This window comes from Ochotona princeps, chromosome 2 (genome assembly GCF_030435755.1).
Source record: "Ochotona princeps isolate mOchPri1 chromosome 2, mOchPri1.hap1, whole genome shotgun sequence".
Lineage (NCBI taxonomy): Eukaryota > Metazoa > Chordata > Mammalia > Lagomorpha > Ochotonidae > Ochotona > Ochotona princeps.
This window is the reverse complement of record NC_080833.1, coordinates 36,463,448-36,584,457: the sequence shown is the minus strand read 5'-3', so window position 1 is coordinate 36,584,457 and position 121,010 is coordinate 36,463,448. Positions and strand designations below refer to the sequence as shown.

General features: G+C 45.7%; 4 protein-coding genes, 3 non-coding genes and 1 pseudogene across 10 annotated transcripts; 2 read left to right on the top strand and 6 right to left on the bottom strand.

Moving 5' to 3' along the window:
* Positions 1–17,902: 17,902 nt before the first annotated feature.
* On the bottom strand, positions 17,903–45,687 carry NSUN4 (NOP2/Sun RNA methyltransferase 4). 2 transcript variants are annotated; one of them, XM_012931057.2, is made up of 7 exons: positions 45,373–45,439; positions 41,822–41,906; positions 40,776–41,119; positions 36,771–36,925; positions 30,682–30,836; positions 19,019–19,143; positions 17,903–18,473 (listed from the first exon to the last, which is right to left on the bottom strand). In XM_012931057.2, exons 2-7 carry the CDS (start codon positions 41,888–41,890, stop codon positions 18,197–18,199), a joined length of 1,125 nt encoding a protein of 374 aa, XP_012786511.2. In that variant the 5' UTR covers positions 41,891–41,906; positions 45,373–45,439; the 3' UTR covers positions 17,903–18,196. The 2 variants fall into 2 exon arrangements, with proteins under 2 accessions (XP_012786511.2, XP_004599481.2); XM_004599424.3 differs by lacking the exon at positions 41,822–41,906 and having other exon boundaries at positions 45,373–45,687.
* LOC118758778 (U1 spliceosomal RNA) lies at positions 25,459–25,622 on the bottom strand. Its single transcript, XR_004995858.2, has one exon. It is a non-coding gene; the product is annotated as a U1 spliceosomal RNA (small nuclear RNA).
* An 8,314-nt stretch (positions 45,688–54,001) lies between the features above and the next one.
* Positions 54,002–69,936, bottom strand: LOC101525568 (cytochrome b-c1 complex subunit 6, mitochondrial). The gene is made up of 4 exons (XM_004599423.3): positions 69,789–69,936; positions 65,672–65,698; positions 64,814–64,975; positions 54,002–54,214 (listed from the first exon to the last, which is right to left on the bottom strand). The coding sequence occupies exons 1-4, from the start codon at positions 69,840–69,842 to the stop codon at positions 54,182–54,184; spliced, it is 276 nt and encodes a 91-aa protein (XP_004599480.1). The 5' UTR covers positions 69,843–69,936; the 3' UTR covers positions 54,002–54,181.
* A 44-nt stretch (positions 69,937–69,980) lies between these two features.
* On the top strand, positions 69,981–90,861 carry LRRC41 (leucine rich repeat containing 41). 2 transcript variants are annotated; one of them, XM_004599422.4, is made up of 10 exons: positions 69,981–70,473; positions 74,382–74,468; positions 75,153–75,223; positions 84,315–85,455; positions 87,932–88,192; positions 88,718–88,882; positions 88,967–89,065; positions 89,667–89,789; positions 89,998–90,073; positions 90,172–90,861. In XM_004599422.4, the coding sequence occupies exons 1-10, from the start codon at positions 70,275–70,277 to the stop codon at positions 90,389–90,391; spliced, it is 2,442 nt and encodes an 813-aa protein (XP_004599479.2). In that variant the 5' UTR covers positions 69,981–70,274; the 3' UTR covers positions 90,392–90,861. The 2 variants fall into 2 exon arrangements, with proteins under 2 accessions (XP_004599479.2, XP_058536723.1); XM_058680740.1 differs by lacking the exon at positions 69,981–70,473 and adding an exon at positions 71,058–71,415.
* LOC118758700 (U6 spliceosomal RNA) lies at positions 80,698–80,792 on the top strand (annotated as a pseudogene).
* Position 90,862: 1 nt separating the features above from the next.
* Positions 90,863–120,774, bottom strand: RAD54L (RAD54 like). Of its 2 annotated transcripts, XM_058680747.1 has the most exons (18): positions 120,294–120,774; positions 120,116–120,205; positions 116,919–117,038; positions 110,417–110,477; positions 109,118–109,253; positions 108,635–108,704; positions 108,233–108,521; positions 107,910–108,034; positions 104,922–105,072; positions 98,854–98,980; positions 97,158–97,232; positions 96,896–97,026; positions 96,374–96,484; positions 95,928–96,051; positions 95,543–95,621; positions 95,043–95,222; positions 91,267–91,430; positions 90,863–91,175 (listed from the first exon to the last, which is right to left on the bottom strand). In XM_058680747.1, the coding sequence occupies exons 1-18, from the start codon at positions 120,294–120,296 to the stop codon at positions 90,965–90,967; spliced, it is 2,247 nt and encodes a 748-aa protein (XP_058536730.1). In that variant the 5' UTR covers positions 120,297–120,774; the 3' UTR covers positions 90,863–90,964. The 2 variants fall into 2 exon arrangements, with proteins under 2 accessions (XP_058536730.1, XP_058536737.1); XM_058680754.1 differs by lacking the exon at positions 97,158–97,232.
* LOC118758754 (small nucleolar RNA SNORA9) lies at positions 102,430–102,560 on the bottom strand. Its single transcript, XR_004995836.2, has one exon. It is a non-coding gene; the product is annotated as a small nucleolar RNA SNORA9 (small nucleolar RNA).
* LOC118758774 (small nucleolar RNA SNORD97) lies at positions 109,492–109,631 on the bottom strand. The gene has a single exon (XR_004995854.2). It is a non-coding gene; the product is annotated as a small nucleolar RNA SNORD97 (small nucleolar RNA).
* Positions 120,775–121,010: the final 236 nt, after the last annotated feature.

Genomic DNA, 121,010 nt, shown 5'->3' with positions numbered 1-121,010 from the left:
AAAGTAATGTAAGTGTACAAAGCACAAATAGACTTGAATATTGCTTAAAGAATTATGTGAATAGCAAGGACACGTGTTATGAATATACACTTAATTTGTGATATTTGAAAACAACTTTCTTGAAGAATATATAAACTGCAATTGTAACTCAGGACATTCCATATCTTTCTTGTATTTCAAAGGAAAGGTAATCAAATATAACGTTTCTTAAGAGAAAAGTTCTTTGTCAGATATGATTAGGAGAAAGCAAATTGGTGTGCAAAACTTTGAGTTTTGGAATTATTTGAACTAAAATCTAGAACAAAGAGAATGCAGCAGCATCATTACATATGCATCTCTGTATCTGGCTAGATGTTTATGTTCTAATAAAAGGAATAGATGTCAGTGTATTGTGTAATCAAACAACAGACAAGAGTAAGGTCTGTTTTTGTTACAGACTTATAATATTGAATTTAACTCTTTTGAATATTAACAAATTCATTGGAAAGCAAACTGTTTCTAACCTCATTTAACTCTGATGACAAGCATTCTGAAGAAATTAAAAGTTTTATTAAAAAAAAATAGAATTGGTATTCATGAGGCTGGTGCTGTGGGGCAGTGGCCTAAGCTATTACCTGAAGTGATGGCATTTCATTTGGGTATCAGTTTGAGTCTGGCTGCTCTACTTCTGATTCAGCTCCCTGTTAATGCTCCTGGGAAAGTGGTAGAAAATGGCCCTGTCCTGGAAAACTGGCTCTTAGGGGAAAAATGGTTTTCTACTTTATACCAACAGACCCAGAAGAGAGTTCTTTCTCCAAATTCTGGACCCCAGATAAAGCAGGGTGTTGTCTTATATACCCTAGCACAAACAACAGTAAGTTTCCTAATACATATTCAGATGTACAGCCCTTGGTTGGATATTTAGTGTGATAGCACTGCCCACACTAAGTTACACCTGCATACACCTGAACTACAATCGACCTAGTTGCATGGATTTAGTTGAGCTAGATGCATTTGTGATATTTCTCAGAAGTGCACAGTGTCTGACATGACAACACAGTGACACATGAGAGCCAGGACAGGGTGTAGGCTGTGCCCATCTAGACTAAGGTAGGCTGCAACATCCACCAGCAACAGCTGAGACTGTGGGCAGGCAATGCCAGGATGGATTGAAGCACCTGCCAGCATGCGCAGGATCCAGGGCTGGGAATGGGCCTAGTAGGAGAACTCTAGGGACTCGACTGAGCTGTAACTGTCACTGGTGAGTGTGGAGAGCTGGGGCTTTGGGCAGACCAGGCTGAGCAAGGCTGCAACAAATATCAGCATGTGAGTGTGCTGGGTCTGGGAGTGGGCCAGACTGAGCTAAGTTCCAAAATTGCTGGAGATCACAAGAGCCAGAATGGGTATGGGAGTCTGGGCTAGGCCACTGGGTCATGTGAGAGCCAGGTCTGTGCTAGGCTGTAGCACCCATTCAGTTGGCCACCCAGTATCTACTAGTGAATGTTAGGATTGGGAGTCAGCCATATCGGGCTGGGCTGCAACATCCTTCAGCACCTGTGAAATCCATTGTTAGGAGTGCGCTAAGTAAGGGAACTTGGAGAACTCTCCTGCTAGGCCTCAGTTTCAGCTGGTGAGCAGAAGAGTTGGGACTGGGAGCAGACCACACTAGGCTGGATTGCAACACCCACTGGCATATGTGTGAGCCAGATCTAGGGGCAGGTCAGACAGGATCAGTCCATAGCACACACTGGCACAAGTGGGAGCCAGGACAGGGTGTAGACTTTAATTTTCATTTCTTTAATAATTAGTGATGCTGAGTATGTTTTCATATTTCATAGACTGGCTGACCATTTGTATATCTTTTTTTCTCAAGAATTATTTATTTGGAAGGCAGAGTTAAAAGAGAGGGAGGGAGAAGTAGAAAGTGAGTGAGTGAGAGAGAAAGAGAGATATCTTACATCCACTGGTTCATTCCCGAACAGCCAGAACTAGACCAGGCTACAGTCAACAACCAGGAGATTCATCCAGGTTTCCCATATGGATACAGGGATCCAAGCACTTGGGTCATCTGCTGCTTTCCTAAGTTCTTTAGCAGAGAGCTGGACTAAGTATGGAGCAGCTGGGACATGAATCAGTGCTCACATGGGATGCCAGCACTTAACGTAATGCGCCACAGTGCCAACCCCTATATGTTTTCCTTTGAGAAACACTTATTCTCAAGTCCTCTGCCCCTTTAATTCCTGCGATGAAAGGAAAAGTAACATAAAAAAAGAGAAAAGGAGAGAGACAGAAACAAAGAGAGACCTTCCAGCTGTTGGTTCACTTGCCAAATGCCTGCAAGAGCTAGAATTGGGTCAGGACAAAGCCAGGAGCCAGGAACTCCATCTGTGTCTTCTGTGTATGCTAGGTATCTAAGTACCTGTGCTATGCCCCTCCCAGGCGCATTAGTAGAAACCTGGATCAGAAGCAGAGAAGTCCTCTGATATGCGTAACAGGTGTCCCAAGAGGTGGTTTAACTCGCTGCACCACATATACACTTACTTTGCCCTTTTGTTTAGTTGATTTTTTTAAATTACCTTTGAGTTGCTTGAAATCTTTATAGTTATCAGATCTAAACTTGCCAAGATATCAAATATTTAACTTGTGCAGTTAATCCTTCCTCAGAACGGTACTCTCTGGAGACAGCATCTTTTTCTCTCCAACTCTGCCCCTCTCCTAGCATAGTACTCCCCATCTCCCCAGACCTCTTCCTGAGCATGGGACTGTCTCCGCATCCCAATCACCCTCATCAGGCCAAAATCACGTCAGCAAAATGCCTCCGGATACAGCACCTCAAATCATGCTCTGAGCAACTTGTTCAGATCTTTTCATTTATTCAGACATGAGGGCTGTATGAGCATAAGAATGAGACTGACCTTCAACAGCCATTTCTGCTGAAGCAGTCATTTAATTTCTTTGTTCAGCAAATGCCATTGATAATCAGATTCCCAGTGCGAGGCCTAAGAAATCTAAGATTGTTTTCCAGTTTGGAACTTTTACAAAGGTCTCCAATGATTGGGCATTGAAGCACCTGTTCTATCAGGTGGTTTGTGAGGCTGTTACAGATGGCTCCTACCTACCTCTCCAGCCTTGGGTCTCACATCCATTCCCTTCTCTCTATACTAAAGCATCCCACACCTCTGGCAGGTCCTGCTGTATACTCCTGCCTGCTTGAAAACCTTCTCAAATGATCCACTTCTTCTTCTAACCCTCACCAACCTCCCTAAGTTCATTCCTTTTCAACCATAGGTCTGCTGAAACAGCTCTTTCCCCCAAGCTGTAGGCAGCTGCCTAGGTTGCTTGTACCTAGGCAAATGTTAACGACGGGAGAAAAGCAGCCAATAGCTGGCAGGCATTCTGGGCCTGGTTAATGCTAACTCTGTGTTAACTATACTAGTGTGTCAGCATAATTTTGAAGATCTAGGGGAAGGGGTGGAGCTCCTAGCATGTTACGGGCACACACCAAGTGAGGGTGACTCCACCGCTATCATTTCCACTAGGAATATGTTGGAGGGAAGGGCATACATCGCTAGTGGCTGAAGGACTGGGGAAGAGTTGGAATGGGAGCAGTAAGGGTTTGTTTGACATGCATAAAGTGATTTCTGGGGGCTTTCACAGACCAGGCCACTGCATCAGCGAGTAACAGAGGATCTCAGGGTGGATCAGAAGGGAGAAACCAGAGGGTTTCCCTGAGTCACACCAAAGCACCTGCCTATATGAAAAGCACTGGGGTAGAGGTGAACCAGCCCAGGCTAGGTCACAGTATGCACCAGTGTTTGTAACAGATGTGTTTGGTCTAGCGGTTCTTTGGAGGTCACCCAAAATAGGCTGCAGACCCACCAGCCAGTGTCAAGTCTGGGGGCAAGCCACACCAGGCTAGGTGACAGCGCCTGCCAGCAGAGGTAAAAACTAGGGCTAATGGTGGGCCAGATTAGACTAGGCTAAAACACACCACCAGTGCTTGCAAGAGCCAAGGCTGGGAGCAGTTTGGGCTGGGCTAGACTACAGCACCTGCTGGTTTGAGAGCCAGGGCTGGAGGTGACATTGACCAGGCAGCTGTACCCAATGGCATGTACATTGGCTGATGCAGGGAGTGGACTGGGTCTGACCCTGCACCAGTGGCACACCCAAGAGCAAGGTTTCTTAGGCGAGGTTTCTTAGGGGCTCCCCAACCTCAGGGAAAATCACATAGCCATGTGGTCTGACACTAGAACACATGCTGGCCACCTCAGTAGCTGACCCTTTTGCAAGAATGGACAGCATACCCAGATGAGCACAAAGGATAAGACAGCCAGCTCATCTAAGCCAACTGAAGACTTCAGGTACCTCATCAAAAGACAGAAAGGACAGTTTGAAGAGCACTCCAGGCCAGGCTCTACAACAAGCACCTAGGTTGGTGGGCACATGCGGGAGGTCATGCAGTTGGGACAGATGGCATGAGGGTGGAACAAGCATGGCTCCTGATTAGCGAGGCTATGAGGAGTTTCTGGCTGCGTGGCAAGGCCTGGCAGAATGTCTGTCTAGTCATCTCATTGCTGCCTCACCCTATTGTATGGACACTCAACCAACTCTCTGATATTTCATGAAATTCTCTTGAGGTTATTGTTTTTCTGCAAATATAAAATTATTTCTGTACCTGGTTTGATACTGGAAACCAATTTATTAATCATGTTATGGTAAAAGGGTCTTTAGCAATTTGAGACAATGAGACACAGCTAAAAGCATACAGTAGCACAATTAAACCTATATTGTTCCCAACTGTCTTATTATGTGCCCACCTTTATCCTGGAACTTACCCTAAGATGCATAATGTTCTCAAGAAATTACTTGATAATATCTAAGCAACACATGGCAATCATGGAGGTACAGAGTTTGTTTACCATGCAGCCAGCCTCAAACTGCTACAAAACATGGAATGACAGTCACCTCGACTTCTCACCATGTAAAGCAAAAAGTATGTGGGACACCCAAAATTGAAATAAATGGTATGATCCCCTAAAGGAACATTGTTTGAAAATTTTACTTTATATTGGCTCTTTTTATTTTAATTTTTTTATTAATTATTATGCATTATGTGACAGTTTCATAGGCTCTGGGAATTCCCCCACCTCTCCCCCTCCCCTCCCCCCTGGTGGATTCCTCCACCTTGATGCAGTATTACAGTTCAAATTCCATCAAGATTCCTTCCTTGCAAACATATACCAAGCATAGAGTCCAGCTACTTATTGTCCAGATGGGTTGAACAGTTTCTTGGGGAGACCATTTCTGGTCCAAAGTTAGAGCTGGTAGAATATCATCCCAGTCAATTAAGAGTCCCAATATAACATTAACAGCAATTTGTAACATTATGGAATTGACATGGTTTTGAGTAACCAGTATGTTAAAAAAAAAAAAAAAAAACAAGTTCTTAACCACAACCTATGATTAGCTCATTGACATTTCAATTTTAGTTTGTACACAGGACCGGCTGCTATATACCTTAAAATGGCTATAAGGTACCATTCAGCTGTCTCGTGTCTATTTCATTTTAGTATTTAGCCATTTGTTGTGTTGAAGTATAATTTTGCTGATCTTGGCAGATTTTAGGATAATCTAGACCGGCTTGTAACTCTAACAAGATATTTGTCAACATTTAAGGTGCAGAAAATTTTTTTGGGGGGGGGGGGCGTGCAGGAAAGTCCCCAACACCACGGTGAAGAGTGACTAATCTTCATGTCCTACCCAGCAAGGCATGAGCCAATCCATGCCAGCTCTTTCCTGTCAGATTCCACGCTCTACTTTTTGTTGTTTGTCTATTTATTTTAGGTTTTTTTAGTTTGTATGATTGTTTGTTTGCTATGAGGGGTTTTCGAAGCGATCCTGATGGTCATTGCAAGGGAGGGTGGGGGTCCAGAGGTGGAGCCAGGCTCGGTCCAGAGAAAGCTCTCCTCCCTAGTCCCGAAGGACATTTATTGTTCTTCTGTTTCTGCAGACCGCTCAGGGCTTCTGGTTGTCTTTCCGATGACGTTGGTTTCTGCACGGTAGTGTTTGGACTTCTTCCATCATCCCCTGTGGAAGCTCCGGTTGGGGGTGGGTGACCTCAGAGTACTCGGCCTCCGAGGGCATCCAATTCCCTGTGGCCTCCTTGGCAGTTGGGATATAGTCCTTGTTGCTCGTATTAATAGTTTGTAGTGAAGGTCTGAGAGTCTTCATGGTTGGGATCCAGGCTTTCTCCTTGCCACCTGCTCCACCCTGGAGTGCCCCCCTGCTCCATGCACATGACCTCCTGTCAAGAGGTTGTCAGGATCACACCCGATTCCCCCCTCATGCATTGGTATAGTAGTTTTATTGTTGTTTAGTGCCGCTTTGAGTCTGTTGTGTATGAATTACCAGATTTGATCTTGATAGGCTATATTGTACTTTTTTCTCACTCTGTTTATGGTCCTGAAAGGCTTCCCTGCACTCCTTCCCCATTACAGGTTAACAAAGCGTATTGAGGGTATAGTAGGTTTTACAGTTTTTCGATGTAGATCTGAAGTATTCTGACATTAATTGTTGGTTTATAGATTATATCGCATTATCTTATTGTATTGGATACAGGTTGTTAGAGATTGCACTAATATTACAATATACAGGTACTATCTTTCAGGTTGTCATCTTTTCATCTCAAATTAAGGCAAACGTGGTATTTAACCTTTTGGGATTGGTTCATTTCTCTTAGCATGATGGATTCTAGTCGGGCCCATTTGTCCACAAAGAACTGCATTTCGTTTTTTTTAATAGCTGAGTAGTATTCCATAGAGTAGATGAACCATAGCTTTCTTATCCAGTCTTCTAGTGATGGGCATTTTGGCTGCTTCCAGGTTTTTGTGATTGTAGATTGTGCTGCTATGAACATAGGCGTGCATGTTGGTTTCTTGTGTAGGAGATGTTTTGGATATATCCCTAGGAGTGCTATTGCTGGATCATATGGCATGTTGATTTTCAGTTGTTTGAGTATTCGCCAAACTGATTCCCATAGAGGCTGTACCAGTCTGCAGTCCCACCAGCAGTGGAGAAGGGTTCCCTTTTCCCCACATCCTCGCCAACAAGTGTTGGTGGTATTACGTATGTGTGCCATCCTTACTGGAGTTAGGTGGTACTTCAAGGTTGTCTTCATTTGGATTTCCCTCATTGCCAGGGAACTTGAGCATTTTTTCATATGCTTGTTTGCCATTTGGGTTTGTTCCTTTGTGAAATGTCTGCCCATTTCCCGTGCCCATTTCTTGAGTGGCTTGTTTGTTTTGACATTTTGGTTGTTTTGTAGTTCTTTGTATATTCTGGAAATTAGCCCTCTGTCACCTATGTCGTGCGCAAAGATCTTCTCCCATTCTGTGGGTTGCTTTTTTACTTTGTTGATTGTTTCTCTAGCTGTACAGAAGCTTCTTAGTTTGATGAGGTTCCAATTGTTTATTTTGGTCTTGATTTCTACTGCTTTTGGAGTCTTTTTTAGGAAGTTAGGGCCTACTCCTAAGTGTTGCAGTGTGTTTCCAACATTTTCTTCCAAAAGTTTGAAGGTTTCTGGATGTAGGTTTAGGTCTTTTATCCATTTAGATTTGATCTTAGTGTATGGTGAGAGATGTGGGTCTGTCTTTTTGTTTCTGCAGGCTATCAACCAGTTGTCCCAACAGCATTTATTGAACAGACCTTCCCATTTGCTTGGATTGTTGTCTGTCTTTTTGTCAAAGATTAATTGACTGTATCTATGTGGATTCCTGTCTGGTGTTTCTATTCTGCTCCATTGATCTTCCTCTCTATCTTTGTGCCAGTACCAGGCTGTATTGATAACCACTGCCCTATAGTATGTCCAGAGGTCTGGAACTGTGATTCCCCCTGCTAACTTCCTGTTCTTCAGGATGGTTCTGGCTATTCGTGGTTTTTTGTGCATCCAGATGAACTTTTGGATCATTGTTTCCAGTTCCATGAAGAATGTTTTGGGCAATTTGATTGGAATTGCGTTGAATGTATATATCGCCTTTGGCAATATAGACATTTTAATGATATTGATTTTACCTATCCAGGAGCATGGGATGTTACTCCATCTTTTGAGGTCTTCTTCAATTTCTATTTTAAGTGGTTTGTAGTTTTCCTCAAATAGGTCTCCTACATTTTTGGTTAGGTTAATTCCCAGATACTTCATACTTTTCTCTGTTATTTTGAATGGTATCTTGCTGGTTAGATCTTTTTCCATCTTGGGGCTGTTTGCATACACTATGGCTGTTGATTTTTGTTCATTAATTTTGTACCCTGCCACACTACCAAACTCTCGTATAAGTTCTAGGAGTCTCTGTGTTGAGCCTCTTGGCTCTTCTATATAAAGATTCATGTCATCTGCGTATAGTGAAAGTTTGACTTCTTCATTTCCAATTTGGATTCCTTTGATTTCTTTTTCTTGTCTTATGGCCTCAGAGAGTACCTCTAGGACTATGTTGAATAGCAGTGGAGAAAGTGGACATCCCTGTCTTGTTCCAGATCTTAGTGGGAAGGGTTCCAGTTTTTCTCCATTCAGTATGATGCTGGCGTTGGGTTTTTCATATATTGCTTTGATTATGTTGTGGATTTTTCCATCTATGTCTACTTTGGTTAGGGTTTTTAGCAGGAACTGGTGTTGGATTTTGTCAAAAGCTTTTTCTGCGTCTATTGATACTATCATGTGATTCTTGTTTTTCAGTTTCTGGATGTGGTGTATCACATTTATGGATTTCCTTATGTTGAACCACCCCTGCATTCCAGGGATGAATCCTACTTGATCCAGATGAATGATCTGTCGGATGATTTTCTGAATTCTGTTGGCTAGGATTTTGTTGAGTATCTTAGCATCAATGTTCATCAGAGAGATAGGTCTGTAGTTTTCTTTCTCTGTAGGATCTCTGTCTGGTTTTGGGATTAAGGTAATGTTGGCTTCATAGAATGAGTTTGGAAGGGTCGCTTCCTTTTCTATTGTATTGAAGAGTTTGTAGAGGATTGGGGTTAGTTCTGTTCGGAATGTTTTGTAGAATTCTGTAGTGAAGCCATCTGGACCTGGGCTTTTCTTTGTTGGGAGTTCTTTAATCACTGATTCTATCTCTGCTTCAGTTACGGGCTTGTTCAGGTCGTTTGTTGCCTCTGGGCTAAGTTTTGGCAGGGTGTATAAATCTAAGAACTTTTCCATTTCTTGGTGGTCTTCTGATTTGTTGGAGTACAGTGCTTTGTAGTAATTTCTAATTATGTTCTTAATGGTTGCAATGTCTGTTGTTATGTTGCCTTTTTCATCTTTGATGCTGTTAATTCTTGCTTTCTCTTGTTTTTTCTTTGTCAGTCGGGCCAGCGGGGTGTCTATTTTGTTTATCTTCTCAAAAAACCAGCTTTTTGATTTGTTGATTTTGTGTATGGTTTTTTTTATTTCTATATGGTTGATTTCCTCCCTTGTTTTGATGATTTCTTGTTTCTTGTTGTGTGTGGGGCTCATCTGCTGTTGCTTCTCCAATTCCTGGAGGTGTGTGGTTAGTTCCTGTATTTGGCGCCTCGCTTGGGCCTTGACATGAGCTCCAATTGCGATGAATTTACCCCGTAGCACTGCTTTGGCCGTGTCCCACAAGTTTTGGAAAGTTGTGTCAGAGTTTTCATTGGTTTCCATAAATTTTTTAATCTCATCTTTAATTTTTTCTCTGACCCATTGTTCATTCAATAGCATATTATTCAACCTCCAAGAGTTTCTGTATTTCCTTGGGCATTTTGAATTGCTGATTTCCAGTTTCATTCATTTCATTTCCAGTTTTCATTCCATCTGAGAGGGTACATGGTATGATTCCTATCTTTTTGAAGTTACTTAGATTTGCTTTGTGTCCTATCATGTGGTTGATCCTGGAGAAGGTGCCATGTACTGCTGAAAAAAATGTATAATCTGTGGCCTTAGGATAAAAAGTTCTATAAATGTCAACCAAGTCCAGTTGTTCTATTGTTTGTATGAGCTCTGTTGTTTCTTTGTTGAGTTTTTGTTTTGTTGATCTGTCTATTGTTGTTAGTGGGGTGTTAAGATCACCCACTACTATTGTGTGCATATCTATGTCTCCCCTTAAGTCTGTAAGTAATTGCTTCATGTAGCTAGGCACATTGGGATTTGGTGCATATATGTTCACGATGGTAATTGCTTCCTGATGGATCAATCCTTTCACCAATATATAATGTCCTTCTCTGTCCTTTTTGATGTCTGTAAGCTTGAAGTCTATATCATCTGAAATTAGGACAGCTACTCCAGCCTTTTTTTCTCGTCCATTGGCGTGAAATATCTGTTTCCATCCCTTCACTTTAAGTTTCTTAGAGGCTTTTCTGGTTAGATGTGTCTCTTGTAGGCAACAGATAGTTGGATCTTGTTTGATGATCCATTCCGTTAATCTGTGCCTTTTGACTGGTGAGTTTAGACCATTTGGCTCTTATATTTAGGGAAAGACAGTAGCTTAAAAAGATAAGGTTTTTTTTGTGAAGGCCCTTCGTTCATAATGCCTTCCGTTGAGCTGCCCTGATCCTTTTCACTGCCCTTTAACAAAAGAACAAAGAACAACTGAATCAATACTAGGTTAAGGTGATAGTAGTTAGTGTATGATTGATAAGGTTTAATAAAAATCTATGACATATGCCTTTATAAATTTCTTTCATTTATAAGCTTTCTTTTTAATTTTGCAGTCTTGACTTTTTAAGTAATATTAGTTTAGGCTTACTGAAAATTGATTTTGGGTATAAGTAAACCACCTGTCACTATGTAACCGCATGTGCTGCCAATCGTGGAGTTCCTGGCTTCAACTGGGTGACTGCAGGTTTGAATGAGTAATGGTTTACTGAAATGTTTTCTTTGAAGTAAAATAATAATAATGTTTTTTAAGAATTGTTTTTGTAACCATTCTTTTAACCATGAAGTAAAAATGAAGCAACTGTATGCTTATACAAAGGCTTGTGATGATTTCTGTATAAGGAAGGCAGCTTTTATAAGCTGTCCATTATGAGCATCATGCTGTAGTGTTCACGTCTCTTCTTGTCTTCTCGCCAATCCATGAATTTTTTGCAAGCTCTGAAGTCAGCTGGAACTGGTCTCTGGCAGGCACATCGAGGTAGGTAGACAAAGACAGCCAGCAGGCCTTAGAAAGAATTTCTCACCTCTGGTGAAACAAACCTGACAACCTGTCAGAATAATCCAGACCACTCAAGTGACATCCTGGAACATTCTTCCCCACATCAGAGCCTCAAATGACCATCTCGTCCCCAGGTGCTGATGTAGTGTGACAGCAAGGAGCAGCACACTTTCTCTTTCCCTCCCTCCCATCCCTGTGGACAAAGCAGGGAAAACTGAAACATCTATCTCACCCACCTTTCCCTCTATCCTAATTGGAATCAGAGGCTCACATGGGTCTGTACAGTTCTTTCAGAATAACTCAAGTCCTCAGGTATATGTATTCTATACTTCTAATTACTCATAGTTGAAATTATTATCTTGTCTGCTTAACTGTACATCCCATAAGAACAAAGATGCTATCTGTTCTGTGTACCATCCTGTCTAGCATCCAGCATTAGGCTTTGTACATCAGAGGTGCTCAAAATGCATGGAGTTGTAAAGAATATTCAGTGAATGTGTATAAAATAATTATGCATGGACTTTAAAAGCTTTGCAGCAAAATAAATAAATAGATAGATAAGACTTATTTAAAAGGCAAAATTACAAAATTAGGGAGATAGATTTTCCATCTACTGATTCGGTTCCCAGATGGCCACAACTGGAGCTGGGAAGCAGTGAAGCTAGGACTCAGGCACCCCACCCAAGTGCCCCCAGTGGTAGTAGGGACTCATATACTTGGGCTCTTCTTTTGTTGCTTTCCCAGGTTCATTAGCATGAAGATGGATTGGAAGTAGAGTAGCTGGAACTCCAACCAAAGCCAGCAATACAGGCAGCAACCTAACACATTGTGCTACCATGCCAGCTCAACTTACCTTTTAATTCTATTTTTCCATTGACTTTTTAAAAACTACCCTTGTATGTATTGATCTTCTAATATATACCAAGCATACAGATGTCTGGACATAATGATACAAAGATAAATTTCAGCTTATTGACCTATGTAATTCCTAGTCTGGGATAGGTTAACATGTAAAATGCTCAATTTATAATGCACACAGAGGTACACAAGCAGCAACAGTCTGCTTTACAGGGATTACTGAAACCTTCCCAGCAAGAGGAGACACTTAGTCTCTGAAGAAGAACAGAGGGAAAAGGGCGTTCAAACAGACAAGATGACCTGTCTTGACTTAGGGACTTAGGGCAGAGGACTTAGGGCCAAGTGGTTATTGCTGGAAAGCACAATATGAAAAGAAAGACAGTAATAGATGGCAGAGATGAACGGAATTAACCAGAAGCGCTGGCATTCCATATTGGAGTGATGATTTGAGTCTCAACTACTCCTAGGACTCAATAAAGCTTCCTAGGAAGGCAGCCAAGGATGACAGCTCAAGTGTTTGGGTTCCTGTCACCCGCATGGCAGACCAAGAGATGGAGTTTTGGCTTTCTGGTTTCAGCCTGTTATCCCTTGCTGTGGTGGTAAGGGAGAGAATCAGCAGATCAAAGATCCCTCTCTCTATTTCTCTGTTGCTTCAAAGAAATCCTTATAAAGAAATCCTTTTTTTTTTTTTTAAATTAACAACCAGAAGTCAGGGCAAACGTTGAACTTGACCCTGCAGACAAATGCAGAGAGAACAACGAGTTTTAAGCAGGTGAACGAAGCAGTCAGATTTGGATTTTTAACATATGCCAGATAATTATTAACTAAAAAAGAAAACAAGGAGTCATTTCAGCTTCAGCAAATACTAAGCACAGAGTGAATAAGCAGGCAGGGAGCACATGCCAGGCCTGGAGGCAGCTTGGGGTCCTAGCCTGCACTAGCAGAGCTCCCCAGAGCTCCATCTTCCTAGCTTCACCTTATTTTGAGTCTCTGTTACAATGAGCTCTCTGTTACAATGGAAACCCTAAGAAAGAAGGCTTAATCTAGTTAAAACTGAATAGCAGAATGGGTCCAGTGTGATGGGCCAGTGGCTAAATCCTCAACCTGCAAGCGCCCAGATCCTATATGGGTGTCAGTTCATAACCTGGTTGCTTCACTTCAATTCAGCTCCCTGCTTGTGGCCTGGGAAAGCAGGATGGCTCAAAGCCTTGGGACTCTGCACCCATGTGGGAGACCCAAAAGAAGCTCCTAGGTTCTGGCTTCAGATTGGCCTAGCTCCAGCTGTTGTGACCACTTGGGGAGAAAACCAGCAGTTGGACGATCTGTCTGTCCTTCTCTGTAAATCTGTATTTACAATAAAAATAAAGAAATCTTTTTAAAAAAACTGATTAGCAGAAAAGAAATAAAGAACAAGAATAGCAGGAAGAGGAAAAGGAAGGACAACTGAAGTGGGAAGACAAGAAATCATCTAAAGTGATACATCCTTTACTGCAGTTTTTCAGGAAAAAAAATTAACCAAAAATATCTGTAGGTGGCCATAGGAAGTTTTCAATATCCCTGCCACTAAAGGTTAATATCTTTTGACTAATACTACAAAAGCAACACAGGAAGAATGCAATTAAGTGACATAATATTGCCCCAAATCTATATTCTGTGAGGCGTAGTCCTTGGAGGAGGGTTCAAGGATAGGCTCAGCCACAGACTAGAAAATATAACAAATACCCACACTGGGGCCAGCTTTGTGTAATAGCAAGTTGGGGCCACCATCTGCAACACTGGCATCCCATATGGATATTGGTTAGAGTTTTGGTTGTTCTGCTTCTGATCCAGCTCCCTGCTAATGGCCTGGAAAAGCAGCAGAAGATAGATTGAGTCCCTGCACCTATGTGGCAGACCTGGATGAAGCTCTTGACTCCCGACTTCAGCTTGGCCAGTCTGGACCATGGCAGCTATCTGGGGAGTGCAGCAACAGGTGGAAAATTTCTCTTTAATTCTGAGTTTCAAATAAATAAATGTCTTTTTAAAAAAAGATTTAAATCCCTACTTAGAGTTTTCTCAGGGAACTGATTAGAAGTGGAGCAGCTAGGACATGATCCAGTGCCCACATTGGATGGTAGTGCTTGGAGGAGGAGGATTAGACAATTGAGCCAACACACTGGCCCCATAAATCCAGAAGTAACTGGATGGAAAATGCAACAGCTGGGACATGAACTGGCACCCATACAGAATACTGGCACATAAAGGGGGAGGATTAGCCAATTGAGCTACTGCGCCAGGCCCAATGCCCCATAAATCTGTTTTTTTTTTTTAAATCATTTTTCATCATGCTTGGAGTGGTGAGAGTGGCAGCAATTCAGAACTGCTGAACTATCACAACCACTTGAGGACCTGGCAGCGTGGCCTAGCGGCTAAAGTCCTCGCCTTGAACACGCCGGGATCCCATATGGGCAATGGTTCTAATCCCGGCAGCCCTGCTTCCCATCCAGCTCCCTGCTTGTGGCCTGGGAAAGCAGTCGAGGACGGCCCAAAGCCTTGCGACCCTGCACCGGCGTGGAAGACCCGGAATTAGTTCCTGGCTCCTGGCTTCAGATTGGTTCATCTTCGGCCATTGCGGCCACTTGGAGATTAATAAGTAGACAGAAGTTCTTCCTCTCTGTCTCTCCTCTTCTCTGTATATCTGACTTTGCAATAAATACAAACAATAAATCTTAAAAAAGAAAGTGGATGGGATAATTCCCATTTTTTTCTTCTTCCTGTATCTGGGGGTAGTGAAAGGGAAGAGGGCTGCTTTCAGCATCCCAACTGCATCAGAACCTGGCAATGGGGGATGGTTACTCTATGTCATCCTAGCATCCCAGATATGCAGCATGTTTCAAGGGTATTGGTTTCTATAGTTCTGAGATCCTGATTTTGTTGCTCTGAGGTTGAGGAAATCCTTCCAAGATCCACTGGCTGACATAGTCCACCTTAAGAATCTTCACTCACCCAGATACTTGCTGTCAAAGCTTGGCTGAGATAGTTGTCCAACGTATTCTGCCACCCATGGTACTAGCATTCTTTGTTATGTCCCCCAGATGCATCTGGGCATGCTGTCAATTGCAGAGGCTTCAGCAAACAAGGAGGCCCAATTCTGATACACGTGCTCCATGGTCAAACCACAGCTCCTGTGATTTTCCCCGTGGCTGGAATTTTGAGTCCCATGGTACAGCTGGGGGAGGTACCCAAAGAAATCTCGCCAGAGGTGACCCTAGACCTGACTCCTGAGTGTGCCAGGCGAGTACCAGGTCTGGCTCAGTCTGCCACCCATATCAGTCTACACACACACTGCTGGTTGCAGTTGCCTGGTCAGTAGTGTCTCATATGCAAAGTGACAGATGATGCGGCCAAGCCTAACTCTGCTCACCACACACTCGGCTGTCATGCACACCAGCAGGAACTGCAATCCAGAGTGATCCCCAATAACTCCCACCAGGACCAGGTCCCATAAACCTTTAAAAACCGAACAACAGCAGGGCCTGGAGCAGTAGCATAGTAGCTAAAGCCCTCGCCTTGCACATGCTGGGATCCCATACAGGCACTGGTTCTAATCCCGGCAGCCCTGCTTCCCATCCAGCTCCCTGCTTGTGGCCTGGGAAAGCAGTCGAGGACGGCCCCAAGCCTTGCAACCCTGCACCGGCGTGGAAGACCCGGAATTAGTTCTTGGCTCCTGGCTTTGGATTGGTTCAGCTCTGGTCATTGCGGCCACTTGGGGAGTGAGTCATTGGATGGAAGATCTTCCTCTCTGTATATCTGACTTTCCAGTAAAAATAAAATAAATATTCTTAAAAAAGAATATTAAAAAAAAAGGCAAAAACCCAGAGAGATACTCACATGTGAGATCAAACAGAATTCCTGGCTCCTGGCTTTACCCTTGTCCAGTTGCTGTTGTGGTCATTTGGGGAGCAAATGATGATCCCTCTCTGTGTCTCTCCTTCCCTTTCTGTAACTTTGTCTTTCAAATCGACCAATACATAAATATTTAAAAGAAATGAAAATTAGAGGTTGGCACTGTGGCTAAGCCTCTGCCTGTGGCACTATTTCATATGGGCACCAATTTGTGTCCCAACTATTTCACTTCCTGATCCAGCTCCCTGGTTACAGCCTAGGAAAGCAGTGTAGGATGGCTCAAGTCTTGGGACCCTGTACCTACATGAGCAAACTGGAAGAAGCTCCTAGCTCCTGCCTCAGCTTTGGTTGTTGTGGTCATTTTGGGAATGAACCAGCGGATGAAAGATCTCTGTCTCTCTTTCTCTCTCTGTACTTCTGTCTTTCCAATAAAAACAAATCTTTAAAAATAAAATGAAAAATAAAAAAGCCTATAACAAAACAAAACATTAGGAGACCCCTAGCTTCTCAGGAAGCAGAGGAGACTCTGTATTCCAAAAAACGAGGAAGTCTGATTATCTCCCAAAATCTCACTCTGTCTCTACTAGCTTCCTAGGTGCTTAACCTACAGGGGTTTGTCAAATGATTGCTAGATGAATGAACAAATGGAGAACCATACAAGAGTATGTGACATCCCTAGGGCAAAAGGCAGCTGCCCCTGAGCCAGCGTAGTGGCAGATGTTCCACCTACTAGCTCCAGCATTCCATACGGGCACCAGGTTCACATCCTGGCTACTCTACCTCCCATCCAGCTCTCTGCTTATGATGATGGCTCAAATCTACATAGGAGACTGGCAAGAAGTTCCTGGCTACCAGCTTCAGGTTAGCTCAGCTCTGGCAGTTGAAGCCATTGGGGAGTGAAGCAGTAGATGGAAGATCTCTCTTCTATCCTCTCTATGTAAAATCAGCCTTTCCAATAAAAATTATTTTTTCAATGTATTTATTTCTATTGGAAAGTCAGATGTACAGCGAGGACAGAGAGAAAGTTCTTTCACCTGCTGGTTCACTCCCGAAGTGGCTGTAAGAGCTGGGGATGAGCCAATCTGAAGCCAGGAACCAGGAGTCTCCTTAGGTCTCCCACATGGGTGCAGGGTCCCAACGCCGTGGGCCATCCTCAACTGCTTTCCCAACCCACAAGCAGGGAACTGGAAGGGAAGTAGAGGAACTGGGACATGAACTGGCACCCATATGAGATCCTGGCCCATGCAAGGTGGTAATTTAGCCACAAGGCTATTGCATCAGGCCTAAAAATAGATAAATCTTTAAAAAAAAAATACAGATGCCTGGCTACGTGTGGGTGGCAGTGCTGCTGGCAGGAGAGCCAGAATTCTTCAGCTCAGGAAAGCTTCTTTGCCATGAGTAAGAAAACAGATGATGATGCACAGGCTTACCAGTTTTAGTTACTTGCTCTTTAAATTAGAACACAGGGGCCAGCGGCATGGCCTAGCGGCTAAAGCCCTCCTCTTGAATGCGCTGGGGTCCCATATGACGCCGGTTCTAATCCCGGCAACTCCACTTCCCATCCAGCTCCCTGCCTGTGGCCTGGGAAAGCAGCTGTGGGACTCTGCACCCATGTGGGAGACCTGGAAAAAGATCCTGGATCCTGACTCTGGATCAGCATAGCACCAGCCGTTGTGCTCACTTTGGGAGTGAATCATCGGATGGAAGATCTTTCTCCGACTCTCCTCCTCTCTGTATATCTGACTTTCCAATAAAAATAATATCTTTAAACAAAAAGAATTAATTTTAAAATAAATAAATAAATTAGAACACAGTCACCTGGAAAAACTGGGTGGGTCTGTTTGGGTCTTTGACTGCTCAGGATTGACATGGTAGAACTCAGGTCTAAGTATGACAAAAGTCCCTTAACCCAAGCTCGAAAGCCTCACTGAATTCCCCGGGTTCAGGTGCCTCATGGAAACCACACAGAAATGGTACTTAGACCGACACGACGCCTGCCCAAGGAAACCCCAGCTCTATGAAATTTCAACAATTTTATTGACTGAATGCTTCTTCCTGAGTTTACAGCTTAAAGTATGACCCTCCTCCTTCCAAGCCCCTCTGAGGCAGGAACTCAGCACAGGCCAGGAGAAGGGGGAGGGGAATGTGTAAGTCAGAAACCTGCTGGTGCTCCACAATGGAACAGCAGGACAGAAAAACTCCGACTTCTGCTGAAAACTATCTGCATGGAGACAGCAGTGCATCTCTGCCTCAGTTCCAATGCCTCCAGCAGAGTACACCTTTTGTCCTTCTACTCCAGGTACAGGGTGATGCTATGTCAGCCTACGCATCTTGCAGAAATACATAGGCCCAAAATTGGCCATAAGGTTTGGTATTACCAGCTCCCCAACCTGGCAAGATGGGAAGAAATAGAAAGTTTCCACGAAATGCTTTCTAAAGTGGGTCAAGTCTTCCACCTGAACCTTGATGCTGTATTGGTTGGCCAGGAGTTCCATGGTACCTTGTACCACGTACTCATTCTGTAGGTGTGACAGTGAGCAGGTGGAATAGACCACATAGCCTCCTGGCTTAGTGGCAAGGAGTCCAGCCCTGAAACAAAAAGGGAGAAAAGCAATGACTAGTGAGCTTCCCAACAGTGGATAAGTAATATATGGTAGAAACACTAACAGGGGAGTCTACCAAGAGATGAAGAACTGGGGAAGACTGCCCTCAAGTTCCTCCCACAATGACACGCCTGAAAAGTACTCTCATGGCAGATAGCTCCAAACTAACTCATGGGATTCTAGTCTAGATTAAATCCTGATTCTACAGACTAAGTCCTTTCCTAGCCCTAATGTTTTGATCTTAGTGGCTGTTTTTCAAATATTTTCTGCTCGTTGGTGCTGAGGACAAATTAGTAGAAGTGAATCTGTGTAACCCATCCTGGTATCTACGATTCTATGTTCCATAGAGGGATCACCCTGTCATGTCTCTCTCTTCTGAGAAGATCCCCAGTCATAATATCACTCTATAGTCAATCATCTTCATAAGGGCTTCCAACTCTAGAGCCCCCCATGCCCATCCCCCCCCCCCGTAACTAGACCCCAAGAACACCCTGGCACAAAGTTCTGAGGTTTAATAAATTGGTCACTCACGCAAGAAGCTGCATTTGCAGCATGGGCAACATCTGCCGTTCCCTCTTCCTTGATCGCTTAAAGATGTTGTTCTCTTCCTCATGAAGGGAGTGGCGGTCAGTGGTACAGGGCACATCCACCAGTACCTGCCCAGAATGTTACAGGGTAAAGTGTTAAAGCTCCTTATAGGTGGGCTGTTTGAGGCCTCTGGCCTGGGAGGTTTGGTGGTGTACTCGCCCCACCTGTGCTTCCATCACAGGGAACCTGACATAGCTTCTCAGACTGGGAAATAATGAGGAAGGCAATACTCAGGACTATTCATATAAACACCACTTAAAAATTGGTATCAACCTATAAAGAAGTCTCTAGTGCTTCAGGGATCTGTCTTTAGCTATCTAAATGCAAACATCAGACTCACAGGCATTGCATGCCAACAGGGTAGCCAGTATACCGAGTGACAGGAACCAGATTCAAAATGATTTAATAACAGTGTCAGATCCAACATGGGAATATTTTAGTGATAGTTGTAAAGTTATTCATTTACTTACCAACAGCCTACTTTATACCAGGCATCAGAGACAAAAAGACAAAAGCTTTTATAACAGTCCTATATTTATGTTTCAAAACAGAAAAATCATGTTTGGAAAAGATCTGTAAATTTTTAGTTAAGCAGAAACTCCAAGTAAATTAATAATGAACCAATGTTCAATATTCTCATGTATTCCAAGGCTGCAGAAGTTGATATAGGGCATACAGAGTAAGAAAAATTAATGACCACTTTGTATTCTGGTTAGGTCATATCTTTAGAACTATTATGGGGCTAACCTTTATAGGAAAAAGAGATGTTAACTAAATGGGGATGCCTAGAGAAGAGTCACTGGAATGTTCTTGAAATAACAACAGAGAAGAAATTATATCATCTATTTCCAACAACATAGCAAACTAGATATCCTAAAAAACACTGTAACATAAAATACCTAAAAAGGCTGGCCAAAATATATATTCCAAATCTTAGGTGGAAGTGGAGGCAGTGGCATATCACACTGAGCCTCTGCCTACAGTGCTAGCAGGCTGGTACCCCATATGGGTACGGGTTTGTATCCGAGCTGCTCCACTTCCCATCCAGCTCCGTGCTTATGGCCAGAGAAAGCAGCAGAGGTTGGTCCAAATCCTTGGACCCCTGTACCTACACGGCAGACCGAGAAGAAGCTCCTAGGTTCAGACTGGTCCAGCTCCAGCCATTGCAGCCATTTGGGGACTGAACCCCAAGATTTCTCTTTTGGGCCCGGCGGCGTGGCCTAGCAGCTAAAGACCTCGCCTTGCATGCACTGGGATCCCATATAGGCAATGGTTCTAATCCTGGCAACTTCACTTCCCATCCAGCTCCCTGCTTGTGGCCTGGGAAAGCAGTCGAGGCCGGCCCAAAGCCTTGGGATCCTGCACCTGCATAGGAGACCTGGAGAAAGTTTCTGGCCTGGCTTTGGATTGGCGCAGCACCAACCATTGCAGTCACTTGGGGAGTGAATCATCAGATGGAAGATCTTCCTCTCTGTCTCTCCTCCTCTCTGTTGTCGCCTTTCCAATAAAAATAAATAAATCTTAAAAAAAGTGCTTTTGGAGCTGGAGCTATGGTACAGGTTAATCCATGGTCTGCAGTGTTGGCATCCCATATAGGTTCTAGATTGAATTCCAGATGCTCCACTTCCAATCCTGCTCACTGCTAATGTGCCTGGGAAAGCTGTAGAGGATGTTCCAGGTCCTTGGAACCCTACACCCACATGGGAGACCTGGAAGAATCTCCTGATCGTGGTTCAGCCTGGCCCAGTCCCAAATGTTGTGGTCATTTTGAGAGTGAGTCAGCAGATAGAAGATACTCTCCTCTCTCTATATAACTGACTTTCAAACAAGTAAATCTTCAAAAAAAAATACTCTAAAATATAAAACTTACAAAAATTAAAGAAAACCCTTAGAAGCAATCAATCGGCTAATCAATAAAAAGTAATACAATGAATGGGAGCACGAATCCAGGAAGGCAAACAGAAGCTGAAGTCAATGACTTCCATCTTTTTTTTTTTTTTCCACAAATCCTTAAGTACCTAAAGGCCAGGATAGAAAACAGGACCTTGGACCACTTAAAGTAGGGAATTGGGAAAGAAACATACTGGAAAGTCCTCAACGAGATTCCTGTTTAGCCAGAGTGAACTGGGAAAGAAAACCTGACCCAAAAAGAAGACAACAAGGGACTGTAGTGATGCAGCACGTACTATTCAGCATCTTCAAAAGGAGACAACAAAAGAATGTATCAAATGTATCTGTTTAACTATGGACAAAAATAATGTGTTTTCTTGAGAATTTTTAACTACTCAGGAAGGGGTTTCAAAATCACATCTGCAGGCCCAGTGCAACGGCTCAGTTAGCTAATCCTCTACCAGCAAGGGCTGGCTATCCCATATGGGCTCCAGTTCATCTCCTGGATGTTCTACTTCAGATCCAGCTCCCTGCTTATGGCTTGGAAAAACGGTGGAGGATGGATTGAGTCTCTGGATCCCTGCAGCCATGCAGGAGGCTGTGAGGATACTCCTGGCTCCTGGCTTCAGATCAGCTCAGCTCTGGCTGTTGCAGTCATTCAGGGAGTGAACTATTGGATGGAAGATCTCTTTGTCTCTGTCTCTCCTTCTCTGTGTAAATCTGCCTTTCCAACAAAAATATACAAGTATTTTAAAAATAAATTAAAAAAAAAGAGCCAAGAACAGAAACCACACAGTAAAAGAAGCATAGCAAATCAATACAGTAAAACAACATAAATGAGATCAAAATTTTCAGTGGCAATAACTAAGTAACTAAGAAAGTAAAATTTACAAACTGGATCAGAGAGAAATTCAAGTCTGTGCAACATGAAAAAAGACACAGAAAGAAATGATTCAACAAAGCTAAATATAAGCAAATGAGTAAATGTATAACTAACTGCAATGCACAAAAAAAAGAAAGCTAGGGTTGGTGTTGCAAAGAAAATGTAGTGTTAAGCTGCTACCAGCATCCATATGGGCACCAGTTTGAGTCCCAATCGCTCTACTTGTGATCCAGCTCCCTGCGTTAGCTGTTGCTCACCTAAGAAAGCAACAGAAGATGACCCATCCGTTTCCCTGCCACCCACATGGGAGGATGGAAGACCAGCTCCAGCCATTGCTGCCAATCAGGGAGTGAACAAGCAAATGGAAAATTGATCTCTCTGTAAGCTCTGCCTTTAAAATAAACGTCTTTAAAAAGAAAGGGAGGGAAAAAAAAAAAAAAAAGAAAGGGAGGGAGAGAAAATGGGTCCAATGTGATGGCTCAATTGGTTAATCCTCCCCTTATAAGTCCAGGATCTCACATGGGTGCTGGTTCATGTGTGCTGGCTGCTCCACTTCCCATCCAGTTCTCTATCTGTTGCCTGGGAAAGCAATGGAGGATGGCCCAAAGCCTTGAGACCCTGTACGTGCATTGGAGACCTGGAAGAAGCTCTTAGCTCCTGGATTCAGATCAGAGCTCAGCTCTGGCCACTGTGGCCATTTGGGGAATGAACCAGCAGATGGAGGATCTTTCTCTCTGTAAATCTGTCTTTCCAACAAAAATAAATAAATCTCAAGGGAGGGAGGGAGAGAGGAAAAAAGGGAGGAAGGAAAGAAACAGAAAAGCGAAGCAAATAAAGCAAAGCTTTGGGAGTTTCCACAACCCAGAAAGGAGACAGAGTCTATAGATTCTTTCCCTATTCCTTGTCAGTGTCCTCAGGAAAGGCTAGAATTCTTGGGAAAATGGTTGCAAAGGATACTGAGCACAGCTGGATTCCTGATCCCTGGCACATGTAAAGAGCAAAGTTAGGCGATTTCAGGTGAATATAAATCAACGGCAACTCATGTGAGTATCTTGATTCCAACAGATCCTTGTTTCTGATTCAATATTGTCCATCGTGGGAAATGCGGAGCTCAGCCACGGGAGAAAGGAGAAGATGCTCTGCTGCACTGCACTTAGGGAGACAGGGAAGCCTCACTATTTCACATCAGGTGCAGCACAGGTGCCTGCACCAAGCAGGGTCCAGCCCAGCACGCATGGCCGTCAGCCCTAAGCAGCCAGTGCTGCCAGGGTGGTGACCAGAGCTCAGTCTTGGGTGCCTGTCTTGAACACACATGGCTTCTTCTAGTATATGAAAACATAGAAATGTGTTCAAATGCACATTATTTAAAGTAAATGAACTCTCAAAAAAAAAAAAAACTCACAAAGAAAGAAAACTGGAGGCAGGCGGCAGGTGGCAAGGGCAGTGTTTGACCACGAACACGAAGAGCCCATGGGCCTTGTCCTTTCTGCAGCTGACGGACAAGTGGAATTGGAGCAAGGATTGACCTAGAGTGTCTGGAGCCCTGAGGCAGCTTTCTTCTTTGCTCCAAAGTAGTTAATATTTGTCTAACACATTGGCATTTTTTTTATTAATTATTTTGCATTATGTGACAGTTTCATAGGCTCTGGGAATTCCCCCACCCCTCCCCCTCCCCTCCCCCCTGGTGGATTCCTCCACCTTGATGCAGTATTACAGTTCAAATTCCATCAAGATTCTTTCCTTGCAAACATATACCAAGCATAGAGTCCAGCTACTTATTGTCCAGATGGGTTGAACAGTTTCTTGGGGAGACCATTTCTGGTCCGAAGTTAGAGCTGGTAGAATATCATCACAATCAATTAAGAGTCCCAATATAACATCAACAGCAATTTGCAATATTATGGAATTGACGTGGTTTTGAGTAACCAGTATGTTAAAAAAAAAAAAAAAACCAAGTTCTTAACCACAACCTATGATTAGCTCATTGACACCTCAATTTTAGTTTATATACAGGACCGGACCGGCTGCTATATACCTTAAAATGGCTATAAGGTACCATTCAGCTGTCTCATGTCTATTTCATTTTAGTATTTAGCCATTTGTTGTGTTGAAGTATAATTTTGCTGATCTTGGCAGATTTTAGGATAATCTAGACTGGCTTGTAACTCTAACAAGATATTTGTCAACATTTAAGGTGCAGAACATTTTGTTTTGTTTTGTTTTGTTTTGTTTTGTTTTGTTTTGTTTTGTTTTGGGGGGGGGTGTGCAGGAAAATCCTCAACACCATGGTGAGGAGTAACTAATCTTTGTGTCCCACCCAGCGAGGCATGAGCCAATCCATGCCAGCTCTTTCTTGTTAGATTTCAAGCTCTACTTTCTGTTGTTTGTCTATTTATTTTAGGTTTTTTTTTTTTAGTTTGTATGATTGTTTGCTGTGAGGGGTTTTGAAGCGATCCCGATGGTCATTGCGAGGGAGGGCGGGGGTCCAGAGGTGGAGCCAGGCTCGGACCAGAGAAAGCTCTCCTCCCTAGTCCCGAAGGACATTTATTGTTCTTCTGTTTCTGTGGACTGCTCAGGGCTTCTGGTTGTCTTTCCGATGACGTTGGTTTCTGCACGGTAGTGTTTCGACTTCTTCCATCCCCTGCGGAAGCTCCGGTTGAGGGTGGGTGACCTCAGAGTACTCGGCCTCCGAGGGCATCCAATTCCCTGTGGCCTCCTTGGCAGTTGGGATATAGTCCTTGTTGCTCGTATTAATAGTTTGTGGTGAAGGTCTGGGAGTCTTCATGGTTGGGATCTACACGATTCGGTCAACAAATAAATGACAAACATCTTCAAGACAGTCAAGTTTGTTTTGAAATGTCTGAAACACTGCCAAATCAGATGAGAGGCACTGTTTTACACTGTGCCAAAAGTCATATTATCAGGCCCAGCGGTGTGGCCTAGCGGCTAAAGTCCTCGCCTTGAACGCACCGGGATCCCATATGGACGCCGGATCTAATCCCGGCAGTTCCACTTCCCACCCAGCTCCCTGCCTGTGGCCTGGGAAAGCAGTCAAGGACGGCCCAAGGCATTGGGGCCCTGCACCCACGTGGGAGACCCGGAAGAGGTTCCTGGTTCCTGGCTTCGGATCGGCACGCACCGGCCGTTGCGGCTCACTTGGGGAGTGAATCATCAGACGGAAGATCTTCTTCTGTGTCTCCTCTCTGTATATCTGACTTTGTAATAAAGTAAAATAAATCTTTTTTTAAAAAGTCCTATTATCAATGAATGTAAAAAGTGAAAATGATAAGGTTGTGGTAGTATTGAAGCTTGCTGTATTTCAAGCATTATGATAAACACAAAAAAATGAACTTCTGTTTTTGTTTGTGGTTTTGTGGTTTTTTTGAGACAGAGGGAGAGTGCTGCCATCCACTGGTTGACTCCACAAATGCCCCAAAATGTCTGGAACTGAAGCTAGGAGAAGGAAACTCAAACTAAGCTTCCCTTTTAGGTGGCAGGAACACAATTATTTGAGTCATTGCCATCACCTCTTAGGGTCTACATTAGCAGGATACTAGAGCCAAGACTCCAAGTAGCAAGCCTAAGTATTTCTTTTTTTTTTAAATTTTAACAGTGGAGAGCACGAACGCAGTCCCCCACTACCATAAATTATGCAGTCGAGTTTCCCACATCTGGGGAAATCGTAGGGGTCAGCACATCCGGAGTGCAATGGATAAGCCTCACCCTGGGAAAACCACCTTCGTGATCATGGTATCTCCCCTGCCAGGTAAGTACAGCCTAAGTATTTCAATATGATATGTGAGAATCTTAACTGGCATCTTCATTGTGACTCTAAAAGCTCACTATTAAATGCATTCTTACTCATTCGTCACCTATAGAATTGGCATTACTAATAAATTCATTTTACAGATGAAGATGAAGCTTAACTGAAAGGTTTTAAGCAACTCAGCAAACTTCTCTGGTTGATAATCCAGGCAGTCTGCCTGCAGAATCCTTGTACTCTTATATCATGCAATCTACAGATTTGAACTCAGCAAGAGGAAAAACTTTCTAATACCAGAAGTGTCAAACAACAGCATTTCAGTGAGTCTCTGTAAACAGGAGCAAGCACAGACTGATTGAGGACGACGACCAGCTGCCTAATTGCAGCCAGGTACTTCACCCAGCACCTTCCTTTGATACACTTAGTGAAATCTCACAGTCATCCTGCAGGGTAGGATTATCCCAGCTCACAAGTTGGGGGATATAAAGCTGTTATTTTCCCTCTGCAAGGCATCCACCCCTCCAACACAGAACATCTGTGTTTCCTGCCCTGAATAGGCTAGTCACAGTCTCCTCCTCCTTGCATGGCCGCCTCCTGCCTTTCTCAGAGAAATGGCCTTGTTTGCCTTCTGGGAAGACAATTCAGCTCCCCAGCCTCACAGCCTTCACCCAAACAGCCCAGACCAAAAGTTGCTCTCCCACACTCATAAAACAAATAGACACCATTTAAATGCACCTATTTACAGCCTGCTTCAGGCTCCTGTATTCTCTTAGAGTCTGCTGGACCCCCTTTGTCCCACCTATAAAAAGCATGGTTCCTATCTCAGAGCTCTCAGTGTTTTGTCTTCCTTTTTCTTATTACACTTCCTAACACAAGCAGCCTGCTAAGATCAGCAAGAGGCAAATACAGACACTAGTCAGGGTGACAGTAAAGCTCTGTCGGGGGTTCAGCTGCTTTCAAGTCCAGGAAGCTAAATAGGTCTTTCAAGCCAACCCAAGATTCTATAAACTTGGATCAATCAATTTCTTTAGAACAAACAAGAAGAAAAAAAAAAGATTCATTTTTATTTACTTGAAAGGTAGAGTTACAGAGAGAGCAGGAGAGACAGAGATCTTCCATTCACTGATTCTCTCCCCAAATGCCTGCAAAGGTGATGGCTCGGCCAAGCTGAAGCCAGGAGCCCAAACACCTGGGCCATCTTCTGCTATTTTCCCAGACCATGAACAGGGAGCTGAGTCAGAAGCTGAGTCAGAAGCAGAGCAGCCATGGCTTAGCAAATTAAGTGCTTTACCAAATGAAGCCTCTCAGGTAAATGCTGGTTACAGTTCTGTCTAGCTTCCTACTACTGACCTGGGAGGGCAGAGCAAGATGGCTCAAGTCCTCAGGCTCCTGCACCCACGCAGAGACAGGAAGAGAATCCTGGTTCCTGACTTTGGATAGGTACAGCTCTGGCCACTGCAGTCACTGGGAAAGTGACCCATGGATGCAAGATATCTCTGTCTCTTCTCTCTCTCTGTAACTCTGCCTTTAAGATAAAAATCTATAAGTCTTAAAAAAAAAAAACAAAAACTGGGCCCGGCGGTGTGGCCTAGCGGCTAAAGTCCTCGCTTTGAAAGCCCCGGGGTCCCATATGGGCACCGGTTCTAATCCCAGCAGCTCCGCTTCCCATCCAGCTCCCTGCTTGTGACCTGGGAAAGCAGTCCAGGACGGCCCAATGCATTGGGACACTGCACCCATGTGGGAGACCCGGAAGAGGTTCCTGGTTCCCGGCTTCGGATCGGCACACACTGGCCCGTTGCAACTCACTTGGGGAGTGAATCATCGGACGGAAGATCTTCCTCTCTATCTCTCCTCCTCTCTGTATATCTGACTTTGTAATAAACTGAATAAATCTTTAAAAAAAAAAAAAAACCACAAACACAAGCAAAAAACGAGCATAGGGACTTGAACCGGGACCCATACAGGATGCTAGTGTCATAGAGAGTGGCTTAACCTGTGTGCCAGCACCTTTTTCAATATTTTCTTTCTTTTTATTTACTTATTTTTTTTTTTTAGAAAGTCAGATTCACAGCAAGAGGAAAGACAGAAAGATTCTCCACCTGCTGGTTCACTCCCCAAATGGCCACAATGGCTGGATGGAATGTAAATTACATACCACCAGTTTGGCAAAAAGCTAACAGCAGCTATGTTGGCAAAATATAGGAAAAGATGTACTAAATGATTACCAATAGAAGTGAAACATTTTTGTTGTTGTTTTTTATGATTTATTTTATTTATTTTGAAGACAGAGAGAGGGGCAGAAAGATCTGCCCACTGGTTCATTCCCCAAATGGCTGAAATGGTCAGAACTAGGCCAGGTTAAATCTAGGGGCCTGGGTACAAGAGCCCAAGCATTTGGGTCATCTGCTGCTCTCCTAGGTTCATCAGCAGGGAGCTGCATAAGAAGTGGAGCAGCAGCAGAGAGTTAAATTGGTGCTCTGAGATGTGGCTGCCACAACCCACACCACTACAATGCGGACCTCATGAAATTTAAATTCCATAATTCAGCAATCCCTGTCAAAATCTTCTTTTTAAAGATTTATTCATCCTTATTGGAAAGGCAGATTTACAGACAGAAAGAGACTTCTGACTGCTGTTTCACTACCCAAATGGTTGCAATGGATGGAGCTGAACAGATCTGAAGCCAGGAGCCACGAGTTTCTTCTGAGTCTCCTACATGGGTACAGGGTTCCAAGGTTTGGGCTATCCTCTACTGCTTTCCCAGACCATAAGCAGGGAGCTGGATGGGAAATGGAGCAGCCAGGTCAAGAACCAGTACCCACATGGGATGTCGGCCCTTGCAGATGGAAGATTAGCCAATTGAGCCATCATGGTGCCCTTTTCCCTCCTCATCAAAATCTTTAATGGATACAAACTATTATCCAGCAGTTATATTTCAAAAATACAAGAAAAATTAATGAGGATGAAACTCCATGGTACATAATTAAATGAAAAAAAAATGTTTAGAATAGTAAATATACTACCACTCCTATCTTTAAGATTTAGTTATTTGCGGGCCTGGCAGCGTGGCCTGGCGGCTAAAGTCCTCGCCTTGAACGCACCAGGATCCCATATGGGCGCCGGTTCTGGTCCCGGCAGCTCCACTTCCCATCCAGCTCCCTGCTTGTGGCCTGGGAAAGCAATCAAGGACGGCCCAATGCATTGGGGCCCTGCACCCACGTGGGAGACCCGGAGGAGGTTCCTGGTTCCTGGCTTTGGATCGGCGCAGCACCGGCTGTTGCAGTCAGTTGGGGAGTGAATCATCGGACGGAAGATCTTCCTCTCTGTCTCTCCTCCTCTCTGTATATCTGACTTTGCAATAAACTGAATAAATCTTTAAAAAAAAAAAAAGATTTAGTTATTTGCAAGAAAGAGAGTCTTACCTCTGCTAGTTCATTCCCCCAAATAACCACAGCAGTCAGGTTCGGGTTAGGCCAAAGCCAGGAGCCACAAATTCCTTCTGTATTTCCTACACTGGCGTCTGCTAATGTTCTGCAAATATGCCTGTTGCTTTCCCACTACTCCAATATGGCTGACAGCACGGTAAGTGATACTTTAATTGACTGCAACAGAATGCCAGCACCTAACACTCCTATTAAGAGACAGGAAGAGGGCTTGACAGAGTGGCCTAGTGGCTAAGGTCCTCGCCTTGATCCCATATGGCCGCTGGTTCTAATCCCGGCAGCTCCACTTCCTCTCTATCTCTCCTCCTCTCAGTATATCTGACTTTGTAATAAAAAAATAAAATAAATCTTAAAAAAAAAAAAAAGAGAGACAGGGAGCATCTAGATGTTTGGCTTAGCAGTTAAGATACCTGCTTCTGTATCAGAAAAGCTGCTACCTGCAGACCCTTGGAGGCAGCAGTGATGGCCCAGGGTTCCTACCCACCTCACCAGATCTTTGATCTCAGCTTGGTCTCACCTGTTGCAGGTTTTTGAGGAGTGAATCAGTGGGTAAGAACTATTTATTTATTTGTTTATCTCTGCCTATCAAATGAATACAATTTTTAAAAATTTAATTCATTCATTTTTAAAATAAATGAATAAAAATCTTAAAGAATTTTTTTAAAAGTACACACACACACCTATCTATATTTGTAAACGATCTATTTCAAATAATACAGAAAAAAATAGACACAGTGTTTATCTGTAGAGAGGGGAAGCAGACTGCTATTTATTGGAGTAAAAGGAGAGGCCAGCACGGTGGCTCAACAGGCTAATAATGCAAGCAATAGCATCGCATATGGGTGCCAAGGAGACCTGGAAGAAGCTTCTGGCTCCTGGCTTTGCATCAACTCAGCACCAGCCATTGCAGCCATTTGGGGAGTAGACAAGTGTATAGAAGATCTTTCTCACTGTCTCTCCTTCTCTCTGTAAATCAGCCTTTCCAATAAAAACAAAAAGGAAAAGGAAAATTTGCCTTTCATTGGACACTCTGTATCTTCTGAATTTTGTATCATGTGCTATATTAATATTCATAAATAAATAAAATTGAATGTATTCATACTTTCATGAGATTTTTAAATTTTTAATTTATTTTTATTTTATTTTAAAGGTAGAGAAAGAGATTAATTTTCTATCTATAGTTCACTCCTCAGCACCCAAGGCTGGGCTGGCCCAGGCCAAAGAATTCCATCTGAGTCTCCCAAGTGAACGGCAGGGACTTAGGTACACTGACTGGACTCAAACCAGACACTCTGATATGGGATGCAGGCATCCCAATGGCAACTTGTGCTGCTGTGCCAAATGCCCACCCCCTTTACAAGGGTTTCTGAGTAACCATGTGACTTGAGAAATAGAAAAATAGAATAAGCCTAATACATTTTCCCCCACCAACTATCACAAATGAGGGTATCAACCAGTGATGTAAATTGAACTGACAACACTGCAGGTTGGGTTTTTACTTCTGATCAGCTCTAGAAACAGCCTACATGTTCAAATGCAGGGTCTGGATCCTACCCATTCAGGGCCTGGGGTCAGGAGAGGAGGCTAGACTTAGTTCAACAGATGTCTCAAATCAGGAATCACTCACCCGGTCATAGGTGTCTCCCTCCAGTTCTCCCCACTTCCTGCCATCCCATGAGGTGACTCGAACTACATCCCTGACACCTTGAGGTACATAGCTGTGAAGGACGTTCTGTAGTCTGCCTGTCCTGGAAGTGGAGAGATCATTGGCAGCAAGATGCCCTAAGGAAATAAAGATAATTCAGAGGCCATGGTCCAGTGAACATCCCCACCAGCAATGGCGCTGACAGACCAATTCTCAGGCAAGGCAATCAATGCAGATTAAAAGAGTAGGGATTTTTGCTATGTACATGGCACAGTACCAGTAATCCTGGAGTGGCTGTTGCAAAGGCAAACACCTACATGGGCCAGAAAGGCTAAGAAAATAAATCAGGGGTCGGTGCTGTAGAACAGCAGGCAACGTCGCTGTCTAGTATGCCAGCTTCCCATACGGGCACTGATTCAAGTCCTGGCTGCTCCACTTTTGATCCAGCTCCCTGCTAATGGCCTAGGAAAGCAGCAGAAGATGGCTCAAGTCCTTGAGTTCCTGCACCCATGTGGAAGATCTGGATAAAACTCCTGGTTCTTGGTTTTGCATCAGCCCAGCATTGGTCATTGTAGCCATTTGGGGAGTGAAACAGCAGATGGAAGAGCTCTCTGTCTCTGTATCTCTGCCTTTCAAATAAATAAACATCTTTTTTCTTTTTTAAAGCTTTGGGCTGTGCTTGATTGCTTTCCCCAGGCCACAGGCAGGGAGCTAGATGGGAAGTAGGGCTGCCGGGACTTGAACCTGTGTGTATATGGGATCCCAGTGCGTTCAAGGTGAGGACTTCAACCGCTATGCTATCGCACCGGGCCCAAATAAACATCTTTGAAAAAAAATAAATGAAGCAGATCAGGTAACAATATTTCTTAAGAAATATGCTCTCCCCTACTATTCTTCCCTTTTAAGATGTACTGATTTATCTGAGAGATAGAGTGATAGAGACAAGACAGGTCTTTCATCCACTGATTTACTCCCCAAATAGCCACAATAGCCAGAGTTGAGCTGATCAGAAGCCAGGAGCCAGAAGCTTTTTCTCCCATGTGGGTGCAGGAGGCCAAGGATCTGGGTTATCCTCTGTTGCTTTCTTAGGCCACAAGCAGGAAGCTGGATCAGAAGTGAAGCATCTGGGACTAGAACCGGCACCCACATGGTATGCTGGTGGTTGCAGGTGGAGGATTAGCCTACTGAGCCACCACACAAGTCCCATCTCTTACAATTCTTGAATCATATCATGTGGCTCTCTTCATCTTTAGATATTAAAAGTTATTTACGGGCCCGGCGGTGTGGCCTAGTGGCTAAAGTCCTTGCCTTGAAAGCCCTGGGATCCCATGTGGGCTCCGGTTCTAATCCCGGCAGCTCCATTTCCCATCCAGCTCCCTGCTTCTGGCTTGGGAAAGCAGTCGAGGATGGCCCAAAGCTTTGGGACCCTGCACCCACGTGGGAGACCCGGAAGTTCCAGGTTACTGGCTTCGGATCGGCACAGCACCAGCCGTTGCAGTCACTTGGGGAGTGAATCATCGGATGGAAGATCTTCCTCTCTGTCTCTCCTCCTCTCTGTATATCTGACTTTGTAATAAAAATAAATAAATCTTTAAAAAAAAAGTTATTTACTTCTTATTCCTTAGTAATAGAACCAAATTTCATTAGGAAAGGGCAATGTGCCCCAAAAGACTACATTTCCCAGCCTTCTTTTGTAAAAAAAAGTATGACTATATGACTAAGTTTTTTTTTTAAGATTTATGTTATTTTTTCTTTGAAAGGCACAGTTACCGAGAGAGGGCGAGATAGAGACTTTTCCATCCACTGGTTCACTCTTCAAATGCCTACTACATCCAGAGCTAAGCAGATCTAAAGCCGGGAGCTTTTTCCATGTCTCCCACATAGATGTAGGGGCCCAGCAAGGACTTGGAAAATCCTCCTCTGCTTTCCCAGATCATAAGCTGGGAGCTGGATCTGAAATGGAGCAGCTAAGACCTGAACAGTTTGCCTATATGGGACTCTGGTGCGGCAGTCAGAAGCTTAACTTGCTAAGCCACAGTGCCAGCCCCTATGACTAAGTTTTGATTAATAAGTTATAGGTGTAGCAAGTAAAGCTGCTAACCTGTGATGCCGGCATCCCATACCGACATGAGTTCATGTCCTAGCTGCTCCACTTCTGATCTGACTCCCTCCTAATGGCCCAGGAAAAGCAGCAGACGATGGCTCAAGTGTTTGAGTACCTGCTATTCACATGGGAGTCCTGGAAGAAGCCCCTGACTCCCATCTTCAGCCTGGCTCAGAGCTGGCTACTATATCCATCTAGCACGTGACCCAGTACACAGAAGGTCTCTCTCTGTCTCTCCCTCTAATTCCAACTTTCAAATAAATAAATAAATATTTGGAAAAAGTTAACATTAAAAACAAAGTAAAATAACATTAAAGGATTAAAACAAGTAGTAATAAGCATTGCGTGTGCCTTTTGAAAAACGTTTCTGAAGAGTTGACACAGGAGTAGGTGTCTAAGCAGCAGCTGAGACACTTGCATCACACACTGGAGTATCCACAGTCGCTACCCAGCTCTGGTTCCTGCCTCCAGCTTCCTATGGATGCAGACCCCACTGAGTGGTGGTAATGGCTCAAGCGAGATTCTGGCTCCTCATTTTACCTCTGGCTTAGTCCTAGTCACTGCAGGCACTTGGGAAGTGAGTCAATGGATCACAGCTCTCTCTTTCTGGCTCTTTTTCTTCATCTCTCAAATAAAGATATTTTAAAAGTTAACAAAACAAAAAAGGGCCTGGCGCAGTAGGCTAATGACTAAATCCTCATAGTCACCAGGATCCCATATGGGCAATGCATTTGTGTCCTGGCTGCTCCACTTCCCATCCAGCTCCCTGCTTGTGGTCTGGGAAAGCAGTCGAGGATGGCCCAGAGCCTTGGGACCCTGCACCAGCGTGGGAGACCCAGAAGAGGTTGCTGGCTCCTGGCTTCAGATCAGCTCAGCTCTGGCCATTGTGACTACCTGGGGAGTGAACCAGCAGACGGGAACATCTTTCTTTCTGTCTCTCTTCTTTGTAAATCTGCCTTTCCAATAAAAATAAATAATTTTTTTTAAAAAAGTTAACAACAACAAGACAGAAGTAGCAGATGAGAAAAGCCTCTTTCGCTCAACTTTCCTTTTGTTTCAAATGTAAATGTTATGACTGCAGTTCCAGCAGCTGTCTTAGATCATGAGGCAATCTTGAGGATGACGCTGGCAATAAAAAAGATTGTAATAAAGGAAATCAATGACCTGGAGCAATAGCGTAGCAGTTAAAGTCCTCACCTTGAATGCACCGAGATCCCATATGGACGCCAGTTCTAATCGCACAGCCCCGCTTCCCATCCAGCTCCCTGTTTGTGGCCTGGGAAAGCAGTCAAGGATGGTCCAAAGCCTTGGGACCCTGAACCCATGTGGGAGACCCGGAAGAAGCTCCTGGCTCCTGGCTTCGGATTGGCTCGGCTCCAGCTGTTGTAGCCACTTGGGGAGTAAACCAACGGATGTTAGATCTTCCTTTCTGTCTCTCCTTCTCTTTGTACGTCTGTCTTTCCAAAAAAAATAAATAAATCTTTAAAAAAAAAAAAGGAAACCAAGCTCCTAATAATTTTGGAGGCTCCATCCTAGGCCAGACTTCTTTACCTCTGCTTCACTTAAGAACAGATAACTGCTTCTTCTTTAAACTACTTTGTTGGGTTTTCGATTGTATGTAATCAACCTTTATTCTGATTTATCAACTACCTTTCATGTTCTTTCTTTTTTTTTAAGATTTTTTTTTTTATTGGAAAGTCAGATTTTACAGAGGAGATAAGAGCTAGAGAGAAAGATCTTCCATCTAGTGTTTCACTCCCCAAGTGGCCTCAATGGCTAGAGCTGAGCCAATCTGAAGCCAGGAACTTCTTCCAGATCTCTCACGTGGGTTCAAGGTCCTAAGACTTTGAGCTCTCCTCGACTGCTTTCCCAGGCCACAAGTAGGGAGCTAGAAGGGAAGTGGAGCAACCAAGATGCAAACTGGTACCCATATAGGATCCCAGCACTTGTAAGGCAAGGACTTTAGCCACTAGGCTACCATGTTGGGCCCTTGTGTTCCCTCTTTTTAAAAAATTTATTCAAGGGCCCAATGGCTAAAGTTCTCACCTTGCACCCACCGGGATTCCATATGGGTGCTGGTTCGTGTCCCAAAGGCCCCGCTTTCCATCCACCTCCCTGCTTGTGGCCTGGGAAAGCAGTCGAGGACAGGCTTTGAGACCCTGTACCTGCATGGGAGACCTAGAAGAGGCTCCTGGCTCCCAGCTCCTGGCTTTGGGAAAGCTCAGCTCCAGCCATTGTGGCCACTTGGGGAGTGTGTAGCGAACAGAAGATATTCCTCTGTCTCTCTTCCTGTGTTTCTGATTTTCCAATAAAAATTAATAAATCACTTCCCTCTGCTGACTCACTCCCCAAGTGGCCACAAGGGTCAGAGCTGAGCCCATCTGAAGCCAGGAGCCAGGAGCTTCTTCCAGGTCTCCCACACAGGTGCAAGGTCCCAAGGCTTTGGGCCGTCCTCTACTGTTTTCCCAGGGCACAAGTATGGAGCTGGATGGGAAGCAGGACTGCCAGGATTCGAACTAGCGCCCATATGGGATCCCGGCACATGCAAGGCAAGGGCTTTAGCCACTAGGCTATGGCGGTGGACCCAAAATAAATAAATCTTAAAAAATTAATCAAGAAGCAGAGAGGTAGAGCACATCTCCTGATTCATGTCGTTTGGTTCAGCTCAAATGACTGCAACAGCCAGAGCTGGAGCAGGCCAAAGTCAAGAATTCAATCCTGGTTTCCCATGTAGGTAGCAGGGATCTAAGTACTTGAGGCAACACTGCTGCCTCCCAGGGTCTGCACTGGCTGGAAGGAAGCCGGAAGCTGGAAGCAGGAACTGGAGCCAGGAATTGAAGCTAGAAACTCCACTATGGGATGCTGTCTTCTTAATTATTAGGCCAAATGCTTACCCCTTATTTTCTCTTTTTTGATCAACATGAATTCAAGAGATAATCCACTGTGTTCTTAGCTCGACTACAAGGAAACATAATTGAAAGCTTCAGAATAAATTATAGTTGATATCTAGATTCAGAGTAAAGGAATGACAAGGCAGGATGGGAACTGTGGTGAAGAATTATAGTATATACCTTATCCAATAGGAGTGGCTGTAAATGTACCCATATTTGAGATAATTCGGAGTAAAAATTGGGTGTTTCTTCTGCTTTAGGAGAATATTCAGGAAGATCTGAACTGAAAAAGGGAAAGGCCTTCTGGTTCTGGCTTTACTTCCAACTCTTGGAAGACTCAAGCTATTTATTCTCTCCAGAACATAGTGTTCCCTCCACAAAATATGAGGGTTAGACTAGTAAACTTTAACTTCCTTTCTGGCGATGGAATTCTGTGTTTCTGAGATCAAAGAATCAGTCATCTGGGAGAGGCACACGAACGAAAGTGAAGGGCTGGGAATTCAGCATACCCCAGGAGAGCAACTCTCAATTACTTCTCCCATGCCCTGTTCTTCCTCCTCCAAGGAAACCTAACACTCACACAGCTCCCTGCTGATGTGTTCATTCTGACCAGCACAGCATACATGCTGGACTCTCTGGCACTGAACTCATTAAGTCCACATCAGGATCTTCTCTCCTTGTCTGGCCTTCCAGGAGGCTCAGACCTGCCTGAATCACCCATGGATCTACCCTGAGCCTAGAGGCTAACTCAAACTGTGCAAACTAGCTAACAGATTCCTGCTAATGTGAACCCATGAAGACAACAGACGGTTCAAGCACCTGGGCCCCTGGGACCCACACGGCAGAGCCAGATGGAGTATTGTGTTCCTGCTTCAGTCTGTCCCAGCCATTTCGAAAGTGAACCAGAGGACAGATTTCTGTCTCTGTGCCTTTCAAACACAATGAAAAGAAATTCTGATAATAAGCAAGCACTATCTACCCTCCTAACTCTGATCTTGGGACCCATTATATTGTATGACCCTCACTAGGTAAGGTGAGGTGTCCTCCCTGCCCAAGGCCCCACCACCCTGACTTACGGCAACAGCCAGTCTGAAGTAATGCTAGTGTCTTTCCTCCAGGGGCTGCACACAGGTCAAGTACAGTGTCTCCAGGCTGCAAGCCAAGGGCCAGGACAGGCAGCAAAGAAGCAGCATCCATCAGGTAGTAGTCCAGGACGCCCTGGCTGCCAAGTCTGGAAGAGAAAACAAGTTACAGTCAAATTGCAAGACAGAGTGCGATGGAGTCAAGCTCTCCAAGTCTGTTATTAAGGAGCCCGTGAGCTCCACTCAGCAAAAACTCACTTCTCAAACCCATACTCACTTATTCTACTTACTCATTCATCTACACAGTAGTAGCAGTGATCCTCTGAAAACACGGTCAGAGGCAGGCATTTGGTGCAGTGGTTAAGAAGCTGCTTGGGGGGCCTACCTCCCATACCAGAGCGCCTGGGTTCAAATCCCAGCTCTGCTTCCTATTCCAGCTTCCTGCTAATCCATATTGTGAGAGGCAGCCCACAATTGTCCACAACAGTCAGGTCTGGGCCATGCTGAAGTCAGCTGCTGGGAACTAAAGCCCAGCCTCCCACACAGGTGTCAGGGATCCAAGTACTTGAATCATCACCTATTGCCTCCCAGGGTGCACACTGGCAGGAAGCTGGAGCTGGGAGTCGAACTGAGACTCCCAACTGAACACTTCAATATGGCAAACAGATGTCCTCAGCAGTGCCCTTACCACAGTACCAAACACCTGCCCCAATTTTTCTTTAAAGTACTTACAGTTTTATATGTATAAGGGTGTGTGTGTGTGTGTGTGTGTGTGTATTCTCTATTAGAATGTTCACCCCACGAGGGAAGATTTTGTCTGCTCAATTCGCTATAACATGCTCAACACTTGAAACGTGTCTGGCACATAATATGAACTCAATTTTAATTGGTTACATATTGAAATAACAAAGTGCTTCCCAGATTCAGAGAGAAGAGTTGTCAATTGAGTTAATCAGGATAAACTGAGGTGGGCCTCATGAACGAAGAAAAGGCCTTAGTTAAATGAGAAAAGAAGGTAACAGGCAGGCATTTGGTATAGTAAAGTGGCCACTTGGGTTGCCCGCTTCCCATGGTGAAGCGCCTAGTTCAAGTTCTGGCCTCTCCTTCTAATCTAGCTTCCTGCTAAAGTACATTGTGGGAGGCAGCAAGGGATGGTTTAAGTACTTGGATCTCTGCCACACACATGGGAGACCCAGATAAAGTTCTGGGATCCTGGCTTTGGCTTGGTTTAGCTCCGGCTGTTACACGTATTTGGGGTGCAAACCAAGGGACAGAAAATACCTATCTCTGCCTCTTCACCTTTTAAAAGAAAAAAAAAAATAAATACATTAGGAGAAAAAAATTCTCTGAGCTAAAGAATTTGGGCTGTAACCTGTAAGTTACCAACATTTGTAAGGAAAAATGACCTGACCAGACAAATTTGGATTTTTGAAAATTAAATAGACTAGAAAAAACAAATTAGCGATAGGCATTTGGCAAAGCAGTTACCATGCCACTTGAAACACCCACACCCCTTACTCAAATGCCCTGGTTCACATTTCACTCCCGATCTACCCTCCTTCTAATGAGCATCCTAACAGGAAGCAAGTGATGGCTTAAGCACTTGGGTCCCTGCTAGAGTCCCTCCTTATTTATGTTGCAGACAATTTCAGGGAGTTCCTGGATTCCTGGACCATACCCTGAATTACTGAGAAATTATGATCATTTTAATTTTACAGGAATCTGATCAAGATAAAATGGGATAGAAACCCAAACACATGATAGAGATTCTATTGGAGGGATCAACAGCATCCAACAATGTGCTGTGCCGACTTCCCTCAACTTAGGTCCTCCCTGAGCACTGTCAGTTAGCACAGAGATCCAAACAGAGGTGGGTCTGATTCCAAAGCCCATACTTGTCAACACAGTGCAAGACAACCGTTCACCTGCTTAGAAACTCTATTTGGGGCCCGGCGGCGTGGCCTAGCAGCTAAACTCCTCGCCTTGAACGCGCCAGGATCCCATGTGGGCGCTGGTTCTGGTCCCGGCAGCTCCACTTCCCCTCCAGCTCCCTGCTTGTGGCCTGGGAAAGCAGTTGAGGACGGCCCAAAGCTTTGGGACCCTGCACTCGTGTGGAAGACCTGGAATTAGTTCCTGGTTCCCGGCTTCAAATCAGCATAGCACCGGCCATTGCAGTCACTTGGGGAGTGAATCATCGGACAGAAGATCTTCCTTTCTGTCTCTCCTCCTCTCTGTATATCTGACTTTGTAATAAAAAATAAATAAATCTTTGAAAAAAAAAAAAGAAACCCTATTTATGGGTCTCTAGGATAACTGTTTTTGGCACATTATAGCACATGGCCTAAAGGTGCCCAGCCCTGGCAATCCCTGTCACCTGCCAGCAACCCTGAGCCACTGGAAAAGTCCCTTTTCTCCAACCTATAAGCTCCTAGCGTTGAAGGTTCCCACACACTTACCTTTCCAGCTTCATCTCTCAAGTAGGCAGCTTTTCCTCACACCTGTAAACTGCCTGATTTATAGAACTATTTCTGGCCTCTTTTAATCTGCTTCCAACACACTATCTAGACCTAAGTTTCAAAAAATTCAAATCTAGAGCTCTAAGATTTGTGGCTAAATCCTCGCCTTGCAAATGCCTGGATCCCATATGGGTGCCAGTTTGTGTCCCAACTGCTCCACTTCCCACCCAGCTCCCTGCTTATGGCCTGGAAAAACACAGTATAGGATGTTCCAACACCTTGGGACCCTGTACCCGTGTGGGAGATCCGGAAGAAGCTCTTAGGTGCTAGCTTCAGATCAGTTTAGCTCCAGCAATTACCATTTGGGGAGTGAACCAGTGGCCACTGGAAGATTTTTCTCTCTCTCTCCTTCTCTTAGTAAGTCTGACCTGCTTTTCCAATAAAAATAAATAAACCTTTAAAATTTTTTTCAAATCAAGCCTGGCGCAATAGCCTAGTAGCTAAAGTCCTCATCTCTCATCCACCAGGATCCCATATGGGGACAGGTTCATATCCTGGCTGCTCCACTTCCCATCCAGCTCCCTTCTCGCGGCCTGGGAAAGCAGCAGAGGACAGCCCAAGGCCTTGGGACTCTGCATCCACATGGGAGACCCAAAAAACTCTCCTGGCTCAAACTCAAATCTGACCACATCATTCCTCAGCTTATAATTTTTCAGGACTTTCATTTCCTTTATTAAGTTCAAAATTTTACATGGCTTATAGGACCTCGACAATTTGGCTTCTGCCTGCTTCTGTAGCTTCATATTTAGCTTTTCTTCCCCCAACACTCTCCTGCCACCAACTCTAATTCTTGCTCAAGTTTCAAGTTTTAATTTTCACTTCCTCAGAAAGTATTTATTTATTTGAAAGGTACAGTTACAGAAAGAGAGGGAGAGATCTTCCATCTTGTTCACTCCCTAAATGGTCCCTTTGGCCAGGGCTGGGGCAGGCTAAAGCTTGAAGCCTGGAACTCCATCCACATCTCCTACATTTGTGACAGGAGCCCAAGGACCTGGGCCATTTTCCACTGGTTTTCCAGGCACATTAGCAGGGAGCAAGAAGAGCAGCCAGGACCACAGCATTCCCTATGGAATGCTGGCATCAGCAGGTGACAGTTTAACAACAACCACATCATCCTGCTGGGCCAAGAGGCAGACATGTGACACAGAGGTTAAAATGTTGCTTTGGATGCCCACACTCATATTGGAATGCCTGGTTTGAGGCCCAATTCCTCTCTTTCCAATCCAACTTCTTGCTAATGACTCAAATTAGGTCACCCCCGTGCAAGACACATTCTGACATGCAGGTTTCTGGCTTTATCCTCACACAGCCCTGGCTGTTGTTCTCTGTCTATGCTTTTCATTAACAAAAGAAAAGAAAAGAAAAAGGCACACCATCATGTTAGCAATATCATGGTCTTTATTATAGATGGCAGGGATAAGTCTCATCATGTCTACTTCCAGCAGGTACTCAAGATGCTCCCAGCAATGGCTCTAGACCTTACCTGGCTGGAGAGAAGCGACTGACATCTCCTCTGGCAAAAGTGAAGCATCGAAGGTTTGGACTGCAAGCCCAGGAGGCGGGGGTTGTACTTGCAGATTGGCCACCCTCAGGCTCCAGCTCCCAGGAGGTGATGGCTTCATTCACGAAGTCCCTTGCATTCAGCTGCTCCAGGCTGGCACTCACATGATCCCGAGCTGCAAAGTTATTGACCAGTGCACCGTACTTCTGCTCTGACAGGAGACTGACACGGATAGATGGCCAAAGGTCCCCAAACTGCACACTGTAGGTCATGTCAAAATTCTGCAGGGCCAATTGGCTGGCAGTGAATTTGGGCTCTGTAGCAGCCTAAAAAAGAAAGTACAGGCTTACTGACCTTCTCAGGCTTGCCTCTGTTTCCTACTGCTGAACTGTCCCTTCTTCGCCCCCCAATACTGTAGGGCCCAGGGAGTAAATCTGATGGGTCTAGCCAGTGCCTGCTCCTGCCTTTGCACACTGACTCTGTGTTCCAGGAGAAATGTGAGAGCAAAATGGGAGAGGTGCTGGCTTCACCACCTCAGAGTCATGAGAAAAAGGAACCTGGGACTCAAAACAAACATGAAGATCAGGCGCAGGCACTGTGGCTAATGCTAAGCAGTCTCTTGGGCTGTTCGCATTTCATATCAGATTGCCTGGGATGGGGTTCTGCCTCTGCCTTCCATCCAGCTTCTTGCTAATATAGATTATCCTGGGAGGCAGCAGATAACAGTTGAAGTACTTGGGTTCCCGCCATCCACAGGAAAACCATTCCTGGCTCCTGGCTTTGCCCTGACTACTGCGGGCATTTGGGAAGTGAACCAGTGAATGGAAAACCTCTCTCTTTCTTACTCTCTCGCTCTCACTGCCTTTCAAATAAATAAATAATTCTTTAAAACGTGAGAACTTATTTAAAAATAACATGGGGCTCATGGGGAGAGGGATAAGAGAAGTTTTAAAGGCGTAAGAGAAGTTTTAAAGGATGGGAACTCAGAATTTTCCTGAAGAGTCTACTGGAAAGAAACTATTACAGACCTGGGATATTTTCAGGCTTAAAGACAAAAGATCCTTTTCTCCTGAACAATCAAATTTTCCAAAGCACATTCATGTCTGCTGGCTTCTGCGAGTGAAAGTAAGAATAGCAGTACTCAGTAAGATGCAATAAAAACAACCGCACATATTTGATGAAGAGGATAACCTACCTTAGGACTGCAGTGCCTGGCAGCACATGCTCAGAATCACAGGGCTGGAGGTTGTTTGGGGAGAGTTCCCAGAACTCAGGAAGGTGGGAAAGGGAGAGTTCACTGGAGGTGTGAACCAAAACAGAGCCTTGTAGGAAGACTCTATGGGGTTAGCACAGAAGGATGAAAGTCAGGTTTGAAGATTAAAAGGCAAACAAAGCTTGCAGAAGAGAGGTCCGTAAGCTGGTTCTGGTTGCCTGCCACAGCCAGGATGTTTCTATGGCTTGCGGTCTTGTTATGACGACTTTTACTCTGGCCTGGATTACTGGGCTGGTCAGAATTTGTGGCTCTGGTCTTCATTTCTTGCCCTGGTGGGGACTCCTGCTCTGGGCATGATGTTTTGTATGGTGAGGACTCTTGCTCTGGCCCCGATTTTTGCCATGCTGAGGGCTCTTGCTCCGGCTCCTCCTCTGCTGGGGACTGTTACTCCGGCCCCAATTTTTGCCACGAGAACCCATGCTCCGGCTTCGGTCGCGGTGAGAACTCTTGCTCTGGTCCTGAGCTTTGCTAATCTGAGTATTCTCATGCAGCCCCAACTGAACACTCTTGCTCTGAGCCTCGTTTTTCTTGTGGTGAGGACTGTTGCTCCGGCTCCGACTTGTGCTATCATCGGGACTTCCGCTCTGACTCCGACTTGTGCTACGATGAGGTCTCTTGCTCCGGGTCTGACTGTTGCCATACTTCATACTCTTGTTGTGGTTCTCATTTTTGTTCTGTTTGGTATTCTTGTTCTGGTTGTCACTACTGTGGCACTCACTAATGATAATAGTTGAACTACAGCTAGGATTACTGCTACAGCCAGGGCTCTTAGCTGAAGACATAGGACAGCTGTAGGGGATCTTGGGGGATTCTTTGCGAGGGCCTTGAGGAGCCACAGAGTAGGTGTGAAGGCCACATGGAACAGTAGCAGGGCAGGCCCGGGCTCGCGGACCAATGGGTAAACACTGGGGGTCAAAGGGTGTTCTCAAAGGGATAAAAGAATAGATATGGGTAGAACAAGGGGGTACCACAGGCTGGCAATGGAGTATGGGTGGGGCCTTGGGAGTACTATACACGCCACGTGAGGGCACCGTGGGCTGTCTGTAACAGCGAGGGAGTCCTGTAGAGTGACAGAGGGAACCAGAGAGTGGGAAAGCATGCTGGGCGGGAGGCACCACAGAGTACACATGGGTATTGCAGGGAGGTCCTCTAGGGAGCTTTTGGGGGCTGCTCTTAGCACAGCTACTGGGCAAGAGAGGATCACAAGGAAGACGGAGAGGAATGCAAGTGGGGATGACGGTTTTGAGGGTTTTAGAGACCACAGTAGGTGGGGTAGTCCCTGGGGAAAATTCTCTAGGGCAGGAATTTGAAGGCATTGTGAAGGATGGCTCCATACAAGAAGGTCCAGAGGGGGGACAAGGAGGCGGAGGAGGTGTGCTGGCCTTAGGGGGCCTCGGCTGGCAAACAGGGGTGTTTGCAGCAGTGTTGACTAGGGAACGACACCTGTAAACAGGATATGGCTGTCTTAACTCTGCTTTGGGGGACTTCGCTTGGGGGAAGACGGGGGTAGGCAGTGGGGGTTCATTGTAGCTTCTTTGGGTAGCTGACTGGGGTGTACACACAAACTGCTTGCCCTGGGGTAAAGGGACACAAAGAGTAGGATAAGCACACGGGGCAGGAGGTGGTTCCTGGGAATAGGGAGGAATAGGAACCATGGTGTCTGGGTTTAGCAAGAGGTAAGTGGTCTTACCCGTGTCCCAGGTCAAAAAGTGGGGCTTCCTGGGAGCCTGGGATGGGGTTGAACAAGGAGAACTAGGAGTCCCAGGGGGTAGCTGGATGGCACAGAAAGCACCCCTAGGGGCAGATATGTGGTCCTCAGAGGAAAGATGGGAGTAATGATAAGACCCCTCCTCAGGTGAGTAGGGAGAGCCCGGTGCGCCTGCCTGAGGAGAACATGGGGAGCCACAATTTTTCTCAATGGCCAGATCAACTGGTGGTTTAGGGTCACAAGAATCTGGAGGCTTAAGGCAGGCATGGTAAAAGCTGCCAGCAGGTAAGGAAGATGTTGGGGAAAGAGGAGGGTCATCACTTCTCCCTGACGTCACGTGAGAAAGCAGAGGGGGTATCACTGTCCTAGTTTCCAAAATCCTATGAGAAAGAGCTGGCGAGACGAAAGGTCTATTCTCCAAGGGCTGGTGAGCCACCAGGGGAGTCACTGTGAGGCCAGTTCCCAGGGCCCCGCGAGTTAGAGGGGGCGAAATGAGGGGACAAGGTCCCTGGGAGCCATGGGCGAGGGAGGGTGGAATTGCGGAAGCGGTTTCTAAAGATACATGAGTGAGCTGAGGAGAGGTCACCGGGTTGGATGCTGGAGGCCGATGAGGGAGGGTAGGAGAGGCCACTGGACTATAGTAACAGACGTAAGAGTGCTGGTCAAGGCAAGAGCTGGGAGGGCAGCGAGGCTGTGTTCTCTGGGAACTGATCCAGCTGCAGTAGGTATTCCGTGGATGGGGAGGAGGTGACCCTAGAGGGCTGAACCGCTCAAAACAGGGGCTGGAAGGGGGTGAACCAGCAAAGCTGGACCCGCCACAGTAGATCCTTTCCAGAGAGGAAGCACAGGTTTCAAAAGAACATCTCCCATGGCACAAGGGTAGTGGTGGGGTCGGGCAGGGTGGTGGCGGGGGTGAGGAGGTAACCACCGGTCGAGGCAAGCAAGGGGGCGAACAAGGCATGGAGGAAATGCCCGCACCACCGGTGAGGCAGGAGTAAGGGTCTCTGAGGGGAGGGGGCTTGTGGCATCTTTGGCTTGCGTTTGGGGACTGGCCGGTGGTTTGGGCAGAGTAGTCGTAACCTTTCCTGGGCGCCAGGGGCAGCTCGAGGGTGAGGAAGGGGTTGAATCCTCTCCCGCAGGGCGGCGAAGACCCAGAAGGGAAGGGGAAGTCGCTAAAGCATTTCTCGAGGGGTGAAGGCTCCCTGGTTGGAAGTTCAAGGAGAAAAGGGGGAGAAGAGGTCATGGGATGGGGGTGAACAAAAAGGGGAGGGAGGGGAGGAGGGAGGGAAGTGGGAAGAAGAGAGGGGTCAAGGGAAAGGAGAAGAGGTGACATAACGGAAATGAGGACACAGTGATGACGTAACTAAGAGGGGCGGAGTCAAGCGGTCATACACACATCAATACAGAGCTGAAGAGTGACAAAATAAGAAGGGGAGACAGAAGCGGTGACATAACAGACCCGAGAGACTGAGGCTTCCTGAGCAGTGAGGGGCGTAACCACGAACCCGACTGAGGGTGGCGAGTGGACGGGCAGCAGACGCCCCCCGAAGGGCTGTTTCCCACGCTCCGCACCCCGCCGCGCCTCTGCTGGAACCTACCCATTTCTTCTTGTGTCGATGTCTCCGCGGGACCGTAGCAAAGTCCACACGCCTCACTAGTTCCCAAACACGTCTCAGGACGGGCGCAGCCATGTCAGCGTGCGTCGCCGTGTACTTCCGACCGGAACTACAGCACGAGAGCCGCAGGTTCCGGGGAGGTGGTGCGCGGCGCTCCAGAGGACCGGAGCGGGAAAAGTGAAGGCAATTTCGTCTCACGCTGTCCGGCGCTCCGCCTACTTCTCCCTATCAGGTGCAAATCCCACCTTCCCGCCCTCACCACCTGGGAATTAATGGGGGTGTTGGAAGCAGAAAAACCCGGCTCCCTGAACGTGGCTCCAACTATATGCTAGAAGTACAAGTGAATCCAGAAATGCTCCTCACCAGGGTTCAGTACCAAAGGGGCTAGCTAGGGAAAAAAAAAAAAAAAAAGGAGATGAGTTGGGTCCGGGTAGGCCTTGGCATACATTGTCTAAAGATCCTGCACTACGGAGCAAAAGCAAATTATAGTGAAGCAACTCAAGTTTCAAGTTTCAGACGCTGTTATTTGTCCAGCCCCTTTCAAGGTTGCATACTTAGTTTTGCACTCATTATCTCTTTTTATATTTGAAATGCAGAGTTACTGAGAGCAAAAGGCAGACAGAAACAGATATCTCCAAACCAGGAGCCCTGAGCTTTCTTCTTCCTCATCTACCATGTGGAGCAGCGTCCCAAGCACTTGGGCCATCTTCCACTGCTTTCCCATGCACATCAGCAGGCAGCTGGAGCAGTCAGCCCCCACATCCATTTTCTCATAGAAAGCCCCCAAAGTTATGTAAGGCTTAGACCTCACAGCACTGGACCCCAGTGCACATGATCAGATGTTTTCAGAAATGAACATCTCACAGTCGATGATGATCTGATTAGGTAGTAAAGCCAGGAGATCACTTGGGATAAGTCTGTGTTAGTGTGGTGGTGTCAATATGGAAAAAGCAAAATGGGTTCCATTTTTCAGTAACAATTACAGAACTGATATAGTAGTTCTATAGGCTGGCACTGTAGCACAGTTGGTTATGTTGCCACATGAGATACCAGCATCCCAGATGAGACTGTCCAGTTTGAGTTCCATCTGTTCCACCGCTGATTCAACTTCTGGCTAATGTACCTGGGAAAACAACAGATGGCCCAGGTACTTGAGTCCCAGATGACTTATGTTGGAGACTCAGATCAAATTTCTAGCTTCTAGCTTCAGCCTGGCTCAGACATAGCTGTCATGACCCTTTGGGAAATAAACCAGCAGATGAAATATCTGTCATTCTGCTTTTCAAATAATGAATAAACAAACCTTAAAACAAATACATATCTTTTTTTCTCATTTGCTACCAAACCTTAAAAAAATGGTTATTTATTTTTATTTGAAAGTCAGATTTCACACAGAGAAGGAGAGACAGAGAAGTCTTCCATCTGCTGGTTCACTCCCCAAGTGTTCACAATGGCCAGAGCTGAGCTAAAGCCAGGAGCTTCACTCAGGTCTCCCACAAGCAGCACCCATCCTCTGCTGCTTTTCTGGTGCATAAGCAGCATCCAGTGGAGCATCCAGGACACAAATTGGTACCCATATGGGGTGTCAGAACTGCAAAGTAGAGAATCAACCTGATGAGCCACAGCACTAACCTCCAAACATAATTTTTAAGAATTTTGGGGGACCCAATGCAGTAGCCTAGTAGTTAAAGTCCTTGGTTTGTACATGCTGGCATTCCATATAGGAACTGGTTTGTATCCAAGCAGCTCCACTTCCCATCCAGCTCCCTGCTTGTGGCCTGGGAAAAGCAGTAGAGAACAGCCCAATCTTGGGCCCTTGCTCCTGCATGGGAGACCTAGAAGAATCTCCTGGCTCCTGGCTTTGGATTGGCTCAGCTACAACCATTGTGGTCAGTTGGGGAGCACACCAGGAGACAGATCTTTCTCCGTTTCTCCTCTCCGTAAATCTGACTTTCCTTAAAAATAAGTAAATCTTTAAAAAAAAAGATTTTTTTATTTGATAGAGAAGATTAGGAGAATCAGAGATCTTCCATCCCCTAGTTCATTTACCAAACGGCCACAATAGCCAGGGCTGGGCCAGGCTGAAGCCGGTAGCCAGAATCTTCATACTGGTCTCCCATGTAGACAGCAGAAGCCCAACTACAGGGGATATCTTTGACTGCTTTCCCAGTGACATTATCAGGGAGCTGGACTGGAATTAGAACAGCCGGGATTCGAACTGGTCCCCATATAGGATGCCAGTTAAATTTGCTGTCCTACAACTCTGAACCTTAAAGACTTAATTAAAAGGCAGAGTTGCAGAGAGAGACAGAGATAGAGAGAAGGATCTTCCATAGGCTGGTTCACTTCCAAAATGGCTGGGTTAAGCTGAAGCCAGGAGACTGCAGCTGCATCTGGGTTTTCTGCATGAATGACAGGGGCCCAAGTCCTTGAGCCATCTTCTGCTTTCCCAGACACTTTAGCTGGGAGCTAGATGGAAAGTGGAACAACCAAGATTTGAATCAGCATTCTTATCAAATGTATGTCACAGGCAATGAGTTAACCATTACACTATAAATCTGGTCTTCTAATGCATGTATTTTATTTTAAAGATTTATTTATTTTTATTGAAAAGGCAGATTTTTACAGAAAAGAAGACACAGAGAGGTCTTCCATCCACTGGTTCACTGCCCTAATGGCTGCAGCAGCAAGAGCTGAGCCAATCCAAAGTCAGGAGCCAGGAAGTTCTTCGAGGTCTCTATGCCACACAGGTACAGGGTCCCTAGGCTTTGGGCCATTCTCTGCTGTTTTCCCAGGCCATAAGGGGGAGCTGGGTTGGAACTGGTGTAGCTAGAACTTGAGCTAGCACTCATTCCAGTGCCCATATGAACTGCTGGCACTCCAGGTGGGGGATTAGTCTGTTTTGCCATTGTGCCAGCCCCTGTATTGTTTTCTGTATTTTAACCTTTAAACTTTTCAAAGTTTAAAAACTGTAACTCTTGGAGCCAGTGTTTGGCACCCTGGGGAAAGGGTGCTACTTGCGATTCCTGCATTCCACGTCTAACTAGCCAGGTCCCTCTCTGCTTAGATGCCAGCTTCTTGCTAATATGCACTGTACTAGGAAGCAGATGGTTCAAATACTTGGACCCTTCCATTTATGTGAATTCAGTTCTGTGTTTCATACTATTATAAAATGAGCAAAAACTTTATCCTGTCACCCATCATCCTACATTAAGTAAGACGGTAAGACCACATGAAAATTTGAGTTTCAGAAATATAGATAATCATCCAAGTCATACTGAAATAAACTTGTTAATAACTGCAAAGCCATTAATACACTACAAAGTATGAAACTGTAGTGTTCAAGAAAATCTTTTCTAGTAGATGCAGAGCAATTCCACATCTTCTGGACAAAATACACTTACACTGCTATGAATGTAAATCATCTGTGTTGTTTTCAGATAAGAATTATTTGTATTATATCAGGGAGCATCATTTTATGCAGGATCAGTTGTCAAAATGTGAACTTGGACTTGTCCCACTTCCTGTTCAGATGCAAAGACTAGAAATTCTCATCATGTTTGGAGATTCAGTTAGACTTAACTATTTAAGCTATGACTTCCCAGGATAAATTGAATGGAAATAGTTAATTTGACTTGAAAAATTATTTGCACTGCCATCAGTATTTTTCTTTCAATTGTATTTTTAAAAAAGATTTATTTATTTTTATTACAAAGTCAGATATACACAGAGGAGGAGAGACAGAAAGGAAGATCTTCTGTCCGATGATTCACTCCCCAAGTGAAATGCAATGGCCGGTGCTATGCTGATTTGAAGCCGGGAACCAGGAACCTTTTCCAGGTCTCCCACGTGGGTGCAGGGTCCCGAAGCCTTCGGCCGTCCTCGATTGCCTTCCCAGACCACAAGCAGGGAGCTGGAGGGGAAGTGGAGCTGCTGGGATTAGAACCGGCGCCCATATGGGATCCTGGTGTGTTCAAGGTGAGGACTTTAGCCACTAGGCCACGCTGCCGGGCCCCTCAATTGTATATTTAACACAAACTTTTATTTCATCTGCTTTATCATGTAGAAGAATGATGTCCCCATATCCTATGCTCCTGGGTGCAGTGCAGTGCTAATCAGCCTTCTCACCTTGGATTTGGTCCAGGTTGTAATTTTTGGGGCATGAGTCATTCTGTATAAACTGATTAATAATGAGGGTTATTCTTTACAGCAGCTATGGATGAAAAACCAGTGAGAAGTGGACAGGGTCAGGTATGGGAGAAAATGCAGAGGTCCCATACTCTCTCACAGCACAGGAACCATGCCAGCAACCTCTACATGTTCAGCTAACTGGATATAATTTCTGTCATCATTAGTCTGTGCAGGTGCTGGTTCTTTTTTAGTCTATAAATGCTGCTAGGCATTTGCCATGAGCTATACACTATTCAGCTCAGAAAATTACTTCTGCTAATCCTCATAATTTTTTAAAAAGATTTCATTTTTATTGGAAAGTCAGATATACAGAGAGAAGGAGAGACAGAGAGGAAGATCTTCTGTTCGATGATTCACTCCTGCAATGGCTGGTGCTGTGCCGATCTGAAGCCAGGAGCCAGAAACTTCCTCCAGATCTCCCATGCGGGTGCAGGGTCCCAAGGGTTTGGGCTGTCCTCTACTGCTTTTCCAGGCCACAAGCAGGGAGCTGGATGGGAAGTAGAACAACTGGGATATGAACCGGCGCCCATATGGGATCCCGGCAGGTTCAAGGTGAGGCCTGTAGCCACTAGGCCACCATGCCGGGCCCAATCCTCATAATAACTTTTTAAGGGCTACATATCAAACCTGAGTGGTTTGGGGCAGGTGTGGTGGAACATCAGGTTAAACTCCTCCTTGCCATACCCATATCAGAGTGCTGGTTCAAATCCTGGCTACTTCCTTCAAGCCAACTTTGTCTTAATGCACCTGGAAGGCAGAAGATGGCTTAAGCAATTGAACCTTATGTGGGAGACCAGGATGAGTTCTTGGTTCCTTGACTTTAACCCAGGAGCCCACTCCTGGTTACTATGGGCATTTGGGAAAGATGGAAGGTACCTGTCATTTTATCTTTCAAATGAATAAATTTTTTAAAGATTACTTTTAATTTGAAGTGCAAACAAAGAGAAAGAAAGATCTTCCATCCACTGGTTCACTCCCGCAAATGGCTGCAGCACTCAGAGCTGAGCTGATCTGAAGCTGGTAGCCAGGAGCGTCTTCCAGGTCTCCCACATGGGCACAGGGTTCCAAGGAATTAGGCCATTGAAAGTGGAGCAGCTGGGACTTGAATTGGCACCCATATGGGATGCTGGTGCCACAGGGCAGAGGATTAATTCACTATGTCACCATGCTGGCACCAAAGTTTTTGTTTATTTGTTTTAAAGATTTATTTTTATTGCAAAGTCAGATATACACAGAGGAAGATTTTCCATGCAATGATTCACTCTCCAAGTGACCACAATGGCCGATGCTGCACAGATCCAAGGCCAGGAGCCAGGAACTTCCTCCAGGTCTCCATGCAGGTGCAGGATCCTCAGGTTTTTTTTTTTTTTTAAGATTTATTATTATTGGAAAGCCAGATATACAGAGAGAAGGAGAGACAGAGAGGAAGATCTTCCGTCCGATGATTCACTCCCCAAGTGAGCCGCAACGGCCGGTGCTGCGCCGATCCGAAGCCGGGAACCAGGAACCTCTTCTGGTCTCCCACACAGGTGCAGGGTCCCAAAGCTTTGGGCCATCCCCGACTGCTTTCCCAGGCCACAAGCAGGGAGCTGGATGGGAAGTGGAGCTGCTGGGATTAGAACCGGCGCCCATATGGGATCCCGGGGCGGGTTTAAGGCGAGGAGTTTAGCTGCTAGGCCACGCTGTCGGGCCTGGATCCTCAGGTTTTGGGCCATCCACGACTGCTTTCCCAGGCCACTAGCAAGGAGCTGGATGGGAAGTGGGGCTGCTGGTTTCCATATGGGATCCTGCTGCGTTCAAGGCGAGGACTTTAACCGCTAGGCCACCGCATCAGGCCCTGGTCCCAGTGTTTTTTAAGCATTCCAAAGCACTATGTGCTGCTTGAGTTGATTTGGATTTGGCGGAGTGATCCCTGGCAGTGCCTTTTCTGATTACAGACGGCACAAGTGCTCCTCCCTGTGGCTCCGTGTCTCACTGCATGACATCCCAGCTTCAGGAGCCCCTCTCTCCATTGCAGCTCAGGGTTCTTGCCATTAGTGTTCTGTTTCTATCCCTGCAAAAGAGATAGTATCAAGTCTATCCAAGGTATATCTCAGCACTGTTAGAAGTGAAGACACCATTCTGCAAGTTCTAGACAAACTTTCTAGGGAGGTCTACTCTTATTAGAAAGTAAATTAGAAAAAAGAGGGGGGTGAAGGGATGGGACTGGTACAGAGGATTAAGCTGATGCCTACAGCATTGGCATCTCATATGGGTGCCAGTTTAAGTCTCAGCTGCTCTACTTCCGATCCAGTTCCCTGATAATGCCTGTTAATGGCTTGAAAAGCAGTGGAGGATGTGCCAAGTAATTGGGCTCCTGTGCACATCTAGGATATCCAGATGAACCTCCTGGCTTCAGTCTGAACCAGCCCTGGCTGCCTGGGAAGTCAGCAGATGGACGATTTCTTTCTGACTCTGCCTCTCTGAAGAGATTCTAAATATGTTAAGAGACTGCAGTGGTGTTGTGATGCAGTTTGAATCAAACTTGGGACACCCGCATCCTGTATCAGAATACCTGCAATCTATCAGTGCTTCCACTTCGGATCGATTCCTTGCTAATGTGCCTCAGAAGCAGCAGATGACTCAAGTACATGGGCTCCTGGGTTTGATCCTGTCCAGCCCATTGTTATAGACAGTGAATAAGCAGGTGAAAGATCTCTGCCTTTTTCCTGTCACTCAGCCTATGCCAAAATACATCTTAAAAATATGTAAGAGATAAGGCCAGTGCTGTGGCTCAACAGGCTATTCCTCTGCCTCCTTGTACCAGCATCCCATGAGGGTCTTGGTTCATATCCCAGCTCCTGCACTTCTAATTGGGGAAGGCAGCAGAGTATGACCCAAGTGCTTGAGCCCCTTCACCACATGGGAAGCCCAGAAGACTCCTGATCAGTTCACCTGTGGCTACTGTGGCCATTTGGGGAGTGAACTAGTAAATGCAAGATACCTGTACAAAAATTTTTGACTGATTTTTAATTGGAAAGTCAGATTTACAGAGAGGAGACTGAGAGCACTCTCTGCTGGTTCACTCCCCAAGTGGCCACAATGGCTGGAGCAGAATCAATCCGAAGCCATGAGCTTCTTCCAGGTCTCTCACTCAGGTAGAGGGTCCCAAGATTTCAGGCTGTTTTCCACTGCTTTCACAGGCCACAGGCAGGGAGCTAGATGGGAAGTGAAGGAGTCAGGATATGAACCAGCACCCATATGGGATCCTGGCACGTGCAAGGTGAGGACTTTAGCTTAGGCTATGGTGCCAGGCCCTTAAATCTTTAAAGCAAAAACATAATAGACACATCTGCTCTTAAAGGCTCACAGCCACAACCAACCTGGTGAAAGGCTTCTTCCCAGCCCAGCCTATTTAACCATCTGGAAAATACTGGAGCAAAGGCGAGTTGGATTTGACCAATGATTTGCAACCATTTTCATCTTAGGACCCCTTTACCTCCAAGAACCTTCATTTTTGTTATCTATTATTCTTTAATATTACACCAAAATCTGATGTGTTAGTTTCCATAAAGGGTAGCAACAGTATTGATTTTAACTCTTATCAAGAATTTTTTCTTGGGGCCAGCGCTATAGCCTACCCTTGCATGCACCAGGATCCCATATGGGCCCAAGTTCATATCCCAGCTGCTCCACGTCCCTTCTAGTTCCCTGCTTGTGGCCTGGGAAGACAGTGGAGGACAGTCCAAAGCTGCTTTGGGACCCTGCACCCACCCACATGGGAGACCTGGAAGAGGCTCCTGGGTTCTTGGCTTTGGATCGGTTAGCTCTGGCCGCTGCAGCTACGTGGGGAGTGAAACTAGTGAATTGAAGATCTTCCTCTGTATCTCCTCTCTGTAAATCTCACTTTCCAATAAAAAAAAACAACTTAAACAAATTTTTTTTTCTTACTCTATCTGGATTCAATATCCAGTTCTGGCTCCTGATTCCAGTCTCCTGCTAATGTAAACTTTGAGAGGCAACAGAGATGGCTCAGGTGATTGGGTTCCTGCCATTCATGGGGATGACCTCACTGCGTAGCCCCAGCTATCGCAGGCATCTCGGGAATGAATCAGCAGAAAAAAACCCTGATCTCTTTCTCAACCAGAGAGCTCTCTGTCCTCTAATTTAAAAATAAACCCAGTGTTGATATTATTATGCAGTGAGTTACTCCATTGCTTTTGAAACACCCCAGTCCCAGCTCTTGGGCCCCTGCTACCCACATGAGAGACGTGGACAGAATTCCTAGCTCCTTGCTTAGACCTGGCTCAGGTCTGGCTGTTGTAGCCACTTGAGGAATACCCAGCAAATGCAGATCTCTCTCCCACACTATCACTGCACCTTTTAAATTAAAAAAAAAAAAAAAATTTAAAAACCAAAACCAAAACACAGGAGGCAGGACCACAGACCACAGGACTTTATTAAGATGGAATCCCTGCTAATTACATAGAAGCTATTTCCTAAGCCAAAGCCCATGAGGCTGACATAAACTCATGGTTATACAAATGGGAAACAAATGGCTTGTTCAAGACCATAGGGACATATCCTTCTGCTCATGTGATGAGGGCTGGAGTCTGCAAATTCATTTCAAGCTGTTGAAGAGTTTGTGGGCCACCTGGATGGGGGAAAGAACAAGATGTCATCAGTTGATATGGCCTGCAAGGTGCTTATGTCCTGGAACAGTACTGCCTTTCTCACCACTCCTGACACTCCTACTGCAGTCGGGCCCCAGTGAACTCCGCTAGTTACCTGAATGCTGTCTCCCTGATTATCTGGAAGATGTCACTTTTCTCACCTGTTCTTTGTTCCTTAGAACTAAGGTTTATATGCCATTTTCTTCAAGCCTGCTTGAAACAAGTACTTATTCCTACACAAATTTGTCTCTGAGTTCCAAGAGACCTAAACTTCCCATCTCAGTGATATTAATATTGGCCTATTAATTCAACAAGTATTTATAGAATACCTATTAAATATATAGCCAAGTGCTGAGTGAGTTGTAGCTGTAAATCTCTAGCACTTGTAGAACTTGGGTAATGAAACAGGGGCTTGCACTGTGGTGCAGTGGGTGTCCCACACAACTGCCAGCTCAACTCCAGACTGCTGCGCTCTTTTATATATATATATATATATATATATATATGATTTATTTACTTTTTTTTTGTTGGAAACTCAGATTTATAGAGAGAAGGAGAGACAGAAAGATCTTCTGTCTGCTGGTTCACTCCCTAAGTAGGCACAACGGCCGGAACTGAGCCAATCGAAAGCCAGGAGCCAGGAGCCAGGAGCTTCTTCCGGGTCTCCCACATGGGTGCAGAGTCCCAAAGCTTTGGGCCATCCTCGACTGCTTTCCCAGGCCACAAGCAGGGGGCTAGATGGGAAGCGGGGCCATGGGACACGAACTGGCACCCATATGGGATCCTGTGCATGCAAGGTGAGGATTTTAGTCTCTAGACTAAAGCGCCAGGCCCAAATGCTCCGCTTCTGATCTGGCTCCCTGCTAACTCCTGACTCTGGCCAGACCAGACTCAGCCATTAAAACCATCTGAGGACTGAACCAGTGGATAGAAGATGTCTATCTCCCTTTCTGTAACTCTGCCTTTCAAATAAATAACATTTTTTTTTAGATTTATTTATTTTTATTGGAAAGGCAGATAACAGAGAGGAGGAGAGACAGAGAGGAAGGTCTTCCGTCCGTTCGTTTACTCCCCAAGCGGCTGCAATGGCTGTAGCTGAAACAATCCAAAGCCAAGAGCCAGGAACTTCTTCCGGGTCTCCCACGCAGGTGCAGGGTCCCAATGCTTTGGGCGTCCTCGACTACTTTCCCAGGCCACAGGTATTTGCTGGGATTAGAACCGCCACCCATAGGGGATCCAGGCGCGTTCACACTGGGCCCCAAATAAATAAATCTTAAAAAGAGGAGAAATACAATAAACATATAAAACTTATGCTATGAGGAAAATAAAATGGAGGTTTCAAGGGGAAACCATAGCAGTTTTTAAGATTTATTATTTATTTTTACTGGAAAGGAAGGATTAGAGAGAAAAGGAGAGACAGAGAAAGCTCTTCCATCCTCTGGTTCACTCGCAAGATAGCCATAACAACCAGAACTGAGCAGATCCAAAGTCAGGAGCCAGGAGCTTCTTTGAGGTTTCCCACATGGGTGCACAGACCCAAGCCTTAGGCTGTTGCTGTCCTGCAGCGATGGACTTGGTGCACGGAGCCGATAATAACACACTTGGACTACTGACTGATGATCAATAGCCCAAATTTATTAGGGGTAACAGACTTTATATGCTGAGGGTCATACAGGATTAGGGTAGAGATACTTAGTTCATCAACAGAACCATCAACTGTTTCTATGCCTTAGTTTGGAAGTCCTTTTGCCTTGCATATTACTTCCCACTCAACTGTTCTTATACAAATGATACCTCATCAGGTATACAAAAGGTAGCCATACAGTTGTTCTCATGTAAAGGATATCCAATCAGTCACACACAAGACATCCATTCAGTTGTTTATCATACAAATATTGTCCCATCAACTGTAATCCTGTGCTCGCTGATGGTCACAATGTCCTCCTACATTAGGCCATCCTCTAATGCTTTCCCAGGCCACAAGCAGGGAGCTGGAAGGAATGTGAAACAGCCAGGACACAATCCAGCACCCAAGTGGGATCCCAGCACTTTGCAAGGGGAGGATTTAGCCAATTGAGCCATCCTGCCAGGCCCCTCAGCAGCTTTAAGTATGGGGGAGGGTAGTCAGTGAGTGTCATCCTGAGGTTACACCTGACAGACTTTTCAGTGTACTAGCTTTATTTTTCAACTTCTAGAACTCTTCCCAAGCTGAAATTCTTTAGTCAACTAATAATCTACTTCCCTTCTCCCTGGCTCCTAGCTATCAGCATTCTTTCCATCTCTAGGAATGTGACTAGTTCAGGTGCATCATTTAGGTGAAACAAGCCATTCTTTGTTATTTGTGAGATTATTTTCACTCACCTGTGTTCAAGATTTCATCCACAAGTAGGCTTCCTTCTTTTTAAAGGTTGAACAATTGAAAGGGAACATTTGGGATTGGACGGACAGTGAAAGGCAGTGAAATATTTCATGATAGAACCAGGGGGCCTGAGAGATAAGGGGCACCTGCAACTAGCATCCACCCCTAACTGCATGGCCCCCTCCCTGCTTATGTTAATGATTTTAGCCTTAGCTTAGCCTTTTAAAAACCCCTCTGTCTAATGATTCAGGTCGATGCCTAGCCTCCTGGGTGAGGAACTGGCCTCGGCCCCAGCACGCTGGTAATCAAATAAAGCCTCTTGCTTTTGCATCAAGTCTCGTCTTCGGTGGTCATTGGGGAAACTCACTCTCTCGAGACAATTGGTAAGGTTTTTCCCTGTTGGGGGGCCTTACATTTTTGGGGGCTCGTGTCCGGGACTTGTGTGTTACCCCCGACCCTCGAATTCGGACTTGGAGGTAAGTAGGCGCCTTATGTTCTGTCTCTGTTTTGTCTGTGTGTCCCTTCTGGAGCTGTAGCAGTTTCTATTTGCGTCCGCTAATTTGTGAGAATAGTGAACAGCTGTATGCTCTGTTTTGTCTGTGTGTGCCTTCTGGAGCTGTAGCAGTTTCTGTTTGCGACTGCTAATTTGTGAGAATAGTGGACAGCGGTATGTTCTGACTCTGTTTTTTTTCTGTGCGTCCCATCTGTAGCTGCAGCAGTATCTGTATGCGATCGTTCTCTAATTCGTGAGAGCTGTGAACAGTGGTCGGTAGACGTGCCTGGGAGACCACAGGTCGTGGCCCTGGAGGACGCTCCAGGAGGAGAGGGGTGTCGAGGACGCTTGGTGACTCCACGGTGACGACCCCTCATCTGTATGTGAGAGTGACCAAGCCTCAACATCTGTATGTCTGGTTGAGACTGGTCACGTCTCTGGGGGGCCGAAGCCATCTGATGTGTTTCTTCTGTTGTGGAAGGAACTCTGGGGACGCGTCTGGTTGTGTTTTGTTAATTGTCTTGAGTGTTACTGTGACGATAACAATGGGACAGACTGTGACGGCACCCCTTAATTTGACTCTTAACCTTTGGACTGAAGTTAAGGATAGGGCTCATAATCTCTCCCTCCAGGTTAAAAGAAGATCTTGGCAGACTGTCTGCTCTGCGGAATGGCCCACTTTCAACGTGGGCTGGCCGAAAGAAGGCTTGTTTGTTAAACTCAATTGGACATTTAAGTTCCTCAAAACTTTAAACTAAGCTTTCTGGCTTTGAGATGTCCAGCAGGATCCCTGGACCTCTCAAAGATAGAGGAGAAATTTGGATAATTTAATTATAATGTGACAGTGTTATACAATTGTGCCAAGTTTGTTGCTTCATATGTTCTATTAAAGTAAATGAGTATTTGTAAGGTTACAACATGTGTGGAATCGAGGTTTTTCTGCATTATTGCAACTGGCTTCAGTGATGAGCTCTCAGTATTCTGCAATGTTTTCTGCTGCTTTTGTTGCTTTTTGGTCTTGAAGTTTTAACTATCTACTGGTTTATAGTGCCATCCTAGCTCTGATCAGATCTGGCCTAAGTGTTTACACCTAGAGCGGTGCTTGCTAAAGTTCCAAAAGCTGCTAATGCATATACTGGTGGTTCTGTCTATTGGTCAAGTTGTCTTAATTATGAAGCTGTACCAAGTTGTGGGATTATTTGTGTTCTAATTTGCAAAAAGCATCTTTTCTGATTCTTTGCCTTACAGGAAGACAACGAATTCTTAAAGGATGTGTGGTAAAATTGTTTATACTGTGTACATTTTCTAAGTATTTAACCTTTAAAGCAATAGAATTGAAATTGAACTTTGATCCCTTGTCAGAGAACAGCATTTTAAACTATTTTCATCTTATTGATGACTAACCTGCTAACTAAGTTCAGTAAATTCTTGGGCAACCTCCTAAGACAACAGCCAAGACTGGAATTCTACATACCCTTGACTTCAATAAAACAGAAGATAAGAAGAAGCTCCAGGCCCTGGGAAAGGGAAGGGCATGCTTGGAGCCTGGCCTTTGTCCTTGCCATTGGGATTCTTAAAAATGGAAAAGTTCACAAATTAGCTGGAAAGAGGTAATTGCTTCTGGTGTCCAAGTGGGTTCGCATTTTAAAATGTTTTCATAGATTGGCCATATATGAAAAAATTGAAGATTGCCTGAAGCAATTGTGTTTAAAATTTAACCTGTTTTTATTTAGAAAATGTTTTGGTTTGGAGTTTTAAATGTTTCAGAATGTAAATCCAAAGAATTGGCAGATGAAGGATGGTGGCAAGTCTGAGAATGTGTTCTTGGTGAGAAGGTTATGGTAGGAGAATTATTGAAAAGAACGTCACTGTTAAAATATTTTGTCCTACAGAAGTATGGCTATTATAAGATGCAAAGGGACAGGTAAAGCAAAATATCTAAAGGTTTAAGCATGTTAAGAAAGAGGTACAAATCAAGAGATTTCAGATATGAATCTGGCTATAATTGTTAAGATATTGCTATAGCATTGTTTATGTATTTAACATTAATGTCTAATATATGCTGACATTTGAATCTGTTTGCAAAATGCCTGTGAAGTGCACATCTATGGAAGTGCTCCTGAATATCTGACAATGGAAGTTTCAAGTTTAGAGGACTGTTAATGGAAACAAATTGGTAACTTTGTCAATTGTCTATCCAGCTTCATTTCAATAAGTTCTGTTATTTCAACCCTTGAATTTGTTAAGTTCTTAGAAGTAATGTGATTATGCACTAATTCCTGTGTTTAAGGTTATATCTGCCTTTGGTGATAGACCAAAGAAATGCACATTTTGTGTCTCAGTAAGGTAACTTAATTGTCGTTGTTAAATTCTCATGGTTTAAAAGAGCTGCATTTTTTAAAGAAATATTTGTGTGGTCATTTTATAGGTGATTAAAAATCTGATCTGTTACTGTTTGAATCAACCTGACTTCTGATTTTTGGAATTCCTAGATGGGCCCCTAGGAATCTCAAAATCATAAGAATATTTGTCAAAGATTACATCTTTGGTTGATAAAGATAATTGTGTAAAAAAGTTTGGTTATAGAAATGACTTGTAGAAGCCTTGTCAGTGAGGAGCCAGGATTAGTTGCAATCCTGTCAGAAAGGCTCCAGGAATGGTTAATGTGAAAATTTACATGAGAGGAACTCCCCGGTCCTCAGTTCAGATAACAGATCATAAAGAGGTGCTTTTTCTTCCAGATAGAGGAACAGGAACTAACAGACCATGAAAAAGCATCTGCTGGAGGAACAAATTGTCTGTTGGTAGACACCGCATCCATTAAGGCCATAATTAGAAATTACTACATTACGCAAAACCTTGTCAATTCCATAATGTTACAAATTGCTGTTAATGTTATATTGAGACTCTTAATTGACTGGGATGATATTCTACCAGCTCTGACTTTGGACCAGAAATGGTCTCCCCAACAAACTGTTCAACCCATCTGGACAATGAGTAGCTGGACTCTATGCTGGGTATATGTTTGCAAGGAAAGAATCTTGATGGAATTTGAACTGTAATACTGCATCAAGGTGGAGGAATCCACCAGGGGGGAGGGGTGTAGGGAGGGGTGGGGGGATTCCCAGAGGATATGAAACTGTCACATAATGCATAATAATTAATAAAAAAAAAAAAAAAAAAAAAAAAAAAAGAAATTACTACAAAGCACTGTACTCCAACAAATCAGAAGATCACCAAGAAATGGAAAAGTTCTTAGACTTCTACCACCTGCCAAAACTTAGCCCAGAGGCAACAAACGACCTGAACAAACCCATAACTGAAGTAGAGATTGAATCAGTGATTAAAGACCTCCCAACAAAGAAAAGCCCAGGCCCAGACGGCTTCACTCCAGAATTCTACAAAACATTCCGAACAGAACTGACCCCAATCCTCTACAAACTCTCCAAAACAATAGAAAAAGAGGCAACCCTTCCAAACTCATTCTATGAAGCCAACATTACCTTAATCCCAAAACCAGAGAACTAACAGAGAAGGAAAACTACAAATTGTCTGTTGGTATACTCCCTCTTGTTGTTATGTAAATTCCTCAAACCTTCCCTCCTGATCTCTAAGTGACCCTCTGGTTGTGGTGTTAAGAGAGTGCAAAATCTGGGCTTGGCAGCGTGGCCTAGTGGCTAAGGTCCTTGCCTTGATCCCATATGGTCGCTGGTTCTAATCCTGGCAGCTCCACTTCCTCTCTATCTCTCCTCCTCTCAGTATATCTGACTTTGTAATAAAAGTAAAAATAAATCTTAAAAAAAAAAAAAAAAAAAAAAAAAAAGAGAGTGCAAAATCCTACAGGCGGTTTCACAGCGCTATCTAAATGTGGCAAGCTATATAGTCTATTTTAATTAGCTCATGGATAAAAATGCTCCAACATGGGAAACGGTTCTTACAGCAGACTCATAGACTGACAATCTCAGTAGCACTCAGTGGCCTCAGAATCAGCCCAAAGGCATTCTGGTCTGACAAGAGAGCCAGCAAGAGAGCAAGCATATCAGGTGTGGAAAGCCAGACACTGCTGCAAAGAGTGTCCTTCCATAAAGGACCTCTGTGGTGCATGCCCCAGTGCAAAGAAGCAGCCATGGAAGATGGTTGTGCTCTTCTCTCAATGGAGGAGAGAACTTCCACTTTGTGTGTGGCCTTGTCTAAGAATACCGGGAGTCCTGTGAATTCAAGAGGCTTCCACAGCCTAACCATCGTGTGTCGGAGCCTCAGGTGATCACTGACGTCACACATAAGAGTGCTAATTTGTTAAAATTCACTAGAGTCACTGTGTACTGACTTCCCATGCAGGACCTGTATCTTCAGAGTTAAGCCTTATTAGGGTAGGACACCCTGAGTACTCTGAAGCAGAGCTCATATCTTCCTCACTTGCCAAATTGTTTGGGATTTCTTTGCTCACCTGTTAGACTATAACTAGTAGATCGCTTGCCTCTGCCTTAAAGTGTGTAAAGTTCTGTAAATTCTTGTTGGAATGCTACAAACTACTGAGTTATTGCAAATGAAAACCTGTTTTAATCTTTTGCCATCTACAGTGTGACTAGTAGGTCTTGCAATAAAATGTTTTCAGTGCTGTGCTTTATGTTCTAGGTTATGTGTGTCATCCTGAATCTCTTAGGGCTTGCAACAATTGGTAAAGTATAATTGTTTTAGAAAAATTTAACACTTGCCTGTTCCCTACTGTTGGATTCGCCGATTTTCAGGGAAGGAATAAGAGTGCCAGGTATGTAAAGGGAATCTGGATGGCCTTTGTTTCAGGGAGTCATGGTCACGGGCTTCCCTTCCCTTCCCCATGCAGCAGACAGACAGACCTGGAGTTAGGGCTGCGGAAAAAAATAGGCATGGAGGAAATGAGAAAGGGCCCTGTTTGGACTCTGCTTGGCATGGAAGCTGAAATGAGGGTCATCTCGGCCCTTGTTAAGGTGGAGTGATGTGGGTTTGTGCCCCTCATTAGTGCTACGGTGGTTTCACAACCTGAGGGGGGCCCCACCAGAATTCTGCCATGCATTCTAGGTTTGATTGGAGACAAACCCCACCCTTCTTTAATTACGATGAAGGAGTTTCATGTGTTCTGTCAAATTCATTGAGTATTTTTAACTGAACTCACAACCTACTAATTGCCTTTGTTTTGTCATCTAGACTTCAATAAGAAGAAACACCCAGAGCCCAGACAACATGCCAGGCACCTCTGATGACTTCTGCCATGTGCTTCTGATGACTTCTGTGCTCTGCTGGGGACCATTAGACCGACCCCCAGAAGGGCACCCAACTGTTGCCCTTGAACTACGTCCACCCTGTCAGCCGGAAGCAGCCAGAGCGGTCTCCGTCCCATTTTCCCCCTAAACCGCAGTTGAGGTTGCTACTTCTGGGGGGCGGAATGTAAGAGGAATTAGACTGGGTAGTAGGCAGTTAGGGTATTCTGGGTCCGCGCCATGTCCTGGATTCACCAGAGCACGTCTCTTCCTGGGGACAAGGGTGACATTGGCATATCAGTTCCCCACCTGAAGCATCTCTGGCCATTGTGTAAGAGGGCCTCAAGCTGATCTCCTTATCATTGAAAAGAGGACTGGACTTGGTCTTTCTTTAGTGAGGAGGCCTGTGTGCGGCTCTTAAAGAGAAACGCTGTTTTTATATAGACATTAGGAGAAGCAGGGATGATTTGAATCTTGGTTTAACCAGTCCCCGTGGTTATTAATGCTTTTAATTTTTGGACCCCTTATTCTTAATCATTTAGTCACTTTTATTAGAGAAAGAATTAGTGTGGTGCATGTTCCTATGTTACGACAACAGTATCAGTCCATCAGCCCCAATGATGCAGATACTGAAATCCCATGATTGGGATTTAGTTACAAGAAAAAAAGGGGGGAATGAAAGGGAACATTTGGGATTGGAAGGACAGTGAAGGGCAGTGAAATATTTCATGATAGAACCTGGGGGCCTGAGAGATAAGGGGCACCTGCAACTAGCATCCACCCCTAACTGCATGACCCCCTCCCTGCTTATGTTAATGATTCCCTCTCCCTGCTTATGTTAATGATTCCCCCTTCCTGCTTATGTTAATGATTTTAGCCTTAGCTTAGCCTTTTAAAAACCCCTCTGTCTAATGATTCGGGTCGATGCCTAGCCTGCGTGAGGAACTGGCCTCGGCCCCAGCGCGCTGGTAATCAAATAAAGCCTCTTGCTTTTGCATCAAGTCTCTTCACTGGGGAAACTCACTCTCTCGAGACAATTGGTAAGACTTTTCCCTGTTGGGGGGCCTTACACAATAACCCATTGTATGTGTATAAACATACATATATATGAATAAACATGTACACACACACTCACTCCACAATTTTGCTTACTCATTCATCCATCATGGACACTTGAATTGTTTTTACCCTTTCACTACTATGAATTTCTGTAATGAAAGTAGACAGTTGGGCCCGGCGTGATAGCGTAATGGTTAAGGTCCTTGCCTTAAACGCAACGGGATCCCATATGGGCACTGGTTCTAATCCCAGCAGCTCCACTTCCCATCCAGCTCCCTGTTTGTGACCTGGGAAAGCAGTCAAGGACGCCCAAACCCTTGGAACCTGCACCCATGTTCCTGGTTTCGGATTGGCTCAGCTCCAGCCGTTGCAGCCACTTGGGGAGTGAACCATCAGCGGGAAGATCTTCTCTCTGTACATCTGCCTTTCCAATAAAATAAATAAATCTTATACAAAAAAAAAAAGAAAGTAGACAACTGTCTGAGTCCCTTATTCTCAACTCTTTTGGTTATATATTCAAAAATGGAATTTCGGGCCTCGCGCAGTAGCCTAGCAGCTAAAGTCCTCACCTTGCACGTGCTGGGATCCCATATGGATGCTGGTTCTAATCCCGGCAGCCCCACATCCCATCCAGCTCCCTGCTTGTGGCCTGGGAAAGCAGTCGAGGACGGCCCAAAGCCTTGGGACCCTGCACCCATGTGGGAGACTTAGAAGAGGCTCCTGGCTTCAGATCAATTCAGCTCTGGCCGTTGTGGCCGCTTGGGGAGTAAATCATTGGACAGAAGATCTTCCTCTTTGTCTCTCCTCCTCTCTGTATATCTGACTTTGCAATTAAAAAAAAAAACTTTAAATAAAAAGTGGAATTGCTAGTTCATGTAATTCCATGTTTAATTTATATTTTTCAATATTGACTTGAGAGGCAGAAGAATGAGAGCAAGAGATGTATGTGTGTAGGTGTGGGTAGTGGGAGTCAGCGATTCAGTTTACAAATGTGTACAATGGTCATGATTCGGGTTAGGGTAAAGCCAAGAGCCAGGGGCTCCACCTCCCTGTCTCCCTCACTGTCATTCTGCCTTTCAGATAGATAAAATCTTAAACAAGCAAGCAAACAAGACACTTTTTGGATCAGTTGCCATATATAAGCCACACTGGAGAATACAAAATATCTTAAAATCTGTAAAAGTACAAAAGCTAGCTTCCCCGCTGTTTGGTAGTACACTGGAATGTCATTTTTGTTCTTACACTGCTTTTGTCTGTAAAATAAGGAAAATGACACCTATCTCCAATGAGTCAGATGAGTCATATAACATGTTCCACACTGTACCTGACACACAGTGGCTGACAGAGCTGCCCCTCGCACAGAAAGTTGGTCCACAGTATGTGTTTCCTGGCTGCTACAAGCTCTCCCCTTCCCAACTTCATGTTGACTTACACAATGGTCCCTTGCGTGCAGAAAGTCAAAGAGCTCCTCCGTGCAGTCCTCTTCTGTCTGTGACCGGGAGGACACACGTTCGTCACAGAGCTCTAGTCGCTCCCGGGCCTTGACACATTTCTCCAGCTGCTCGCATTGCTCTCTCACCGTGGCGAGGGGATCCTGAGAGAAGCACAGGAAGAACAAAATGGGGCCCTGGGTGGAGACACACCAAACACACATGCTTTGGTGAATACAACCACCAAACCAAGGTGCTGCCTCTGAATTACCGTGCACAAAGCCAGCTGGCAAAGCCACACTGCCACCAGAAATGGCAGAATGGGGTCTCCCATTCAATTCTGATGCTAAGTAGGAGGGAAAAGTTTCACATTCCTGCCTTCCAAGGTTGCCAGTATGCACTGAAAGCCTCAGTCCTATCTGAAAAACAAGGTAATAAAGGAAACCTGGCCAAACTTCAAGTCAATCTATAAGAGGCCTTACCTGTTAACATAGCACTTTAGGATATGTCATGTCTGAAATGTCAGTTAAGCATCCCCTCCCCCCTACACACAGTTACCCAGCTAGAAAGACAATGTTAACATGGAGAAGGAACATCTGAGAAAAGTTCCTTCCAGAGTTCTTTATTAAACCACAATTGGCAGATTCAGGAACTCCAGGCCCTCAGGATGCTCGACTTGCCTCAAATACTACACAACTGAAGAATCCCCAGACCCCAAATAAGTACTGCTCCCCAGGCCTGAACCCCAGAATCCATTTGCTCTGAGGTGTTTAGTAGAGACTCCTTAAAATGCCCTTAGGGTCTCATCAAGCTCAAACTCCCATTGTTTGAGATGGTTCCAAACCTGAAACAGCTCTTACCACTAATTCCTCCTCTTCCTCTTCTTCCTGTAAGAAGCAAACAAAATTCATGTCAGCAGCAATTTTATGACATGTAAATTCGCAATCATATTAATACAGATAACAGCACTGCATTTGTCATTTTATTTTCTGTTTTATGATGCTTTCACATACTAGGGGCCTTGCTAATCCTGCCCTTCCAGGATAAGCTAAAATTTCAATTTATTTAATTTAAAAGAAAAATTTTTATTGGAAAGGCAGAATTACAGAAAGAAGAGACAGTAAGATCTTCCATCTGCTAGTTTCCCCCCACCCCCACGGTCTCAATGGCCAGAGATGAGCTCATCTGAAGCCAAGAACTTCTTCCAGGTCTCCCACATGGACGCATCCTAAAGGATGGCCCAAGGAATTTGGTCATTCTTTGCTACTTTCCCAGACACAAGCAGGGAACGGGATGGGAGGTGGAGCAGCTGGGACACAAACCAGCACCCATATAGGGTGCCATGCTTGGGATGGAGGATTAGCCAGTTGAGGCACTACACTGGCAGTGGCTTTGTGAAAGGCAGAGAGCGCAACAGTTTGCTCCTTTACTCTCTAAATGACTGAAACAGTTAAGTCTGGGCTACGCAGAAGCCAGGAACTCCGTCCAGGGCTCCCAAATGGATGGCAAGGGGACCATGTTCAGGAAGCTATATCGCAAACTGAGCAGCTCAATCAGCCATTCAATTTGAGATGTTATACAGGATGTATCCAATATGGGATGCTAGTGTTGGAAGCAGCAGCCTAACCTGCTGTGTCCCAATGCCAGCCCCTTAGTTAGTGTTTAGAGACAGCAAACAACTTGACTGGGATCATGTCATTCACATGTAATCCAATCAAAGGCCCAAGACCGAAAATGACCAAACCTAGTCAGAGGTAAAGATGGTCACAGCCACTGCTATTTGCCCTGCTAAGTACTTCAAGCATCAACTCCATTACAAGCTTGAAAACAATAGGTCAGGGCCCTTGGGCCATATAAGGCCTGCAAAATCATTTGGCCTGGCCCTACCAAGACAACCCAGGCAGAAGTAGAAATTCAATAAATCTAAAGAGACTTATTTTTAAGTGGATAATATTGTATGGCCCATAATGACATAATAAATATCCAAATGGCCATTGACAGAAAAAAAGTTCTCTCAGTTCTCTATCCCTACATTAGGCTCTAGGTAGTTGATTTCTGATTTTATGTACACAACCTCCAACTTACTTGGTCTAGTGACTAATGACGTTCATTAAGGCACCTGTGTCCAGGGTAGGCCTTGTGGTTCAGAGGGTTAGAATGACACTTGAGATGCTGGTATCCCCTATGTGCCAGAATGCCAGTGCTAGCCCCAGTTGTTCCCGTTTTAATCTAGATGCCTGCTAATGTGCACAGAAAAGCAAAGGAAGATGGTTCAAGCACTTAAGTCACTTGAGCCCTTGTAACTCACAAGGGAGTCCAGGATGTAGTTCTGAACTCTTGTTTCAGCCTGGAACAGGCGTAGCCACTGAAGCCACTTAGAGATAGGAACATCTGTCTCTCTGCCCTTCAAATAAAAATTGAAAACCTTTCAAAAACCAAAGGCTCTTGTGTCCTGTATCAGAGAAACGGAGTTGAAACCCCTAACTCTGACTCTGATCCCAGCTTCCTGCTGACGTGAGCCCTGAGAGGCAGTAAGCGAGAGCTCCAGGATCAGGTCCCTTCCACCTGGATTGAGCTCCCAGCTCTCAGCTTCAACCTGGGACATCCCTGGCCCTTTGGAAAGTGAACCAGCAAATGAATGAAAATTTTTTTCCCTGTTGCTAAACAAGCAAACAAACAAAAATCAAGAAAAACAAAGCAGATTTCAACATTTTTTGATGCTGAAACTTACCTTTTAGGGGTCAGCACTGTAATGTAATGGCTAAAACTACCACCCCCAGTGCCAGCATCCCATATGGGTGATGGTTTGATTCAAGTCCTGGTTGTTCCATTTCCCATCCAGCTCCCCAGAAAGCAGCAGAGGATGGGTCTAAGTGCCTGGGCACCTGCACCCATGTGCGAAACCTAAAACAAGCTCCTGGCTCTGGACCAGCCCAGCTCTGGTTGTTGTGGCCATTTGGTGAGTGAACCACTAGACAGAAGATTCTCCCAGGGCCTCACATGATGGCTTAGAGGCTAAATCTTCGCCTTGCTACTGGTTCGCATCCGGGAACACTGGTTCGGATCCCGGCTGTTCCACTTCCACCCTGTACCCTCCCTGAGGCCTGGAAAGCAGCAGAGGATGGCCCAAAGCCTTAGGACCCTGCACCCACTCACATGGGAGACCCAGAAGAGGCTCATAGCTTCGAATCAGCTGAACTCTGGCCTTTGCAGCTAGTTGGGGCAGTGAACCAATCAGTGGATGAAGGATCTTTGTCTCTCCTCTCTATAAATCTGGCTTTCCAATTAAAAAAGAAAAAATTCTCTCTCTCTCCTCTTCTATGTAATCCTGTCTTTCAAAACAATCTTAAAATCCCAATACAATTCCTTTCATTCTCTAACATCAACTAAAAGAGAGAAAAGCGCAACAGAAGCTGAAGTGAGAAGTGGGGGACAGGCTCAACTGTAACCCCCAGCTATTTACTCCCATTAAATGGCAAGGACTTCTCTTACACACATGAAGATGCTACTGAAGATGTTGGTTCTAGTAAGGCTTTGTTTGTTTGTTTGTTTGTTTGTTTTAAATCATATGAGAGGCAGAGAAAGTGCTCATCTACTGATTCACTTTCCAAATGCCCATAATGGCTGGAGCAGGGATGGCAAGAGCTCAGTGACATGTGTTATCACCTGCTGCCTCCCAGGGTCAGCTTTAGCAGGAGGCCATCACCAGGAGCCAGAGTGGAGAATCCAACCCTGGTACGCCAACATGGGCTGCGCACATCTTAACCGGCACCGCAGCTGGGCTCCATGCCCACTCCACAAACAAGCTTTTTAATCTTCCTCTAAAAAAAAAAATTCTTCCCCTCAAAAAAAACCAAAAATCAAATGTTGAATTACAACCTGGAAATAAACAGAAGACCTTCACATCACTGCACTCGTTAGCAGTGCTACAGTGCCAACATCTGTGAAAAACATGGTACATCTTAGAAACACATATTTTCCTCCAGTTTCCTTCATTTTTTTTTTAAGATTTATTTTTTATTTTTATTACAAAGTCAGATATACTGAGAGCAGGAGAGACAGAGAGGAAGTGGAGCTGCCGGGATTAGAACCAGCAGCCATATGGGATCAAGGCGAGGACCTTAGCCACTAGGCCACGCTGCTGAGCCCAGTTTCCTTCATTTTTAAAATTGTGGTGGGCCCTGCTTTCTAAGGCTGGCTCCACCTCTTTCTGAAAACAGAGCAGGAAAAAAAGGGATAAATGTGTTTCCAGCTATCTGAACCCGCAGGCCCAGAATGGCTGTCTTGAAGTGTCTGAATTAATGCAACAAACGAGCCTGTCTTTTGCAAGCTGTGTAGCAATGCGACTCAGAGTCCTTGCTCAGCATTTGTCCTTTAGAGAAGCTATTTAACCTGTGACTGCACCAGTCCCCAACACTTAGCTCCTGGAAACTGGCTAGATGCACTCAGCACTGGGGACAGTGACCGCTGCACACAGACTCGTTATTTGGGCCCCTGCACTCACATGAGTCCGAGGGAAAATTCCTTCTTTCAACCTTCCCCAAGACACCACCTCCCTCCCAGCCCCCACCCGCGAGAAAAAGCCAAGCCCTTTCCCACCGCGGCAAAAGATGCCGGAACCATTCGCGGCTGGAGCTGGGGTACGGGTTGGGGTGGGTCTTTGCTCCACGGCCTCAGAACGGCTGAATGACCGAAAAGCAAGCTCAATCCTATTTTTTTTACCAAAGTTCAGTCCAGACAGCATTTTTCATCTCCTTACGCGACCACCACATTTATAGAATGGGGAAGCGGAGGCCAGGAACAGACCAGTCATCCGCCTGCCCAGTCACTTGACACATTCGAAAGGTCGAAGTCAATTTCCTCAACCTGCAAACCCCAGAGGGTAAACCAAGGCAGAGGGCCCCGGACCGTGTGTTGGCGGGCTGGGTCCTGCGCCTCGGGATAGCGCACAGGGTCGCGCCGACCTCTTTGCCTTACCTCCTTCGGATCTCCGGCCCCTGTCAGCATCTTTCGCTCATCCTCCAGCCCCATGTCACCCTAAGGTTCTAGGTTTAACACCAGCGGCCACACGGTATCCACTCCACTAAGGACTTGTAAGGGTCACTCAGCGGATATCCGGCAGCCTGGCCGGAAGTGCGGCATACTCCTCGTAGTCGCGAACACACGGTCTGATTGGCATGTACTACTGGCCAGAGGCAGAAGGTAGGGGGAGCTGATATATGTGCCTGAGAATATTTTAAGAAGAAACATCCCTTCAGTCACTGCAGACCATAGTGTATTGACATACGAATTTACTTAAAATAGCAGCTCCTAAGAGACGTGGAAGGTGTACTAACTTACTCGACATTTCTTTAGCGTATTTTCCATTCTCACCTATTTTAGTCATGGAACCGTCCTAACTGCTTGACCTTTTCAAGATGGCGGTCAGCGGACGCCGCGCTCGGGCTCGCGCACCTCCCCAAGATGGCGGCGCCCGAGGCCTGGCGCGCCCGGAGTTGCTGGTTCTGTGAGGTAGCGGCGGCAACGACCATGGAGGCCACGTCCCGGGAGGCGGCGCCAGCGAAGAGCTCGGCCTCGGGCCCCAGCGCTCCCCCCGCCCTGTTCGAGCTGTGCGGGCGGGCGGTGAGCGCCCATATGGGGGTTCTGGAGAGCGGGGTGTGGGGTAAGTCGCGGGGTGAGGGGCTACCTCCGGTAACGAGCGGGGGGCGGCCGGGGGGCGCGGGGGGCGAGGCCGGGAGGCCCGGGGCAAGGCCCGGCCCCGGGCACTGGAACCCGGATTGTGGGATCGGAGCATGAATTCCGTGACTGTCAGGGCTGGATAGAGTAAAAGAGGACTTTAAATGGGCAGGTGGACCTGCAAGGCGGCCTGGCTCAGGGGCAAGGGGGGCGAGGCCAGGAGGCCCGGGCCAGAGCGAAGGAGGCAGGGCCCGGGCGACAGAGGCTGGGCTGGCGAGCCGGAGCCGTGCGCTCCGAACTGACGCTCGGCTGACTTGAGTTGTGGAGTGCTCGGATGTGGAACCGACGTGCAAGGGATAGCCCTGCTGTCCCGGCCCGGGGCCGAGGTTGAGAGGCCTGGCCTAAGGCAACGAGGCCAAGCCCGGGGCCACCCAGTCTGACTGAGGGCCCGGAGCCCCAGGCATCGGCCTGACACCCCGATGGGTGTCCGGGCTCTGCAGCCCAAGCCGATGCGCGGGGGGTGCGGCCGCGGATTGCAGAGCAGGGGAGCGGAGCTGAGGGACAGAGCGAAGGGCTCGGGTCTCCGCGGCCTGTCTGACGGCGCAGGGTGGACGGGAGCGCACCGACGACCCGGGCCTCCAGTGCTCGGCGGAGCGGCGCTGCAACCCGTAGGGCTGGGAACGCCGGAGTTCCCGGGGAGGATGGGGAGCGGACGGAGGGTGCCCCGGCCGGTTCGAACGTCTGGCCGGCGGGAAGGGCCGAGGAGGCCCCAGGCTGGGAATAGTGCTGACTGTCCGGCCGGAATGGGAGGGGTGCGTCGCCGCGGAGAGGCCTTGGTCCGAATGGAAGTGACCGGAGGCCCTGGACGTGAGGACTGGCCGGGAGCACAGGGCACGGCTGCGGTGGACATCTAGGATGAGCAGTGAAGGTGCGCGGCTTGGGGCCCTGGGATGAGCGTCGGGGAAGGGCAAATCGGCCAGCTGGGCTGGTGGGCCTGGGAGTCCTGCGGGCCTTGGAGCAAAGACTTGCAAGGCCTGCTCCCCTGTGGGCCAGAGGAGGCTGGGTGTGGGCTGGTCTGTGAATAGGGGACGGGACCTGGATCTGATAAAGTGAAAAAGGAGGTCAGGGCCTGCACAGGCCTTGGCTGCAAAAGGGCCCAGGGAGGCCTTGAGCCTGTGACAGACTGGTGGTGTGAGGGGGAGGGGTCCAGAGGCCAGAGCCGAAGTTGAGTAAGGAGAGCTGAGATCGTGGCCTGGGCCCAGGGCTTGAAAGAAGAGGGGTACAGGAATGCAGGCTCTGGGTCTGGGATTGTGTTTGCTGTGAGTAAGGCCTTGGTCAGGTCTGAAGTAAGGGCTTGAGGCCTTACGGGGGGGAGGGGGGCAGGAGATGTGGGGGAGGGGGACTGGGTTGCACTTTGTGGAGGTGATGGGGGGGGAGCGGGCCTGGAGTTCAGGGGTTGTGTCTTCTCCAGAATGAATCCCAAGGCTCTGGAGAGTGGTCCTGGAGGCCCTTGATGGTGAGAGTGGAGCACTACAGTGCCCTGCGGGGGTTGGTGGTTGGGAGAGGCCTTGAACCTCAAGGCGAAAAGGGTCAGGAAACAGAGAGAAAACTCCCTGTGGAAATAAGCAGGGCACTCAGAAAGGGCTGGGGAAAGCCTGCGAAGGCAGAGAGGGCCTGGATGCCAAACCTGTCTAGAACCGGGAGACAAATGCTTGTGGAGACCCCAAATTGGGAAGAGAAAGCATGAACAATACAGCTTGGAAGCAAGTGAAAAACTAGTCTTATGAAGCCTGGAGAAACAGAGGAGTTTGAAATAGGACACACGAGAATTCTTGTGGCTGTTGAGAAGGAACGGCTAAACAGGGGTCAGAATGGAGGGAAAGGAGGGTATATATATGGCCTTTTAGGAGAAGGGCCAAGAAACAGGCCTGCTAAGCAGTGCTGTTTTGGAGAAGTCTCAGTGTGGGATAAGACAAAACCTGGAAAGGCTTCATAGATGTAGTGTACTAGCATGCTTAGCGTAAGGAGTGGGGAAGCGGGGAGTGAGTAGAGGCAACAAGAAACTTAAGTGGAATAATGTGTATTATGCCTTGAATGACAGGGCATGAAATTAGACTGTGGTAGAGCCTTGGAGTGTTATTTATTTCTTTAAACGTGTTTTACCGTTTGTCAGTTGCACATTGTTTCCTTTAATCTTATCTGAGAGCTCTTATTCACTGATTCACTGCCCCCCATCTCCAATGTGATTCTGGGCTAGGTTGAAGCCTGGAGCCCAGAATTTAAGTTGTGTCTCACATATAGGTAGGGTCTCAGTTACTTGAGCCATCACCTGCTGCCTCCCAGGGTGAGCATTAGCAGGAAATGAATCAAGAAAAGAGCTGGGCCTCAAACTCAGGAACTCTGATAGGGAATGTGGACTCAGGCTGAAGGTAAGGAGAGCCCTAGGCTGTTGTAATAGTCCACATGAGAGCTGATGTGGATTGTGTAAGCACACAAGCACAGGGAAGCTACCACTTTCAGCATCTTTGTTAAGTAGCAACTATGCATAAAGAATTGTAATAAATTCTTGGATATTGAAATTCAGTTATTACACAAGTAAAGGAGGTTCTTATGTGGTCCTAAATCTTCAACAGATGTGCTACTGACAGGATAAAAATAACAGCCAACATTTAGGGAACTTCTTATAGCAAGACATTATCCTAAACAGATTACAGCTATAATCTCCTTTAATCTTCACAACAACGTTAGGAGATGGTTATTACCACCATCTCTATCTTAAAATTGGGAAACATGAGGCTTACAGAAGTTAAAGAATTTATCTAAGGATTCACAACAGTTAGGAAATTACCCAAATTTGTCCAACTTCAGAAACTAAGCCCTTCAGCTGTTATAATGTAATCCCTCTCAGAACTAGAAAAGTTGGTGAGAGCAGCTTTTATTTTTAAGATACACTGAATTTGGAGTTTAGAGATTAATTATCTTTTACTCTTTATTGGAAAATACTAGTTCATGCCAAAGTAGTGGCCCAAAGGATAGAAGTGCTTAGTTTGGAAGAATAGAAATTTCCCAAAGCCATAATAAAGGACATATGACACTTGAAAGTTAAGAGGTTGATTAAAAATGCTTAAAGGGACAAGGACATTCCTGTTGGAGAGAACATCGTGACAGAGGCAGAGAAGAGCCTGATATGTCAAGTCAACAAAGAAGGCACTTCAGTGTGGCTGGAGTGTCGAAGGCTAAGCAGGGAGTTGAAGTTAATAGAGATTATGAAGAACCTTTTATCACACATTCAGTAAGTCTTTGTTTTAAAAAAAAAAAAATGATTGTTTATTTGAAAGCCAGAGTGACAGAGAGAGATCTTTCCTCTGCTGGGTCACTTCCAAATGTGTGCAACCGCCATTAACTGGGCCAGGCCGGAGCCAGAAAGCCCCACCTCCCTGGGAGTGTCCACGAAGATCATGGGAAGCTAAGCCCTGGAGCCATCTTCCACTCCTGTCCCAGCCACATTAGTAAGAAGCTGCCTCAGAAGCAGAGGATCCAGGGCTTAGAAGAGCACTACCGCAAGGACGTCAGCATCCCAAGCAGCAGTTTAAGTGCTGCACTATGTTGCCTGTATTGTTGTTCCTCAGTAGTACCTTTTTAATGCGAAGGGTTTATTATGCATTAACCAGATCCTAAATGAGCAGGTCAGCTTGTTATGGGTATTATTTTACTCTTGCCTCTATAATTCCAGTTGCTAACTGAGTGACTGAAGGTAAGTAGACCAAAACTTGGAACAGACTTGTTAATTTCTATAAATTCCATTTATTAAATGAGAAGTCTACCTTGCCAATAGAATAAATAATGCATGGAATCCCAGGGAGGAAAAAATAAACTTTATTTTCTTTTTTGTAGCTCTCCCTGGCCCAATACTTCAAAGTATCTTACCTCTGCTTAATATATACTACTTGGAGAGGATTGAAGAAACTGCCCTCAAGAAAGGTGAGTGTCTTCCTGATTCTCCCAGTGATTATGAGCAAGGTGCTCTTTTGTTCTTCAGGTGTATATTATACCTGATAACTTCATAGAATTTCATACTTTTCAAAAATTATTTTCATACCTTCTTTCTGATAAGATAATGCACAATGTCCTGTGAAACACAAAGCACTCATATATATATATATATATATATATATATATATATATATATATATATATATATATATAAAATTCCTGTGAGAGTGAAAAAATGAGATGCAAATATGCTACAATTAATGGCAAAGCTAGGAATAGAACCCAGATTTTTCCTTATTTTACCAAGCTGCCTTCCCTCCTTGGACACATCCTTTAACAGTTAACATTAATCTGATCCTGGTGTGCCAAGTGTTATTCTAGGTGCTTTATAAAGAAACTCATGTAATTCTGTTAACAACCCTTTGTAATAGCTGATGTTAACCACATTTGAGGTAGAGATGAGAAAATTGAGGTAGAGAGAAATTAAGTAAGTTGCCTAGGCACATAGCTGGAGTGTAGTTTGCTGACATTCACAGGCAGTCTGTCCTTACAGCCAGCACTCTTAAACACTGCTGTATTGCTCCTGTGAACCAGAGGACAGCATGAAAGTCTAATTACTTCACTTGCAGTGGCCAGCAAACAGCCAAGTAAGTGTGATACCTCTCCTTACAGGCCTCTCCACTCAGGCCATCTGGCGCCGACTCTGGGATGAACTGATGAAGACAAGGCCTTCCAGTCTGGAAGTAAGTTGAGGCACCAGGTAGCACTGGAGTCTGATTTTGCACAGTGAAAGTAGGAGTAGCACACAGATAAAGCTGGGTGCGGGTAAAGTGCAAGGGCAGGGATGGACTGGGTTTGAGAGGAGGGCTCTGACAACTTCTCACAAAGTTCTGACTCACTGTGCGCTTGTCACTGACTTGCTTGCTCACCATGTTTACAGAGGACACAAAATAGGGAAATGTAGTGATTACAATGGATGGCAGAACCAAGATTGTCAGAGTTCTTGTCAGAGTTGACATAATAATCAAACCTAACAACATGAAATTTCACATGATAAACCAACTTTTCACCAAGTCTAAAAAATTCCAGTTGCATGGCCTCAGGGTAGAGGATACCAGGGTCTGACTCCACAGGAGTGCATGTAGAAAAGAATCCGGATTTTTCTACAGTGTGCTGAAGCCACTCACAGTGACTATGCTCTGAGCCGTGCAAGCTAATGTACATACAAGATATGCTGAAAACCAAGAGGGACAATAGTCCCGCCTGGCTTTGCAGAGTCCAGGCTACCCCTGGAGTATGGACAAAGAAGTCCAAGATCATGTGAGTCACATTTGGAAGACTGGAGATGCTATTCCTGAAAAAGACTTGGGAGACACGAAGCATCTTAAAATATGTGAATGGTTGCCACATGAAAGAGGAACCAGTAGACTTGTTCTGGGTGGAAGCTACAGAGAATGCATCTTTCCTAAGCTGAAGGAACAACTTGTCAACTCTGAGCTTACTGGTGATGAAACAAGCTAGCTGTACAGGTAAAAAGCATTCTATCATTAAGTGGTCAAATAAAGTCTGGATCACTACTTCACACAAAGGTGTTGTACAGGGAATTCAGCATTGCAGAAGGGGTTGGACAAGTTATTCTTAGGGCTTCTGTTGTCCCTGAGATTCTGCTATTCACTGATTCAGATAGAAATCACTGGGGCTCTTGTTAAACAGAATTTCTGTTGCTGCTACATAATTGGCTGAAATGATAAATTTGGTTTAATAAACATTTACTATAACTTACCACGTACTATACTCTATCTTTTGCTGGCTATCATAAGCACAGACATATCTTCAATCTTGAAGATCTTCTGAGTTTAGTGGGACAACATACAAATATATGTGCTAGAGTAAGAGGTATGAAAAAGGGTAGCAGGAAATCGACAGAGAAAGCAGAGTGCATGCTTCTTTTTTCTTTTCTTTTTTTTTTTTTTTTCTATATATTTACTTTTTTGAAAGGCAGAGTTAGAACTAGAGAGAGAGGATGTCTTCCACCTGGTTCACTACTGAAATGATTACAATACCCAGAGGTGTGCCAGGCCAAAACTAGGAGGGTGGCAGGGACCCAAGTATTTGGACCATCCTCTTTTGCTTTCCCAGATATATTAGCAGCAGACTGACTCAGAAGTGTACACTAGACTGAAACTTGTGGTTATATGGGATGCTGGTAATGCAGGCAGCAACTTAACGCGCAAGCCACAGCACCACCTTTTCTGTCCTGCTGCCTCTGCTTCCCAGTATGCCTGGGAGGCAGCAGATAATGATGACCCAAGTACTTGGGTTCCTGCTGGTCACATAGGAGACCCTGGCTCCTGGCTGCAGCCTGGACCAATCCTGTTGTTGTAGGCATTTGGGAAGTGAACCAACCTATGATAGATCAGTCTACATCTATCCCTCCCTCTGTTTTTCTGCCTTTCAAATAAATAAATCTTAAAAGAAAGAAGGCCTTTTCTAGAATATAACGTTTGAGCTGGGCTTTTTATGTAAGGCTAAATGACAATTCCCCCCCAAATTAAAACAAACAAACAAACAAAAAAAACAGGTATCTAGAATTGCATGTACAATTTTTAGGAGACATACTGAATTCATGCTATTTAACTCCATATCCTTCAGCTTTTACACTTCCAGATTTGGACTGCAACCCTTGGATGAGGACATTAAGACCTAGCAAAATCCTTAGTCAGCAGACTTTATGAGAAAGCAAAGTGTATGCAAGAATCTAGAAAACAGTAACAGCCTTTTGCCATCTTTAAGGATATCACATATAGTCTTTGCAAGTATTTTACAGGCAATTTGGTGATCAACGTATGAATATTATATTATTGTCTTTCTCTTAGAGAAAAGTTCTTTCTCCCCAATGTTACCAGAAGCTTCCTGAGAAAAAGGAAGCTTTTTTCTTCACTACGAGTTTTTTAGAACATTTGGGAGGTCCCAGGCAGGAGTCCCAGCAGTCACTTAGAAGTCCTGAATCAAAGAATGGGAGATCTCTCTCAGTCTCTCCTCTCTGTAAATCATCCTGTCAAATAAAAATAAATCTTAAAAAAAAAAAAGAGAGAGAAGGGAAGGAAGGAAGAAAAGGAAGACACCCACATCCCAAAGTATTCAAGCTCCAGCTCCTAACTCAGTGCAGACCCTGGGAGGCAGCAGTGATGGCACGAACGATTGACTTCCTGCCACCCCTCTTGGGTGGGTTGAGTTCCCCTCCTGGATTCAGCCCCTGGCCCAACACAGGACCTTTGTGGCCATTTAAAGACTGAACCAGCAAAGGGATCTTTTTCTGTCTCTCACAATTTTAAAAAACAAAAGCACAAAACAAGAATAAAGATGACTAGATAGCTAATTTCGGGATGGAAAGAGTGTAACTTTGAAGTATGCAGAACCACAGAAGAAAATATGAACATATTTAACCACCAAAAATATCAGTTCCCTAAGCAGAATTTAAAAGGTGTGAATATTGTGGAACAGTCAGTGGTTAGGTGTGGATCCCACATGAGATCCCATATTGGATGCTAGGTTCATATCCTGGTTTCCCACTTTAAATTGAACTTTCTGCTTATGTATGTTCTGTGAGGCAGCAAGCAATGGCTCAGTATTGGACACTTGTAACCCATGTGGGAGACCTAGCTTGATATCCCTGCTCTCCTAGCTTCTTCAGCCTGACCCAGCCCCAACCTTTGCAAATGCCTGAGTAAACCAGTGGATGAAACATACTTCTTTCTCACTGTTGCTCTACTTCTCATTTAAAAAAACAAAAATCATAGAAAAAAAGTTGAGGGTGGGATTTGCAGCAAGTTGTATCAAATAAAAGAAAACAGAACCTGAGAAAAAGAACATCCCAAGGGCCAACACAGGCAGAGCAGATGAAGCTGCTGCCTGCACTGCCTACATCTCCTAGTCCTGGCTGGAGTCCTGGCTGCTTGCTTCTGATCAGCTACCTGCTAATAGGTCTGTCACCTATGTGACGACACTATGTGACAGCCATTTGGAGAGTGAACCAGTGGATGAAAGACCTGTCTGCCTCTTCTGTCATTATGCCTTCCAAATAAAATGAATAAAGTTCTGTACTGTTCATAAAATATACAAATCTCCAGTAAACTGAAAAATATGCAGTGTTATAGATGAATAAAAGGGAAAAGTAAAATTTTACCACTTAGGTTCGTAGTCTGGTTTTGATGTTTATTTTTTTTAAGATTTATTTATTTTTATTACAAAGTCAGATATACAGAGAGGAGGAGAGACAGAGAGGAAGATCTTTCGTCCGGTGATTCACTCCCCAAGTGACTGCAACAGCCAGTGCTGTGCTGATCTGGAGCCAGAAGCCAGGAACTTTCTCCAGGTCTCCCTCATGGGTGCAGGGTCCCAAGGCTTTGGGCCGTCCTCGACTGCTTTCCCAGGCCACAAGCAGGGAGCTGGATGGGAATTGGAGCTGCCGGGTTTAGAACCAGTACCCATATGGGATCCTGCGGCACGTCCAAGGTGAGGACTTTAGCCACTAGGCTACCACATTAGGTCCTGTTTTGATGTTTTATTTCAAAAGGTAATGCCTAGGGTTGGCCAGTGATGGGTTAAATCTGCATTTAATATGCTGTTGGTGGGAACAGAAATTCTTGCTAGGGGTTCTTAAATTATTTGATTAGAAGCTACTAGGTACTCATAATTCATTGCAGTAAAATTTAATATCAAAAGACTAGAATAACTATTTACTCATACTGGAAGCATTAACTATTTTCAAACCTTTTATAAAATGTTTTATACATTTTAAATATTTAAAGATATTCAGGTTATACCACTCCCTGGGAGGCAGTAGCCCTTATTAGAGTGCTGTTTCAAGTCCCAGCTGCTGCATTTGCAATCCAGTTTCCTGCTATAAACTGCTAAATACTAAAATTAAAATAGACATGAGACAGCTGAACTTATCTGGACAATGAGATGCTGGATTTTATGCTTGGTAGATGCTTGCAATGAGAGAATCTCAACTGAATTTGAACTGTGGTAATGCAACAAGGTGGAGGAATCCACCATGGCGGGGGGTTGGGGAGGGGTGGGGGGAATCCCAGTGCCTCTAAAACTGTGTCACATAAAAAAAACCCACAAATGTATTTGATGAAATAATAAAGAAAAATTCCCCCCCAAAAAAGAAAAAAAAAAAAACAACTCTGATCATATTATAGATATTGAGAGGGATATAATTCTGATACATTAAGGACCTGATCTACTTGATACATGAATTAAACCCAGGTATTAAAGTACTATGTAGGAGATAGTAGCCTATTGGATATTTCTGAATTGAAATGAAAAAAATAATCCTTTGTTCGTTTTTCACGGTAATAAACTATTTGTAATAAAAAAAAAAACATGCTCCACAACAGGGACCATGGGATGATATTGCTGGCCGTTCCCCATTCCCAGGTACTGAGGTAGTTGGTAGGCTGCGTTGGGTTCTCCCTTTGTAACCTCCCCTCCCCAAGATGTATAATGTTCTTGCCTACTTTCCTCTGACCCTTGACCCTTCCCCTCCCCGTTCAACTATGTAAACATCAAAAAGAAAATTAAACCCCCCCAAAAAAGATGTATTTATTTTTATTGGAAAGTCAGATAAACACAGAGAAGGAGAGACAGAGAGGAAGATCTTCCGTCTGATGATTTACTCCCCAAGTGGCCGCAACGGCTGGAGCTGAGCCAATCCGAAGCCAGGAGCCTCTTCCAGGTCTCCCACACGGGTACAGGGTCCCAAAGCTTTGGGCCGTCCTTGACTGCCTTCCCAGGCCACAAGCCAGGGAGCTGGATGGGAAGTGGAGCTGCACGGATTAGAACCATTGCCCATATGGGATCCTGGTGCGTTCTAGGTGAGGACTTTAGCCACTATGCTATCGTGCCAGGCCCAATAAATATATCTTTAAAGAAAATTAAAAAGTTTTGCATCTTGGGTCTGGTGCAGTGGCTCAGTGGTTAAATCCTCACTTTGCAAGTGCCAGGATCCCATATGAGCACTGACTTATGTCCCAGCTGTTCCATTTCCCAGCTAGCTCCTTGCTTATGACCTGGAAAAGCAGTGGAGGATGTCCCAAAGCCTTGGGACCCTGTACCCATGTGTGAGACCCGCATGATTTGGGGAGTGAACCAACAAATGGAAGATTTTTCTGTCTCATTCCATCTTGCCAATAAGAATAAATCTTACTTGCTGCAGCAGCACATATATAAAAATTTGAACGATTCAGAGATTAGCATGACCCCTGTGTAAGGATGACCCAGTTAGAATAAATGTTTTTTTTTTAAAAAGTATCTGCATCTCTACAAGCCCAGCAAATGAGTCACTTGGGCTAGGTATTTTTAAACTCTGACATTTTATCAGTAGGGCGGAAACGCAGGGAACTGCTGCCTGTTAATGCATGAATTCATGAAATGCCAGTGAGATAGCTGACAGAACTTTTCATACTCTACTCTGCAGACCTACAATGTTTGCTTTTCACTTTACACATGAAGATGAGGCAGGAAGGTGACTTGACCTGCCTCTGGTTACTGAATGGCAGACCCAAGATTCATGTTGAAACAGTGTGGCTCTGGAGCATGTCTCTCATTACCACGTCATGTAGTTCATAACAGTTAATCACATGTCTGGGGTGTGGAAACATCAAATGTGTAACCGTTAACATAGCTGGAAAATCTCAGGCTTTAACCATCTAGTCTACATTTGCTGCATGCCCCGTATAGCCCTAAATAGCCACATCGTATTTTGTTTCAGGTTTTGGACCTAGATCTTATAGTGCCCATCTGACCTCCGTAGAAGCTTTCCTAGCATTAGGGTGACCTAAAAATGTTTGTTGCTTTTTTTTTTTTTTTTAAGATTTATTTATTTCGGGCCCGGCGGCGTGGCCTAGCGGCTAAAGTCCTCACCTTGAACGCCCTGGGTTCCCATATGGGCGCCGGTTCTAATCCCGGCAGCTCCACTTCCCATCCAGCTCCCTGCTTGTGGCCTGGGAAAGCAGTTGAGGACGGCCCAATGCATTGGGACTCTGCACCCGTGTGGGAGACCCGGAAGAGGTTCCAGGTTCCCAGCATCGGATCGGCGTGCACCGGCCCGTTGCGGCTCACTTGGGGAGTGAATCATCAGACGGAAGATCTTCCTCTATCTCTCCTCCTCTCTGTGTATCTGGCTTTGTAATAAAATAAATAAATCTTTAAAAAAAAAGATTTATTTATTTTTATTGTAAAAGTCAGATATACAGAGAGGAGAGACAGAAAGAAAGATCTTCCATCCGATGATTCACTCCCCATGTGACCGCAGAGGCTGGAGCTGAGTCAGTCTGAAGCCAGGAGCCAGGAGCTTCCTACATGGGTGCCAAGTCCCAAAGCTTTGGGCCGTCCTCGACTTCTTTCCCAGGCCACAGGCAGGGAGCTGGATGGGAAGCAAGTCGGCCAGGATTAGAACCAGTGTCCATATGGGATCCCGGTGCATTCAATGCGAGGGCTTTAGCTGCTAGGCCACCACACTGGGCCCGTTGCATTGCTTTTAAAATTTACTTAGCTGACATATAGCTAAACTTATGTGAGCAATATTAATCCATTAAGTCTTCACAGTTCTGCAAATGGTTTTTCAAGACTCTAGGTATGGGCCCGGCAGCGTGGCCTAGTGGCTAAAGTCCTCGCCTTGAACGCGCCGGGATCCCATATTTGCACTGGTTCTAATCCCGGCAGCTCCACTTCCCATCCAGCTCCCTGCTTGTGGCCTGGGAAGGCAGCTGAGGACGGGCCAAAGCTTTGGGACCCTGCACCCGTGTGGAAGACCCGGAGGTTCCTGGTTCCCGGCATCAGATCGGCACGTACCGGCCTGTTGTGGCTCACTTGGGGAGTGAAACAACGGATGGAAGATCTTCCTCTCTGTCTCTCCTCCTCTCTGCATATCCGGCTTTCCAATAATAATAAAATCTTAAAAAAAAAAAAAAGACTCTAGGTATGGGGGTCAGTAAATCTGGAGAAAAACTGGTACTGTAATACATAAAGGACTCAGTTGCACCCTCTGCTTCCTCTCAAAGCTGAGATTTGCTTGCCAAAAGTTTTTGTCTCCTTTCCCCCATGCTGCCAATGAACAAGCAGTTAGTTCAAGCAGGACATCAATCCTAGTTGGTATCTCAATAGGCAAGGTCTGGTAACAACTAGGGCCTGAGGATAGAAATGTCCTACTTTCTACTGAGAACCTCTGATACAATTGATGGTAATGCACAGAGGCTGGGTGAGGCTCACAGACTAATCTTGGGGCAACCTTAGACCGCTACTGTGTCTACTTCTGTCCAGTTCACGCTCAAAATCACAGCCTATTAGCCTTTGCAGTGGTAAATTCACTTTGTATTTTGTAGAGTTCTGACATGCATTCTCCCTCAGCTGGCCTTTACATATGTAGCCTACAGAACCACTACATCTGGGTACCTGGCATATGAATCTTTTAAAGATTTATTTATTATTGAAAGGCAGATTTACAGAGAGAAGGAAAGACCTAGAAAAAGATATTCCATCCGCTAGCCCATTCCCCAAGTGACCGCAACTCAATCAGGAGTTTCTTCCAGGTCTCCCACATGGGTGCAGTCCTAAGACCCCGGACCATCCTCAACTGCTTTCCCAGGCCACAAATATGGAAGTGGAACTGTGGGGAGCTGCAAGGCAAGGACTTTAGCCACTAGTCAGTTGTTGCACAGGGCCCTGGCATATGCATTTTTTAAAAAAATTAAAAGCTCACAGAAAATTCTCTGTGTGTGTGCCAAGAGCTGAAGATCACTTGCATTCACAATCCTACTAAACAAAATAAAGTCCCAAATCTATCAAACCAGTTACTGCCTTGGAGAAGGCAAATCTAAAATTTGGCTCCAGCTCTCTAGGAATCTTTAATCTGGTTAGGGTAATACATGCACATAGAAGATGCAACTTTAAGACAGTATTCCAGCATCTTAGTCCCAGGAGAATTCTCTGCCAAAAAAAAAAAAAAAATTACACGTCTTGTCGTCATTTGTTGTTCTGCAGCAAAGAACTATGTCTGGAAGGTGTAGGAAAGATGTGAGTTAGTGAAGTGACCAATCTGGCCACAGCAATGCATTCAGATGAACAAGATGTGGCAAATAATCTGTGGTAGGCAGCAGCAGCCATTTTGTGAAAGGGTTTCACCAACTGGACCTCAGATTAAAGAATGATGATAATGTGTTACACACATGCACACACAAAAATAAAATAAAAAAGATCCAACCCTTAATGATCAAGTGTGGAATCCTAAGAGACTGAAAAAAGCTGGTAGAAATTGAATAGAACTGGTCAAATTCTAAAAACAAGAATGTAAGAGTGCATGTGTAACCTGATAGCCAAAGAATGGTCTCCGGAACCATACGTCCTGGATTCAAATATTGATTACTGCTTATCTATGTAACCACTGATGATAACCTTTTTGCCTTGGCTCCTGTCCCCTAGTCCAGGGTTCTTTTTATCCCAATTTTAGTTGATTGAAACATACTTTAGAAACTATCAAAAATGGCTTCACACTTTCTGTGCATGCATAGTGTAAAATCTGTGTCGTTTCTCAGACAAGCATGCTATGGTCTTAAAATATGCAAACTACCGTTATTAGCTTGTGTGCCTGTTTTCTTACCTGTAAAAAGGTATCACCAGTAATATATCAGAGTCAGTGAGAATGGTATGAATTCACATAAATTGTGTAGCTCGACAGAAAGTTTACCATGGGAAAGGGAGATTTTGAGGTGTTTCATGGATAACCTCTTAATGTAATGTCATGTATGGTATGTTCTATACTTTCAGAGTGTGACCTGTTGGCGGGCCAAGTTCATGGAAGCCTTTTTCTCCCATGTTCTACGTGGGACTATCGATGTGTCTTCTGATAGACGTCTTTGTGACCAGCGATTCTCCCCTCTGCTACACAGCTCCCGCCACGTGCGGCAGCTCACCATCTGCAACATGCTGCAGGGAGCGACAGAGCTGGTAGCTGAGCCCAACCGCAGGGTTCTGGAGACCCTGGCTAGTTCTCTGCACACCCTCAAGTTCCGCCACCTGCTGTTCTCTGATGTGGCAGCTCAGCAGTCACTCCGGCAGCTGTTGCATCAGCTCATTCACCACGGGGCTGTCAGCCAAGTGTCGCTATACTCCTGGCCTGTGCCGGAGTCAGCTCTTTTCATCCTTATCCTTACCATGAGTGCTGGCTTCTGGCAACCAGGCCCTGGTGGCCTGCCCTGTCGCCTCTGTGGAGAGGCCGCTCGAGGCCGGGCCCCATCCCGAGAGGAAGGGTCCCTCTTGCTGGGCTCTCGCCGGCCTCGCCGAGATGCTGCTGAGCGATGTGCTGCAGCCCTGATGGCCACTCGACGGAAGAGTGAAGCCAAGCAGATGCTGAGAGCTGCACCTGCCACAAGAGTAACACGCCGGAGCGCACAGGAGAGCCTGACAGCAGGCGGGACAGACCCTAAGAGGGAGCTGCACCTTCCAGCCACCTCTGAGGCTCCTGGCACCAAGCGACCACCCACTGCTCTAGCTGCCACCTCCTCTGCCTCTGCTTCCTCTTCCACATCCTCAACCAAACGAGCTCCAGCCAGCTCCACACCACAGCCCAAGCCCTTAAAGCGTTTCAAGCGAGCTGCAGGGAAGAAGGGTGCACGCACCCGCCAAGGGTCTGGTGCAGAGTCTGAAGACCTGTATGACTTTGTTTTTATCGTGGCTGGTGAGAAGGAGGATGGTGAGGAGATGGAGATCGGGGAAGTGGCTTGTGGAGCTTTGGATGGATCAGATCCTGGCTGCCTGGGGCTTCCAGCACTGGAGACCTCACAGAGATTCCGCAGCATTTCCACCTTGGAGCTGTTCACAGTTCCGCTCTCCACAGAGGCAGCTCTGACACTATGCCACCTGCTGAGCACCTGGGTGTCTCTGGAGAGCCTCACACTCTCCTACAATGGTGAGCACCCTGGAAGGGCAGAGGTTGGGCATGGGTCCCCCCAGTAGCTCCAGGTACATACCTAATCCTCAAGGCATTAGGAGTGTGGCTCAGAAGTTGGAGATATGGTTCCTGTGTACTCACAGGTAAGTGATAGGCACACACCAGAAGGGTGGCAGACTGCCAGGGCCAGTAGACACATGAAGTCTGTAGCATTGACTTACTGTTGGAAGCAAGGTTTCCAAGTCAGCTGGAACTGAAGAGTGAGCACAGTTTAGTCTGGGAGGCAATCCAGGCGCAGGGGAGTATATGCCAATCTGTCCAGGGTTATGGTTGGATCTCACTAGTCACATCAGAGCAAGCTGTGGGGTACAGTTTATCAACCAACAGCCTGCAAGGCAGTCCTCAGGACTTCCCCACATTTTTCTTTTAGGTAGTAAAACTGCAATCCTAGCTAATTCCAATGATTTGAGGTTGCTAAGTACTGCAAGGAAAAAGACAACTGTGCATGTTGTTGCTATATACTCAGTCACCACCTTCATAAGAACCATGGTGTTTTCAGTAGTTTCTATTCTGCCACTCTTCCTTTCTCAGCAAATTCAATCCCTATTTCAACTTTAAGTCTGCCAGCCTACACACTATGCATTTGCACACATCCTGTTAACAGAAGGAACACTTCATCTAAAACTAATTCCTTCACTTGTCTGGATCCATACCTCACCTCCCACTTTCTTAGGGAGGCTTGTTTCTCAAATTCCTTAGTAATGACACTATAAAAGTCTGTTATAGTCTAACTATTCACAATATACTTAACCCTTAGGACAATCTTGAGATCACATAACTTACCCAGAATAACCTAATTGCAAGATTCAAACCTAGGCAACCTTCAGAATCAGCTCTCTTAAACCATTACTTAGGTAGCCTCCCTTCTCTCTAACATTTAATTGAAACCTGGTCTTTGCCAAAACCTGCCATCTCCTTTTTTCCAATATTGATGACTTCACTCCTGCTCATCAATCTTGAGTCACTTGCACCGTATCTACCTTTCTCAGCCCACTCTAGCCTCTCCTCTACCCCTATTCTGAGGTGAGCTCAGCAAGAGGGCCTCTTGTTAATAGATCCATTATATACTTCATCTTTTTACTCTAGGCAGCATTTTTGCTATTAGCCATTACATCCTTTGTGGAATATTCATTTCCATTACCTTAAAATCTTGATATACTCTTCTCTGTACTTTACTTCTGTGTCTTAATGTTCAAGGTTCCTCAGAGCTTGTTCCCATTTCATGCACTTGGTAGTTGATTTCATCCACTCCTGTAATCTGCATGGCCAACTATGCTAGACTTCTCATTCTAAACCATTAGCTTTGACCTTTGTCCTAAATTTCAAAATTCATTTATCTGATTATCAGACATTGCAGATCCACCAAACACACCCAATCTGAATGCACCTTCTTCACTCTATTAATGCTGTTCTCAGCAACATCAGTAGGCTCAGCTGCCCAAAGAAACTGAAGGCTGCTTGCTCTTCACATTTTCCCGCCAACTTACTCCAAATACTGAATACCCTCTTTAGTCATTTGGTCCTCTTAAACTTCTCTGCCTCAACACTTTTCCTCACCTGGATCCACCCCATCAACACTTCCCTGACTTCATATTGCCACTGTGCAACCCATCCTTCCCTGCAGTTCAAGCATTCTGAAAGTGTAGGTCTGACCCTGTCCTTACAGAGCCCCTCCAATGTTTGCCTCTATTGTACCTTTCTTTCAGACCCCTGCATATGCCACCTTCCTGTTGTCTCACTTCCCTTTAGTCTGTCTCCTTTACACTGAGTCAGCTGGGCAATCATTACTAGTAAAATCTACACTAGTATTCTGCTCATGCTGCCTGAAAAACCTGATAGCTTAGTCACCATTGGGTATATCTGAATGAATGCAACCAAAAGCAGATGAGGAAGTGGATTCCAAGCAATTGATTGCTTGGGATATTAAGTAGCATTAATCTTTCTTCATATTTCACTTTGGCCTCTGTCCCATTCCCACCCTATTACGCCATCACCAGACTGCTGTTTCCAGGTGTTGGCCCATGAAACATTAAACTCTAATCTGACCTTCCTAAGATATCTGTTGAATCCTTACTTAGGTAAGCGAGCCTTCCATTCACCCTGCAGCCTTCTGTGACCCTTCACCATCCATTCTACCCAAAAGATCCTCCCTTCAAGACCCAGCTTCTTTAGGAAACTGCCCAGAATTCCAGGGGCCTCTGCTGCTACCTGTTTAGCTCATAAACCATATGCTGCCCTGCAACATCACATCTTGTAGGCATAACCCAGCACGACAGGCATCAATGGGTTAACTAAGGAAAAAATGAGATAGGTGGTTAAGACAAGCAGGTCTAAGTAATCTGACCCCAAGCTCAAAAGATTTGTTGATAATGGGAGTCTTGAGGTTGCCTCTGAATGTCACCCCTGCTCAGACTTGATCTCTTTCCTGCCACAGGCCTGGGTTCTAATATCTTCCGCCTGCTGGACAGCCTGAGGGCCTTGTCAGGCCAGGCTGGATGCCGCCTCCGGGCCTTACATCTCAGTGACCTGTTCTCACCACTGCCCATCCTGGAGCTGACACGTGCCATCGTGCGAGCCCTGCCCCTGCTGCGGGTCCTGTCTATCCGTGTTGACCACCCAAGCCAGCGGGAGAACCCTGCTGTACCAGGGAATGCTGGGCCCCCTTGCCACATAATTGGGGATGAGGAGATTCCAGGTGAAGCTCTGTGTGTATGTTTGTATATGCATGTATGTGTGTGTAGCACAGATATGCCGGTCCATTTGAGAGAATGGTCTAAACCTTCTACCTTGTTGCTGACTTGTCTGGAATCTGTTTCATTTGGGTCTTGCATTCTTTAAGATAGCCTTAGGTTGGACAGCTTCCAGACTGCCATAAAGCCAGTAGTGACTAAGCAGCTTGTATCTCCATAAGTTCTGAATGAAGAACAGAAGACGAGTTAAGGTTCCCCTCTTGTATAACCCTCGTTTTGTTGTCTTCTACCATGTCATACTTCATAAACTTGTTTCCAAGAGCAGCCAGTCCTCCTGAACTAAAAGCCCCATAAGGGCAATGAGCAAGTATTATATTTAATACTCTACTCAGAGCCTAGTATAGCAGTTGACAGGGTAGGCACTCAACCAAGCAGATAAATAATTTGATTCCTTAGAAACATCATGGGACAAGTGTGGGGAGTGAGGTAGACAATTGCCAGCTGCAATCTTCTCTTCTTACTATATCCAGAAAACTGCTTGGAGCAGCTGGAGATGGGATTTCCAAGGGGAGCTCAGCCAGCTCCACTGCTCTGTTCCGTACTGAAGGCCTCAGGTTCTCTGCAGCAGCTGTCCTTGGATAGTGCCACCTTCGCCTCTCCCCAGGATTTTGGGCTTGTGTTGCAAACACTCAAAGGTAGGGTCAAGGCGGGTGGGGGTGGGAGGACCACGACACTGGTCTCTAGGCAAGCCAAGGTTCATGCCTCTGCCTCCTATCCAGAATACAACTCGGCGCTGAAGAGGCTGAGCTTCCATGACATGAATCTGGCCGACTGTCAGGGTGAGGTGCTGTTTTTGCTACAGAATCTGACTCTTCAAGGTAAGATCCTCAGCCAGAACCCGGGCTTCCTGGGTCTTTATTATGACTCTGCAGTTGTTTCCATCAGAGACCAAAAGCACTTTGGTTTTTTTTGTTTTTTTTTTTTTGCCTGTGTCCTAACTACAAAATATGCACTCTGCATTACCTTCCTTCTCAAAGTTCCAAACCCAGCTTTTTGTTCCAGTTTGAGTATGTGCTGCCAAAGCAAGTACCCAGATTTTCTATAAACATGCAAGATTGTTTTTAAGTGCTTTACCCAAAGCTTTTCTTACTTTTAGTGGCTGACAAAAATGGGAGAGGGGGAGAAATGTGTTGTCCCAGGTAGAGATCTGCCTCTGATCCCTACCTCTGCATAGAGGGCGTCAGTGGAGAACAAAACTACACCTGAATAATTTATTCATTAGGAGAACCTCCTTACAAGGACCAGTTAGGCTCAGTCTGAGGATGCTGATTTAGTTCCAGCCTCATTTGAGATCTTGGACAAATTCCTTCCTCCTGGGCCTCAATAAAATGTTCACATGCCTCAGTAAGGCCAACCAAAACCAGGAGGGGCAGTAGCAATCTTAACGCAGCCACAATTCACTCTAATTTCTCTTGACAGAGATTACCTTCTCCTTCTGCCGTCTGTTTGAGAAGCGTCCAGCACAATTTCTGCCTGAGATGGTTGCTGCTATGAAGGGCAACTCCACACTGAAGGGCCTTCGGCTGCCAGGGAACCGCCTGGGTGGGGGCCGGGCCCTGGGGAGGGAGAGGGGAAGGAGCCAGGCCTTTTACCTAGGAACATACTGGGTGAAGACATAGACCTTTTCACCAGGGACAAGGGGGAGGAATGTAGTTGTCTGCAATCTAGTCACTACTCGGCTTTACTTGGGTTGGGATACTCTTGTGTCTAAGTCTTGGGTACAAGTGATGAGTACTTCTCTTCTCTCCAGGAAATGCTGGCCTGCTGGCCCTGGCAGATGTTTTCTCAGAGGATTCATCCTCCTCTCTCTGTCAGCTGGACATCAGGTACATGGGGGGAAAGGGAAGACAAGGGATGGAGCTAAAGGGATAGAGACCATGGATTAATTGCTTCCTGGCTATCTAATTCATCTTACCCCTACTAGTTCCAACTGCATCAAACCAGATGGGCTTCTGGAATTTGCGAAGCGACTGGAGCGCTGGGGCCGTGGAGCCTTTGGTCACCTGCGCCTCTTCCAGAACTGGTTGGACCAGGACGCAGTCACAGCCAGGGAAGCCATCCGACGGCTTAGGGCTACCTGTCACGTGGTCAGCGACTCGTGGGACTCCTCCCAGGCCTTCGCAGATTACGTCAGCACCATGTGATGGGAGCCCATACCTCACATGCCCATGCTCAGTACCATCAGCTTGTAGGGGCTGAGGCATGGGGTGCCCAGAATCCCAAACCATCAATTCTGTCTTTCTCTTTCTGCCACCTTTTCCCTCTTTTTTCCATGCCCCCTTGCACTGAGGTCCTGGAGGCGTTGATGGAACCCAGCAAAGGCAGCTGGGTTTAGAGCTTTTGGGTCCCACACTCAGTACCCTGGCAACCCTGGGCCAAGAGGTTACAGTGGTCATTGGTCACTGAGGGGTCTCTTACCCATGCACTAGAGTTCCTACCTTCCCCCTTCAAGCAGGTACCCAGGATTTAGAGAAATGTAGGAGACCCACTACCAGGCCTCTTCCTTGCTGGGCTTACCACTCTGCTTCCGGGCCTCAGTCCCTTTCATACCTTTATTCCTTTCTTTTTTTTAACCAAAAGTTTTTCTTATAAAATAAATTTTGGGCAAACATCATGCAGCCCTTCTCCATGATTTTCTCCCAGAGAACAAAATTCAGCAGGGCCCTTTTCCCTGTCTCTTTCCTCAAACAGCTAGCTACACCCAGACCAGCAGGTTATCAGTGGACACCCCGTTGCTCCTCATGGGAACGCTGGTGAAAGACGAAGCTGATGGCAGTGGAGGCAGCATCCCAGGCAGCCTGGAGTACCTCATCCTGGAGCCCCCGCTTATCAGTGCTGTGGTTCCATTGAGCCAGGTCTGATGTACAATCAGAACCATCAGGGGGCGGCCACACCTGGCGGTTATTGACACAACGGCGGCAGTGCAGCCTGGGGACAGAGGACAGAGCCATGGTCACTGAGGGTCCCATCTCTATGCTGTACAGGTAATCAGAGATGATGGCAAAGGCACTGCACCCACCTGTCATGTGTGTCACTCAGGCTAGTCTCATCCAGGGTAAACAGCTCCTTCAACTCGCCTAGAGAGAAGTGCCGCTCGACATCCTGCTCCTCATCAACCACACAGCTGCTCAGAGCTTTCTTGTGGCTCTGACGCTGGAAGATTTTCTCCTCAATGGTTCCTGCCTAGGAGGTGGAAGATGATGAAGGATGGAAGCGAGCATTGTCACAGTTTCAAATTACAGATACCAAAGGAAAGGGGGAGATGGATAAAAAGTGAGAATCCTAGAGTAACATTTCTGCTCAGCTGAGCCCCATTTTCCCAGTCTCCTGGGAACAAGGCTTGTGCAATGTCTGCCTACCCAGATTGTTTTCTGGAACCTGACTAAACCCCTATGGGGTAAACCAAGACCTGCCTGCAGTAGCTTCAGACTTCCACACCAAGGCTGACTCCTATTCAGTAAACATCACTTGGATACCTGTTTTCTGCCAGGCCTTGTGCTAACATAATGTATAGAATCAAATATGATCCCCTGGGTTAATAGTGCAGTGGGAAAGACAGACATACAAACTAGTATAGTCCTATAAATCCATACAAGATGCCTAGGGGCCAACAAGTGGGAAAATAAAAGTATTGAAAAGCTTGAAATATGCAAGATTTTCCATCAGCTAAAGCATGAAAAATGAATAAATGGATTGCAAAGGAAGAGAGAAAGAAAAGCGTTCCCAGCATAGGAACAAAGGAACAAGCCTAGTCTATTAGAGGACTGTGAGTAGTTCAGGATAACTAGAAGATGAATGTACTAAGAGGTAAGACTGGCCACCTGGAGAATCTTGGCTTCCAGGCTAAAGGCTTGGTCTTGTTCCGGAAGTGATGCAAATAGCATAAACAAATTTGGAAAGCTAATTCTGGAAGTTGTACAACGGCATTTCCAAAAGTTGGCAAAAGGCCAGGTACTATGGTACACATAAAGTTAAGCTACCACTTGAGATGCATCCAAAGTAAGTCACTTTGAATGGCAGCTTTCTGCTAACATGCAGAAAGTAGTGAATCATGGTTCAAGTACTTGGGTTGCTGCCACGCAAGAAGAGGACCCATAGGGAATTTCAGCCTTCCCAGTTATTGTGGGCATTTATGGAGTGAGCCAGTGGATGGAAGATCTGCCTCCATACTCCTTCTGGCTTTCCTTACCTCCTTCTGGTTTTTAAACAAATAACTTTCTTTAAAAGTTCCTGGGAAATGCAATTAAATCTGTTTTTATGCAAAAAAGTTTGAAATTCACTCATTTTTCCGTAATATTCATTTCCATTAACTTAATGAAGATATTCACATACAAAGAATGGGTAAGAGTAAGGCAATGGGTAATAAAATAGGAAGCTGCTATAATATCCAAGTGAGCTAAGTGCAATCCTAGCAAGGAATGAAGAGGATGGTTAGATTAAGAAAACTTCAAGAAGATAAGATCAACAATGCTTGATAGGAATTTAGCTCTTACGAAACAGGATGACTCTCAAGTTTGGGCTGGGTGGGCAGCAGAGCCATAAAATATTGGGATTCAGAAGGAGAGTAAGTTCAGTGATGAAGTACTTACAGAAAACAAGTGGAAATGTAAATAAAGGAAATAAGGGTTTAAAGCTCAGGTAAAACAAACAGAAAACTCTATTAAAATTTAGAGATTCAGTGGGGCCGGTGTGGTAATGTAGTAGGTAAAGCCATTGTGTGCAGTGTCAGCTGATCTAGCTCCCTATTAATGGCTCTGGAAGAAGCAGTAAAGATGGCCCAAGTGTTTAAGCACCTGGTATCCACAAGGGAGACCTAGATGAAGCTCTTGGTTGTAGATTTTGGCCTATCCTAGCGCAGGTCATTGCAGCCATCCAAGGAATGAACCAGCAGATGGAAGATATCTCTGCTCTCTCTTTGTAATACTTTCTAAATAAAAAATAACAAATTTTTTTAAAAACTTAGATAAGCCAATATGAGTGTTTATAATCAGAAAAATAAGATAATCAGTGATGTTTCTAATGATAAAAGTTTTCAGAGGGAATAGCCAACAATATCAGACACATAACAAGTAAAAATCACAAGTCTCCTATTTTGACCATTGGGAAGTCAATAATATATATCTGAAAGTAGGTTTGGTAACATAAGGCTCCTGATGAGTAAGAAGAGGTGAAGAAAATCTGTAGGTTTAGAAAAACCTGACAGTAAATAAATAACAAGTAACACAAAGCAGTAGTTGGGAGAGAAGGTTGGAAAAAATGTTTCACGGGCTCAGCAGAGCGGCCTAGTGGCTAAGGTCCTCGCCTTGATCCCATATGGCCGCTGGTTCTAATCCCGGCAGCTCCACTTCCTCTGTCTCTCCTCCTCTCAGTATATCTGACTTTGTAATAAAAATAAATAAATCTTTAAAAAAAAAAAAAGAAAAAAATGTTTCATTTTAAATGTGGATGCTACTTGACAGTGAAACTTTGGAAGAATAAAAGAGAAATTGATCAAATAAAAAAAGAAAAGGGATAAAAGTACAGCCAGAATGAACCCAGGAAACAGAAGATGAAGTGGGGAAATTTTACAGAAGAGAATAAGGAAGGTGAGAGAACTCATGCCAAAGTCCATCATTATCTCTGGAAGGAACAGAAAAATCTACAGGGATGAGACAGAGCTAGGAAGGGAACATGAGGGAAGTCAAACTTGACGTGGTTGTTGACAGAAATGACATGGCCCAGCTCAAAAAGAACTTGAGTTTGTGATAGTACCAATCTATAAATGCAAGTTAGCTGGTGGAAAAGCTAACTATTGGAAGATCCAAATGGAGCATGTTCTGGGAATTGAATGGCTGAAAGGGTGTATGGTGAGGATAAAGGAAGACAAGTCAGATTGAAGGAGGGATGGAAAGATGCTCGAGACATGACATGAATGCAGATATAATGAATCAGAATGCTGGAAGAACAGGAAGTGAGAGCAGCATGACAGTTATTAAAATTTTGAGTATAAACAAGTTGTTTTGGGCCAGTAAGCATAGTTAAATTAGGGGAGCTTACACCTAAAAGATGAGGTCAAGCAAACAGGATGGTCACAGTGAAGGAAAACACTGTTCTTCAAGCTGAGCCAGAATGATGATGGGTAGATTTCTGAATTAAATGAAGATTAAGTTGGTATCCAAAGTCAAGGATGAGGGCCTGGCACGACAGTGTAGTGGTTAAAGTCCTCGCCTTGAACGCGCCAGGATCCCATATGGGCGCCGGTTCTAATCCCAGTGGCGCCACTTCCATCCAGCTCCCTGCTTGTGGCCTGGGAAAGCAGTCGAGGACGGCCCAGAGCATTGGGACCCTGCACCCGCATGGGAGACCCGGAAAGAGGTTCCTGGCTCCTGGTTTTGGATCGGCATAGCACAGGCCGTTGCGGCCACTTGGGGAGTGAATCATCGGACGGAGGATCTTTCTTTGTGTCTCTCCTCTTCTCTGTACATCTGCCTTTCTAATAAAAATAAATAAATCTTAAAAAAAAGTCATGGATGAATTAGAAACTGCAACAAGGAGTAAAAGAGGGTAGTCAACTCAGAAATTATGAGCTGCAAAAGAGGAACTATGAGACAGAGTTTGAAAGTAATCACTGAGAATATGAAAAATTGCCAATAACACTTAGCCCTATAGCATGCGGGTATGAGAAGACCATAAGACCAATGGCACAGTAGAAACAATATGAAAGAAAAGCCAGTGCTCCATGATAAAGAGGCACTCAATAAACTTCCCAAGAGCATAGTACAAAGGGTTTAGGGAGGACAGGAAAACCATCCTTACAGAGAGCAGACGATAGATATAGCAGGTCTTCTTTTGACCATCACGCCAGACCCGGGCCATAGCTTGTTCATCATTGGCTGGGTTCCAATCGGGATCAAACATGACCAGCCGGTTAGCTCCAATGAGATTGAGGCCACAGCCACCAGCTTTGCTGCTCAACATGAAGACAAAGTCAGGACTCTGGAAAGAGAGGAAGCAGGGGGAGAAAGAATGTTTTAGCTTAACCTGACATCCTGACTCAACTTAGCCAATGTTTTTCTCTCATCCCCAAACTAACTGAAGAACCACCTGCAGGCCTTCCTATCAGTCAATCTTCCAAGTCACAAAGTTAGTTTCTAATCCAGTCCCCACCAATCTTATCTTACTCTACCACCCCTGGCAAAAGGTGAGGGTAGGGGAGAAGTGGAGTGGAAATCACAGAGAATCTGAAGCAGAGCTCCCCCTACAGCTTCATAATTGATCCTTAATTCTGACGTTACTATATGAGGCTGTGCATTTACCGTTGGACTATTGAAGCGTTCCACAACCTTGGCTCGCTTCTTAATGGACATCGTGCCATCCAGGCGTACATACAAGTACCTAAAGGGATGGATCCAGAGATCAAGACCCAGGAAGAAGGTGGAACCTCTTAGAGTCAGTTACTCGAAGACCTTCATTAAGCATGTTTGTGGCTGCTCATGTACAACTCAAGGCCCTGAACTCCAAACAGAAGGTATACGGACTGTCTTGTGGGATGACTTGAAGATCAGGGGATACTCAGAGATAGAACTAGTTCCATCAGAGCAGTAAGGGCACAGACATCTTCAGAGAAATAGTTCATGTACCCACATCTTGGTTCACATGCTTCACTCAAAACACATCCCTTTGGTCTAAGTTATTCCCTACCTTCTAGCCCGACAGAGCTTTTCAAAGAGATCCAGCGTCTGGGTGTAATTGGACACCAGCACTACTTTGTCACTGCTGCGGCTTCGAGTCACTGCCAGGATGTAATCAAGGACTAGCATCTTACCTGGAAGAGCAGGAATCATCAGTTCCTCACAAAAGCATCCCAGGGCCTGACACAATGGCCTAGCAGCCATTGCAGCCACTTGGGGAGTGAATCAATGAACAGATCTTCCTCTCTGTCTCTCCTTCTCTCTGTATATCTGACTCTGCAATAAAAATAAATGAATCTTTAAAAAAAAAAAAAAGAAAAGAAAAGAAAAAAGCATCCCAGTGGTCTAAGAATCTTTGTCTTAATATCCTGCCTGAGACAGGTTAACTCTAGGGAGACAACTGCTTTCCTAACTCTCCTCCCATAGAAGCCCAAATATTGGCAGGAAAGGGCTCACCTGACAGCTGGGGCTCAACAGCCTTAGAGCTATAACCAGGGGGAAAGATGTTCAAGGCACCCTCAAAGCCATCCTCCTCTTCGACACATTTATCATAGATTAGAGCTGGATCTGAAAAACCAAAATGGCAGCAACTGTGCTTCCCAGTTCCCACTCCAATGTTCACCAGAATTCCTTCCATGGCCCAAAGGCATGGTCATTTCCAACCTTGCTTGGTCTTTACCCTCCTAAAGTACAACAGGGTGCTGTCAATGCCACCATGGATGGACAAGTATACTCAACCATGTATTCTCCCAACAATAAAGGAACTACCTGAGAAGGCAGTATTTCACATGAACAAACGTGCGTGCAAGCACTCTCACACACAGCAATATATTGGGTTATATATTATGCAGAAGTCAAATTTTCCAAAGCAAAGGGTCTGGTTCCATGATGCTTTGGGTGGGTGGGTTGGAATCTCATGTGGCCTCTATGAAGACTGGACAAGTTATAGTGAAGGTCACCGGGCTAGGATCAACTCACGATTACAAAGCTTCTTTAGAGAGGTGATAGAAGAAAGGGAAGACACACTCATCTTGCCCTCACGCAACTCTTCTGCTGGTTTGGCCTGTCGCAGAAACCTCTTGTACAACTCTGTCTGAAGAGGTGTCAGCCTGAAAAAGGCAGCTGAGTCAGTGGGCAAAACTGGTTCACTCTCTGCCTTCTGAGGGTATCTTGAGAGTGTAGTCACTCTTCAGGGGCCAAGCTTTCACTCCACACCACACCCTTCAGTTGAGTTCAGTACCTGCAACAAACCACCTGCTCAATCTTCACAGGCAGATATTTAGAAAGGATATCCGATGTCCTCCGTATCAAACACCTAGGGAAAACCAGGCAGAAAAATAAGGAACTACTGAAACTACTGTGCCAACCAACAGAATAAAAACTAGCACACAAAAACTATATCCAAAATGGGCACTTTCACACTATAAAATACCAGAGACTCATCAGAACTATTATAAAGATACCAACAGCATCATCTCAGTCATGGTCACAACTTCACAACAGCCTAGCTCACACAGACACGATAAGGTTGATGTCTCCTACTGAACCTGGAGTTAAGTCAAGGAAAGCAAGGTACATATCACTGAGTCCTTAGGGAAGTTTCTGCTTGCATTTGTACAAATGCCACCAGTCCCAGGGTCCAAGAAAATGAAGCCCATGCCTCCTGGGCAGACCAGGAAGACAAGGAGGCACAGAGAGCAGGCACTGAAGAGGAAACACCTAAGAACACAACGACTCTCCTGTCATCAAAAATTGCTAGACAGGGCCCGGTACACTAGCCTAGTGGCTAAAATCCTTATTTTGCATGCACTGGGATCACATACAGGCACTGGTTCTAATCCAGCCTGCTGTACTCCCCTTCTGGCTTCCTGCCTGGGAAAGCAATAGAGGATGGCCCAAAGCCTTGGGACCCTGCACGCACAGGGAAGACCTGGAAGAAGCTCCAGGCTCTGGATTGGTTTCACATTAGTTCAGCTGCGGCCTTTGCAGCCACATGGGGAGTGAACCAGTGGACAGATCTTTCTCTCTGTCTCTTTTCTCTATAGATCTGACTTTTCAAGAAAAATCAGTCTTTCTTTAAAAAAAAAATGCTAGACAGGACGGACACTTGGCACAGAAGTTGCTGCCACTCAGGGTATCTGCACCCCACATAAGAATGCAAGGTTCAGACCCAGCACGATGGCCCAAATGCATGATTCAAATCCCAGCTATCCTTCCAGCTTAGAATAATGCAAACAAGGGTGGGGAAGGGTAATAGATGGTGGCTTAAGTACTTGGGTCCCTTCCACTCTGGCTTCTGGCCTTGGCTGGGCTCAATCCTGGCTGTTGTGGATGTTAATACAGTGAACCAGTAAGTGGAAGATCCATTTCAAAAAAAATAAAAACAAACAAATAATCCTTTTTTTAAATTCAAAACTGTGAGAAGTAGTCAGGCAGTCAGAAGTGCAGGACTCTTTAGGATATAATGTATCAAGGGTGCATGCCTACCACAAAACAGTCCAGAATGTATCTGCTCCCTAGGTTATGTGACCCCATGGGAAAACAAGGCCCTCTTAGCCAGTCAGGCAGCCACAACCAACCCCGTAGCAGTAACTACAGGACATAGGAAGGGAAGCCTAGTGCTTTAGACCTGAGACCAGCACACCAACAGGAGGCTTCTGAAGAACTAACAATGTTCCAAAGGACAATCAAAGTCTAGTAGCATCAGAGGAGCTCCCTCAGCAGGATGCAGATCAAAACCAAACCACAGGGATCAGGCTAAAAAGAAACTAGGTACCTGGCCTCCAAAACTCCTTTATTTCAGTGGCCTTATCAGGAAGTCAAACCCACTCCCTTCTCAGAATTCCAGTCCTCAAGGGCTCCACAGCCCAAATCCCAATGGACTGGCCTCTGGTGCCTAGTAAGGCAATTGTGATGACACCATTTGTGGTCGTTACCTATTCACAACACTGGTGAGTTCCTTCAGTCGCTCTTCTCCTAGCTGCCTGTCTGCTTCACTGGCAGCTGCATCTCGACTCTTCAAAATTGGCAATTCAAAACGCTTCTTGAATTCTTGGGCAGTCCCTAATAAAGGATAGGAGGGAAAATTAAAGAGTACAGGAAATGAAGGATTTTCTCACTGTCAGTATTGGCAGACTACTTTGTCATAGTCAAATCTCGTAGCCAAAGAACAAAGCTGAACAAAATATACAGAGCAAGCGCCTGGCACAATAGGCTAATACCTAAAGTTCTCGCCTTGAACACGCTGGAATCTCATATGCGGCTGGTACTAATCCCAGCAGCCCCACTTCCCATCCAGCTCCCTGCCTGTGGCCTGGGAAAGCAGTCGAAGATGGACCAAAGCCTTGGGACCCTGCACCCATGCATAGGAGACCTGGCTCCTGGCTTTGGATTGGCTCAGCTCCAGCTGTTGGAGAGTGAATCATCAGATGGAAGATACTCCTCTCTGTCTCTCCTTCTCTCTGTACATCTGACTTTCTAATAAAAACAAATAAATCTTACAAATAAATAAATGTAAGTATGCAATTATTTTCAGTAATGTAAATGGACTAAATATTTCAACTTAAAGGTAGATTTTTTTTTTCAATCCTAATTGTTTTTTTAAAGATTTATTTATTTTCATTGCAAAGTCAGACATATATAGAGAGGAGGACAGACAGAGAGAAAGATCTTCCGTCTGATGATTCACTCCCCAAGTGACCTCAACAGCCAGTGCTGCACCTATCCGAAGCCAGGATCCAGCTCTTCAGGGTCTCCCAAGTGGGTGCAAGGTTCCAAGGCTTAGGCTGCCCTCAACTGCTTTCCCAGGCCACAAGCAGGGAGCTGGATGGGAAGTGGAGCCGCTAGGATTAGGACCAGCACCCATATGGGATCTTGGCGCGTTCAAGGTGGGATTTCAGCGACTAGGTCACCACGCTGGGCCCTCAATCTCAATTTCATTACTTAAGAAATTAAGTAGCAGGTATTAACACAGTTAAGTACTGAAATTCAACAATGTTGATGACTCTTGAAAACAGTATGCTAAGTCAAAGAAACTAAACATAAAAGATTATATATTTATTCTGTTTTAATGAAATGTGCTGTATAGGCAAATTCAGAGACAGAAAGCAAACATTTGGTTGCCAAGGTTTAGGAGGAAGTAGAACTAAGTAGTGACTGCTCAATGGGTTGAAGGTCTTTATTTAGGGTGATGAAAATGTTTTAGAACTTAATTGGGTGGTGGTTGTATAACTATGTGAATGTACTAAAATGCCATTAAAATGTTTAATTAAAATAGTTAGCCTCATAACTAATTTTGTCAATTTTCTCAATGAGAAAGAAAAATCAGGGACAGGCATTGTGATATGGTAGATTAAGCTATCACCAGCAACTCTGGCATTTCATGAGTCTTGCTTTGAATCTTGGTTTTCAGCTTCCAGTCAAGCTCCCTGCTAAAGTGCCTGAGAAAGCAGCAAAAGACAGCTCTAGTATGTTGGCTCCTGCTACCAACCTAAGATGTTAAGCTATAGCTGTTGTAGCCATTTGGGGAGTTAATCATCAGATGGTTTCTCTCCCATAACTCTCTATAACCCTAACTTTCAAAGAAATGAGAAATGAATCTTCTAAATATCATCAAATAAAAAATCATATATTTTACTTGGCATATATATTGAAGGGCCAGCATAATAGCTCAATTGGCTAATCCTCCACCTCCAAGAACCAGTATCCCATATGGGTACTGGTTTGTGTTCCAGCTCTTGATTTCTGATCCAGTTCCCTGCTTATGGCCTGGGCAAACAGTAGAGGATGGCCCAAGGCCTTGGGACCCTGCACCCATGGAGACCTCTTCCACGGGAGACCCAGAAGAAGCACCTGGCTCCAAATTAGCTCAGCTCTGGCAGTTGTGGCCTTTTTTTTTAAAGATTTAATTATTTTATTACAAAGTCAGATATACAGAGAGGAGGAGAGACAGGGAGGAAGATCTTCCGTCTGATGATTCACTCCCCAAGTGAGCCACAACGGCCAGTGCTGCGCCGATCCAAAGCTGGGAACCAGGAACCTCTTCCAGGTCTCCCACGCGGGTGCAGGGTCCCGAAGCATTCGGCCGTCCTCGATTGCCTTCCCAGACCACAAGCAGGGAGCTGGATGGGAAGTAGAGCTGCTGGGATTAGAACCGGCATTCATATGGGATCCTGGCGCATTCAAGGTGGGACTTTAGCCACTAGGCCACGCCGCCGGGCCCAGTTGTGGTCAGTTTGGGGAGTGAATCAGCAGATGGAAGATCTTCTTCTCTCTGTCTCTCCTCTCTGCAATCTGCCCTTCCAATAAAAATAGGTAAATTGTAAAAGAAAAATATTTTTTCCTTTTTATCTAAGATAAAGAATGAGAATCCACTATCACAATTTCTATTCAACAATGTAAAAGACTAGCCAGTGCATGAAATAAAAAAGAAATGAAAAGCTTAGAACTGGAACAAAAGACAAAAGCTGTCATTTACAAATAACATGATTATCTAGAAAAATTAAAAAAAAATCTACAAAAACTAGTAGAATTGATTTACAAGTAAGAGACATCTTAAACTGCCATCAGTGACACCAGCATTCCATATAGCTGGTTTAGATTCAGCTCTCTACTAACTCCCAGAAAAGCAGAAGACAGCCCAAGTCTCTGGGTTCTGCCATCCATATGGGAGACCGGAATGAAGCACTTGGCTTCGATCTGGCCCAGCCCTGGTCACTGTGGCCATTTTAGGAGCCAATCAGTGGATGAAAGACATTTTTGTCTCACTCTCTCTCGATGTAACTCATATTTTCACAGAAATAAGTAAATCTTTAAAAACAAGAAAAGAAAAAATAGGGGCCAGCATGATCGCTCCACTGGCTAATCCTCCACTTCCAAACCTAAGCATCCCGTATAGTTACAGGTTTGTACCCTGGCTGCTCAACTTTCCATTCAGCTCCTATGTATGGTCTGGGAAAGCTTTGGGACCCTAAACCCATGTGGGAGACCCGAAAGAAGCTCCTGGCTCCTGGTTTTTAATCAGCTCAGCTCTGCCATTTTGGCCTTTTGGAGAGGGAAGAGTGGCTAGCAGACCTTCTCTATTTCTTCTTTAAAAATCTGCCTTTGCAATAAACATACATAATTTTTTCAAGATTTATTTCATTTTAAAAAAGATTTATGTTTATTGGAAAGGCATATTTTTCTTTCAAAAAGATTTATAGAGAGAAGCAGAGACAAAGATTTTCCATCTGTTGGTTCACTCCCCAAGTGGCTAATCTGAAGCTGGGAGCCTCCTCCGGGTCTCCCACCGGGTGTGGGATTCCAAAGCTTTGGGCCGTCCTCTACTGCCTTCCCAGTCACTGGTATGGAGCCGGAAGGGAAGCAGAGCAGCAGGGATACAAATCAGCACCCACACTGGATCCCTGCATATGTAAGGCGAGGACTTTAGCCACTATGCTAATGTACCAGGCCCTAAATAAATCTTTGAAAAAAGAGAAAAGAAAATGAACTAACGAACAAAACTTTTTTTTTCCAGTTGTCTGAACATTCTATAACCTTGCTCTGAATGCAACAGGGAAAGGCCTTAAACTTTGCAAAACTGTTCTGATAAGCACGACAGGAATGCAAAGATTCACAGCGGACCAAGCATACTGGAGGCTTGCTTAACACTTAATCCAAGAATGCCATCCAGGTCTCGCACAAGGGTCAGAGAGGCCTAAGCATTTGGACCATCTTCTGCCATTTTTCCTAGGTACAATAGCAGGGAGTTGGACAGGATGCACAAAGCAGCCTAGACATAAACCTATACTCTGATTTGGGATGTTGGCATCACAAACTGTGGCTTAGCCCACTAAGTCACAACATAGCCCTGATAAACAAAAAGTTTAAAAATGAGTAAGAGAATCCATGCTGGGCCAGGCTTCCTACTGGGGGTCCTAGCTCCCCGTCCACCGCTGCCAGGTAGTGGGCAAATCCTGAGCTTGCGGGCCACCTGGCAATGAGCTCTGGGGTTTTGGGGGTGTGGAATTACTGCCTAATGACATCCACAGATAAGGCCACTGTATACATAGGTGAGGAATGAATCCTGAGGGACTCTCAATGGCAGGGCCACTGTACTTGCAGTAGACAGGGCTGGAGACAGAACTGACACAGCAATTGCAACCATCAGCATATGCATAAGCTGATTGGGGCGACGGCCTGTGCCGGACCCTGTGTTGGTAAGCACACACAAGAATCAGGTCTGGGATCACCTCAGATGAAATTTCTTTGAGGATTCCCCGCAACTGAATTGCTGGACTCAGAACCCAAACCAATGAGAGAATTACAGGTTCCATGATCTGATTATGAGTACATGTGTCAGAGCTGGGCCTCCTCTGGCTTAGACGGAGCAGTAGACAGCACATTCAGATGCACATGGAGGATATGGCAGTAAACTGGAACCTGCAGAGGACACCTGATACCACAACAGAGGACGGAGGACAGAACAAATGGATCAACTACCCTAGCCAAGTGTTGGCAGTGAATATCTGGGCAGAGACTATGTGTCAACCAGTGGGTTCTGGAGAGATCTAATCGTGCTTGGAGTGGCAGGATCGGCAGTAATTCATAACTGTTAAACTATCAAAACCTCTGGAGCAGAACCCTCAGACCATGCCCCGCATTAGGAACCCTAGGGTGGTGTCAGGTGTTTGTCCTCAATCCCAGAGTACAGAGGCGGTAGGGAGGCTGTGTGTGGCTTCTCCCCTTATCTCACTCCTTCCCCCACACACAGGTAAGAAAAAAAGGGAATGTGGAAATAATGGTCTCACCCACCTTCTTGTAGCTCTTGATCCTATGCACCCTAATCAACTATGTAAAAATCACCAAAAATAAAAATAATTACCTTAAAAAAATAAAAATGAGGAAGAGACTAAGTCAGGTTCTTCATGAAGATTTCCAAATGCAAAGGAAGACAGTAAAGTTGACTTCATATTCTTCATTAGGGAAATGGCCTAGGATAGCACTAAACTTATATCTAAATACCTACATTAAGTAGAAGACTAATAGCAGCCAACAAAGAGCAGGGGCAATGGGCCGTTAGCACCATGGCTAGCATTGTTATGACATGGCTTTGCTATGACAAAGCCATGCCTGTTTACATGCTACAACTGCAGAGTAGCTGACAGAGACACCACAGTCTGTGAATCTAAAATACTGTCTAGGCTTTGAAATAAAAGTCTGTTGACTCCTGATGTAGAAATACTCCATTTCTTATACTGCTGGCACAGGTGTATCGACATAGAAGGTTAACCTGCCACTTATTAGTCCATGTTATAATCCCAACTACTGCCCTTCTAATCTATTTCCTGATTACTGTCCCTGGGAAGCAGCAAATGTTGGTTCAAGTACTTGAGTTCCTGCCACACATGTAGGAGAGCAGAATGCAGCTTCTGGCTCTTGGCTTCAGCCCAGCCTAGACTGAGCTGTCACAGCCATTTCAGGAGTGGCCCAGCAGATAAAAGATCTACATCACTTCGCCTTTAAAAAAAAAAAATCTTAAAACACAAAACCTACTTAAGCAGCACACATACATAATCTAAGACTTTTCAATTTCACTATTAAGACAAAAAAACTTAAAAAACAGAAATGCAGGTGCCCTCACTGTGGCACAGTAGGCTAAACCCCTGCAGTATTAGCATCCAACATGGGCACCAGTTTGAGTCCTGGCTACTCCATTTCCAATCTTGCTCCTTGATACTGGCCTGAGAGAAGTAGTAGAGGATGGCTCAAGTGTTTAGGTCCCTGCCATCCACTTGGGACACCAGGATGAAGTTCTCAATTTTTGCCTTCTGCTTGGCCTAGTGCTAGCTGTTGTAGCCATCTAGAAAGGGAACCAGCAGAATCCAAAGCTTCCCCAGTGGCTCTGCTACTCCCCCACAAGAAAGTCTTCCTACAACAACACTGAGTGGCCTCTCTTCAGCTCAAGTTACAACCCTCTCACAAGGTAAAGCACCTCTCCAATTTGCAGACAGGGCTGTATTCTTACCTAGGATGCCCGAATTCACAAAATGTACCAAGCTGAAGTACTCCAGTAGATCATTCTGGATGGGGGTCCCAGAGATGAGCACCCGCCTCCTGGTATTCAAGCTGTCCAAGGCCTGATAGGTTTGATTCTCAGAATTCTTGAGCCTGTGTCCCTGCAACAGAATTGATTCTCATTCATCACAGGATACAGCAGCCCCATGCAGTAATAATATCTAGTGCGACCAGAAAACTCATAATCAGTCCCAACAAAATGGCCTAGCAGCTAAATCCTCCCTCCTCACCTGCCCCACCTTGGGAGCCAGATGCCTTCCTACATCAGCCTTGCCTAGGCTATCACTGATAAGTGAAATCCAGTCAAAATATCTAAACAGCATCCTTTCTGCTTTCCTCATGCCTCTCCCCAAACTGCTAGGTTCTCCCTAGTTCCCATATTCCTATATCCTAACTTTTGTTAACTCCTCTTTGAGGAAATGATAAAAGACCCTATGATCTCCCCTCTGCCCTGGGAATCATAAGGGCAAAATCATGCCTATGCCTTTTCTTTTTTTTTTTTTTTTATTTATTTTTTATTGCAAAGTCAGATATACAGAGAGGAGGACAGAGAGGAAGATCTTTTGTCCAATGATTCACTCCCCAAGTGACTGCAACGGCCGGTGCTGCGCTGATCCGGAGCTAGAAGCCAGGAACTTCTTCCAGGTCTCCCACAAGGGTGCAAGGTTCCAAGGCTTTGGGCCGTCCTCGACTGCTTTCCCAGGCCACAAGCAGGGAGGTGGATGGGAAGTGGGGATGCCGGGATTAGAACCGGCGCCCATATGCGATCCCGGCACGTTCAAGGCAAGGACTTTCACTGCTAGGCTACTGTGCCGGGTCCAGAAGGGAGGTTTTCATTACATTTATTTATTTAAGATTTATTTATTTTTTATTGGAAAGGCAAATCGCGTCGGGCCCGCCTATGCCTTTTCTATCTCCAGCCCCTGACTCAGCTCCAAACTAAGCAAGGCACACAAAACCCAGCTCCGGCCGTTGCAACCATCTGGAGAGTGATTCAGCAGATGAGCATCTATATGCTTCTCCTTTCCCTCTATAATATTTTCAGGTAAAACAAATCCTTTTTAAAAATCATTTTATTGAGGGAAAAAATTTTATTGGGGCTGGAGCTGTGGCATAGCAGTAATTCAGTGCTAATACCTACAGCACTGACATGCCATATTGGCCTCAGTTCTAGTCCCAGCTGCTCCATTTCCAATTCAACACCCTGACAATGCATCTGAAAAAGCAGCAGAAGATGGCCCAGGTGCTTGGCCTCTGCACCAACATGGGAGACCTGGAATAAGCTACTGGTCACCCTGATTAGGCCGTAGTTCCTGCTGGTGTCTGTAAGGGCAGGATTCATGGCAGGCTGGGTTGAGATAGGGCACAGCACCTGTCGGTATGTGTGGAAAGGGCTGGGGACAGAACTGACCAGGCATCTGCATCTACCAGTACATGCGTAGACTAATGCAGGTGATGGACTGAACCAGACCTCACACTAACACACACACACGAGTCAGGTCTGGGGTCACCTTAGGTAGGGTTTCTTGGAAGACTTCCCAACTAGATCACAGGAATCAAACTCCAGCCACAGCGAAAAATCACAGGATACGTGATCTGACTTTGTTGAGTGCATGTGATGGGACTGGGCCTCCTCAGACGCCTGAGCAGTGGACAGCATGCCCAGATGCACACATGGGATATGACAGCCAGCTCATCTAGGCCAGCAGACAACACTGAGTGCCTCATCAAAGCATGGAAACAGAACAGTTGGACAACTTTCTTTGCCAATCTTTGCAGCAAATGTCTGGGTGAGTAGATGCACTAAGGTGGTTTTTGTCAACCAACTGACCTTGGAAAGATTTTCTCAACCCTGCTGCAACGAAGCTGACAACAGCTCAGAACTATCAAAACCATTCAAGTAAAACCCTCAGAACATTCTTTCTCACACTGAGTGTCTAAGGCGTCAGAATCCCATGTAGGCTCCAGTTCAAGTCCCAGCTGCCTCTCCAATAAAAATAGTCTTAAAAAAAAAAAAAAAATAGAAACATCTCTTGAATAAAAAGAGGACTCCTAATGAAACAGTTCAATAGACCTTGACAATATATGATACTAGATTTTCTTCCTTGGTCTATACCTACAATGCCATGATGCACTTAAATAGTAGAAAGCTAAATTTTAAGTGTTATTAAAGGAATATACTACCATAATAGTTGGGAAAATGGAGGGAAGGGAAAATGGTGAGGGAGGAAGAGAAGGTAAAAGGGGAAAATTACTATACCCAAAAAACTGTATCATTGGGTCCGACACAGTAGCCTAGTGGTTAAAGTCCTCGCCTTGTATGTACCAGGATTCCTTATGGACGCCAGTTCTAATCCCAGGTTCTCTACTTCCCATCCAGCTCCCTGCTTGTGGCCTGGGAAAGCAGTCAAGGATGACCAAAAGCCTTGGGACCCTGCACCCACGTGGGAGACCTGGCTCTTGGCTTTGGATCTGTGCAGCATCGGCCATTGCGGTCACTTGGGGAGTGAATCATTGGACAGAAGGTCTTCCTCTCTGTCTCTCCTTCTCTCTGTATATCTGACTTTCCAATAAAAATCAATAAATCTTAAAAAAATTGTTAAGAAAAAACCTACAGCATGGAAAATAATAAAAACAGTTTAACAAAAACTTTTTAAAAATTGGACCTCTCACCCACAAACTGTGCCATGTCACTCCGTTCGTCTGAATCCTGCCTATCCTTCAGAGTCCTTCCCTGACCCAGGAATACCATCTGCAGACAACAACAGTCAGCCACAGGACCTCACTGTCCTCAAGAGTCCTCCTCTCAGGGCCTGTTTCAGCAGCTCTGCCTGTCTCCTGTCCCCTCCAAGGCAGCGCTCACTGCCCAGCACTCGGGTGACAGCACTCAGTGAAGACACTGACACCCTCTGCCGCTGCACACGCTGCAGTCAAGTACCTCGTCACAGATGACTAGTCCAACACTTCCCTTCTGGAGGACTCCGACATGAAGGCGGAATGTTTCATAGGAAATGATGAGAATGGGAGAAGGCACTCTGGCTCCATGCTGGTTCATGAATCCCTCTGCAACAGCAAAGTTGTCAAGGATACAAATCAAAACGTCTTAAAGAGCACAGTCTGACAGTTCCTTAACCTGGCCTGTAAACTAGTGACCAATTCTTGTCAGTGGGGAATTTCCTCATGTGTGAGCATCCACACAAGCAAGCAAGCAAGCAGCAGCCTGGGTAGAGGAGTGCGGCCATGTCTGCTAAGGTTCCATACCCAGCTTTTTGTCTATCTCCTCCTTAGATCCTCCGTCGATGGCCAGAGGCTGGATCCTCCCTCCAAGCCATTTCCCAACCTCGTTGTACCAATTCTTCACCAGGCTAGAGGGTGACACTACAACTGCTTTGTCAATTTCTGGTTTGCACTCTGGACTCTGGCGCAGAAGTGTCCACATCAATGTGATGCACTGTAGCGTCTTTCCTAGGCCCATCTCATCAGCCATGATGCAGCCGTGGCTGCCAGGGATTCGCCGGCTGGTGACACACTCCCACAGGAACTTCACTCCCTGGGGAATAACAGAAATCAATCCACGTGGGCACTTACACTGCCACTGCCCAGGAATGGCAGTCTCCAGTCCTAGTCCCTCACCCATCATCTCATTCCCCTCACCCTCTTTACCTCTCTCTGATGAGGCCGCAAGACCTTACTGAGAATAGGGTCAACAACCACATGGACAGGGAGTTTTTCCCTGAGAAAAGATGACAATGAAAACGTTTCAGATGCAGGCTGTGCCTTGCCAATCCTGACACAACGGAAGCGGCTACACAAGGGAGGACCTATTCTCAGCCTGATAAGCAAGCCAGAGCACGTGTCTGCCCTAGCAGCTAAGGTAAGGAGAAGGGATGGGCTGCCTATGTCAGGACCGCAGTCGCTAATCACCTCTCCCCGAGTGAGCACGCAGGAGTTGAGGAACCCCCATTAAACAGGCATCAACAGAGGCTCTTCCTTGGACACTCCCGCTCCCCAAACACCAATTCTCTAGAGGGTGAAGGGGTCATAACAGCTTCCTGAAAACATACAGATAAATCACCTCTACCTCTACCTCCCAAATGTTTGTAGTTACAGAGGACCAGACCATTCAAGAAATCCACATGCACATACTTGTCCAGCTTCAGCTGCTCATGGGCACTCAGCATGGGTGGTTCATACAGAACCAAGGCGCCTTCTTCCAGTGGGTCGTGGAGGGCCCGGCGGATTCCGGCCCTTTTCAGGCCCAAAGCCCGAGAACCTAGAGGACCTAAAAACCATTCATCATCAGCTGGGCCTTCCTGTGCTCTGGTGTTCTAGCAGGCCCACCTGATGGCCTGTCCCTCAGAAAACCCTTCCTGAACTCCCACATGACCCTGTCTCTCCCAGAACTCCTCCAACCCCAGCTTAGGCCACCTCTACCCTACCATTATTCCATTCAGCCTCAGACTGGCACTATTCCTATCTTATTTCTCCCATTCAACAATAAACCCCTGGAGAACCAGGTCTGGTTCTTCTTTTTTTAAATTATTTTTTCAAAGAGAGAAAAAGAAGTATAGAAAAGTAAGAGAAAGAGTAAAAACAAAAAAGGAAAAAAAAAATTCCAGCATAAGTCCTCTTAACGCATCTTTTTATAATCATGGGACAAGGTCTGGTTCTTCTTTAAACCCACTCTGGGAAAGTCTGAGACGCCAAAGGGGAAGGAGAGTTGGCCTCCTTCCTCCAGCCCTAGCATTAGCATAAGGTCGCACCCTACACACAGTCTAGACTTCCTACAAAGCCAACCTCATCAAGGAGGTGCTTCTGAACATAACTGGCCTAAATAAAGCCCAGGACCATTGACCACGTTGGGCCAGCAGGAGTCTTCTGGGCAGTGACACATCCTCAACAAGTGAGGAGCAGTGAGTCTTGGCAATTCCTGCCGATGCTAAAACAGATTTCACATAGACCTCAAGATAGTCATTACAGACAGCCACTGCCGGACTGCACCTTTAATTCCCAGCTAAGCTTGTGTAATAGTGGAAGGTTTTACTTTACCCTGGCACATTAACATGACATTAAAAAGAAACCCATTTTACGGGCCCGGCACATTGGCCTAGCGGCAAAAGTTCTAGCCTTAAACACAAAGGGATACCATATGGGCATCGGTTCTAATCCCAGCAGCTCCACTTCCCATCCAGCTCCCTGCTTGTGGCCTGGGAAAGCAGTCGAGGACGGCCCAATGCATTAGGACACTGCACCCGCATGGGAGACCTGGAAGAGGTTCCTGGTTCCCGGCTTTGGATCGGCGCAGCACCAGCCGTTGCGGCTCACTTGGGGAGTGAATCATTGGACGGAAGATCTTCCTCTCTGTCTCTCCTCCTCTCTGTATATCTGACTGTAATAAAAAATAAATAAATCTTTAAAAAAAAAAAAGAAAGAAACCCATTTTACCTTGATAATTTGGAATGGGGACTTTGAAAGGTTTTGACAAAATGCTTCGAATAAATGCTTCCTAAAAAGAAAGGAGAATTAGAGATTCAGGGCTAACTGGAGATGTTAACAGGTATAAAGTGTTATAAAGTGGTCCACATTAAACTTTGTCTGATGGTTTTCATCTTTGAGGCATTTAAGTATGATTTCAAAGTACCCAGCCTCCACCATGAGGTCCCAAACCCATATGCTCATAAAAGTTCATGCCAGTGAGGTAACCTGACTTCCGTTAATGCAAGTGACTTAAGAAGCAAATACTAGGGCCTGGCGCAATAGCCTAGTGGCTAAAGTCCTTGCTTTGCATCCGCCGGGATCCCATACGGGTGCCAGTTCATGTCCTGGCGGCTCCACTTCCTTTCCATCTCCCTGCTAGTGGCCTGGGAAGGTAGTTGAGCATGGCCCATAGCCTTGGGACCCTGCACCTCCGTGGGAGACCCAGAGGAAACTCCTGGCTCCTGACTGGTTCAGCTCCCGTCGTTGCTGCCATTTGGAAAGTAAACAAGCTGATAAAAGATCTTTCCCTGTCTCTCCTTCTCTCTGTAAATGTGCCTTTCCAAATCTTTATTTATTTATCCTTTTACTATTTATTTATTTTTATTGGAAATTGAGATACACAGAGGAGACAGAGAGGAAGATCTTCCATCTGTTGATTTACTCCCCAAGCGGCTGCAATGGCCAGAACTGATGCAATCCGAAACCAGGAGCCAGGAGCCTCTTCTGCATCTCCCACACGGGTGCAGGGTCCCAAGGCTTTGGGCCATTCTCGACTGCTTTCCCAGGCCACAAGAGGGAGCTGGATGGGAAGCAGGGGTACCGGAACATGAACTGGTGCCCATATGGGATCCCAGCACATGCAAGGCAAGGACTTTAGCCACCGGACTACCATGCCGGGTCCAAAAATATAAATCTTTTTAAAAATTAATTATTTTATTTTTGATGATCTCTACATAGTTGATTAGGGCACAAAGGGTCTAGGGCTACAGGAAAGTGGCTTAGATCACTGTTTCCACATTCTCTTTTTTCCTTTCTGTATCTGGGGGAAGGAGAGAGACAAAGGGAGAAGCCACACCCAGCCTCCCAACCACGCCAGGTCCCCAATGTGGGGCATGCTCCAAGGGTCCTGCTCAAGTAGTTTCGATAGTTCACCAGTTATGAATTGTTGCCAATCTCGCCATCCCAAGCACTGGCTCCAGAATACACTAGCTGACAAAAATCTTAAAAACAAAAAAAGAAGTACTAGGGGCCAGTACGGTGGCATTGCCTTTGCAGGAACTAAACCAGGGAGTGAACCAACAGAAGCAAGATCTCTTTTTTTCCCTCTAACTCTGTCTTCAAATAATTAAATCTCTATTAAAAATTTTACTTTCGGGCCCGGCACAGTGGCCTAGTGGCTAAAGTCCTCGCCTTGAATGCGCCAGGATCCCATATGGGCGCCGGTTCTAATCCCGGTAGCTCCACTTCCCATCCAGCTCCCTGCTTGTGGCCTGGGAAAGCAGTCGAGGACGGCCCAATGCATTGGGACACTGCACCCGTGTGGGAGACCTGGAAGAGGTTCCTGGTTCCCGGCTTCGGATCAGCGTAGCACTGGCCGTTGCAGTCAGTTGGGGAGTAAATCATCGGACGGAAGATCTTCCTCCCTGTCTCTCCTCCTCTCTGTATATTTGACTTTGTAATGGAAATAAATAAATCTTTATTAAAAAAAAATTTACTTTCATTTACTTGAAAGGCAGAGCTATAGAGAATGAGAGATAGAGAAAGATACCTTGTTTCACATCCCAAATGGTTCTCACAGCCAGGGCTCAGCCAGGCCTAAAGCCAGGGGCTTCTTTCAGTTTTCTCACGTGGTTGCAGGGCTCCAAGTACTTAGACCATTTTCTGCTTTTCCAGGCACATTAATAGGGAACTAAACTGGAAGTTGAACAGCCAGGACTAGAACTGGCACCCTTATGGGATTCTGGCATCACAGGCTGTGACTTAGACCATTACACCACAATGGCCCCAATTACCGTATTTTATAAAGATGTATTTATTTTAAAGGCAGAGCAACAGATTGAAAAGGAGAAAGAGATCTTCTATCTACTGGTTTATTCCCCAAATGGCTGTTAACAGCCAGGTCTGGGTCAGGTGCAGCCAGGAGACAAGAACTCCTTCCCAGCCTTTTGGGTTAGCAGGGACCCAAGTCTTTGGGCTATCTTCTGCCTCTTTCCCAAAAGTCATTAGCAGAAAACTGATTCAGAAGCAGAAGGTACAGGACTCAGGTCAGCACCCCAATATAGGATATTAGCAACACAAGGGGTGCTGCGAGAGAGCCCCTCACTATCAGCTTTTGAAAACATACTTTCCCATCTGCTGGGAGAATTCCTACAATTGCTAGGAATGTGCTCAGACCAAGCCAGTGCAATCAATGTCTCTCACATGAGTAGGAGGAATCCAAGTACTTGAGCCATCACTGCTGTCTCCCAGAATCCACACACAGACAGGAAGTAGACACACGCTGGTCCTAGAAATGAGATCTTGCTATGTGATCTCTGCAGAGTGTCTCTGTACCCACACTTTGATCTGGGAAGAGCATGGTGCTAAGGACTGTGGGCCTGGGTGAGGTAGGCGGCTAGTTCAGGGTCACGAGCTTGGAAGTCACTCCTCCACCACCTAAGTGTCCCCTCACCTGGGACTCTCACCTATCACCTGAGAGGGGGTGGTACTGCATTGTTGTGTAACCACTCCCCTCAAAGCCCCTATAAAGGCTCCTGATTGGGAGGGGCTCCCTCTCTTGGTCGAGTGCTTCCCTTGCTCTGACACTCCGACTCCTGGCCTGCTCATTTTTTGGCTTCCAGTACCTGCTTATTTTTTGGCTTCCCATGAACGGACTTGGAGGACAGGTATCCCCTGAGCATGGCCCCTGTGTGTCTGTATTCCTCACCCTCTGTTCACTGCTTGGGTGGTACAAAGAAGACAGCAATGCTAAGTTGCTTTGTATTTCTAATGTGTGTACTATCAGGAGTTCCAGGAGGGGTGAGGCCTAGCAGAAATGGAATGTGGGCAGAGAAGCCAGGGAAAGGTGAATGTCTGCAGCTCTGCAAGTGTGTCCAGGTTATTCGTTGCATATTTCTTAGGATAACTTATATTGTTAGGGAATCTGGGACATAGGCCTTTGGCTTAATGTACGGACTTCAGGGTGATGACTATTTGTTCCTTTTGGGGTTTCAATTGACTGGATTGCCATATGGAATTGTGATTTGCTATTTCTAGTAAGCCCTGTATCACCAAGCTTGGTTAATAAAGACTCCTTAATAAGCCTTAGACATATCTGGTGTGATCTTGCTTGCACCTTGCAACATGGGCACAAGGCAGAGGAGAAGGCAGGGAAGCCAAGTTGAGTTAACCCTGACAGTCTGGGTCATACTCATGACAGTCTGACTCATACAAACCTGAGGAATTTGGAAACCGTAACAGCCTATGAATCTCAACAAAATCAGCGCAGGAATCCAAGTGAGCAAACAGAAATCAAGAGCAGCAGCCCCGGGCCAGCGCCACGGCCTGACAGGTAAAACAACCACATGTGCATCAGCATTGTATGTGGGTGCCAGTTCAAACCCTGGCTGCTGCACTTCCAGTCCAGCTCCAAGCTAATGCACCTGGAAAAGCAGCAGATGACCCAAATACTTGGACCCTTCCACCCACCCTCTAAATGCAGTTTTAACAGGACTATATTAGAGGAATAAAAGAATAAATGGTAATGAAAACCTCCCTTCTGGGCCCGGCACAATGGCCTAACAGCTAAAGTCCTCACTTTGAACGCAAAGGGATACCATATGGGCGCCAGTTCTAATCCCAGCAGTGCCACTTCCCATCCAGCTCCCTGCTTGTGGCCTGGGAAAGCAGTTGAGGATGGCCCAAGCCCTTAGGACCCTGCACCTGCGTGGAAAACCTGGAGAAAGTTCCTGGCTCCTGGCTTCAGATCAGTGCAGCACCAGCCGTAGCAGTCACTTGGAGAGTCAATCATTGGACGGAAGAGCTTCGTCTCTGTCTCTCCTCCTCTCTGACTTTGCAATAAAAATAAATAAAATCTTAAAAAAAAAAAAAAACTCTCTTCTAAAAAATATAGCAAAAAAAGCAAGCCTGTCTTCTCCAGTTGTAACCTGCCTTCTGACCCTTTTCTTCACACATACAGCCCATCCTAAGTTTTTTTTTTCTTTCTTTTCTGATGATGTTTACATAGTGGATTTGGGTGGGAAGCGTCATGGCCCAGACCATTGTTTACACATTTTCTTTTCCCTCTTCCTGTATCTAGGGCAGGGGGTGGGTAGGGATCAAGAGGATACAAAGGGAAAACACACACCCAGCCTCCCAACTGCCTCAGTACCCAGGGCATCCTAACTTTCTAGAAACTCAACATATTTTTCTTTTTTAAAAATTTATCTATTTTAAAGACAGGGTTACAGAGACAGAAAGAGACAGAAACAAATCTGTCATCTGCTGGGTTACTCCCCAGATGGCCACAACAGCCAAGGCTGCGCCAAGCTAAAGACAGGAGCCTGGAGGTTTATCTAGTCCTATCACACGGGCAGCAGGAGGCCAAACACCTTGGCCATTCTCTGCTGCTTTTTTCAGGCCATTAGCAGCGAAATGGATCAGAAGTGGAGGAGCTGAAAAATGAACAGGAGCCCATACAGAATGCCTGTGCCAGAGTCACAGGTACCAGCTTTACCCACCATGTCCCTCAATGTAGTTAAAGTAGAAAACACATAGGGATTATTTCTCACGACTTACAGGAAGACAAAGGAACATGGAAAAATAAATTCCAGTAAAACATTCAACAATATGACAAGGGTCCCGAGGCAGGAGAAAGGCCTAATCAAATCTTGTTTATTCGCACATTTTTTTACATCTCAACTAAACCTTTGCACTTCTGTATTTATTCATGAGAGAGAAATCTTCCATGCAACAGTTCACTTCCCAAATGCCTGCAGAGGCCACATCTGGGCCACGCTGAAGCCTAAAGCATGGAACTCCATTCATGTCTCCCACATGGATTGCAAAAGCCCAGTTACCTTGAGCCATAACCTGCCACCTTCCCAGGCATATTAGCAGAAAGCTGGATCAGAAGCAGAGCAGCCAGGACTTAAATCAGCATCGTGACATGTGGTGCCAGAGTTAAAAGTGGAAGCTTAGGGCCCAGCACAATGGCTCAGTGGCTAAATCGTCATCTTGCAATCGCCAGGGTCCCATTTGGGTGCCAGTTTGTGTCCCTGCTGCTCCACTTCTCATCCAGCTCCCTGCTTGTGGCCTGGGAAAGCAGCAGAGGATGGCCCAAAGCCTTGGGACCCTACACCCACAGGGGAGACAAAGAAGCTCCTGGCCTCAGATTGGCTCAGCTGGAGACATCATGGCCACTTGGGGAGTGAATCAGCAGACAGAAGGTCTTTCTGTTGCTCCTTCTCCCTGTAAATCTGTCTTCCCAATAAAAATAAATATATCTTAAAAAATAAATAAAGTGGGGTGACCATTTAACTTACTATGCCACAATGCTAGACCCAGGGCTCAAAGTTTAGCCATAGCTTTGGAGACCACACAGTCACCCCAATATCCCAAATATGCTTCCAAGGTATAAAGTATCTCAATACTAATGACTCTAAAACTTTCTAGTCCTTACCTCACTTGTAGAAATTATAACCACATTTCTAATTGCCTTTAATACTACATATCCTATGAGCACTCAAAGGCTAAACTATGACTTCTGTGGGACATAACACATTTCTTTTTAAAGATTCGTTTTATTGGAAAGCCAGATTTATAGAGACAGAAAAATCTTCCATCCACTGGTTCACTCCCCAAACGGCCCCAATGGCTAGAGCTCAGCCAATCTGAAGCCAAGAGTCAGGAGCTTCTTCCGGGCCTCCCATGTGTGGGCACAGGGTCCCAAAGCTTAAGACCGTCCTCTGCTGCTTTCCCAGGCCATAATTGGGGAACTGGATGAGAAGTAGAACAGCCAGGACACAAACTGGTGCCCATAAGCAATGCCAGCACTCGCAGGTAGAGGATAAATCTTTCGCCACTTATGAAGCCAAGTGTCCCAAACCAATGCTAGCTCCAGTCTAGGTTGCTCTACTTCAAACCCAGCTTCCTGCTAATTCAGCTAGGAAAGTAGCAAATGGCCCAAGTAAGTGTACTAGAGGACATAGATAAAAAAACAACAGAACTCCAGTATCCTTAAAGCAAATCAAACACTCCCCACCCCCGCCCATGACCTTTGCTCTCCTCTATGCTTATTTCTCAGGAATTGGAGATTCCTGAAACCTGGTGCCCAGGTAGCCATAAGCAAAGGAGGACTTCAAGTCATTCACCACTAAGCAAACTTCAGCAGCTGTGGGCAGTTAGCCATTCTGTGGAGCAAGAACAGAATGTTCATGGAGGAGTCCACATATGGACATATTCACACAGGTGAGCTGCAGTTCTAACTTACATGTTGACTGCTATCCAGGCAGGATGGCCGATTAATCAGCTGAGTCAAAGGTTTCCGGAAGGGAGACTGGAAGCATTCCTGGGTCTGTGTCTCGCTTCTGGATTTCTGTCTCTTAGGAGTCTGGAAGAGAAACGGAGAAACTGAAGGCTGGAAGGTCTCACACACACATCACCATCATGACAACAAACACGTGGAGTGCCTGCTACTGTGCTAACAACCTCTTCACACGTAAGACTGTGTATCAATCATCAAGCCCAGTATAATGGCTCAGTGGCTAAATCCTCATCTCACATATGCCGGTATTCCATATGGGCACAGCTCACGTCCCAGCTGCCCCACTTTCCATCCAGCTCCATTTGTACCCTTGGAAAGCAGTAAAGGATGGCTCAAAGCCTTGGGACTCTGAACCCACATGGAAGTCCCAGAAGAGCTCCTGGCTACAGATCAGCTCTGCTCTGGCTTTTGCAGCCACTTGGGAGAGTGAATAGTGGAAAGAGGATCTTTCTGTCTCTCCTTCTCTGTAAATCTGCCTTTCCAATTAAAACAAAAAGCTTTTTTTTTAAGATTTATTTACTTTTATTGCAAAGTCAGATATACAGAGAGGAGAGACAGAGAGGAAGATTTTCCATCCAATGATTCACTCCCCAAGTAACTGCAATGGCCGGTGTTGCGCCGATCTGAAGCCACAAGCCAGGAACTTCCTTCAGGTCTCCCACGCAGGGTCCCAAGGCAGTCCTTAACTGCTTTCCCAGGCCACAAGCAGGGAGCTGGATGGGAAGTGGAGCTGCCAGGATTAGAACTGTCACCTATATGGGATCCTGGCATGTGCAAGGCGAAGACTTTAGCCACTAGGCCACCACACCAGGCCCTGGAAAGGCAGATATACACAGCGAAAGAGGGACAAAGATCTTCCGTCTTCAGGTTCACTCCCAAATGGTCACAAAGGCCAGAGCTGAGCAGATCTGAAGGCAGGATCCAGGAGCTTCTTCTGGGTCTTGCACATGGGTACAGGGGCTCAAGGACTTGAGCCGTCCTCTACTGCTTTTTGAGGCCGCAAGCAGGAAGCTGAATGGGAAGTACAGCAGCCACAACATGAACTGGTGCCCATATGGGATTCCAGTGCTTGGATGTGGAGGATTAGCCAGTTGAGCCATCGTGCCAGCCCCTGTTATCCTTATGTCATAGATGAGAAAAACTCCATTTTTTAAAGATTTATTTATTTTTATTGCAAAGTCAGATATATAGAGAGGAAGATCTTTTGTCCAATGATTCACTCCCCAAGAGGCCACAATGGCCGGAGCTGAGCTGATCCAAAGCCAGGAGCCCGGAGCCTCTTCCTCCAGGTCTCCCACGCAGGTGCAGGGCCCCAAGGCTTTGGGCCGTCCTCGACTGCATTCCCAGGCCACAAGCAGGGAGCTGGATAAGAAGAGGGGCCTCGAGGTTTAGAACCCAGGCGAGGACTTTAGCTGCTGTGCTACTGCGTGAGGCCTGAAAAACTCCATTTTAACAGGTCATTGGGCAATGGAAATGTGGACAGAGCAGCAGGGAGTTATGGTGATGACAAAAGCTCCAAGACATTATTAAGCAACTAAATGTCCCTCTCCTTGAATTTCCTGAGGGAGTTTCCTAGGCCCCAGAGATCACACAGTTCATCCCATGGCAGAGAGGATGCTGACTTCAAAGGATTTTCAAAGGCCACCAGCAACAAACAGCATCATTCATTATTCAGCTGTTGAAAACACTGCCACCCACATTCAGGTCTGAAACCCTGCAAGGGGTTAAAGAAAGCTCTGCCCTTCTCCCAGGTAGAGGAATTCCTTACAACCTGAGAGCACACTGAGCTACACAGCAAGAACTCGCTGTACCAGCCTGCCAAGCTACCTGAAGCTCCAGTGATCCTTAAGACCTCTAAAACAAACAGCAGGCTCCTGTACCAGCTCTGCATGCCTCTGCCACGTTACCCTGCCAACAAAAAAATGCCCTGCAGCCCTTCCTTAGCTGACTTTTCCCTCCACAGTGCCAAGGACCAAGCCCTGGTTTCTACAGTATGGGCTGCATTGTTCTATTTATCTCAATTTACACACGCTCTGCTTGCCTGCAGCCTCCCCGGCGAGCACAGTCCAAAGTGGAACACACCGTACTAGTTTGAACAGGACTGAAAGGGTACGAGCCCGCTCAGGCCTTGTGAGTACAGGACCCGAAGCTGGGCTCCCCATACTCTGAAATGCCATCTGACTGAGAACACAGAGCAGAGGAGCAGGTGGCTGGCTGCCGCGGTGGAGGCCATCTTTCCCAGGAAGTCAAAAGGGCCCAACCCAAGCTGCTCTCTGTTCTGGAATACACTCCCAATAAGGAAAATTAAGGATATTTTCAGTTCTAGGGACTAGCTGAGGACAGAGATGTCACTGACATTGTCAGTGCCTATCATGTAGTGAGCATTTATTGGATGTTTACTGACAACATACAGGGGCCAGCATTGGGGCACTGCTTAAGCTGTTGCCTATGACACCAGCATCCATGCCATCATTGGTTCAGGTCCCAGCTACTCTGCCTCTGGTCCAGCACCCTGCTAAAGTGCCTTGAAAAGCAGCAGAAGATGAGCCCTGTGTTTGATCCCCTGCCACTCACGTGGGAGATCCAGAAGAAGCTCCTGGCTCCCAGCTTTGGCCTGGCCCATCTCTGGTCACTGCAGCCATTTGGAAAGTGAACCAGCAGATGGAAGATCTCTCTCTCTCCCTGTCACTCTTCCTTTCAAATAAATATTTAAAAAAACAAAACTTGTGGGCAGGCGCTTTGGCACAGAGAATAAAGCTGCTGCCTGCAGCACCTGCACCCCGTATGGGCACAACTTCAAGTCCCGGCTGCCCTACTTCTGAGCCAGCTCCTTGCCGATGCACCTGGGAAAGCAGTGCAGGATGGCCCAGGTGTGTGGACCCTTACACCCACGTGACAGAGCCAGAAAAAGCTTCTAGCTTCGGATTGGTCCAGGTCCGGCCCTTGTAGCCTTTGAGGAGTCAACTACTGGATAGAAGATTTCTCTCTCATTACCTCTTCTTCTCCGAAACTGTGTCTTTCAAATAAATCAATCTGCACATGTAGCAGAGGCTTCTGGGGCTGACTAGGTAATTCCAGACACCAAATCCAGGCTTCCCTTCTGCCCAAACTGCACCACATGGCCACCTGCCCTATCTCCTTACCGAGGATGCCCCAGGCTGCCAGTCTTCATCCTCAGAGGATCTGCCCTCGGATTTCCTCTTGGCCAGCTGGCTGGGAGCTAAGCTCCTCCTCTGCAAACAGAAAAGTGAAAAACGAGCACCTCCATGGACCCTGCAGCCCGTTAGACACACTGCAATTGGTCCCTGGACCCACACTTACCATCCTAAGCCCAGGGGCACGGAAGTCAAGCACCCATTCGTCAAAGGCAGCGGCGGCTGGGAAGGAGGACCAGGACCTGACAGAGAGGCGGCTGCTAGGTCGAGAGCATGGGCTAACTACAGAGGGAGCTTGGCTTCTGAGAGCCAGTTAGCCGAGGCAGGCGCCAGAGAGGGCCGGAGGGAGGGTCCAGGCACAGGTTCCGAGGGGTTTGGGGTGTGGGGTCCAGACGGGCCGGGGCGGCGTTTCGGCGGGAAGTCGTGGCGAGGCAAACTAGTCACCAACCAGGAGAGAGAAACTGAGCGGAAAGTCCACGGCCTCGAGGGCGGCCAGGCGCCCAGGTCCGGAGCAGAAGAATGCCCAGGCTTGGAACGTGGATGCCGAGTCCATACTAAGCAGAGTCCTCGTGCAGGGACCAGTAAATCCCCCGGGGTTGGGAGAAGAACGCCAGAAGAGGCAGAAGATAACGGCAGAGCCGACCAAGTTGGACCTACACAGAACCCCAAAAGCCTCCTCCAGCCAGAGCGCGCGTTAACAGCTACCAGCACTTCCCGACCCGCCAGGCCGGGCAATCGAACCTCCCGCCGCGGTGCCGCCGCACCCACCATTGGCTGCGTTCGATGCGTTCGGCTCTCGCGACGTAGAAAGGGGTGGGCCCAAGATGTTGCGGCTTCCGGGATGGGGGCAGGGAGGCCGAGAGGGCGCGGGGAGCCCGGGAGG

Bases quoted from the DNA above. Each gene is read 5' to 3' on its own strand.
- NSUN4 (XM_004599424.3), bottom strand. From the start codon at position 45,465: ATGGCTGCGCCCGTCCTGAGACGTGTTTGGGAACTAGTGAGGCGTGTG. The intron at 41,120-45,372 runs GTAGGTTCCAGC...TTTCTTTTTTAG, and splicing joins ATCGACACAAGAAGAAATGG to GCTGCTACAGAGCCCAAATT. The intron at 18,474-19,018 runs GTGAGTGACCAA...TTTTTGTTTCAG, and splicing joins CTGCAAATGCAGCTTCTTGC to GGCTGGACTCCTTGCCACTA.
- LOC101525568 (XM_004599423.3), bottom strand. From the start codon at position 69,842: ATGGGGCTGGAGGATGAGCGAAAGATGCTGACAGGGGCCGGAGATCCG. The intron at 65,699-69,788 runs GTAAGGCAAAGA...TGCTTCTTACAG, and splicing joins GGGCCGGAGATCCGAAGGAG to GAAGAAGAGGAAGAGGAGGA. The intron at 54,215-64,813 runs GTAAGTCAACAT...TCCCCCATCCAG, and splicing joins TGCACGCAAGGGACCATTGT to GTGGCCCACAAACTCTTCAA.
- RAD54L (XM_058680747.1), bottom strand. The intron at 98,981-104,921 runs GTAAGAATACAG...ATCCTTTATTAG, and splicing joins TGTGAATTCGGGCATCCTAG to GGACTGCCCAAGAATTCAAG. The intron at 95,223-95,542 runs GTAAATGCACAG...CTCTCTTTCCAG, and splicing joins AACGCTTCAATAGTCCAACG to AGTCCTGACTTTGTCTTCAT.
- LRRC41 (XM_004599422.4), top strand. From the start codon at position 70,275: ATGGCGGCGCCCGAGGCCTGGCGCGCCCGGAGTTGCTGGTTCTGTGAG. The intron at 85,456-87,931 runs GTGAGCACCCTG...TTCCTGCCACAG, and splicing joins CCTCACACTCTCCTACAATG to GCCTGGGTTCTAATATCTTC. The intron at 89,790-89,997 runs GTGGGGGCCGGG...TCTTCTCTCCAG, and splicing joins GCTGCCAGGGAACCGCCTGG to GAAATGCTGGCCTGCTGGCC.